General features: G+C 42.1%; 2 protein-coding genes across 21 annotated transcripts; one reads left to right on the plus strand and one right to left on the minus strand.

Moving 5' to 3' along the window:
- The first annotated feature begins 21661 nt into the window (after positions 1-21661).
- On the plus strand, positions 21662-55251 carry PIK3CD (phosphatidylinositol-4,5-bisphosphate 3-kinase catalytic subunit delta). Of its 17 annotated transcripts, none has more exons than XR_007506171.1 (27): positions 28966-29300; positions 29389-29564; positions 29889-29962; positions 30333-30496; positions 32003-32231; positions 32640-32869; positions 33725-33904; positions 34556-34705; positions 35029-35118; positions 36371-36592; positions 39755-39851; positions 40255-40385; positions 41340-41399; positions 41614-41781; positions 42578-42699; positions 42864-43007; positions 43703-43802; positions 44678-44856; positions 45062-45171; positions 45789-45867; positions 46123-46290; positions 47068-47191; positions 48873-49018; positions 49273-49405; positions 49985-50376; positions 50559-50635; positions 50745-55251. XR_007506171.1 is itself a non-coding variant. In XM_049800915.1 (25 exons), exons 4-25 carry the CDS (start codon positions 30356-30358, stop codon positions 50120-50122), a joined length of 3141 nt encoding a protein of 1046 aa, XP_049656872.1. In that variant the 5' UTR covers positions 28966-29300; positions 29389-29564; positions 29889-29962; positions 30333-30355; the 3' UTR covers positions 50123-55251. The 17 variants fall into 17 exon arrangements, 8 of the variants coding, with proteins under 8 accessions (XP_049656963.1, XP_049657335.1, XP_049657817.1 ...); XR_007506200.1 differs by having other exon boundaries at positions 51533-55251; XR_007506162.1 differs by having other exon boundaries at positions 49985-50832; positions 51533-55251.
- Positions 55252-55396: 145 nt separating this feature from the next.
- CLSTN1 (calsyntenin 1) lies at positions 55397-96150 on the minus strand. Of its 4 annotated transcripts, XM_049801990.1 has the most exons (19): positions 95791-96150; positions 85628-85750; positions 78677-78706; positions 77052-77247; positions 74672-74880; positions 73529-73678; positions 73245-73430; positions 71822-72070; positions 70007-70128; positions 68344-68506; positions 66123-66173; positions 64177-64334; positions 63359-63507; positions 62635-62861; positions 62044-62214; positions 61292-61437; positions 59627-59762; positions 58715-58899; positions 55397-58034 (listed from the first exon to the last, which is right to left on the minus strand). In XM_049801990.1, exons 1-19 carry the CDS (start codon positions 95894-95896, stop codon positions 57840-57842), a joined length of 2952 nt encoding a protein of 983 aa, XP_049657947.1. In that variant the 5' UTR covers positions 95897-96150; the 3' UTR covers positions 55397-57839. The 4 variants fall into 4 exon arrangements, with proteins under 4 accessions (XP_049657947.1, XP_049658032.1, XP_049658126.1 ...); XM_049802075.1 differs by lacking the exon at positions 78677-78706; XM_049802169.1 differs by lacking the exon at positions 66123-66173.
- Between the last annotated feature and the right edge of the window lie 15683 nt (positions 96151-111833).

Raw genomic sequence — 111833 nt, forward strand, 5'->3', positions numbered from 1 at the left:
ACATCTGGTCCAAGGTTTTCAAAACTAAGTGAATTTGGGTTCTGGACACATGATACTCTCAGGATTTTTTAATATCAAGCATTTAAAAGTGTTTCAGTTTGTACTTCTACAGTTGCACTTGAATTTGGGAACAGCTAATTTATTTGTAATCCCCTGTCTTTGCTGATTTAGTACCTGGAAGTTCTTTTGTATGTCTGAAATCCTTCAAAGATTGTCTTATCCTTCATCTTTGTGTATGATTCTTTGAGTAAGTAAATGATCTTCCCAATTAAATTTGGTTGTTAAAGGGGTTGGGGAGGGAGGTGTTGTCAGTGTTTGGGGGTGGCATATTTTTGTTTTGTAGGGTTTTTTGTAAAATCTTCAGGCTTTCCTGAAGCAGTTCTAGTGTTTTACTCTTCTGAATGTATTTAATTATAACTGTAGTTTACCAGCAAACTTCTGTGTAATAGTCTTCACAGCTACAGCATTCAGTCCCCTGGCATTTCTATCCAAAAAATGTTGAGTGTCTAGAAAAGGAAACTGTGGTCAGTACATAAGCCTCTGTTTTATTCAAGAACTACAGTAGAGACACTAGAAATGACATTTCAAGCTTTATATAATTACAAATACATAGCAAGAGCTCTGTTCATATGGTAGGTTTCTGAAGAACAGGAAATGGATATGGATGGGGCTAAATCCTGAAAGATGATACTGTGTATTAGAAACTGGACTTCCAAGTCCTTCTTTCCTGATCTTTGAGCACCACTTCTGGTTGAAAAGACAGATTTCTTAGGATTAGGTGGCAAAGGTCTGAAGGGGTAGTGGCAGTGCTACAGTAAAGACAAGACTACCCTTGTCCAGTGCCTGGCATATACATTTCACAGCTACGTGTGAATATATGTGGCTGCATGTATGTACTAGTTGCTCCTGCAACTTTACAGAGAGACAAATGATGTTAATTCAACTATCCCTTTCATCAGGGTAGAGCTACTATGAGCTTCATTGCATCTGTGAGGCTCTGGTTGCACAGTAGCTGTGCTGTGGAATCCTAGGACAGGTAAAATTAAATTCAGTGGTGTGTTAGTGCCTGTGTGCAAAGGATGAAAAGTTGTATGTGGTGCATGAAGTGCTGAATGTCTTGTAGGCAGTAAAGGCTGTGAAACAGAATACAGTGTATCAGGCAAAGCATAAGAAAGTAGTCTCAAGTTTCCAGTTAAATCCTGTTTTAAGATTAACATTGTGAATAAATAGTTCACAGAAATTCTGTACATCAAGAAATGCTAATAATGTTGTCAAATTATACAAGGTAATTATAGATGCAGGAGTTTTATGTTGGTTCACCTCTTGATTTTTCATCTCAAAAGATATGCAGGTGTGTCAAGCTTTTGAGGACATATGGAAGAGTAGAACTTTGTCTTCTCTCTCCGGTGGGTTCATGTGTCATGTTGGCCCTTCATTACTTTTAGCAGCCTGTTTAAATTGGTAAGAGTGATTTATTTGCCAGTAATTTCTTGGTTCCACAGCTTTTCCATTTGCGATAGCCACTAGGTGGGGCGTTCGTGCCAGCACACCGGTGTTAGGGGTGGCTATTAATGAGGCTGAACTGGGTCTTTGGGGAAAGACCTCTGCATCTCCATCCCCTCTGGAAAATGAAACAATAAATACACGTTGGAGCAATGTTAACGGGAGATTCTAGGAGTCTGCAAATGGAGGTGGGAAGATGAGTTCAACTGCCTTTTTCACCTGCAGTGGTTTCTCCTGCTCGCCCCCTCCCAGCAGCATCCCCCATCATGCTGGGCTTGATTAATTTTCCCTAAGGTGATGGGGCCTATGGGCAGGTCTGATCAGATGTAGGTGGAATTTATTGTAAGAATAGTAGGGATGCACGCGGCTGAACTATCTGCGGTCCGAGTATTTGGACTGCAGACCACATTGTAAGGGGCCTTGCTCTTCTTCTCTCATGCTCCTTATCGCACCTGCTTTGTCCTTTTCTTGAGCAGGTTTGGATAATGTGCCACAGCCCCAATAGCAAGTAGTTAGGTCTCTTACACAAATACCTTTATGTGAATGCCACAGAAGAGTTAATCATCTCTTCTAACTGTTTGCCTTCTCCAGAGGCTCCTTCAATTGTCAGCAGAGATGGTCTCTTCCAAACAATGATTCAGAGGAAGGCCCTGCTCTGAATCCCTGCTTGTAGGAGCATCTCTCTTCAGTTATTTAAAAAGGCAAAACAAAAAAACCTAAGAGCCTAGGAAGACTAGTTGGCTAGCTCTGCCAACCAAGGGAGGTGCTGGGAATCCCCCTCAGTCTCATTCAGGCACTCACGCACACATCCCCCCCCAGCTCCCTGCTTTACTTCTGTGGCTGGAACAGAAGACTGCAGTCAGTGTTGGCTGCATTTAAACCAGGGGGATTGTTCGTGGTTTGCATGGCTTTTTTAGCGGCTCAGAAGTAGTGGGGCCTCTCCTGTGTTTTGCATCCCTCTAACAGCAGAGGGTCTTATTGGTAAGCCTCTTTCTCTGGGGTTTGTGGCTGCTTTTAGAAAACTTGACCTCTGCTTATTTATCTTCAAGTTATAGCCTTTGGTCAACATTCTTATAGGTTTTATAAATAAACTACAGCACAGCATATCCCTTTGCAAGCAATACAGAGGCTTTGAAAATGACTAAGGAAATATTGCATTCCCCTTTCCCACCAGTAGATATCAGACTGTTTAATTCTTTTCCATTGTGTTGCCATCCATCTGTCTTCACTCCTTCCCCTTTTGGTTTTAGCACTTAAAAAATGGTTTTATGTGTTATTAACAGTAGAAAAGGACAATTCACCTGTGCACAGTGCTGAATTAGTACAGATGTAAAAGACTTCCGATTGACAAAATCCAGGCTAAGTACAGTGTAGGGAGATGCCGTGCTGATATCTTAACATGTTAAGGCCTGTAACTGATCCTGAGCTGTCACTCGCTATGGGATGCGCTAGGTCATTTTGTGGCTTCATATTGTGAACTGTTGCCCACCATGGCTAAGGTTGTACATGCTTATCCCACCTGCATTTGCTTTAAATTTTGAGCACTGGTCTCCAGAAGCACTAGCCAAGCTGCATTTTGTGTTTGGCTTTTCCCCTTGCTTTCAACACCACCAGGGTTCCTGTGGCATGGCTTCTTTTCCTTTTGTTTTATCCAGTTAGCTGGTTGATATAAACATAGATGTGGTTACATGCAGAGATAAAGTTGGAAATACTTTATAGGAAATGGAAGCCAGGGTGTTTGCTTGTTTGTCAGTGGTTTGCTTGGCCTTTTCTGTCCCCTAGTATTGTTTTTGCCCCTAACTGTTGTTTCTTCATCTCCACCCTTTTAATCTCTCAGCCTTATGTAGAATACTCACAAGATAAGGCTGTGAGCAATGAAGACTCCTGCAAAATAGAAACCTTTCTGTCAGAAGCTGCCAACAGAGGGTGAGTTGGGAGAGCTGTGAATGCTGAGACCTGTAGACAAGCTGATCCACTGTCCCTCTTCAATACACAGATGCGACTCGGAATCCTTATTCCTTAAATAGGTTGTGTATGGGCATAAAAATGGTGTTAAGAGCGATCGAAAAGCAGCAGGTTGTAGATAAAGTTCAGATAGTCTGTAGAATGGTCCTCAGTAGACATTTGAAGCTGCAAATCTGAATTCTTGGGGATTAAGGGGGTTACATACTTTTCCTTAAAGTTCAGAGCATAAAATGGATGCGGAGCTGCCTGTGGAGTAGTGTCTGGTTTGACCTGTTCCTTTTACTCTGGGACCTTCAGAGCAGGAATTAGTGTTGTGTTACCTCCCAAAGCTAGTCTATCTGTAGGACTTTTCCTATGCACGAGGGACCAAGAATACCCTATCCAAGCTGCAAAGAGAGCAGTGCTTTAAAAAACAAGCTAATAGCTCTGAGTGACCTACTGCAGAGGCTGCAAAGGGGACAAATGGGCAACCATTCAGTCTTGTGTCTCCCATCAAAAAATCCCTCTTTAGCCTACAAGAATTGTAGCAAAATTTGTTGAACTTCATGAACCTAGTGTGCTTAAAGTGGTGGCTGACAACGGTGGTGGAAAGGCCAGCTGCCTTAGCCACGGATAAGTAACACAGAAGAAGAGAAGGAGAGGCAAGGAGCAGTCCAAATTCCCAGCAGGAGCCCCAAGAGAGCTCTGAGAGGGGCACGTATGGGAAATGATGCTTCATGCATTGTCTGGAGGGAGGTAAGGTACAGCTCCCATTCCCCCAGATGTTCTGGGTGTGCTGCACCCTCTCCAGTTTGTTGTCCTCTCCCCAAAGTGCCTTATTTGTTATTCTCTGTGTCGGAGGGCAGTTGCTGGTTGCAGTCATTTTGGCATCTCTCTGAGCATGGCAGGGAGCTTCAGACCCAGCAGAGATCTGGAACAAGGCCCTCTGCCTGCCTTGCTCCTGCGGCGTTTCCAGAACCTGGCTGCAAGACTCAGGGCTGCTGCGTGGTCAGAGATCGCAGCCAGCCATCTCCACCAGCACGAGTGTGATGATAGGAGTTCTTCGCACTCAGTCCTGCCTTTTCCACCGCAAAGGAGTGGACAGCATGTGCTAGGACTCATGTTGATAGTGAAGTATAGCAGGCGCTTCTGCTGTATCCAGGAAGCTCAGATAGCTGTTGGGTTTAGCTTGGCTCTCTTAATATCAGCTGTACTCCCACCTCTCCCCCCTTTGCCACCCCCAAGACCAGCAGGGTCGAGTGAGATGCATTTCCCTTCGTGCTGCTGGATTTCCCCTCCCTCAGTGGCTCTCCGGCCATGCAACTCCGTAACCAGTTTCCCGTCAAGAGCAAATACAGCATTTCTCACCGAGATCGTGGCCTGTGGTAAGGGGGTGGGAAGGGAAGAGGGGGTGGGGTGCGTGTTGGGGGAGCTGTTACTGCTGCAGTTTCGTGCCTCAATCTGTATTCTCTCTCTTCTCTGCATGGCTTCCTGTTTTTTCACACCACTGCTCTTTGAAACAACAAGCTGCAAGCAGCAAGGAGGACAGGGGGTGGAGGTTAGTAGGCTGGAAGAAGCCTCTGGCGACACTTGCAAAAGGTTTGGGTGAAGGCTCTGGAAAAGGCACTACATGCTTATGTATTTCTCTGGGTGCGATCCTGTCGTTGCGTACCGCAGAAGTGGCTCTCTGAGGAGGTGTTGCTGTGGTACGCGTGTGCTCCTCAGAAACGCGTTGCTCGGTGCCACGCGATTGCAGAGGAACTGTCCGTTAATTTTTCACTGCCAGTTGTCTTTCCCCAGCTGCTCTTGAATGGACAAAACTAGAATTTGTCCTGTACTTGGGCATCCTGTGATAATCAGTCAGATGTAGTCAGTGTCAGAATAATGCTAAAAGATCAACAACCAGTGCTGATTCCTCCAGGATTTGGGAGTTTATGCTTTAAAAAAACCACACAGTCCAGTTTTGCTTAGTATGTGAAATGAGCAAGCATCTAGTTTGAAGGGCAACAGTTATGAGTTGCCCTACCTTTCCGTGACCTTGGGTAGCTGGCAGCTTGTACAAGGGCTGGACGATAGTGAACTGCTTGGAGAAGTGATTCCCAAACTGTGAGCCAGACAGAAATTGCTAACGGTTTGCAAAGAACTGAAAATTCTTGAGAGCTGCGACTTCTGTTTTTTGAATGCCTGGCAGCATTCATAGAAAATTAAGAAGTTGCATTAGGAACACTGCTGTCGGTGTAATTCCTGTATTTACTGCTATGTTGTCTCCCCTCTGTTTTGAGAGGGGGAAATGGTCTGTCTGATGACCAGTAAAAGGCAAAATGTGAAGAAAGCTATTCCCAGGATATCATCGGGATGAGGGAGCTGTACCATGAGGTGTCCTGCTCGAGTCAAACCTATAGCAGAGTCCTCTCCCGAACAGGACTTGTTAACAATGTTGTTTGAAAACCTTTTTTCCAGTCTCCCACACACTTAGCGTGAGCGAGTCTCTACTCAAGTTAAATCCATAATTCATCTTTGGTAGATGAATAACTTGTAGGGTTGAGGGAGCTGCTCTACCATATAGGACCAGTATCACGTTCACTTCAGCATCTGATCTGTGCTCTTGTTCAATGCCATGTGCTTTAGAGAGAGGTGCAAGGAGTCCTGTGCTCTAGTCAGTATGATTGTTGCAGAATGGGAGATCATTTTTTAATCTGAAATCGCTGTGTTGCTGTCTTGTCTGCTAGCCAAAGATAAATTGTCTAGAAGCAGAAATTTTGGAGGAATGGGGCTAGATGGCTACAGATAACTTTGGTTCAAGGTGTCAGACAAACTGGTGTTCCTGAGATGCTATTTTTATGGGTGACATCAGAGCCTTGGTTTGCTAACATGTTGCTAAGTGCCTTCAAAAGTTGCTCCTCTGGATAATAGTTGCAGAGTCCAGGGCAAGGTAAATAGAGGATTAGGTTGCAAAGCCTTGCTCTGGCAATGGTTCTTCTCCGCAGGAGGCGGATGGGCAGCCAGCTGAGCACAGCTGCTTGTGGAGTTCCTTGCTTGCCAGACAGTGCTGTAGGAAGGAGATGAAAAATGGGAAAGATTGCATTAATTATTGAGCCTTGTAAAAATAATTAGCAAGACAACAGCAGGCAAATGGGCAAGGAGGAGGAGAAAAACAGCTGCCAAAGCATGGAAAGATAGGACTTCACTGGAGATAGAAAAGGAGGGGGAATTGGATAAGGTGTCCTTTTAATCAGTGGCTGGGGAGACAGATGAAAAATTAATGTATGAGCTTTGCATGCGCATTAGAGCAGGGCAAGGAGGGAGGGGACATCTCATTTAAGTTGCCCACTCTTGGCTTCCACCAAAGGCTCCTGCAGATTAAATGCTGTTTTCATGGCTTTTCAACAGATATTACGAGTGGTAACAGATATGACCAGTGATACAAGGAGAGGCAAGAACAGCTTGTGCAAATGTTTGTCCAGAAGGATTGCCTGGCTTTTCCATATATGAATTGGTACCAGGGCTGTAAAGGAACTGGCCAAAATGCTGGTTAGTCCGGGTTCCCAGATGACAGGAACAAGCCTCCATTAGGATTCAATATTCTCCTTTATTTTACAGTTCCCTCCAGAGCCACCAGCAAGCATATGAATGGTTTTTGCACTGTAATGCTGTGGTCTCTGATTTGTGGGCAGAGCTGTCTACTGTGATACAAGGATGTAGTTAGTAAGATTTAACAGTGAGTCTCTACTGCGTGCTGAATGTAACTTTGTCATCAGTGATTTTATGGTGAGGCCCATTCATGTCTTCCAGACTAATTGCTAGGGTCATTATTCTCCTGGAATTGTTTCCCATGACCAGTCTTCCAGGCGCCACTGTCTAGAATCTAGCAGATGCTCTCTCCTCCTGGAGAGCTGCATCCAACTGGTCTCTCACCTGGCTCTATGCAATCTCTTGCAGCGATCTCTTTCTATATTACCTAAGCAGATAGCATAAAAGCTACGCTGTTGTGTCCATTAAAGAAAACAGCCTGTCAGTTGGCAGTTCCCAGTCCTCCCACGAGAACATTGTTCTTCACTTGAGGCAACCACCTAAAAAGGGGAGGAAAGCGCTGCAGGGAGAGGCCCCGTTATAGCCAGATGACTTCTGAGCACTTGCGATCTGTAGAACTGCTGACCATGCTCTGTTCCTTCAGGGAAAGTCAACTACACATCTGTAGTAGAGAGGGTGATTCAGTCACCCGTGATAAGATCTAACAGATATCTTAATTGAAGTAAATAAACAAGTATCAGCATAAACTAATGGCTGACTTTACTAGAGCTCAGTTGCCTGTCTGTAATGGAAAGTTTCAGGGAAACTTTGGGGGAATTTGCACACATGCAATCACAGCTGCTGACTCCTCATTCAGAGCAGAGAAAAACATTGTTTTCAGAATCAGTTATGCTGGGGTTTTTTTGTTGGTTTTTTTTTTAATGGCCTCTTCCTCTATTTTTTTTGTGACATAGGAGAAGCAGTGTGACTGGTTTTAATTTTCTGCTATAAGACTGATCCCAACTGGGTAAGTGGGGAGTACTGCTGGACAATTCATGCTCAGTGTCTTCTCCTGATGCTGCCAGCATGGAGGAAGACTGCTTTCCCCTGGACCCAGATGATGCGAGCACTGTTTGCTGGGCTCGTTCAGTCTTTGCTAATTAATATGTGGGCAGAACTACCATGACATGTGTTTATTCATGCCAGCTTGTAGCTACAACCAGGACAGTCTCCAAAGTACAGCCAAGGTAGCGGCACAACCATCTGTAGATGAGCTGGAAACATTGACCATCAAGATGGTGATAAAAAATTAATCAAGGTTTGATTGTCACATGGTTGGTCGTTTTGCTATCTAAAGTGCCTGAAGGGGAAGACTTTGCTCTGTGAGCTGTCTACAGGTTTGTCATGTGTCTTCATCTTTACTTTTTTGCAGCATAGCAGGACTTGACACGCTATTTATTGTAATTTGTAAATTGAGGAGACGTTCGACTGCCTTCCCTCCTTTGGTCAGCTGGACCCCACGAAAGAGGTTCAGGAAGAGGAGTAGGGAAAAATGTTGCGATGCTCTGGATTGAGCAATTTGCAGTGCCAAGTAATCTGTTATCACTAAACGTGCTAGGGTGTCTGTTATCAGAGATAAGGGAAGACAAAGGTTCAGCAAAGATGGGAGCCATGTGGGACAAGAGCTCAGCCATTCTGGTAAATGAGATCAGATGTGTGTACTTGTGCATCTCCCCTCTTGGCAAAATATATTTCAAATCTCTCTGGGCTTTTGCTGGTTTTGATTCAGCAGTGGAGGAAAAAAAAAGATCAAGAGTGGGTTTTGAGGGGTTGGTTGGGTTGGGTTTTGTCATTTGCTAATCTGAGGGAGCTACTCCAATCTTCGAGTTTGCTGTGTGGATATTTATGCGACCACAGGGGAAAGACTGTCTGGTGTTTCAGGAACGGAAAGTAGTGCTAGCCTCTGTTCCCCCGCTGCTGCATGTGACCTCCCAACACAGGGAATGGACGAGCAGAGTGCACGGGGGTAAGCAGCAGCAATCAATAAAACATCGAAGGAAGAGAAGAATGGTAAATAAATAACGTGCATGGAGGAATAGTCAGGGCATGACCTGTTAGCACTGAATGGTCTGTAAGTGGGTGCTGTGGCTCGGGTTGTAATGGCATGACATTAAAAGCCCATATGGCATCATCAGGAGCTCTGGGTTTTGAGAGGGCATTTGGCTAGTAAAAGAGACAAGTGTGACAGGCTGGGAAATGGCACAGAAAGAGAAATGTTTCTGTAAAAGGAGAAGTCTGAGGAGGAGGAAGGGTATATTTTTAGCGTCAAAGGGCTTGTGAATTTCTTTTGCTTTTGCCATGGAACAAACCACGTGTGGTAGCTAGGTATGTTTTTGTTGGGGGCTTTTGAGGGTGGGGAGGAAATGTCTTTAAAGGCCCCTTTTCTTTGCAAACTTTTCTTTAGTGAGTTGAGTGAGCATCTTGGCTCGCCAAGGAGCATCCCAAAGGAACCTGACAGATAAGCAGGTGGGTGGTGGGTGGTTGCTACAGCAGCAGGCAGGAGATGCCGCCATCAGGGGTTAATTGGGGTGCTGTACCATGGCCATGTGTCTTCAGGAGGCTTGTTAACTTGTTGGGCACCTGACTGGTGAGCCACGCATCTAGCAAGCAGATAACCACAAAAAGAAGCATTGTCAGTCATATTTTACTTTCACCCCCCCACTTCTCCAGCCTGCATAGCCCAAGACGGTGGCTGATAGAGTTTGCAGTTTTGCAAGCCATGCGCACCTGCACCATAGATGGTGGGATTGCCCAGCTTGCAAAGTATGGCAGTAGTCTTCCTGCTACAGGCAGTTCAGTGTCCATAAGCTCTTTGGACAGTGTTACAAACCCAGTGCCTCCCAGCAAAACATCTACCTCAAGACTTGGCATCTTTGACCTCTCAGAGCAAAGCAAGCTAAGTTTCCTGCTGTTCCCCATCGTGAGAGTGCTGCTCTTTGGCTGAGAATATGGCAGTTTGAAATGGGATGGTAAAGACAGGCTCTTTGCTGGCACTAAAGTGAACGGAATAGTTCCTTTTTCTGGTGCCTTGTTTCTTGTTGCTAATTCTTTCAAAACTTTTCTTTCTAGAAGTGGGGTTTTATGGTCAGGTCATTGGAAACAAGCTACAATCCCCTCTTGAGGTACTCTAGCAAGCAGCTGTAATCCGTCTATGTTTTCAAGTGGTTTCCATGTTTCTTGGTATCTCCAGTGGGAACTCCAGATCATTTCATTCTCAAAGTCAGGCAAAGCAGCATGGCTTGGCAATGATGTCCTCTGGCAATATTACCGTGCTGTACATAATAGCACATACCTATGAAGCTGGTGCTTATTTATGGAAAAAAGTTGCACAGGTTTCACTAAATTTTTCCATTACATTTCCAAGCTTAATTCTGAAAGCATCGGCTTGCCAAAGTTGTGTATGAACTCCGTGACACAGTCCATCTCCTTTTTGACAGTTGTGTGCCCCTGGTTTCTTCCTGTAGACATCCAAGGATCATGCCTCTTGCTGCCTGGGAATTCTGCTAACTATGTGTGTCTGTTACTCTCCTCTCCTTACCCCTGTCGTTTTCTCATTTTATCTAGGAGACTTTGCTCTGTGTCTTTCTACCCGTGACCTTTAGAAAAAGAGCAAATTGAAAAATCTGGCTCCTGACTGTAGCTGATTTATACCAATTGCTCAAAACACTAAACAGAAAGTGGGTAGGAGGAAGGAAATGAGAGGTTGAGTTTTTTTCTGTTGCAGGTAACGTGGAAATAAAATAGGAAATTCAACGCAAAGTTGTCATCTTGCTGAGCCCCCACCAGCACCACAGGCTGCAGGTGCTTTATGGCTGTTTTTATTTGATAATTTATCCCTCTTAGCGTCAGGGTAAAGCTGGACTTAAGGTCTTTGTGATCATGCACAACAGGCTTACAGCAGAGACAAATTAGAGAAGGAACTTCCAGGCAGTCTGGATAAGACTGACATTTTTCCCATTTAAAAGAGATGGGGGGGTGAGTTGCTGTGTGTTTGTCATACTAATAAAGAAGGTGGCTATTGAGGACCTAGTGGGGAAAAAAGTTGTATCAAATTCAGTCTAAGATCTTTACGTTTCTCCAACCAAGTGGCTGAGAAGTTGTATATGAAAAGGTGTGTAAGCTGGGGTAATTTGTTATATTGCTGTCCTTCTGTTAAAATGGAAAAATCACTTAGGTGAAGCCTCATTACTCAGGGCTGTAAAATCTACAAATGTGAAGATAGACTGCAAATTCTTTTAGTAAGTAATTAAGACTGTCTGCACATGGAAATTGCCATCATTCAGTTGATTTAATAACTGAATTTGACATTCAGTGTTGTTTACCAATATGGATGGTTTTATTATCTGTTTAGGAGTAGATGGCTTATTTAATGTGCTAGACTCAGCTAAAGCATCATTTAAATGAGTGGCACTTTTTTTTTTCCTCCCCTTAATTTTCAAATATTCAAGTATTTTCCTAGAAGTAAGCCCTGACAAATGAGCAGCATGGTCTTCCTGGAAACTTTAAGGAAAAAAAAATATTTAAAATAAATAAATCTATTTAACTTTTTCATGGATGTTGGGGGAACGTGAGCTAGCAGGATTGCGGTGCTTTGGCTTTGAAAGGCAGCTGTTGGGATGAGGACCTGGACAACATAAGCTCAGTAAGAAGTGGCTTGTCTTGTATGTGCAAAACCCAGTCTGCAAATCATAGTGACGTACAATTTTCACAGAAGAATGCGCCTTTTATTTTTTTTTTTCCTCAAGTCCCAGAGAAAAGCAGCAAATGCTGCAACTACTGATGATAAAAATTCCAGATGACCCAAAAGGATATGGTACAATATACATGCGTGGGAGTGAGTTGGGTTTTTTATCAATAGCTTAGATACGCCTATCTTAAATGCACCTTCTGTGTGTCTTGCTTTGCTGTTTTGCACGTAGTTCACCTCTTATTTGGTACGTTCATGTAACGCATGATGTGTGTGCTCATAGGCAGCACCTCTCCACCCAGCCTGGCAGCGTAAGGCTGATTGCTGTCTACCGTGGGAAGTGTGTCTCCTTTATCTGGGTGAGAGAGTGGATGTGGGGGTGATGCCAGTCCTAAGCATTCTAATAGGAAGAAGGTTCATCCCTAGGTGTGTTGTGCAAGGAGTGTGTCCACGCTCAGCTGCGCTTGCAAAACACCTAGGCTTTGCTGGAGATGTCCGTTCCTACCCTTGTATTAAAACATATCAGGCTACTGGATGCCAGCCTACTGCTGAGCACCTCTTTCCGACCAAACCGTGTGCCAGGGGACCCATCCCAAAGACTGGCTGAAATTATCCCTCGGGCTGTTATTTAACTGCTGATCTATGCGCTGGGGTGGATGGTTTTGGGCTGGTAGAGAACTTTCCTGAAGGCTCTTGCCCACCAGAATCCCCTATCTCTCTGTTTTTCAGTGACTGATTTTAAAGACTTTGCTAGTTTGCGGTACTCTGTGTTTTTCCCCTTTTGTGGGGATAGCAGAAAAAACAGCAATAAAGACGGGGCAGGGACGGGGGACCTTATACTATGAAAATAATAGGAAAACATATTCCTCCTCCCTGCCCCCCCCACCCTTGGGTTATCCCCAGAAGTTGCTTCTAAGAATAAGGATGATGGAGATTTTTAAACCCGTTTTTAGGGTCTGAGGGTCACAGGGCTCTGGAACATCCACTTCCATTGTAAGGAAGGCCAGCACAGTGGTTTGTGTGCACGGTTCTGGGAGTAAATTTGCTGCTCTGGTCCAGATCCTGCATGCCCCTGTGTTGGAGAGTCGCTTTGTCTTTCTGGGCCTCAATTCAGCGGTCGAGGAGCTAAAAAAGGCACTGAACTATGAGGAAAAAATGCAGAAGAGTATAAAGTTCCATTGTAACAAGCTCCCCAGGTCGCTTAGAGAAAGAAAAAGATCCTGTGACTGTTTTTCACCAACCCAAATTAATAATATTAGGCTCTGTGTCACTGAGAAGATCTGCGAGTCTCATACAAAACAGTTTGGTATGGTATCGCTTGTCATAATTTGCAAATCACATTGCAGCTACTAATCTTTTAAGTGATCCAATACTAAACATTGCTGTTCCCGCTTACCTGAAAGGGAAACTAAGGCAGCAAGTTTGTAGCGTGGCCAGTGTCATGGAAAAGGGCATGGTGAGACCTGCAAAAATCATTTGAGGCAGCGAATTTAGCTGTTCGACTGCATCGTCCTGATGTGAGGGGACACCCAACCTTGCTCAAATCCCTGCTGCTGCCACATTTTAAATGATGATACAGTAATAATAAACAGTGAAGCTTTTTATTTTCTTTCGAGAGGCACACTCACCCTTGTAGCATATAGTGTAAGTGCTTAACGTAGTTAATGCCTGTCGGGTACAGCTTCCCAGTCCTAGTTCTGTTTAGGCTGGCTGGAATGTTTGCTTCTGTGAAATGTATCTTCTCTTCTTTGTAAGTATTTTTAAAGACTTAATGAAAACAAACATTATCTATTTCTGGACCAAAATTTGAGGACAAAAATTTTGCACTTCCCTGCTACCAAAAGAGTTTGTTTTTCCTTCAACACTGTTCCCAGGGTAAAAGTTGTAGTTTTACCTCCAGCTATGTAAATGATTCTTCATCAATATGTCTCAGGTGGAAATTCCCCTGTTCACAAATGGAAATTTTACTCTGGTAACAGTGAAAATAATAATTTTCTTTCAGCCAAAGCCATCTCTCATTTTAAGGGGGGGAAAAAAAAAATTCCCTTCACATTCCTTTTCTCCTTGTTGTCATTGATGACTCATGTAATGGCCTTTGCTACTTATTTCTGACTCTTAAGTGATTTTTCAGGTGGCTGCTAAAAATTCTTAAAGCATTTGTCACTGGCATCTGCCTCATTTTGTAACATGATACATATATTCTGTTTTTTATGCAGAGAGTGTATTTGGGTTCTGAATGTTGCTTAGTTTGGAATACACAGTTTAAACATCAAATAAAACTAAACAAACAAAAACTACCCAAATATAACAAACTCATGTGTTTGTGCAAAATATTTAGTGCAGGCAGGCACCTGCATCTGTCTGTCTTCAGTGTGCAGCCACCCACACAGAAGTTTGCAAGATCCGGTCTTACTGGAAACAATTAATAAGGACCCCCAAAATTCCCAAACTGGATGAAGGAGGACTTTTTTGTTGTTGTTTTGTTAGTGCTCTGACTTTATCACTGAGGTCTAGTTTTATATTATTTGAGAACCCAGCCCAACACTCATGTGAACTTAAACTGTACTTTTGAGTGTGGGAAGACCAAGTGCTGCTTTTCTTCTGGTAGCAAAGAAGAGGATCCAGAATCCCCTAACAGTAATTTCAAGATTAAATAGCGTGGTTTAGTTAAACAGGCAGTTACAACTCATAATGGAAATTTGTGGTTTTATAGATCACTCACTTTCTGCAAAAAAGTACTCCCAAGAAATGGTATTGCAACAAAAATGAGAGGAAAGTTGTTTGTCCTTCCTGAAGAACTGATAGTCAGAAAAGGGATGTAGCTTCTGGCCATTCGTGTTTGACGTTCTTAGTTTTTTGTATCAAAAAATCATCTTCAACAGAAGTGAGTTTTTGAGAGGCATTCCTTGGGGGGGGGGGGGGGGGGAGATGCTGTGTGTATGTATGCAATTATATTTTGAAGTGATAAAGTAGTAAACTATGTTTTGTGTTGAGACATTAACGCTTTGAACTTTGTAGTACCACCAGTCAAACACCTCAAATGACTTGTACAAATAGCAAAGCTTCACAAAATGCCCCGTGAAACACGGAAGTAATGTTATCTGTGTTCTGCATGCAGAGAAACAGGTGAAACAACTTATTAAAGGCCATGACATCTGTGCCAGTATGAGTTGAAGAACGAGAGTACCTTACTCCAGGTCCTGTCCTTGAAAGCATTAAGTCTTGGGTTTTTGAAGTAGCGTGCGTAATTGTGGTGGGAGTTTTTGTTGGTGCTGGCTTGGTTTTGTGTTTTTTCCCCAAACCATTTTGTTTTATGTTTTTGCAGTCAGTAATGCAAACTGTATCCCTGACATAGCCGTAGCCTCACTTATCTTGCAGAACTGGGTCAGTAGCATCTCCTCCCATCTTAACATTTGACTAATACCTTCCACTTCGTTCTCTGGGATGTTGTACTGCTTGCAACACCAACAATTAAGAGAACTTGCTTTTTCCTTAACGCAGTGCTTTGGCACGGGGGCAGAGGTTGTCACTTTGAAATTCTGATGAAGAAGAAACAACCAAGGAGGTATCAAAGCTTCCTGCTTCCTTTGATAACCTCCTAAGGAGAACTGCCTCCAGGGATTTTTCTCCTTTAGAAGTCCTGTGGTGTTGCTGATGATCAAGATAGGAATCTCAACTGCTTGCTGCAGCTAACTCAGGTCAGTTCTTGTTGCTTGTTTTTCCTCTGCAAACATTTACGGGGAAATCATGGAGGAATGCATTGTTCTCAAGACTGCAATACCCTTCATTTAGATGCATAGTCACACAAATAGAACAGTATTTTTGCCTGGGCAAGGACACCAAAGTACACCATTCTGGCCTTCAGCAAGAGGGCTGAGTATCTTGGTCGTCATTCTCCTTTCTCTCTGTCATGCAGAGATCCCAGGCTTGACACTATTTCAGAGGCTCTTTGAACAAACAGGCTGCTCAGATCCTTGAATCCCATCCCTTAATAATTCACCATCACCTCCTATACAGCTCACGGAAAGATTTCCCTTAGTGAGTTTTTTGTTTGAATGCATGTCCATCAGATGAAGAGAAAAATGTGCTGAGGCTCTGTCATGGTTTTCTTCTCTGACATATCTCTTGTGGCAATATCAACAAGCAAACTGTAGCCTTGCTCTTGAAAGAAAAACAATTCATGTTATAACCACTGTGCACTCAGCTGTCCCGAAGTCCAAAGTATGAAATAACTGCCGCATTTTTTCTTCAGAGAAATATCTTCTTCCTGGGAAGGTCGCTTGAGCGTAGATGAAGAATAGGAGAAAAACAGCATCTGTTTCAGGGTTGGTTAAGGATGTGTGCTTCAGGATGCGACAAGTTAGCAGTGGAAGGAGGTAGTCAGCCTAGGGCAGCAAAGACCTGGGTGCTCACTGAGGCCCTTGTCCCTGTATTTGTGGTCCCCCCAGGTTAGTGCAACCCATACTGGGTAAAGCTGGTAAATGTGCTTGTGATGCCCCCCCCCCCCCCTTTTTTTTTTTTTTTTATTCCCCTAAATATCCTTGCCTGGTGTTTGTCCCCTGCCTTGTCCTTAGCAGGGGAAATGTCATTTTTGTGGGACTTGAGCTGGGGGAAAGTGGAACCTGAGATGTGTGACAGTGACCGTCTTCCTTGCAGCTCTTTTCAGGGTGGTGGTTGTCCTTCATTGCTTTACATATCCACCAGTCAGGGGTCCCAATGCACTTGCTGTCCTTTGCCCAGTCACCTCCCAACCTGCCAGAATTATTCTGGACCTAACTGTTTTTTTAACTCACCATTTCCTCCACTTTTCTTCTTCTCCTTCTTTCTTCTTCTCCTCACTGAATATATAGATGTTCTAAAAGTAAATTTACATTATCCTAATGAAACAAGTCCTTTAGCGAGAATACCAGAGAATTAACCTGATTTTTTTCTGCTATCCCCCTATGTAACTTTTAGTCAATTAATTTCTGTGCCTTGGTCTTCTTGCGTGACGAGAACAAAGGAGGAAAAGCATGGGCCTGCAGAGTTTACAGTACATGCTATTTATGTGTTTTAAGCAGTACAAATGAAAATGTATGTATTCTGAACATATTAACAACATTTACTATTCATTATTAATTATTAGTCATGCTATATTCCTGAAATTGTGAACTCATATCTGAATTTCCCCAACAAAGTTTAGGAGTTTTTGGATCTGCAGTTGGTGTAGATTAGTCAACATTTTCCCTAGAGCACTAGCACTGATTTTCAAAGTGGTGAAGGTCTAGTCTTTCCCCTCGTTATTTACGTTGTGTCCCGCTTGAATAAACATCTGTAAAATATAGCAGCATTAAGCTATTTATGAAGTTCATGGTAATTGGTAAGGCTGTGGCAGCTCTGGCTATTTGGAGATGGAGAACTGGCAAGTTCAAAATACAAAAATGAATGTGTACAGCAGCTGGAGGCTGTAAGGTGCAGTTAAAATACTTAGTATAATTTATCCTAGTTTCCCTTCAGTGTGCACAGGGCTTGCTTGCAAGAGAGCCTAGGGGCCCCAAATGCCTATATGTGTTTAAAGAAATCCCAACAAAGAATGAAAAGCCTGTAGCAGTGTAGCATTATGCTGTAGCACAGACGCCCTTTGTGCAAGATGCAAAAAGAAACTCATGTTCAAATCTTGAAGCACTGTTTGGTTTGGCCATAGGCGTTTCTCACCGAAGAATGTATCCTGTGGCTGTACTTACACAGGTGAACTCTGCTGCTCACCTCTGTGATAGCCGGCGTGGATCAGTGTTGTACGCTTCATGTGGCTGCGATCCTATTTCAGATCTTGTTGCCAAAAAAAAAACCTCTTTTGACTTTTAAATAAGAGCAAGTTACCAGCTGTATTTGCAGACCAACTGCATAGCTGAAGCAAAAGCGCGGTTTCCCGCCTGTTGAGTAGTGTTAACCACATGGAGCAAATAGTTTCAACTCTCCTAAAACTGCTCTAGCTTCCTGTTTGCTTTGTGGTGCAATTAAATGTGGTGAGTTTGGTGGGGTTTAGTTTGTTTGTTTACCCCTTACCACAGTAAGTGGAGAATAAGAGGGGCTGCTTCTAGCTTTGCCTGCAGAAGTGGTCAATACAGCTTCACAAATGTTACTGTTTACTAAAATTGCCAACATCTAGGTGCGTTGGGACCCAGGAGGGCAGGCACGGTGTTTTTTCTCTCCAGGTGCCCCACTGGCAGTTGAAAGCGTTCTTGCCGGGCAATCCTGTAAATACCAAGGCACTGTGGTTACATTACTTGCTCGTTGTCACCCTCCTCCTCTTTCTCCCTGTTCCGTTTCCCTCCAGAAGCTGACCAGCTGTCTCATCTAGGCTATGAACGTTGGCTCAGTTTCTCAGGCAGCAAATTGGTGTAGAGAAGGGAGATGATGGCTAGGAGCTGTACAGCCAGTATTTGCAACCATGTCCATTTGTAAAGGGCTGCCGAGACGGTAAGCAGATGGGCAAGAATGGCGTACCTGGAGCAGCGAAGAGAGGAAACAACCTGAAAAAAGATGTGAGGATAAATGCCAAGAGGTCGAGCTATGAAAGACTGATAATTAAGACTAAGGGCTCAGAAAAGCCTTTGTTGAGGAAAAGGGACATAAAAAGAAGGTATTCATGCAAGTAGTCACTGTAAGTGGGGTACAGCCAAAAGATGAAAAGAAAATCGCACTTTAGATTTGGCTTTGGTAAATATATAACAGACAGCAGCCCTTAACCCTAGCATAGCACTGCAGGGTTTTTAACCCTATCTGTAGGGAGTCTCCCCTCTCTCCTGTGAGCTATGGGCACTCCTTACCCTGCAAAGACTTGTACCATGAGCCAGCAGTTACGTGATGCAGAATGTCTGAAAACTCGTCATCCCTTTCCTCCTGTCTGTTTGTCTTTCTACTGTCTGCAGTTTTAAGCTAACCCTGGGTAGTCCCAGTGCATGTCCTTTATAATGCAGTCTGAGAGAACATCCCTTCTTGTTTTCAAGTGCGTTCATTTATGCATAGCAAATACTAATTTTTTAAGTGAAAGTCAGTTTGTGTTATCCAACAGCTACGTCGAAAACAGTTTTAGGTAGCAATTTTTCCTCTTTGCCTGATGCTTAGCTGGAGTCAAGCCGTAGTTGCAGCACTGTACCCTATTTGTTGTTATTGCAGGGCTCTTAACTGGGGACAGAGATGCTGTGTCCCCGTGGGAGAGATTAGCCCCTGCAATTATACAACAAGTGACCGTTGTTCCCTCCTCCCCACCATCCCGGTGAGTCCTGCGTAAAACTTGGATCACGGTGCGACAGTCGGGAATCCTAGGCTGGGGTCTGCTCCGTCTGCCAAGCAGGACGCGGCTGACCCCCTGACTCAGCAGGAGCGCGGAATCGTGTTTCTTGCAAATTCACCAGAGTAAGTGGCATGGAGCACGTGCCTGCTGCATGGCGAGGGAAATTCAGAGCCAAGAATACAAAATCAACCTTTCAGCGTTTTCTGAACAACTCTGGGTAAATTTATACCAGATTGGCATGGAGTGGAGATGGTCTTTTTGAACGGGCATGCCTAGCACGTACCTAATATTGGATGCGTTTGAAATAATGCTGCGCAGATGCCACTGGCCCTTCTTCCCAGTGTTTTCTTCAAACCCGTTAGCACTGTTTTGCTCTCAGTAACGCAGAGGAAAAACAACTAACTGACCTTTCCCTTCTGTTCTTCCTGGAGGTCTCGGATCTTTAATCTAGCAGGTTTCAACTATTTTCTGACTTTCAGTTCCTTTTTCCCTTTGGTTTCTGTTGTCCGGTTTCTCATAGGCCGTGTGGGCAAATGTCCTGTGAGTGTTCGATACGGTCCTATATGTGAAACTTGGAGATGATGAATAGAAAAGCTGTTGAAAAGAAAAAAAATAGCAGAACAGAAACCAGAATTCCTGTAAACAGCCTGTTAAAAATATCTTCAACACATGTCAGGGCCAATGATTTAAAATAGACAGTTTCTGAGCTTTAAAAGGTCACATTAAGACATGATAGTAGATTCAAATGGAGTTGAAGAACGAATGTTTCAACAGTCATATTTTGTACTGATGGTAAGATATCTGTGTTGCCAACTAGTAATGTTCAGGGGAAAAAAATAAGTCGGTTTGCAAGAATAATGAGCTTTTCTTGGATTATAACATGGAAAAAAAAGAAAAGAATTTATACCTTAATCACATGTCTCCGGTAGTAGAAGCTTTAGGAAAAATGGTGGTTCTGGAAGTCATAAAATTGCAGGACCCGTTGAGACAACGCACTAACGCTAACCGTGTCCTATACCAAAATTGTTTTTTTCTACGTGTGGGAGTGAAATAATTAAAAGCGCGAATCCGGGTTCACAATCTCCTATTATTCGTGACCCAAAGCACGGTGGGCACTTCTCAAGTGCAAGAGGAGACGTGTGAAAAGAGAGAGATTTATTTCAATCGAGCAAATGGTCTTTGGGTATCTAATTGGTGCTGAAAATTTAATAAGGCAGAGGAGAGCGAGTGTTTTTTAACACTAGAAACCATCCTTATCCCCATCTACCGCTTCTGTGGAACCACCAAAACTTCCCTCGACGGGTCAGAGAGATGATCCGTGCAAAAGGGTGAAATTTAGCCGATGTTCATAGTCTAGATGAGACAGCTGGTCAGCTTTTGGAGGAAAAAGGAACAGGGGGAGAAAGAGAAGGAGGAGGATGACAACACCCCGTGGGGTGTCGGAGAAGCCAACCCTTGTGGCACTTTGGGGCTCCGGAGGGAGGTGGACCCTCGCACAACGGTTTGGTGTCTGCATGGGTTTCCCCTGCGGCCAATGGACCTGTACAAGGGGTTGGGGGAGAAAAAAAAAAAAAAAAAAAAAAAAAAACCCAAAAAGAAGGGTAGGTAGCCTGTACGTCCTCAGTACCCAGCGTACCAAGGCGTGCTCGGCTCCCCTCTCTCCCGTGATAAGCAGCCGCTAGTGAAGCACCAGGCGCGTGATAACCGATCGCTGCCCTGCTCTGACCGTGGGCCCCACGGGCTCCTTGCCCGTCTCGGAGGCGTTGCTTCTTGTTCCCCAAATCATTTGGCTCTCTTCTGGGATTTGGGGTCCTCCCCATCCTTATCGCCCAAAAGTTTTCCAGCGGAAGAAAGAGCAGTCGCGCGGTTGAGGTTGCCGAAGGAGCCCTTCCCAGGGCAGAAGTGAATCCCAAACCATTTTAAATCTCCGATGCGAGTAGTTTTACAACGTACGTGTGGATTTAGGGCCTACCTTCACCCCCGTGCCCTACAGTTAGTCCGTCAGCAGTAACGGAGCTACGGTCCGGCGTTACCGGCAGCGTGTCCCCGCTGCGTGCGGGACGTCAGCTGCGTCAGGACCGTGGCAGCCATGTAACGCTTTGGCCATTTTCTGTGCTTGGCTGCCGGGATTGATTTCTCCGGGGGTGGGGGGTGTGTGTGTTGCATCGCCGTGCAACTGCCCCCCTTTACCGGTCGCACGCCGCCGCTGCAGGGGTTACGGCTGCGTCTACAGCTCCACACGGTTACCGGGACCCGGTGCAGGACGCCTGGACCGGGATCACCGCTGTACCGAGGTGCAGGGCTTGGAAAGTGCAGGGGATTCACTCGTACGCCGCGACCGGTGCACGGTGGGCGGGGGAGGGGACGGGGGGACGCGCGCCCGCTCCCCGGTAGCGCGCGCGCCCGCCTGCTCGCTCGCCGGTGGCGCGGGTGGGCGGCGCGCGGGCGGGCCCCTTTTTTTTTTTTTTTTTATTTTTTTGTTGCAGCCGGTGCCCGAGCTCGCCGGCGGCGCGCGGGCGGGCTTTTTTTTTTTTTTTTTTTTTTGGGTTTTGTTTTTTTTTTGTTTTTTTTTTTTTTTTTTTTTTTTTTGTTGAGCTTTTGGCAGACGGTGCCTCATAGCGCGCGCGCCGGCAGCCGGGGCGGTGCCGGTTTAACGGGGAAGGGGCGGGGGGGGTGGGGGGGTGGGGGGTGTGTGTGTGTGGAGGGAGCCCGCCGGGACCGCGGCGGGGAGCGCGGCAGCCCCGGTTGCCGCGGCGTGAGGAGAGAGCGCAGGTGAGCGGTGGGCCGGGGATTGGGGCGTTGGGGGTACGGGGAAGGGGGGTTCGGGAGGAGCGGCTGCCTGATCCCGGGCTGGGGGAAGCGGGGGGGGGGGGGGCACCCCCCCCAAACCCGCCTCCCGGGGGTCTTTGCACAGGGTCCCCGCGGCTGGTGGGGTGCCTCCCCCCCTCCCCGCGTCTCGTCCTGCGTGTATCTCCGTGCCTCATTAATTACTCCTCGGGCTCCTTTAACCAGCTTGCGTGTGTTTTGCTTAAGAAAAAGCACTTCTGCTTCGTGAAAACGGGGTGGTTTAAGACTCCTGCGAGTCGGGGGTAGGTTTTGGGGGGGGTCAGCCCTTGAAGCCGTGTGTGTCCCGTCCCCCCCACCGCGGGAACAGATGTGCTGGCAGCAGACCCCCCCCCTCTCACTTCCCAAGGCGGGCGGGTGGCAGTGGTCTCTCTATTTTGGCCAGGAATGGGACGGTAACGGCTGGTGTCACCTGCTAGGGCTTCTGCTTGGCCTTTTCCCAGAAGGTTCGGCGCTCGGCTCCTCGTCGCTGCCATTAAGAGTCACCCAGAGATTTCGTGCGCCCTCGGCAACACCTGGCCGTCCGTCCGTCCCTGCTTCGACGTTGGGGTTGCGCTGCCGGGGCTCGCCGCGAACAGCGGCGTGGGTTTCTACTGTGGGTTACCTTTGGGTTGTGTGTTTTGGCCAGGCGCGAGGAAGTCTCTAGAGAGGGTCTCTTAACGCCTAAGCAACGGCGTGCTGTATGTGCTCGAGATGGGAGCCTGAAGGTAAAGAAAGTTGAGCGTAGCGGTGGAGGGCTATTAGAAGCGTGTGGGTTATTTTTTGTTTTTATCAGCAAGATGCACTTGGGTTCCTGGTGTCCGCTCATGGAGGCAGTTGAAAAAGGCTAATTTTGGCAACGTCTTCAGCTAGAAGCTTTCATTTATCACAATCTCCTCCAACTCCCAGACTATGCCCGTGTTAGCAGTAACAGCAAGAGCGCAAGGATCCCAAATCACTTTGCCAGCATTTAAGAATTGTGACATTCTTCGCGAGATACGCTTGTGCATACGAGAAAACTGAAACACAGAGGAGTTAATTGTTTGAAGTCACGCGTCAAACAATTGTCAGGGTTGGGAATGGAACTTTGCAAGCTGTCGGTTTTCAAGCTCTTGCTTTAACCACTAAATACACTGTTTCCTATTAGATGCTTCCTCAGACAGGACTGAAAGCATAGTTGATTGACTGTGAACTTGCCCAAAAGGCTGCTTCATAGTTTCCACCAGAGCAGGGCTCTTGAGTCCTCCCATCAGACACTTTTCTTACTCCCTGGTGTTCCTCTGCCTCTCTCTGGGGATACTGTTTTACTTCCAGAATGAGGTATGGCTTTACGTTTCCATTTCTCTGAAGTTGCTTTACCTGCGCTCCTCTTTCCCTCCCTCTGGCTATTACTTGTGGTTGGATCTAAGGTCCTGCTGAGCTTGAATGATGGTCTATCACTGATGCTTTCTCTAGTTGCTCTGGAGCTGGGAGCCCCACGAAACTGCAGCCTGTTTTTATCACCATGTGTACATTCCCTTTCCTATCTTTCTCCTTGCTGACAACCCCTTTCATCATCAGCCCTGCACACAAACAAGGTTAGCTCCAGTTCAGATTACATTAGTGTAGTTCTGCTTCCCATTACTTTTCTCTGTGAGCCTGTTTTATGGGAGTGTGCATGTGTAAGGCAGGCACTGAGCAATATAAATGCTCAAAGTAAAGGAGCCTTTATTTCATAAAGGGAAGGGTACAAGCCAAGGGGTTCTTTGGATCCAGTGGTTGTTCCAAGCCTGATCCTTGTAGTCTCCACATAGCTAGAACACTTCCTTGGAAGGTGGAAAAATCCATGGTTCTTCACTGACATCCTGATGCACGGAAGATGCTGATTTTGGTTTATATCAGCCCTTCTGGTAGGGCAGGGGGATGCTCTGTAGTGTTTTAGAGGCCTGAAGAGCTAGGTGCGTGCATTTTCATCTCTTGCCCAGTTATCCTAGGCAGATTCCATCATATGTCTACCTCAGTCTAGTGGTTTGTGTAAGCAAAGTAGCGATTCATCAGGGGCTTAGAAATCTCTAATAAAAGGCATTACTGAACCAATGTAACTATGTGTATGCTATGTAGAGTTGGATGAACAACAAACTGCTGTTGAAAGAACGAATCGGTGCAGGGAATTGTGTGGCGGGACATGAGAGATCAATGGACAAAACAGAAGCTGATAATATGCAAAAGCCTTTATTTGGTTTTTATATTTGGTAGAGGTAGAAGTCTTATTATGGTAAACTAAATAGAGGAGATTCGAACATTCTGAACTAGGGTTTGAGGAAATAAACCCTGAAGATACAAAAGCATTGATTTTAGGGGTTGTTCAGTACTTGAATGCTTCTCCATACCTTTTCGAGGGGTCCTGGTTTTTTCCTACCTAGTTCATGGGCCAGGTCTTGCGCTTGTCTGTATGCATTGAAGGAGGAACCAGAGACAATTAGAGCTTTGGTGCAACAGTGTCACAGGAACTGAAGGAGAGCAATGATGGCCTAACAGCACAGTTGGGACACCGATCCATATTTTACAGAAACCTTAGTGGAAGTTGTAAAGGAAATGTTTCATTGATATGACAGCAAAATCTATCCTATTAATGCCACGTCCAAAATGATGTTAGCAAGTATTCGAGGAGGCATCAGAGCCATTTTTCTGGCATAAAAGGCTGCTGCTAGCTGAATGTCCAGACTAGTGGCAGTCTGCAGGGTATGTGTGAGTTCTCAGTCCAGCTTGCTGTGGATCCTGTAGGCTGGCTAGAGCATCAAGTCTGATCCGCTGCATTGAATGAAAGTCCCTGCTCATTTGGGTGAATGGGGCAGCACAGCAGACGCTTGCACCTCTGCAGGCTGGCAGTCCCTGAGGCTGTGTTTCTAGTACTTCTCACCAGCATGTGTTCATTTTTAGATAAATAAAGAGCTAGGTTGTCAATAGTTGTTCAGCAGGCAGAGCTGCAAAGGCCAGTCTTACTATGAGCGTCTCTGTTGGTTGCACCCACATCATGGGACTGGAGCCTGAATCGGGATTTTTTTTTTTAATGTTACGCCACAAGGGAAGCAGATACAGCATGTTTCTTCTGTGTGATTAAGTGGCTGGCACCGGGGTGTGAGTATCCAGCTAGCCCTGCGAGGCGGGAGTCCCTCTACAAAAATCCCACATTCAGTCACAGTTTGACACACCTGCTATGGGAGTTTTCCCAGTCTGTTCTTGGAGGGGAATTTGTGGGTTAATTTTACAGTCTATCAATGCTCAAATAACATGCTCGCAGCATACGGTGGACCTCTTTTACTCCGTGATCCCCACCAAAAAAGTAAGCCCAAGCTTTAAAACACTTTCTGAACACTCACCAAAATGGGTCTTTGTCTATGAAAGCTTAGGGTTGGTTCAAATCTGCCAAATGTATTGATTCTGTGGTAAAGGCATGTCAAGCACGTGTGTACATAAAAATTCCCGTGGTCTCCTCCCCCAGCTAAGTTGATGCCTGCAATGAAAGTGACTTCCTGCTGTCTCCCACGCGACACATCACCTGTGAGCTCTGTGCCACTCATTTCTTATAAACTTGAAAGGTATTTTTGTAGTCCTGGGGTTTAGTAATTTTGTAATCTGTTTGTGGGCGTTAGAGCTTCCGTGTCTGTCTAACCCTGCAGCCTCACAGAGGTTTGTGGAACGCTACTCCATGGGTGATCTTGCTAGCTTGCTGTCTTTTTTTTTTTTTCTTTCTTTTTTTTTTTTCCCTTCCCTCTTGATAGCAGTTGTATGTTGTAAACACCAGAGCTGTGGTTGATAAACTTCATAAAAAGAGATTTGTGTTAGTGTGGTTTACGTTGACTGCTGGCTTGTTAAATATTGACTGGGTTATTTCAAATGTGTCTATTACACTCTGCATAAATCTGCCTTTATGTGCAACTCTGTATTCCTCAGGGTGTGTGAACCCAAAACATACGCTACCTCCTATTAGTGATCTTGTGCCTGTATTTGTTACATGGAATCCAGTAACATTGGGGTTTTGTGTTCTGTCCTGGCAGGCTAGTGCATGGACTAGTCCCGTGTGCCTATCAGCTCTGCTCGGTCATCTCTCCTGTTTGCAAAAGATACACATTTATTACCTTCATGCTAATTAGTGGAAGGGGAAACTCTAAGGAGGGCAAAGCAGCCTGTAGCTTTCCTGCAGAAAAATGAATTGAGGCAAAGAGGGGGAGAGGAAGTTGAGGACTTGACTTCATCTGAAACCTGGAATTTTGTCTTGTGGTTATTTTCTTCCACCTCTTTTCTGGCCAGTGATGAAGAGATCTAGGCACTGCAAGATGGGTTCACTGCCCATATGACTCTCAGTAAGGAAGTGATTAGTACCAATGGATGCATCTTTCCTGATTGCTCCCCTAGGAAATGACTCCACATCTCAAAATTGCCAAGGGATTAGGGACCAATTGTCCGTTATTAGGACTTTTTGCTGCTGGTCTGAACCAGAGGCAGGGGTCAATGCGGAATGGGTCCATATGTGTTTCATTCGTAGTTCCCTGAGAAAGTCTGTCTTGCACAGACTTTTACTTCCCCCTTACAACAAAATTCCACAGAACAGAAATACATGTGAAAAGGGGAGTACACTTGAATTCTCTGGGAACTGTGGGGAATAGCTTTGTGTTTGGACCCATGGAAATCTATTGTTGGGTGCGTGCTTGATGCTTTGTGACCTGCGTTGTGTGACAGCACGCATTTGTCTTCCTCTTGCACGCTCGGAGAGGTCCAAAGTGATACTGTGCTCTGCAGTTTGAGAGCTTGTTTATTTCCAGCTGTGATGGCCCCACAGCTGTGATGGTGTTCACAGCCCGTGCTGTACATCAGCCAGTTCACGCACTGCTAGTCCCACTGCTGGGCTCTCCCCTTGGGCTGTGGCTGGTCACTCCTTACCTTTTCTTAGCAAGACCTGAGGTTCCCATCAAGTGTGCTTGCTTCTTTTTGGGAAAAGAGCTTCCATTACCGCCTCCCTGTGGAATAGGAAGAATGGTTCTTTCTTAGGGCAGCGGGGTCCCTGCCCGTCTCAGGAAACAACAGAATAACATTTTGAGGAAACTGCATCTTGTTTTCATGTGCTCAGCTATGCCAGCAGCACTGCCAACGAGACGCTGCCTGTGCAACTGCTGCCTGTGCAATACCCTTTCCTGGAGTCGGTACGATTGCGTGGCTGGTAGACAGCCTTTACAGCACGTGATCTTGGGTGTCCTGCCCAAGCAAGTACATACCATGGGGCAGTTTTGGGGTTAGGCTTGTGTACAAGCAGGCCCAGAGGAAAATTGGTGCCAGAGATGAATGAAGGAGGTAATTGAGGCCCTGCGGTTTCCTCAAATGTTCTGTGCATACCTCCAGTTCAGGGGCTACATGAAGTTCTCAGAGCAATATACTTGGCCCTCATGTCTTTAGCTTGGGTGTCCGTGTTGTTGTGGCTTGTTTGGCCACCGAAACAGATCAGCTGGCCGGCCAGTCTTGAGGTATATCTCTCTTGGATGGAGCGTATGTACGCGCCAACTGCAGACCAAGAGCTTTGTGCGTTCTGGTTGTCTGTTCTCCTCCTTAGCCCCTGGGGTGCCAAGCACCACGTGCGTCCTGTCCCGATAAACTTGTCTGGGCATTTTGGGAGTCAGAAGGCAGCAGTGTACCTGCCTTGCACTTGAAACAAGTGTTTGAGGGTTGTGGGAGATGGTGGCTGGTGGGGAAGGAAGAAGTATTATAGGAAGATGTAAGTGGGGTAATGGGAAAGTATTCTAGCAAGAAGAAGTTTTGGGGTATATTGCAGTCAGAAGAGTGAGGACGGGGAGCGTCTTGTGATAGAAAGTAGGTGGCTACAGCCCGGTGTTGATAAGCAGGGGTCTTTGATAGCCTGTGTGCCTGCTTGAGGTTGGTTCCGTGGGTTTGCATCCCACTAAAACACAGACTTCTGTCTCACCCTTGCTTGCCCTAGCTTTGAGAAATATGCAAGTTGTGCGGCAAACTAATTTCTGTCAAGCGTGGGTTGATTAACTTGAACCTCAGGCTACCAGACCTACAGGTCAGAACCCTACCACAATATGGGATTTTTAACAATAATCTGTCTATCTACCAGGATGAAAGTCTGAGGTGATGCTGGGGCTTTTAAAAATTGACAGCTGCGATGGGGAATCCTTTTTTTAAAGACTGCTGCAGTGAAAGACAAAGAGTATATCTCAAACAACCCCAGTAGCATAAAATTCCAACAAAAAGGAGCGATGCTGCATTTGGCTAGTCACAAATGGCAAAATGACCCAGAGAAAAGGGAATTGTAATTGCTTTTACTCATGAGGTCAAGATAGTGCAAACAAGGTTACAGCCTGGAGAACTCTGTTCCAATTTCCCAAGGCAAAAGGGAAGATGAAAGTGGAGTGGTGCAGGAGTATTAATCTATGCAGAGCTCGCTTCGTGTTAAAACTGTCACTCTGGATCAGATCTAAGGTCCAAGGAACAGAGCATTCTGAATTTAGCAATGGGAAGGGGAGAAGCTTGGTAAACGAAGTATTAAAAATAGTGCAAGTCCAGAGTTATCCTTGCTTTGGCATATCCGCTCCAGGTTCTGTTGGAAAAATCCCTCTACACCGGGAGATAATCAGTGAGTTTGGAAAGACAAGGAATTGAGCAACTTGAACTTGACATTGTAGTGCTAATAGCTTACGTACTTCATATCTGATAGGATGTGGCATCAGGTAGAAATCCTCAGCAGAAGGAAGCAGTTCAGCCATTGTTGTGTCTTCCATCTCTGCTGGTCAGCAGAGTCCTGGTAGTTTGCTGCTCTTGTTGCCATTGGGAAAGGCTGAGGTAGCAGATATTCTAGAAACTTGCTGGTTTTATGGTTAATGAGCAGAAGACAGGGCAAACTTGTTTTGCTTTATTCAAACTTGTAAACCTTGCCTCCTCCTCCTCCTCCTCCTCCTTCCCTCCCTCTTCAGGCACATGGGTGGTTTTGTGGTGTCTGTATCCGGTCTCTGTGATACAGCATGTGCGCTGAGGAAGCAGGACAGATAAAACATAGCTCATATTTCTGGGAATCCTTACCTCAGTGCTGATGGGGAAGTGTTGTGCTCCCAGGCACTGGCAGATAAGATGCTGGGCTTCTTGTCCTACTGAAGCATAGGGCTGGTTCATGAGAAGCTGCCAGCAGGACTTCATGATTTGGGAGACCCAAATCTTCAGCAGCACGTTGCTCTGTTTCTTTCTAAGTTTGTACACCGTCCAACAGCTGCAAAGCTGTATTTTAAGTTGTGAATGAGCAAATTTTGGTACTGGTTTCATGGGCTGAGTATAAGCGACACTTAAAATTGCTCAAGGCGCGTGCAGGGCTGAATTTAGAACCAGCGAAGAGTCAGGCTGGCGGGAGGCTGCAGTCTTGGTTTCCACAGCGGCTTTGTGCTATGGCTATGTGAGCACCCTGCAGGCTGTACTCCTGGCGTGTTTCTCTGCTGACCTGGTGGAAAAACTCTGGTAAGCCCGAGGGAATTGAGGTGAGCTCGTTTCTCTGCTGAGGTGGTCGAAGAGAATTAGGCAGAGCCACTTATCTGTCTGTTGCTAGGAGCTAATGCTAACAGTTTCAAGCTCTTCCTGCATGTGGGGACACCACACTCTGCTGCCTGTCATCTGTGGAGGAAACTGCAGTTTTATACTGCTCTACTACTTTCCTTGTGGGCAAATGGATGGACCGTGAGGGTTTCTCTGACTTTGGTGTTACATGTCGTTAAGAAAGAAAAGGTATGATGGGCTTCTGGTGTGTGCTTCTTGTTTGAGCTGTTCATGTGTGTGCTTACCCTGTGTTTGAAAGCAACAGTTTGTACCCGATAGCATTCAGATTCTTTTTCTCTTCATGTTCTTTGGATGTACTGAGATGAAATTGTAGAGCCCTGCCAAGTGAAAGGATGCAGGTGGAATTAACAAATCTATTTTGATTGCCTCAGCCTTAGATTTCATTTTTCCTGTACTTGTAGAGGGGGGATATAGAGAGGAGTATTATTTGTTTGTGTGTATAAAAATGCATGCCTACTCAGAACCAGCAACACCTCTTTCTCCCTCTTGCAGACTGGAACCGAGCTCTGGAAAAACAAAGTGGAACTTGGAGCATGTGGCCTGAGGATTGCCTTACAAAGCCAGGGGTAGGGACTCATTGTTTCTGTTGGCTGTTTGGTGGTAGATGAGCTATCGGGACAAGTGCCTTTGTTCTCAAGTGAAGAGAATTCTTTAATTTCTTTGTCAAATGCAGATGTAGGTGTTAATCCCAGTCTAGAAGAGATTAAGAAAGAGTTGCATTGAAATAGAAGCAAATACTATAGCAAGAACGCCTCTGTGGCTTAAAGGCACTGGACTGGAAATTTCACTAAGGTGCATATTTTCCTGAGCTATGAGGATATGCTAACCTTCCTTTCTTTGGGTTCTTTTGCACATTAACTTTCTACAGAGCCCAGCACAGATCTGAGGAAATATTATGTAGTCAACAGCAACAGACTTTCTCCCCTTTTCTTGCAGGTGGTAGCTAAGAAGTGAGCAGGATGCCCCCAGGCATTTACTGCCCTATGGAATTCTGGTCCAAGGGGGAAAACCAAAACATCCAGGTGGACTTCCTGCTGCCCACAGGCATATACTTAAACCTCTCTGTGTCCTGCAATGCCAGTTTGGGCACCATCAAGCAGGTAACAAACAGCCTTGTTCCACAGTCTTATCTGCAATCTCCTGGAACGAGGAGTCTGTTCTTGGGGAGCAGCTGGGGAAATGTGTTGAGTTTTAACTCAGTGCAAGTTGGGTTTCTTCTGCATTGCTCTGAGGCAGGTCCTTGTGACTCACTACGAGAGCTCGTCCTTGGTGACAGCCTCTGCAATCCACTAAACCCACGTCTAGCCATTGAGACTGCCAGCAACAGGGTGCTGGTGGCGGTGCTAGTGGCGTCAGGCTCAGTCCTCTAGTTGTCCAACCTTGGGATGAGAATTAGAGTAACTTTGGAGTGAGTGCAGATTTGAGTTGGCGACGTAGGGCTTGTGGATTGTGTGTTCAGTTACTGCTTACCTGAGCCAGCCAGTTGCTACGCTGGATTTTTCATAATAAAAGCTCTTGTGTATGCATGTGTAAGTAGGAGAAGTCACCCTCAAATAGTCAAATACAAATGCTGGACTGACCCAAAGCATTCAGGATGCCAGCCCAGTCTTCTCTTGCCTCACAGAAATTGAATACTGAAAATTGGGAACAGTAATGATAGAGAGGATATTTCTTAGTGCTTCATTTGAGGAATAAAATGCTGTGGTGAAACCATATGTAAATGAAATGTAGCTGCTTCCTTGTTTCCCTGGGCAGGAAGCGAGGTTAGGGGAGAGTGAAGGAAAGCAGTGGAAAAGGTTTTCTCTGCAGCAGCAACCTGGCCTAGATGAATCACAGATCACAAGGGACAGAAGCACAGTGCCAGACTATTCCAAGTTTTCTCATGCTGCAATTTTCAGGTTTAAAAACCCAAACCCTAACCAAACCAAAAACCCCCTAAGTAGACCTGATTGTTTCCAGCTGTTAAGTTACAGGTCTGTGTTTTACAGCCAGTAGGCGCATGGGGTCAGACCAGAGGCCCATCTACTCTGGAGTTTTGTCTCCTGTAGCAGGCACTTAGGATGAGAGTGAAGAAATGGAATATGAACAGTCTTGTGGAAGTGCCATCCACTGGGAGCGAAGGATCTTTGGAACTGGATAGTGTTGAGAGGACTTGAGAAAAGTTCTTGGCTCTCGTCACAGGTTTCGTGTTACTGGGGGCAAGTTACTTAACCCAATTTTGCTTCCAGTGGAGGTAATACCTCTATTTCACAAGGCTAGCAGTCAGCAGGTACTTACTGTGAGGTATTCGGGTGGGGGTCATTTAAATACTCAGGTTGAGGGATTTACTTTGCCTGAAACAAATGGCAAGCATAAAACAAGGAAGTCAATTAAAGGCACTTGCAAATAAATCCACCCAGCAGTTCAGCACAAGTTGGAGCCACCAGACTTGGCTGGAAAAGCAGCCTGTGATTGCAGGTCCAGGAGTGCTGTGAGAAGGTTTGGCTGTGCATTGCCTTTGCTGAACGCTGTATCTCGGGAGAGTGAGGTTGTTGGGTGACAGTAGGAGGAAGATGAGGTTCTGGCAGCGCAGTGCTAACTCTCACCCTGCTGTTGGTCTGGCCCAGGTGGTGTGGAAGCACGCTCAGTATGAGCCGCTGTACCATATGCTCAGTGATCCGGAGGCCTATGTCTTCACGTGCATCAACCAGACAGCCGAACAGCAAGAGTTGGAGGATGAACAACGGCGGCTTTGTGACATCCAGCCCTTCTTACCAGTGCTGCGGCTCGTGGCTCGAGAAGGAGACAGAGTCAAGAAGGTTATTAACTCCCAGATCAGCCTGCTCATTGGAAAAGGTCGGTTCCCCCAACATTGCTCTCGCCAGGAGTGTGGCAGGGGTGTTGGCTGCAGGTAAAACACGCTTCTGCCCCAGACAGCCTTGCTGCCTGTGGAATAGCGATGGGGCCCTGCTTATGCAGGCGATGAAATTAGCAAGTTTGGTCTCTGGTGGGTCTGGTGAAGGAACAGCGTGTGTGCAGACCCAAGAAGGGTGATCTTTCCTGCTAGCAGAGGGCTATAGTAATTGAGTCGGTGCAATTGTACATAGTAAGTGATTGGTAGTAGCTTGGCTGACCCTTCTCCTTTTGGCCAAATATTAAGCATGTGTTTAGGAAGACCATTTCACAGACACTTGATTATCAAAGGCTCATTTTCCCCATTGGGTGAGATGCTTATTTTGCCTTTCTGTCTTACTCTCCGCTTAGGTTTGCACGAGTTCGACTCTGTGCAGGATCCGGAGGTGAATGATTTCCGCACCAAAATGTGCCAGTTCTGTGAGGAGAGAGCAGCAAAGCGGCAGCAGCTCAGCTGGGCAGCTTGGATGGAGTACAACTTTCCCTTGCAGCTGGAGCCCATGGCCAAAGGCCTTGGGACTGGCCCTCTACATACCCCCACCAAGAACATTTTTGTCAACGTCAAGTTTCAGTCTGGCGGGGTAAAGCACAAACTTTTCTGTGACAATGTTTAACTGGTTTGTGTTTTCCCTTTGGGAACCTTTGGGCATTTGGAGACAGATTAATGTGGGCATGGACAGTGTTTCCATGTGTTCAGTGTTTCATCTTCATCCTCCAGATTTCTCTGCCTGTGGAGATGGTTGGGAGGCACACTCTGCGCCTCCAACCAAGGGAGCTGTTCCCCTTCCTGAACATGCGTTGGGTGTACTGGTTAGCTGGTAGCTGAGGTTGCTGCATGTACATGTGGTGTAAGCTTTTTGGTTTTGGGTAGGAGAGGAGCACGGAATCCAATACATGCCTTGTCCTTTTGAAGCCCAAGAGTCTGCTCCGCTCATGCTCAGCATACACTGCTTGCAGGCATCGGTCTGTGTAGCCCATGGGCCCCTGTTCTTGCCTGCTACTCTTGGTTAATGTTATTTTTACATGTTGTGCCTGGGCACGAAGCAGGAGCCACCCCATGGGAGAAGGGCCTTCCAGAGCAGTGTGTTTGAGCATGGTGACCCTAGCCACCCTCTGCCTTGCTGGTGGAATGACAGTGGGAAGATTTTTAATGACTAGCAACCACATGAACTGGTGATTCTGCTTAAACTGGACTTGAAGTTCCTGATTTCCAGCCTTGCGCTTGTGCTGCTGAAACATGCTCCTGCCCAGTTTGGCAAACATCCCTACTTATTTGCTAATGTGTGTGTGGGGGGGTAATTCTGCCTTCCTATCCTGCTCTTTATTGTCAGCAACAGGAATGTTGTTACTTATACGCTGAGCTACTGCTGCTCCTTGTGCTGATTTCAGCCCTTTGTTGGCATTTGACAGTGTATGCTGTGTTGTTGGGATTGCAGGAGAGCTTCACTTTCCAGATCTCCCCAAAGGAGTTCCCCATCACGTTAATGAGCTATGCTATCAAGAAGCAGGCTACCGTCTTCCGCCATGAGACAGTGGAGAACCCAGAGGACTACACCCTGCAGGTGAATGGGAAATGTGAATATCTCTATGGGAACTACCCCCTGTACCAGTTCCAGGTGAGCCTTGTGTCTTGCTTTATCAATGACCCTGTTCCCATATGGCCTCGTCTTGCTGGGAGGGTGGATTGAGACGTGTTATCCTCCATCAGGGAGCCAACGCTGTTTACAGGAGTGCAATGCATCAGTGGCAGGACCTGGATGCTAGTTAGGGCAAGGGGTACTTCTGGCAACCTAACAGATTCTTATGTTTTTGAGGGCTAGTGATGTAAGCCCGTCCCTGGGTACCAAGTGCAGTGTAAATGGATTTATTTTATAGACTATTGTTCTGGAAATGTCTGTTTGCTTGCATGGTGGGCTGCGGGTTCTCCTGCTGAAAGTTGGGCAAGTAATCCTGTGTTCCCCTGGCAGGTCAAACTGCTGTTGGGAGTGCTGAATCCCTCTCAGTGTTTTCCCTTAATGCAGCCATTTAAGTCGGTTGATGAAATGCCAGCTATAAAAGGCACTTCATATTCTCAGTGCTGGCAACGTGAGTCCAGTGAGTTGCAGGTTTATAAAGCAAGAGGAGATAAATAAAAACTGAATTTTGATTGTTGCTGTGTCCTTCCCTTACTCATTCCACCTGTTTCTGCTTCAGCCAGTTCTGATTTGCGTGACTGCTCTTGCCTGCCTGGCTCTTTCTTCCATGCTGACTCTCTCCTCTCTTTGCAGTATATTCGCAGCTGCCTGCACCGAGGCCTAACGCCCCACCTGACCATGGTACACTCCTCCACTATCATTGCTATGAGAGATGAGCAAACCAACTGTATTGCCAGCCCTCCCAAGATGGCTGCCAAGCCTCCCCCACTCCCTAAGAAAAAGGTAAAAGGGGACAGTCACCCAGCGGGGTCACCCTCAACTCATCCGTTGATGGAGATGCTGATCTTGTCTGGGAACGGCAGCTGGTTCTCCCTGCCTCTCTCGGGATGGGTTCCTAGCTAGGGTCTAAGAGCTGGGAATTTCCAGGCAGCCTTGCAGCTCCCTCCACAACTTCCCTGGTTGTCACAGACTTCACGCTGCCCACCTGCAAGGCAACGCTCTTTTCTGTTGGAGCAAAAAAGCACGTGATGAGAGATGAGGTCTGGTGCTGGCTCGAGAAGTCTTTGTTGCATCTATTTCTGATCGGAACCCTTTTCTCTTTCTAGCCAAACTATAGTTCTCTCTGGTCCTTAGAGCAGTCTTTCTACATTGAGCTGGTGCAAGGCAGCAAGGTCAATGCAGACGAAAGAATGAAGGTACGTACTGACTCACTTTGGGGTTTTGGTTTTGTGTTTTGGCTTTCCCAGTGCATCTGTCTTGTTTGTGTGGTGAGGAAAGCAGAGGCCGATAGCTGGATCTCATGTGATGCTCTATTATGCTTCATTCAGCCTTTGGGCAGTTTCTAAACTGCAGCACAACAGGAAGGGGAAGGGAACTCACTAAGCAGTGGCCCAGCAGTGCATTCTTAGAAACACTCCCCTGCAGAAGTTTCTGAGTAGCAAACAGAGCTGCTGCCCTGTGGTAATATTGCTTGACAGCAGTGTGGAGGCGCAGGGAAGCCTGCAAGAAGCAGAGGAGGGGAAATTCAGCTCGGACAAGAGAGAATGGTAGGAGAGGTGGTGACCGGCAAAATTAAGACAGAAAGCATGATGCAGCAAAGCCCTCGGATTTGCAAGCTGCTTGCGATGAAGGGGGAGCAGGCAAATGTGGAGAAGGGGAATGACTGCCCTTTGGGAAAGGAAGGAAACGGGGCATGAATATATCACATATACAGGTGTTCTGCAGGGCAAGGCTTTATAAAGAAACAGGCAACGAAATAGTTATTTCTTCAGCCCAGTGCCCCATCACTTGCAGGGATCTTCTCCTGGGGAGGACTCCTGTGATTCAGACTAGCCAGCAATACAGTAACAAGAGGTAAAGATGGGGATGAGATTGGCCTATCGGCTGTACAGCAATCTGGCAGACTGCAAGAGGAGTGCAGATTTGCAGGCAAATGTGCACCCAGCGGCAGCTCGCCATTGGCACTGCGCTGCAGGCCTGGTTTGGGGCTCAGCTGTTTGCAGGTGCCCTTCTCCTGGGGTGTCAATTTGCCTCCTCTTTGGCATAAGCACTGGCCCAGCTCTTTGGTGTCTGCCTGTTTTTTTCAGTATGACGGGTTCCTGAGCTTTTGCAGCATCTAGGGGGGCAAGATTTGGTATTTACGTGGCCTGGCTTTACAGCATGAAACCTGTAATACTCTTACCAATGGATTACCCAAGCATTTTGCAATGATTAAGCAGCTCTTGCAAGTCCGCATGAAGTAAAAAGATAACATTGCCCTTACTGAAGTTGAGTGAAGAGGAAGATTAAGGAACTTAATGTCTCAGTGAATTGGGAAAGGGACAGGAGTAGTCCATCCTCTTCAGGGGAGTGGATGGCCTGTCCCATTCCTCTTCTAATCATGCGTCTTCAGCAAACAAGTCAAGTCCCTGTGGATTCATGGTATTCTCTTGCTTCTCCTTCCCTCAGCTGGTCGTGCAAGCAGGTCTCTTTCATGGCAATGAGATGCTGTGCAAGACAGTGTCAAGCTCTGAAGTGAACGTATGCTCAGAGCCGGTGTGGAAGCAGAGGCTGGATTTTGATATTAACATCTGTGATCTTCCTCGTATGGCGCGGCTCTGCTTTGCCCTCTATGCTGTCATCGAGAAGGCAAAGAAGGCACGTTCCACCAAGAAGAAGTCCAAGAAAGCTGTAAGTAAGCCAGTGTGGGTCTGAGCAAGGCTTGCCAGTGCTGGAGGGCACAGGACACCGTTCTGAACCAAATGCCCTTTGCTTGCACAAGAGGACTGTATTAATAAAAGAGCTTACAGAAAGATGGCCAGTAACTTTTTCAACAGAACAGGAAACTGAGGAGTGATTGCCTGTAGGAAAGGTTGTTTAAATGTAATTTCTTGTCCAGGAAGACCATTAAGAAACATACCCAACATATGAATGCACATAAAGAGGAATCATTTGTGTTAGTGTCTCTATTTTACTGTTCTGCAACTTCCTTGTTTTGTAGTTGAGGTTAAACCATCTTCTGTGTTGCGTCTTCTTTCTACTAAGGTCTTTCATGCAAATCCCCCATGGAGCAAATTAACAGCTAAGAAGGAGGAAGAAAATGAGGAATGTAAATGCTGGTTACAGCAAAGCTTTAGGTGAGGTAAAATAAAGTGCAGAATCTTCAAGGTTACTGTTCAGATGCTGCAAACTGAGGATAGAAAGCGTTAAATCACTTTGGAAGCTCTTGTTTTGAGCTTCTGAATCAGAGATGTAGTGATATTTCTCACTGTCCTCTATTTCAAAACTTCTAGTCCATTAATAATTCAGTAACTAAAAGTAGATCTAAGTGCAGCCTCTAATTGAATTGCTGGTTTCCCAGTGTTGTAACTTAAGCATGATGCCTCTAGCTCTTTGCATGTGAAGAGTTTTCTTTATGAGCAACAAATGCATTTGTTCCTCTGCAAATTATTGTTTCTGCAGCCACAAAAACGCTGTTACCATGCTTTAAAGAGAGGATTAGTCATGCCATCTTTACTAGAGTGCAGAGAAATGAGGGGCTGATAAATGTGATCACAGATTTTAGTCTCAGTTCTGCTAGCTTCTTTTCACTGCTGGGAGGTTCACTGAGCTTTGTTGTGTTGACATCAATAGAGTTCTCAGGGTTACAGTGCATTAATGTCTGGGGAGCAACAGGCAACACACTAGTACTGCTTGTGTGGACCAATTTCTGGGTTGGAGACTTCAGAATGGGAACATTTTGAGGCCAGGACCAGGATCAACCTTTTTATTGTTTTTTTTTTTTTTTTACTTAAGAATAGCAGAACTCCAACTCCTGCTGGAGGCTTTTGTTGAACAGAATATCTGATTCATCCACAGGCTGTGTTTTTGTGGTCACACTGGAATAATTTTCAGTTCTGAAGCAGTCAGAGAGAAATCTTGCTACTCTGATTGACAAAACAAAACCAGCCTGGTTAGCTGAGTTGTTAAGAGGATCTTGTTTGTGTGTGTTCTGGTACTGGGGAAAGGTGGATGCATTCTGGTGAGCTCTTAATATAGAATCACAATGTTTGCTGGAGCTGAGCTCTGCAGAAATGGATTTTTTTCCACATGATCAGCTGCAGCTCTGAGTGAGGTGCCCAGATCTCATTTAAAATGATTGGTAAGAGGAGGTTACAGTCAGAGTGCACCCTGGTTTTTGTTTTTGATTAATAATCTTTTAGCTTGCTTTCCTTATGGTACTCAGAGGTTAATTACGTGCATGTTGTTTGTCTGTGCAGTCTGTCCAGAGCAGATAGGTGGGACTAAATCATTTACTGCCACAAAAACAGGCATGTTTGCAGACTGACTGGGATGAGTCAGAGGGTTAATGTCACCCAGAGGGTTGGCTTTCAGTGTTTCTGTAAGTCATGCAGGAGATATTTCTGTCCTTACAATGCTGAATCGTTGCTTTGCTGGACCTTATCCACCAAAAATCTTGCCTTGCGTTTTGGCAGGCTCTGCACTGTGGTTTGATGTCATTTACTCTGTTAGAAAAGGTTATTGCTGGTGGTGGTGTTTAGTTTGGCTTTTCCCTATGATCTAGAAGCTGATGTCTCAAATGGGATTTTACTGAAGATACTCAGTCTAATCAAATCAACTCAAAGGTTTGTGAGAGGCCACTTGGAAGTGATTAATTTTGTCGCATTAGAGGAAAGTGCTGACTTTGCTACCTCCACCAAGTCCTTTGGTGTACTTTCGGGGTAAGCCGGATACATTCTCCAGAATGTCTCAGTGGAACAAAAAGATGTCTCACTGTGGTTCCCTTCAAATATTACGCTGTTTGTGGGTGCGTCTCACTAGAATTTTGCCTCGCAACCTCTTGGCAAGTCGGTTTCTGTGCTAGCGTATGCTTAAGCCTTGGTGTTTTCTGAGCAGCTGAGTGAAATGCTGGTGTTGCTGAAACTGTTATACGGAGGAAACTGTTTCATTTGGGGAACCTGACTGCAGGAAATGTTAGGTCACTTGTGGAATATGTCTGTCTGCTCTGGCAGCAGGGAACTGGGTTAGAGCAGGGAGATGGCTTCTCTTTCTTGGCCATGTCCCAGTCACTTGCTGGAGTCTCCCACCTCTAAAGTGAGACTGGCTTGTGTGACTGGGTTGGACTTTTGGGTTTTATTTTTGGGGGTGTGTGGTGAGGGGTTGGCAGCATAAAGTTTGATTTCTATAAATAGTGTTTATTATTGTACAAAGGAACCAAGCCTTTTCTTCCTCTTATCAGATATATCTAGCATTCTTTGCCTAATTTTCTTAAGTCACACTAACTCTGTGTTCCCTGTTTCAAAATTAAGGTTCTTCTCCCTCCCCTCAAACTGTGAAATACCTGAACTTATGTATATCACAGCTCCTTCAAATATCATTGAGTGTAGAGTTGCAAGGCCTTACCAGAAATGTAGAGATTCTTCAGCTATGCAAAATAGCGGGTGATGAAGTTTTAGATGTATTTTCAGGGAGCGTTTGGTGCCATTCAGCATCACACAAAAGACCCCAGGTTTTGGCAAATATCTGAATTTGATGCCATCTTGTACTCTGATTTTAGGAGAATTTAAAAGGTAAGCAGACAGGCATAGCTGCCTGGGGTGGTATAGTCTTTACAGCACCTCTTTGGTGAGGGGGTGCCTACATACTCTTGAATGGTAAGTTACCTGCCTGTAGTATTCTGTGTAGCAATTTGCTGACTTGGAAAAGATCAAGATTATATAACTTCTTATTCCTGCCTATTGTTAGGGCTTTGCTTTGCATGGGGATATCTCACTTCCTTGTTAGTTTTTCTCTTCCCTTCATCCAGCCTTTGCAGTTACAGCACCCAAATGAGCTGCTTTCTTTGCTTTGCAGGACTGCCCAATTGCGTGGGTGAATGTCATGCTCTTTGACTATAAGGACCAGCTGAAAACAGGGGAGTGCTGCTTGCACATGTGGTCCTCCTTTCCAGGTATGTCAGGAGATAGAGCTGCTGTATTGTTTTGCATCTTTAGTCTCCACCATAAGGACAGTAGATGCCCTGCATTCTGCATTGCTGTCCAGTAGTTGTAGGAGTGGCCATAATAGTTCAGACTGGCAGGCCCAGTACAATTACCGCTCTATATTGTGATGGCATCTAGAGCCCTGTCAAGATGAAGGCCTTGTTTTGCTTGGCATTGCATGTATGAGATAAGAAGTTACTGCTGTTCTAAAGATGTCACGTATAGGTTGCTTGTGAGAGGTCAGGAAAATGAAGTGAGCTGCTCAGGGCTGGGAAATGTCCAGTGACAGAGCTGGAAGCTGCCTCTGCTCTGCTTTCTGGACCAAAGCTTCGGAAGATTTGGGTTCATGGGTTCACGTACTTTGCTTTTCAGATGAGAAAGGGGAACTTCTGAACCCCATGGGCACGGTACAGTGCAACCCCAACACAGAAAGTGCAGCAGCTTTGGTCATCTGCTTCCCCAGCGTTGCATTGCATCCTGTGTATTACCCATCATTTGAGCAGGTAGGGGACATGGACACTTTTTTTTGGAAGGCTTAGACATTCCCTAGCTTTGCTGGTGTAGGAGCATACAGTGTCACTGTCTCTTGGGTAGCTGTCGACAGGGACTGGGTACAAGCAAACTTGATGAATAGATACTGTTAATTGAAAATTTGGCTTTTTCTCTTAACTAATGGACCTTTGAGTGAATAATTTTCCAAGCTGTGAATTCCTGTGAATTCCTGAGGTAAAGCTGCTCTCACAGATGAGCATTTGTTTAAAAAAATGGGTTTAACTGAGCCGCCTTTAAACTGCGTGCAGCATTAGGCTCTATAGGAAGGAAGAGGAATAAAGGGGAAATGAGTGAAAGTAGACAGCACCCTCCCTTTCAGCACAGAGTGATAACATGCTGTGTGGTATGGGGATTTTCCATCTGTCACAGCAACTGGTCAGACACTCAAAGTGGAAGAAGAAATGTGCCCGTTACAGGAAAGAAAAGGAGATCTGCTCTGCCAGGGACATATACGCATGCTCCCCCCCGATGCGTGTTCTGGCTCAGAAGCTTTAATGGATTGTGCCAGTGTGCAAGGTGGCTTGGGTAGTGCTGTCTGCTTGGCAAACGCACGCCAATTCTAAGAATCTGGAATGGCTCGTGTTAGCCTGGAGCTCAGTGACCCAGAGCCCCTGTTCATGAACTATGTGGGTGGGTGTGCAGATGTGCCCTTTTGGGGGAAAGGACTCATCCCTTCGTTCTTGTTATTACCAGGGAAGGGGCTCTATGGGCAGTTAGGTTACACCTCTGAGCAGAGGGGTCCTGCTGAGTACATTACCTACATTTGGGCTGTGAGAGGTGTGATTCCCTTCTCCAGAGGTGGCAAGTGACTGATCTCTAATGCAGCATAAATGCCTGAAGTGATGGTGAGCTAGAAGTACAGAGGAAATGAGGAGCCTTTCTCAGACTCTTTATTTGTATCCCAGCTGCTGGAGTTGGGGAGGAATGGAGAACAACCCCGTGCTGCACCAGAAGATCCTGAGGAGGTGAGTCTTCTGGCATCAGTTTTTTGGCTATGTGCAGGCTACACGCAAGCCTGGTTTCATAGATCAAGTTATATGTTTCCACCTTACCCTCAACCAGCTTTTTTTCACCGAACTGGGTCGTGCCCCAGTCCTACAGGGTTTCTCTGGGCTGAGCGAGTCCTCTGTGTTGAGACTGAGCCCTGTGTATGCTCTTTCCTGTGATTCCCATGAGCAGAAGCTGCAACTGAAGGAGATACTGGAGCGGAGGAGCCACACAGAACTATATGAGCATGAGAAAGACCTGGTGTGGAAGATGAGGTATGATATCCGTGACCAGTACCCTCAAGCTTTGGCAAAGCTTCTTATCATCACCAAATGGAACAAGCATGAAGATGTTGCCCAGGTGAGGATGTGGGGGTTGGCAGCCAGGGCTCCCTTTTTGATCCATCTTTCAGTGTCTGCATTCCTGCGTTTGTGCTTGGAAGGACAACTTAGCAGGGGATGTTTTGCAGTGCCCCGGTGCAGGTAGTTTTCTGTTCTCATCCAGTTACTGCGAACTTATGGCAAGTGGTACCCAGCTGAGTTGAGGTTTGGCTCTTCCGAGCTCTGTTTGGCTCTGTGCGCTCTCCCAGACTCATTACTGGCCAACAAGGTCTTGCTTTATTCCCTCTAGAAACCGGAGGCAAGAAAAAGTCTGTCTAATTCACGGCAGAAATAGGATCTGGATTGGATAATTTTAACTGACAGTGAGAGACGAGTACAAGCCTGCCTCAGGGGGTCAGAGAATCTCTTCCACCGAGAACGTCAGACATCAGTTAGGGATGGTGTCTGTGCTGCAGGATGCTGTTCTTACTTCAAGAGCTTTGACAGGACCTTCTAAGGGTCCCTTTCTAGTCTACATTATTATGCTGCAGAAAAGTGCTTTTCCCAAAAAGCTTATTCCACTAATTGTGGTACAGCAAATGTAACCCTGTGGTGGACTTGGATGGTTCCTCCTGTCAGCCTTGCTGGAAAGTTTGGACTGATGGTTTTTGAGCTGGTGTCTGCAAAGTTGCTCTAAGGCATCTATAAATAGTGACCCCCCAAAAAGGAGCTGTTCTTCCATCACTAAAATTTTAGATTTATACTGATTGTCATAAAAAGCTTGTTCCTTTTTTTTTTTTGCTATTTCCACCCCCCATTCCTCCCCCCCCTTACAGATGATTTCCCTGCTTCAGACCTGGCCAGAGTTGCCTGTCCTGAATGCCTTGGAACTGCTGGATTTTAGCTTTCCTGACCGTTATGTTGGTTCCTTTGCTATCAACTCATTAAAGAAGCTGACGTAAGTGTTATCCACAAGGGATATGCAGAGCCCCTTTCTATTTATGTTTAGGGCTGCTGAGGGGAACTGTGAACAAGGCTGACAGTCTTGTCTTTGCGGTTTTTGCAAGTATGCTTGTTGCAGTAAAGATAAGGTTGTCTTTTATTATTCCTTTCTGTCCACAGAGATCATGAATTGTTCCAATACCTGCTACAGCTTGTCCAGGTGCTTAAGTATGAATCCTACTTAGACTGTGAATTAACCAAGTTCCTGCTGGACAGGGCGTTATCCAACCGCAAGATCGGCCACTTCCTCTTCTGGCATCTGAGGTAAAGAGCAAATGTTTTGGGCTTTTTCTCAGTAATCGAGTGAAACCAGCATTTACTGGTTTCCTCATTGCTCTGAAGCGATACAGTAAGCTTGTCTGTATGTATGGATGTCAGGGTGTTGATTTAAAGGCTATTGGCTGTCCTTTAGCTAGTGTTTTTCATCAAACCATTGGTGGGATTTCCTTGCTGTGATTACCAAAACCCAGGAATTGCTGCATTTTACTCTGGGAGACTGAATAAGGATTACTGCAGGAGGACACACAATCTTTTTAAATTTGTTTGTTATTTTTTCTTTTGTTGTTGGGGTGGTGTTTGGATTAGGTTCTGTTTCCAGAATTTGTATATATATACACACATGCCTGTGAGTTGAAATGTACTTTTGGACATCCATGGCCACCTGCCAGTTCTGAGCCATAGGCTCTGAACTGTCCTTGCTCCTTAAGTAATGTTCTTAAAGGAGTGGTTAGCAATTCAGTCATTCAGAAAGATGTCTCATCACTTCAAGCAATGGTTTTTCTGCATCACCTTCTGGGGGTGAGTGCATTTTTTTTCCCCTCCCCAGTACATAGAAAAATCTAAACAGCAGCTAATATTCTGCACCCTCCTCTCCCTCCCTCCTTGTGCTGGCATGAATGGGAGAATTAGTCACTCACTGCAGTGAGTCAGAATTGCTTTAACCTCCCTTCTTCCGCTAGGTCAGAAATGCATGTTCCTGCAGTTGCCTTGAGGTTTGGCCTGATCCTGGAAGCATACTGCAGAGGCAGCACCCATCATATGAAAGTTCTGATGAAACAGGTAAAAATTGCTTTTAGCCGTAAGGCTGACTTCCCTCTTGCTTGGAGCTGGTTCTCAGCTGTTAGCTTTTCCAACTTAATGTTGTCAGTAATATAAAAAAAGCCTTTTAACTAACTGCTATATTGATTTTGGCATATCCTAGTAAGAGCCTGGAGTTCCCCTTCACATGTGACTTTGCTCATCTCTTACTCATCCCCACATGTCCCACACTACACTATGTGTCTAGAATGGTTTGAAATGTTCAAGGACCACTGCTTTTATTAGATGAGTTAAATGAGTTACCATGGTAGTAGGAGCTGATCACGACTGGCTGTCTGATTCGGAGTGGTGCAGTCTTTCCTTCAGTTGCTGTGTCAGGCAATCCTGCTGTTTTACCCACTCTCTAAAACTTCTCTGGTATCTATCAAGGATCACTGTACTTAATTCAGAAGTGAGGGACTCGTGTATACGTGTTGTATCTAACATTTGCCCAGAAACCAGTGCTGCTTCTATTTTCAAGACTCAGTGGCACTTTTGCATAACCAGAACTCCTCAAAAGCATTGAAGGGCAGGGACTGTAGGTCTCATCCTCACTTTTCTAACCAGTGCACCTGACTTCTTCCTTTGGTGCTTGATAATGTGCATTATTCCTGGTGCAGTCATTACCTTGTGATGCATTTGTGCCTAGCAGAATATCCATAATTGATTATGGATCTCCCTCAAGCAGATAGTAGTAAATTTGTTTTGTAGCAATGTGTGAAATCGCCACAAGATGAAGAGAAGGTAAGAGGTACAACCAAGGAAGGTTTACGTTTCACAGTAGATTTTAATAGTTTTTAAACTTTCTCCAGGAATTTCCCATTTGTTAACCCTGTTCCATCCCTCCTTTTTTTCAGGGAGAAGCACTCAACAAGATGAAAGCTCTGAATGACTTTGTTAAAGTGAGTTCTCAGAAGGCCACCAAGCCTCAAACCAAGGAGATGATGCATATGTGCATGAAGCAGGAAACTTACCTTGAAGCACTTTCCCACCTCCAGTCCCCCCTGAACCCCAACATTATCCTCACTGAAGTGTGGTAAGGAAGATAACTGTATCTCTTAATTTGCGCCGCAGGCTTTGGTCAGCAGTAGAGCCAGGCTTCTGTTTACCACAAGGTCCTCTTTCCTCATGGAAGGCACCAGTCTGTTCGCATTTGTAAATGCAGCTGAATTTGCAGCTTAGATGGCTGCTGCTTTTTTAATAGATGGAAACTCTGATGGTAGTGTTCTTGTTTCCTCTAGTGTGGATCAGTGCACCTTTATGGACTCCAAAATGAAACCTTTATGGATTGTGTTTAATAATGAAGAGACAGGTGGAGGTGGAGTGGGTATTATTTTTAAAAATGGAGATGGTAAGTCAAGTCTTTAAAGGATATGTTTTCACAGGCGTAATAGTTTCAGATATTTATTGTGGTGAGTGGGCCTAAATAGATGTAGATGAGGACTATCAATGTGTTTGAGTTTTTTGTCAGTAAGCTGGAGATAAAATAAACTCTCCCCTCTATTTCCACTTGCTGCCCTCTTCATTAAGATTTTAGCACAGTAGTAGCTGGATAACCTCACACAGTAAAAAGAAACCTGGTGTGAGCTCTGAAAGAGCTACAGCAGTCCAAGCTTTGTAGGGTTGGAGTGGCTGCTGCTCAGTGTTGTGTCCAGACAGATGTTTTCTAAATTGCTACATTGACTACTACCTGAAGGGCTTTGGCAAAGTGAAGTAGCGTATACCTCCATTAGTATAATCATGTCCAAGTTAAGGTATCTGGTATGGTGGCTTTACAGTATTACTGCACTAGTAAACATTGCCCTGTGCTGATGTTCTTTACTAGCTCGACCTAGCAAGTGACAAACATGGCAAAGGCCGCTCTAGCAGCCTGCTCCAGGGGCAAAACAAGTGCCACTTGCAAGAGCACAAGATGAGCAGAGAATGAGAGGTACTTATGACCCTTTTTTCCTTGGTAATGCTGCACAGATCTTCGTCAGGACATGCTGACTCTGCAGATGATCCAGTTGATGGACATCCTCTGGAAGCAGGAGGGCCTGGACCTGAGGTGAGTAATGTACACACAGTTGTCCCAGTGCAATGATAAATTGGATGTGGTGAGGCCATTTTGTCTGTAAGCTTATTTTGTCCCCGACAGGTCTGTCTAGTATTCCATGAGCAGCTTAGTCAGGTTTTGTGGTACTGCGGAGTAGAAATGCAGAGAAGATATGGAGTAGATAAGGCAGACAAGGGAAAACTTAAAAGTCAACTCAACCCACTTCTGGGCAAGATTTCAGTGGAAGGGTTTCTTTCATCTCTGCAGGATGACCCCTTATGGCTGCCTCTCCACAGGAGACAAGACGGGACTGATAGAAGTAGTCATGCATTCAGACACCATTGCCAACATCCAGCTGAACAAGAGCAACATGGCGGCCACTGCAGCCTTCAACAAGGATGCACTGCTGAACTGGCTAAAATCCAAGAACCCAGGGTAAGTGGGCTTACCTTGTACTCAGTGCCGCTTTACTGCTTCCTTCCATCTAGAGACGTTTCTTCTGCTTCGCTCAATTTTTTCCTTCAGTTATGCGTATTCCCAAGCTGTCCCACAATATCTATGGCTGCTTCGCTGCCTGGCACACTGGAAGGCATCATGTGGATCTGTATGGGTCTTGAGCAGAAATGGAGGCAGCTGGGTTACTGCGTGCAAGGTTTTTGATCTTTAATCGCTTAAGGTAGCACTGTTCACAGGCTGGATCCAAACCTCGATCTTCCCATTGGTCACGTTACTTTCTCCAGAGATAGTGTGGTGGCAGCTGGAAAAGGGGCAGGAGCAATGCCAAAACTGGGAGGTGAAAAAAGCAAGCAGCACAACAGCTGTGTAGGTTGGGGTGTTTTACAAGATACAGAAACAGACAGCAGCAATACATCAGTGCTTCTCTGATGCAGCATTCTGAGAGCCTGCTTCCGTCTTTTGGATCTGTGGAGATTAGAAATGAGTGAATTTAGTTGAGACTAAACCATTTTTGTTGAGATTGTGGACACAACCTTATCTGGACCTCTCCAATTACAGACAGTTGTTATTGCAGCTAGTTTTTGCAAAGGATGGATGGGAGTACTGCCTCTGGAGAGCACTACAGAAATTCAAACATGTGATTGCCTTACCTTCTCCTGCAGGTTTGCATGGGGGAAGCTATAAAAACTTTTCCAGTGGTGAAGTATGGGTGTCCAAAGTAAAAGTCTCTTTCAATCTTTTTCTCACCCTCTTCAGCGACGCGTTAGAACAAGCTATAGAGGAGTTCACTCTTTCCTGTGCTGGGTACTGCGTGGCAACATATGTGCTGGGGATAGGTGACCGGCACAGTGATAACATCATGATCCGGGAAACTGGACAGGTATGGGGATTCACTGCTGCTGTTGAAGTACTGGAAGAGGGGCATGAATGCTACTTATACATCCCAGTGCAATCCTACTGCTAAGGAATGTACCTCGCCTTCCGCCCGAGAGGCAGACTGGACAAATATTCTCAATAGCTTCTATCATTAAGAGGGTAAATACAGTTTTATAATTTGAATTACAATTCTGTAAGCATCATTGCCATCAGCTGTAGCTGTTAATACCAACTTTGAAATTACAGTGGAGCAATTCATACCTCTCAGACCTAAAATTGTCTGCAGTTGCAAACTCAAGCACTGTACTTACCAGTCTGAAGACTTACTTGGCTTCAGCAGTCACAAATGGCTTGTAGTTCCTTGGTAAGATCCTCTGTTACCCAAGTTGATATAAATTTATAGTCTTCCTCCTAAAAAAAATGTTGTTTTGTTTTGTTTTTTAAAAATGAATGCAAGTGATCAGCATGGTTTTAATTTCACAGTGATACCTGTACTGATTCCTCTACTTGTCTTCTCATGCACCGTTCGGAAGACAAAAGGCAAAACTAGGAAAAAGAAAATCCGTTTGTTAACAGGACATGTACTAAACCACATGAGTAATATTTTGGTATAGGGGGAAGTCTAAGCTATCTTTCTTGTTTAATTGTGAATTCTACAAAGCCTAAACCAACCCTGTGCTATATGGTGCAAGGTAAGTCTCCTGCAGGTCCAGTGAAGTCAGCCAGTTAGTTAATATTTGAAAGTACAAAATTGGCTGCTGCTGTTTTTGACACTCCTGTCTCAGGTATGGGCAACTCCTGCCTGCACTCTTTCTGTGTAGCATCCCACTCCTCTACATCTTATTTCTTGTAAATCAAGCAGTCATGGTGTAAGAAACTTAGTAGTGCCTTTGTTTTGGGGTCACAGCAGGGACAGAGACACTGTGTCATTTGCTAACAAGACACTAACGTCCCTCCCTGGGCTGTGACTAGCAGCAGCCCCTTTTCTAGGGCTGCCTCTTCTCCCCATTAAAAAAAGTGCTGGGCAGGGGCTTACAAAACTGTTTTTGCAGAGCAGAGGCCACGCAGTTGTTTGTCCACGTGGGGGAGCTGATGCCCTGCGGTATCAAACCCGGGGTTTGAATATCTGGGGTTTACAGGGGCTCTGCAAAATCGCCATAGTGTGCAAGGTTCTGCACAGGATCCTCCTTCCCATCGCTGTGCTAGTGGTGGAACGACTGCACTGTGCTTGGTATTTAAAAAAAAAACCAAAAAAGGAGGGGGGAAAAGAAGCCTTACCTGAGCAAGTAATATTTTGTAGCAACTTCAAAACAGGACATCATCTTTCCACGCACTGTCTGGGACAGCAAACTCCACTGGTAGGGTGCCTGTTTTTAGTTCTCTTTCTGCTTCTGCTAGTAAGACTCTAAGGCTTTATAAAAATCAGAAATTTCTTCAGATATACCAAGTATTGAAGAGGTAAGTACCTTTTCTGCCCTATCCAACATCCAACTACGCTAGAGAATATCTTGGCAAGTAAATATTGCCTCTTTTCCCAAAGAAGTGCCACGGGAGAGGTAGTTTTTCTCCCTCCGCAAATCCTATGGTCAGTATCTTTTGAATACAGTAACTGTGAAGAGAACTCAACATTGATCAGCTAAAATAGATACTATTCTGAAAACAATTTTTTTCTTCCGTATTTTCAGCTGTTCCATATTGATTTTGGTCACTTTTTGGGGAACTTCAAGACTAAATTTGGTATTAATAGAGAACGAGTTCCTTTCATCTTAACTTATGACTTTGTGCATGTCATCCAGCAAGGAAAAACTAACAACAATGAGAAGTTTGAAAGGTAAGTGTTAGCAGTTAAACTTAACGTAAACTTTTTAAGGTCTGAATTTTCAGAATTTATTTCCACCAATGATATGTTGCCTATAGCTGTCTATACACACAAAAGTAAGTAATTTATCTACCTGTTAGAGAAGGTGAAAGAGCTGGGTAGTCATCAAGGCAGACAGCAGAGTTCAGACTAATAAGTAGTCTTGCTTTATAAAATGGTATAGCTTGCATTCTTCATTCCTTTGCCTCATCTTCTTTTCTGAACAGATTCAGGGGTTATTGTGAAAAAGCCTATATGATTCTGAGGCGCCATGGTCTTCTCTTCCTGCACTTGTTTGCACTGATGAAAGCTGCTGGCCTGCCAGAACTCAGCTGCTCTAAAGACATTCAGTATTTAAAGGTAAGAGAAGCAGAGCCCAGATACGGTTAAAACAGAGTACCTGATCTTGTAGCTCAGTGAGGAGGAGTTCACTGTGGAAGGACATATTCTTAGAGGCAATTGAGCTCCAAAAATCACAAGTAGACATCCAACATTAATGCGCAGGACATCAGAAATGCCAGATACCGGTCCTCAGGAGATGACTTCAGATTCTTCAGCATAAAGGCAGTAGGTACCTTGTAGAAGCGGTTTGTGGGAAAGGAGACAGAGCTCTTTGGTTGTATATCATTTCCTGTTCCCGGCTTGTCTCTTAAATTATAACAACCTAGCCGTGGCCAACTGAAATACAGTAGCTTTGTACAAGAGCACTAAAAAAACCCCCTACTGTTTCCCTATACCCAATGTAAAAGTAGGATGCACCTATATAAATACAAAAAAAACCTCGTGCAACTATAGTAACTATGAAAAACAATTAATGGCCACTCGGTGCTCCTTTCAATGGAGTAATTTCTTAGTGAGTAAACATCTTACTAGTTGAGCAGTTAATTGTTCGGTTGCACTTTCAGTGAAGCTACGCTGATTTCTGCCTCTTACCTTCAGGATTCCCTAGCTCTTGGCAAAACAGATGAGGAGGCACTGAAGCACTTCAGACTAAAGTTTAATGAAGCCTTGCGAGAGAGCTGGAAAACCAAAGTGAACTGGCTGGCGCACAACGTATCCAAAGATAACAGACAGTAGAGCAACATCAGCCCGCACACTTGCTCCAAGAAAATGTAATACGTGCACTGAGTCCAGCAATTGTAGACAGGTTTTTCAAGACTGATGAATGTTGCCATGTTGAAGGTCCCCCACCTGTGTTCCCAGAGGTCAGACACTTCTGCATGACTGAAAAATTGTTGCGACTGTCATCAGCCGCGTAATCGTGTCTGCTGTAGATCTTTGGGGGACAAGGAAGAGACATGAGGCAATAAAATTACTGCATACAGTGAAAGGTAGGTAGATGTACTGTACCCTTAAGAACTTAAGCTTCAAATACATCTTCTAATGGAAGAGTTCAGGCAGTTGTCATATCCTTCCAGTGTGGTAATGTGTGTATTTCTATTTTCTTGAAAATTTAGCTGAACACTGAGGACCTAGTATCCCTGTAGCTGTTATATAATAGCCTATCTTCTAGGTCCCCACCATTACAGCTCAGAGACATCAACTTCACCGTGTGATTGCTCCTCCTACCCTGTTTCAGTGTACGCCAAGGTAGGTCAGCTTAAATCACCACTTAAGCTGACTTGGACAAATTGTTTTGCTCTGCATTGTGACAGGGTAAAAATATCTGTGCTGTCGTATTACTTCCTCTCTGCTACAGAGGCCAAAGTGTTTTGAAACTGAACTGGAACCCATCTATTGCTGTCAAAAAACTGATGCCACAAGAATGGGATTGGATTGACCAATGGGTTAGCTATTTTTGTTTGCTTTCTGAAGTCAGACTTTAGTTGAGCCTCAAGCAATTCCTAGGTTTCTGCATTTATTCTGTTTTTAAGCCTGAAAACAGGAAGATTGCATTTTCAAAATTGGCATGTAATGGTTGCTACACGTACCTCCTGTTGGGGTACATTAAAGCTACTTTGCCACCTGGTTTCCCTGTAATACGTGCATGCAGGGCACTGACCTACACCTACGTAATCACTGGGATACAACACTGTTAATTCCAGCGTTAGCTGGGACAGATGGTACCACTCTGTGTCTGTGTTATTTGGCCAGTCTGCCTTCCTGTGTAAGGATAGAGGAGTGCCAGATGAGTGGGTTTAACACTGAAACACTTACTTACAGTAAGTTGCATCTCAACTCTCATCTTCTTAGAAATTTATTCCCAGTTCCTTTCTGCACGCCTCCTCCTTTCAACCACGGTACACGACTCCTCGTCTGTTATTAGAGCTGGTGTGCAAAGACTGCGTGTCTGTACGGGGGTTCAGCCAGACAGCAAGCTGCAGTCGTCCGTGCTGGTACCTAAAGCAGGACAAACTGTCTACTCCAGCCGCCTCCTGTTCTCCCTCCTGCCTCTGTCTCCTTCCCAAGCAGAATCTGTCCCAATCACCCACAAGGTGCTGTAACCAATCACGTATTTCTACTCATGTGTCATATTTTTGTCTCCAGCTAGCGTCCTCACCTGGTGAGCAGTTCTGAGCACTGGTGTTGCACAGGGACAGATGAACAGGAGCCACTGCTACCATTCAGTGCCTCTCACGTGAGCATAGCGAGGTGCATCAAGCAGTCTGCAGCCTACAGGTCAGGCTGGAAGATAGGTGCAGTAGCATGGTTAGTACCTGCTTCCTTTAGCAGTTCCCTGGGGTGCTGCCTTACATTCCCCCTGTTCTCCACAACATCAGGTTCCTACAGAGGTGCTATTGTTCCTGCCTTTTAAGGAATAGCATAGTCTAATTTTCAGGACACCCCCGAAGCTGAATCCTGTATTTGATTTCTATGCCCTTAATTAGGCTGAGCAATTTTCTTTTATTTACTCTTACTTATGTAGGTTAAAAAAAAAAAAAAATCCTGTTTCTCCAGTGACAAGAGATGTACATATTGTCAAATGATGGACTACTTTCTCTCTTGTGTAAATTTAGCTTTCGTGTCTGGTTTATAATAATCCCCACACAACCAGCAAGTTTAGGACAGAAACTGAACTGGCCTGTTTATTCGTGATAGATCTTCCCTGTCACAGGATAAATTTGATTTGCTAGTATTATTTGTATTGATAGTATTTTTGCATCCAGCACATAGGTACAGCTCATTCCTGACTTGCAGCTCTTCCTAATACTTTAAAATCAGGTACCCCTGTACTTTAGAAGAATGCTGCCCTGCCCTGTGCTGGCTGTTTAAGTCAACTTTTTTTTTTTTTTTTTTTTTTTTTTTTTAAGAGGGTATGTATGTTTAAATATATTTGTTCTTTATTAGCTGCATAGCCAAGTTAACACTGCCTTAAAAAAGTAACTTCTACCCTAAGTAGAAATGAATAGTACTAGGCAATACTAGGTTTGGTCAGTGAATAGAGTACGAAACACCTTTAATAAACCCTTCCCTCATTACCTTTACATACAAACAGATACTAGCAGACTATGATTTAGTGTTATGCTGTTACTAATATAAATTCTGATTTAAAGTACTGTTTCTTTTCATAAAAGATGTTATGCTAAGAAGTCTATTCTCTGCTGGTTTGTATGTATTAATATAAACCAGGTTGCCTCTCATAGAGCACCTGTTACTAAAAGGAGCAGTTATATAGAAGACAACTCATTTTAACTTTCTATAACCCTTGGAGCTCCCCTTTTTCTACACCCTTCAAATGATACTGTATGTGGCTGAGAAGTGGCCAGAACATTTCAAGATAGAATGGTGTGTACCCTTCCAAGGGAACCAAACTACTTGTTAACACATTCCTCTGGCCACAGTTCTTCAGCCTATTGTTTAATAGTAAGTAGTACTGAAAGTATGTTTACAGCAAGTAGTTGTTTTTGTTGTACTGTCTCTGCGTTACAGACCCTACTTAGCTAGAACGGAAAGTTAGCTTCCTGTCACTATACATTTGACCATAACACTAGGAAAACAACAGTGAATAAATGTGTACAAACTGACCTGCAGGAAACAAAACACCATCCTGACTGCAGCCAACACTCTAGCACTGCTGCTGCTGCTAGAGATCAGACTAAAAGAAATTTCCCGTAGTCTTCGAGTATTGTCCTTTATGAAAGATGAGCTCTCTGCACTGTGCTATAAATTACTTTCACTGATGTGGTTCTCCTGAATCTAGAATACTACTCACGATTTTCTTGAACTGAACAGCAGGTACTGTCTCAGGTTTCAAATAATATCAAAACAGTGAATCCACATTTGCAATTACAAGTACAGTATTATGAAACTGCACTGGTCAACAAATTATGAGAGTAAACCATCAGACTTTCTTTTTTCCAGCTCTTTTAGGTATTGTATTTTTCCTTTCCTGTGCCAGATTACATAGCCTCAAGCTTCAGAGGCTAGGAGGGTGCTGGGCATCACAGTTTAAATTAGGAGAAGGGAGATGCTTGCATCTCTTACATCTGATTAAAAAAAACACATTGCCATAACAACTTGGACAAATGCAAAAGTTTCCATGGGGGTAGCAGATTACCATGTGTCAAGCTGCTCTACCACAACTGATGGTGATCGAGCCCATGCTTTCACAGCAAGCTGCTGCTGTACAACATCTGATGACTCTGTTGCTTACCTTATTTTCTTCCCCCAGAAGAACAGGTCCCATGATGCTACTTCCCAGATAATGCAGGACTAATGCACACAATGAATGTCTGGTAAGCACCTTGTTTGTGCATCAAGCTTTTCTGTCACCTACCCTCTAGGACAATGCTCTTATAAGGTTCCATCATTGTCCTGTAAAGATTTTGATGCCATCTTTTGGAGTTCAAGGTTTGGTTTTTGTGTTTTTTGGGTTTTTTTTTTTTTAAGAGCCAGATTTGTGGAGACCAAACATTCTGCACCCAAGCTTCATGGAACATATAGAAAATTTGCCACAATCATGGAATAAAGTAAGGGTGGCAGTGGTCCTGCTGAAATACTAAATGCAAAAAGGAAAATAGAAGCCCAACACTCAAGTTCTAACAGTTGTTTTGGTATTAAAAGAAAACACTGTAGGATTTAGAGCTCTTTGCACACTCATCAGGCAGAACAGTCCTGCACCCATCTAAACCACTGCTCCCTCGCCAGGGAGAGGCAGACATTTCTCACCTCCTTGTGTTCCCTCTCTTGGGGTGCTATGTCCAGACTGTTTGCTTGCAGAGTTCCCTGTGGCCAGACAACTTTGCTCCATTTTAGAGAACAGATAAATATTGCTATTTCCTTCCTCATTGAACTAATTTACAGAACAAAAAGTATACAAAAATATCAGGCCACGTGGAAGCTGAGATGCACTGAAACCACAACCACCTCATCAGTGGTTTGTACGTTCTTGTAGAAAGGCAGAAACATCCTACAATTCCATAAATGTAAAAGCAATTCTTTTACATTGCCACAAACTGGTAATCCAGGATCCTGCCTGTCATACTGCAGCAAGGCAGTCTTACCTTGGTAGTCTCCTTAGTCACACTTCTTAGTCACTTGGTTTGCAGACTCGCAGCAGTTCATAGCTTCAGCCATTGTTTTGGTAGTGTTTCCAGAAAACTCGGGCCCTAATACAGTTTTACAGAAGTACAAAGCAGCAGTGGCTCATGTCATCTGTCCTTCAATTTTAAAAGTGCAATAAAACAAAGTTGTATCAGTGTAAACTGCAAGAACTGAGCAATTCCAAAGGTGTTTCTCAATCCAGCACAGTTTTACAGAGAGGTTGGTTACTTAGTCTAGAAAGTTGACTTACCTACAAGAAGTAAAAATATCAGTGAGTCATCAAGTAAACCTTCTTCCTTGTACACCACTGGAATAGCATCTTGAATGAAACTCTGATGGCTATACTGGGTCAGTAAAGAGCCTCTGATTCCAAATTTACAAAATAGCAGCTCACCTGATAGTTTTCAGCAAGTTGAATTGTACTGAAGAGTGAAACTTAAATCACTTTCAAATATATTACATTTCACTCGAAGTAGCTTCTGATTTTATAAACATGCTCAAAGTGATACCCCTTTCTATTTATTTAGAGATGTTTCCATGATTATTTTTTTTAACTCTGTACAAAATGATTGTGCTTATTCTGTTGCCTTTGAAAAAAGAAGTATTTTTTTAAGCCAAACAGTGGTTCTGTAAGAAGAGAATGTTTACATGTTTAACTTTTCAGTTGCTTTAGGTACAGTTTTTGTAAGTAAAACAATAAAAAAAAAGACTGATAAATTGTACACACATGCTGCTGCGGTCTTTCTATGCTTGAGATCAATGAAAACAAACCTCTTGTACTACCATCAGCAAAGGGGAAATTAACACACAGTTAAAATAACTTGATTCAACTTTGTTTTGTTCAGTAAGAAATAAATGCAAACAACCTTTAGAACCAGAAATTTATTGTAGCTTATAGACTTTCCAAACTGACCTGTTACCAATATACACATCTGAAAAGTTATACCCACAGTGGCTACAAACTGCATCAGGACGTTTACAACCTTTCAGTATTACCATTAAGTCATGATCAGTTTTGGTCTAAAATACAGCAGCTACAGCAACAGTATATGGAAGGATAAGTCTTCTACACATTAACACAGGACAACTGTCAGACATAAGTTAAAAGTTTCCCAGTTTACTTAAAACTAGCAGTTATATTACCACATAAGTAGTCAAAACCATTTCCCCATTTTAGAAATCTAAAATTTTACATAAAAAAACAACCCCAAAAAACAGTAAGCTAGTTGTGTGGGTTCTCTTCCCTGCTTCCAGGTCCATCTACTATTGTAAAAGGCACTCCGCAGTCAAGCATTACCCCAGATAAAGCCCACCGTTAGGTCCCATTACACACATCACTAGGTGAGAATTAGGTCTGCTCTGAAAATCAAAACTATAGAAACATTTGGATCAATCCTTATCTTTTATCTCTTTGAATTATGACCTTTTGTGCCCTACCCTTTGGCTTGCTCGTTGCTCTTCTAGCACGCTTACCCAATGCAGCGTGTCCCTGCTGTGTACTGTCAGCCACTAACTAGCCTGCTATGAGAGGTGTGGTCTGTGCACCTAGAACAAAGGCAGACTACATACAAGATAAAAACTGGAACTTTGCTTACCGTGCTGAGGAGTGAATGGAGTCCTAGTCTCCTGTTACAAGCAAAACAAGTTACTCTTTTTAGTCCACCTCCAAATGTAAAAATCAAGTAAGCAGATACTCATTATTCAAGGCTCTGCATAAGACCAAATAAAGTTAAATGAACAAGACCTGCCTTACAAAAAAAAACTAGCATCCTCCACCATGGGGTCATAACTTACTTTTCGTACCTTTCAGCTATTTCTTTAGAAAAGTCCTTTGCAATTCCAGGATTGAACTTTGATCAGAAACAACCAAAATCATCTGCACTTGGAATAATATTGACATGATTCCCAAGGGCTTCTGGTTGGATAATTTATGCTACAGTTTTTTCACCAGCAGGAAAACACATTTACTAAGTGTAAACAAAGGCTTAATACACCAACAGTCCAAGTTACTGTACAAGGGGCTACAGGGAATGAGCAGGAGTGTGTTTAATAGAAATGATATCAGCTATGCCCCAAACCCTCCCACTACCAAATTAGAAAAACTGAACAGCCAAAAAAAACCAAAATACCCATCTGTGTAGACTGGTAGCCACGGTGCACAGGTACACAGGTCTCAGGCTTTCCAGCTTCCGTTACCAATGTAACAATCAATCAACTAAATGAATAATCCACCCTGTCAGCAGTATGAACAGACCATCATTGTACTACAGGCAGCCTCACTGTAATTAATAGGAGCTGTGGCAACACACCACAGCAACAGCACACTAATTTGCCCACCATCCAAGTAGTGTTTTTTCCCAATAACTTAAAAGCCCTTACGCCAAGACTTGGAGGAAAACAAAAGAAAAAAGCAAAAACAAACAACTGTATTGCACAGGGCAGTCGAACCTCTGCAGAGGTTCCTAAAGCCTTTACAATTACTCACAAGCTTGTCTGTTCCCTCTGCAAAAATAAAGGAGATTAAAGGAAAGAAAAATTAAAGAAAAAACAGAGTGGGGCATGAGTGAACATATGGCAGTCAAGGCCAATGACACTGTATTACTGAAACATCTACACTAGATAACTGTGCCCGTGCTCCTGCTGCAGTAGTATGAGACTTGTAATATTTCATGCTGCATGATTTTTTACTTTAGCATGTTTCAAACCCCAATCCCTGTTTTCACTACCACAAATGACATAATTACATAATTCCAATATATTTACAAAATATTAAAAAGTCTGTTAATCTTCTACATATTAACCTCATTCTGCCACTTTACACATGCACTAATTTGGGAAAAAAATTAAAAGGAATCAACAGGCTGAAATGAGCAGCTTTACCCTTTGTCAACAAGCAATCTTTGCATCTTTTAGAAAGAGAGAAAAGAACAAAGCCAAGTTTGTTTCACTGAGCAAAAATGACAGTTCAGAAATTCATGTGCAATGGCTACGGATCTGTAGAGTCACTTAGCTGAGATGACATGAAGAAAAAAGTGCAAGGTGGTTCCTCACATAGCGTAAAAAAAAAAAAATCCAGTCACTGAGGCATGGCTGAAGGAAAAGAGGTGCTAACTACAATTCTAGAAACAGCATCAGGAACTAGCTGACATATCACAAACACTGGGATGTGTGTGGGTTGAATCTACTGGCCAGAATGATTTTTTTTTTTTTTTTTTTTTTTTTTAAACACCATGAATCCTTGGTAACAATGGAGTGTATTACAGTGGAGTCTTCTAGAGCAGAAACGTAAAGACAAAGGGAACAGCTAGAATCAATAACTGAGGGTAGAGTCATCCCATTCCAGCTGTTGCTGTCTATTAACATTCTGTTGGTCCTCCTCCTGCTCTCCCTCTTCCTCCTCACTGCTTTCAGACTCTGCACTAGTGATGTCATCTTCTTCTCCATCTTCACTTTCTTCTTCCTCTTCCTCCTCTTCCTCTTCACTGCTGTGTTGGTCCTCGTAAGTCTGTTAAGACAGAAATTAGCTGTTGATATCATACTGGCCAAAATTCTTTTTATTCTTTTGAATTCAGGCACAAGGCACTATATTGAGAAAGAGCTATTACAGATTCCTTACTGGTTTTAGAAGTTCAGCAGTAATTAGGCAACCAGCATAGAAAAAGAAAGTAGTGCTCTTTAAAATAGCTGTCTAACATTGCTATCAAAGCTGTCACTAAACAAACTAATTCTGAAGTGTGATCCCGTACTTCAAATTCTACTGGAAAAGGATCTTTCAGTAGGGTCACACAAAGAGCATTAAGGTTGCACATCTTGATTTTCTAAAAATTCAGATGTCAACCATAGGAGAAGGAAACATCGTGAACACAGATGTTTCGACAATAAATTCATGCAACTCTGGAAAAAAACAGACCATGGTTAAGGTAGCGTGCAGCATGATAAACACTAGTGTTGGACACTGACCTGTAAAATTCAATTCTGTATCATGAAGCTATAACCCGTACGAGTTCCCAAGCGTAACTGCTCTTGGCATTTGTCACTTTGTCACATTCATTAAAATTTCACAATTAATGTCTCTACTCTGTGTTCAGTGGTCAGTTTTGCTCTGCTACTCTGTCCACGTACAATCATACCCATTACAGCCGCAAAAGGGCATGTTTTTGATAAGAGCTGAGACACCAGCTTTACCTCCATGGGGTTCACAGTGATCGTCAAAGCAGAGTCATCCCAGTCCATCTCATTTTCCTTTCCAGTGTCCTGGTCACGCATTGTTCTCTGATGTGCCGCTCGGATTCGGAACACTCCCAGAATAATCATAAAAACCAGGAAACTGACACAAACTACAATCACAACAGTGGCTGTACTTGGAACAACTGCAACAAGAAAGTAAAAGGAGTTTCTTAGATGATACCGATAAGTAACTCTTACACAATGCTAATAACTAGTCCTCTGTTCCCATCACCTGCAAGAGGGAAATGGGCATGACAGAAATATTATATGTAGCTACAGAGGCAGTTTGTCTAAGGGCACTTAAAAAGTCAGTTGGAGAGTAAGAACTAAAAAACTTAGTTCCTTAAGTATAATTACATCAATCTGAAGGACTGGCAACACATGGAAAGCAGATTTCACCACACACAGATTCCTCTCTAGAATACCCATTTTTCTTCCTCTCACATCCTACACGCATGACAAATTAATGTGATTAAAACACAAAGGATAGACACCACGACTCACCAAGGGAATACTGCTGCAGTTCTTCCCTCATGCCATTCAGAAGAAATACTGTCCCAGTTCCTCATGGTCCTTTACCTAGGTCTTACAGTCCCCTCAAGACTAGTACACCTCCCATTTTCCAATGTACACACACCAACAGAAAACTCTCCTGCTGCCAGGAAAAGGTGTTTCCTTGATCTCTAGTAATCCACTCCTCCCTGCTTGAGCAACAGCAGAACAGGACCGAGTAGCTGCTTAGACCATTAGTCCAACACACTGGTTTAAACTCTGGGGAGAAAACCTCTCTGCAGCAAGAAGCATCTTTGACATTTTAAAATGCCAGAAGAAAAAAGAAGAGCTGAACTTCAGTGACTTGAGAATTCTTACCTGAAAATGGATGAGGGTTAGCCAAGTTGTGACCAGAGAGATCAACAAATGTGTGATGCACTGGATGAACAAATTGTGGTTGTGCAGCTATGTGATTAGCATGTTCAACTGGGTTAGCTGTGTGGATAACATTCACCTAGGAACAAAAAGAAAATGTTAAAACTCCAGAAATGCAACAGTTTACTTGTAAAGAAATAGAGAAAAAGAAAGAAAAAAAAAATCAAATCTATTTCCCAGAGCAGATATGCAATTCTCCTTCAACACAGCAATGGCTTGTCTCAGGGGACAATCATCCCAATCAGTAGCTCCTCATATGTTATAATTTCTTGTCACAAAACCCTTCAGTTTCACAGCTCTCAAATCTGTTTTAGTTGGCCTGGCAAGTTTGTGTACAGACACCAGTATTTCAGAATAAAACAGATAAAGCCAGTTTGTGATCAAATTTGGTAGCCATCCATTTTAATCCTGAAATAACAGTATATACAAAGATATGTAACCATGAATTACATTTTCTTCATTCCCATCTTTTCCTATTCTGCTGTATATCTTCAGCTAACAGCAAAGAAAAGAAAAATCCGTATTACAGTCAAAGGGTTAAGAAAAAACCCCTACTTTTTATAAGTTTAACCCACACTTAGCATAATTGGCTTTTAGGTACAACTGCAAGCTCATGATTTGCACAGCATATTTCATGTTTCCTTGCCAAACAAGCAGAGCTAAATATACCCCTCCTGTGGTGGAACACTGTGATACAGGGCACCTGACCAGCCGCACAACAGGAAGCGAGCACGTTTACTACAGAACAAGGAAAGCATTTGCAGTTCAACAGCTTGGTAAGATCCCAACTCAGGCTCACAGAATTTCCTCAGGAAACAAAACCATGTTACTTAATACAAAAATTTCTATTCTGCAACACAGGAGGCTCCCCAGCACACCATAACCACCCAACTAGTGGTAAATACAATTAACTTTACTGTCATCCCTTTGGTCAGCTTCAACATGTAGAAATACCAGCTCACAGCTGAAAGATGCAGATACATGACAGTTCCTCTCAATATATGTAACTTCACATTCCAGCACCTGAAATTTTAGCGCCCTTTATGTTTTCTTCTGCTGTACCTCCATATATTTGATATAAGCATACTAAGTAATAATTAACCTTTACTCTAGTGCAGAGGAAATACAGTTTTAGCCTGACTATGCTCTTACATAAGCCCTTAGTATCAGCAATTTAAGCATCACACAAGCAAAACAGTAAAGGGCCCAGCAAGTTCATTTGCAGAATCCTAGGAGTTATACATGAAGGCCACTCAAGTCTCTGGTAGCACTACTCTTAGTCTATTTGCTAGTTTTTTGCTGAATTAATACGCTGTCTTTCCAATTCAACCTTTTCACCTTCACACTTCCATTAGCCATACTATTTCTTCTACAACACAACAGTTTCACCTCTGTTTAGGCAGCCTTATTTAAAGCTGAAATTTAGGATTAAGAACATTTTTATATATAAAATACAGCCTGAAATGCATGTGTTTACTAATATTTATTTACAGGACAAAAATCTAAATCAGTAATTGATCAATTATCTATCAGCTGAGACAACAACTTCCGTCCTCCTAGCCATCCATGCTCTAAAACTTCTCAGAGTGATCACATTAGCTTACATACCTCCACTTTAAACTCATTGCTGACATAACGTCCATTAAGCTCAGAACAGACTAATTTGAACTTTCTGTCAAAGAGAGAAACAGTGTGCCAGTTTCTGTAGCGTATCAAATGCAAAACTTCTTCATAACTAGCCATAGTATCAACCCCTGTGAACAGAAATAAACAAGTAAAAGAGTTACTTTGCAAAAAGACTAGTACAACATCATATACTTGACAACTATTACGCCCTTTCTTCAAGTAAGTTTTCTTGGCTGACAGATTTTCAGTTAGTAGAAAAAAGGTAACACCATAGACATGCACAGATACGGCTCCACCGAAATTCTGTGGATTGATTTTGTGATAAAATCCTAGACCCAGTTAGTCTTTAAAGGGATTTTGGGAGTCTTTCTTTCAAATACATTGAACATACTCTGAATATAAAATAGAAAGGAATGATGCATGCTCCTAGGCACTGGATTATCTGTGCAAGGAACAAGCCTTTTCTGGGGCAAAGTGTACTTCATTTCCGCAGTGCAGAGGCAACCTGCAATTTGGGACATGAGATTAGAACAGAAAGGAGGTTCTAGAATTAGGTATTTTCTAGAATCACAGCTTTCCACAAAATAGTTGTAACACCTCGGAGACTGAAATTCCAGTCAAAACCAAAGTATTTGGAGTACGGTGTTACAAACCATCTCTCTAGCACACTGTTCCTGTTATCACTGTCTTCAGACCCTTCCTACAAAAAGACCAGAAGTAGTAGTAACCCCTACCTGTAATTATCATGCCCAGGTTGGAACTACTCATCTCAATGCCTTTCTGCTGTAATCGTGTCATGTCAATCTCCAGGCTTTCTTGTTCCTGATTTAGTTCCTCTCCTAGCACTGTCACCTCACACGTATCCAGGTTATGCATGATCTCTTCAGACACTAAAGACTCTTGGACTGAAAAGCAGACAAAAAGCCAAAGAGGTAAGCAGAAACAAAGGCAAAGTAGACAAGAGCCCAGGAGCTATAAAATGTCACATGCAAAGTCAACTCTTCTTTTAGAACAACTATTAAGATCTGGGCCTGAAGTAAAGAGAGCAAGTATTCGTGAAATAATGATTTTAAAAAAACCAACCAACAAATAAGGGATATTTACATGAAGATAATGGCCTGGGCTTACTACCATTTCCAGGTAAATTTTTGTCAGCCCAGAGCAGAGTATCTACACCTTCTCACAAGAGATATACACCTTCTTTTCCCCTGCTAGATTCTGTACTAAAAGACAAATCCATGCCTCTTTGCAAGAGGAAGATCCTCCTACGTGATCATTGAATGGGGTGAGGGTGGGCAACAGTCCTCAGTAGAAAAGGATGTTACCTGTAGGATCTTCATCTCCATCTCCCTCTGGCTCCACCTCCCGTGTAATGGTGCTTATTATGCGAAGCTCAGGAAAGAGGGAAACACCCTCAGAACTCTCAAACTCTGAAGCAGAGCGAGCAAAATGGTTGATGCCACTAAGGCTGATTTTTGGTTCCTCTGGTTGCAAGACCATTACATATCCCTCCACGGAAGGAATGGAGACACAAGCCTCTTCATTGAAACATCTACAAGATACAGAAGCGGTTTTGCACAGTCAAGGAGGCTGTTTGAGAGGGAGGTACAATTATGCAGAGTAATTGCTTTATAAATTTTTAAAAAGCTCTGTGTCAGACCCAAGAGCCTTAGATAAATTCATCAACTGCGTTGGAAAGTAAGAATTCCCCACCAAGGGAGCAATCTTACAATTAATTTTTACTTACAGTTAACATTTGGCCCCATTTTCTATGCTATGACTAACAGCCACAGATAACACCTTTAATGAAGGCTGTGATACTGGAGACATACTCACAGCATACCCTGTTCCTCCCTAACTTACACACTCCTTACTACATTCTCAGGAAGAAAACAGAGTGCTGGTGTAGAAAACATTTGCTGTATTCAAATGTGTGATGGTTACCTAGAGCAAGACTCGCTTTGTTTATCACAACTGAGATACATGAACATCGTTCCAGGCTTCGGTATCCAATGTACAGTGACGCATTATTTCAGCGCTAGGACTTACTTGACAACAGTGGTGATTTTAAGCCTCCGAATCCCAGGTGTTGGGAACTGGCGAGAATTCAGGTAGGAAATGTGTTGCATGGCCTTATCAACTCTGTCAATATCATCTCCTTCTAAGGTCAGTGTTGACTGACTTGGGTTCATGTGGATCTGAAACAACAGAAAAAAAACTTCAGGGAATACCCAAACAGCAACATGATCTGGTAATTAAAACTGGAAGTTGAGCACTGCTTTGCCTGGTAAATGCTAGGATAATTTCATTTGTAATCAAACCAATAAAGCCATTATTTACTGGCCTTGTAGTACACAGTCTAACTTCCCTGTTCACTTCCCTTATTCCAGCTGAATATATTTAGTGTTTTGCTCTTTAAGAAAAAATCTAGGCACTTATCATAGTTCTGATGTGAAGATTCTAGTAATATGGAAGAGACACAGCTAATATAAAGGAGAAATCTACCTCTGTTCACATACCCTTGCTACTAAAAAAAGGTACGCAAGTTGGTCTCACTCTACTAAGCTGCTTGTTAAGAATCTCTATCTTTTATTAGACAACCTGGTACAGCTGGTAAAACAGAGAGGCTTACAAGTATGAAATTTCTCTTTAAGACTTAAAGAGAACACAGTAACTTTCATTCTTAAACTCCACTAAGACCATGCCTATACAAGAAAGATTTCCTAGTTGTCATGTAATTTTAACGCAAACTGTCACAATAGATTAGCTTGTTTTATTTGGGACACCCCTACTAACTGCCAGCAAAGCTTGTAACTATTATCAGCAAAGCAATACACGTGCTCCCCTTTATTCACATGCAACTTTACCTTCACGCCTTTGCCAACACCATCAGCCATTTGCAAATCCAGTCCCTCCTTGCAAGTATATAGGCAATCTATCACTTTCTTGTTCTCCAGTTTACCAGAACGAATCATCAAACCTGCCAGATTGCCTCGGAAAAACTGAGCCATGTGGAGTTCACCACCTTCATAAAGGGAGGAAGGAAAAATCTCTGTATGTTTTGATTCTTTTCACTTTTTTTTTTTTAGTTTTGTAAAACAACAAATATGCCTTCTGGTACCACAAAGTATTATATACATGCAGGTTAGTTTTTATCCATTCTGGGTGTTAACCTTGTGATTGTATGTTCAAGCATAAAGAAAGAAACAGTTCACCATGCATATGGCCTTCAAAACAGGAGTGGCCACCTTGAACTGTGAAACTACAGCTAATATTTCCGTAACACACATTTCAAAAGAAATCGCCCATACAGCGAGGTGGTGTTCTTCAGAAATGACAGACAGAACCAATGAGATGAACTATGAAACCTGAATCTTCCTGTTGAGGTAATGCCTCCTACTAGTTGGTTCTGTACAAAACAGGCAATGCCCATCAGGATAGCAGACGACAACATCCTTCCTCTAGATGTTAGTTACCTACATCCAAACTGATCATTACAGGCTCCCTTTACACTCAAAGGACAGAAAGAAACTTCACAAAGTGATTCAGCTTATTGTGAAAAAGATGTCTAAGTTAATTGCTCCCCTTTAAAGGTACCTTTTTTCTTTATATGGACTCAAGCAAGCTGTTTAAACTCAGGTAACTCTTTTTTAGATATCCAAGTTAAGTCCAATGAATTGCAACCAAATAAAGACCCTTATTGCTTAGATTTTTTGAAGATGACATCACAACAATCACCTAGTCCATCTTGATAAATAATGGGGGCCAGAGAACACCACCCAGCAATTTGTATTTCAAGGTCATCACTTACTAAGCTACCAGACTTTTAGAAAGCTGTCTAAGCTTGTTTTAAAGATTCTAAGTGATAAAAGATCCCTGGCATAACTTGACAGAATTTTCAGTAGTGAATTGTCCTGTTACAAATTACATAATTTCCAGTTTACATTTGTACAGCTCCAGCTTCTAGCCCCTGGATTCTGTTACCACCTTGCCAAATTAAATCTGATGCACAGCTGGAAATCTCTTGTCAATTATACCTAGACCATTCCAGGAATTCTTAAACTTTACAGAAAGAGTACATACCTTGAATACACTTTTAGAAATACACACTAATTTTAAGCATCTCAAATCAAGACACAAAATCCACCGAACTATCACTAAAAATTTCTAAGAAAACAAACCCCTGTAGCCAACCTGAAATACCTGGTAGACAAAGATTTAAGCCCATTCACTGTAATTAGAACTTGATATCAATTTCTGATCAAGTGAGTATCCACTGTAAATTACAGGTCTGTCTTTCAGTTACTAAGAGCAACCTGATCTAAATATGAAATCGGTCTTGCTTTGATTGGGGAGCAGAGCTACCTGACTTCCAGAGGTCCTTCCCAACCTACTGAATAATTTTGTGATACACACACATACCTACATACACATAAACTTATATAGGATGAGGTGCATTTATGTTTTAACAAAACTGGATGAAAGAAATTTATAGCTGATATTTTACATCAGCAACTTATTTTACACCACTTGACTGCTGCAATCACAATGGTTGCAGACTTGTACACGGATGTGCATTTGAGTGCAACCAAAGAAAACCACCAAAAACCAAACGAAACCAAACCAAAAAAGCAAAAAAAAATCAGCTGATGAAGCTCTGGAAGTAGAAGCACAATGAAGAAACAAGCCTAGGAGAGGATTATGTGAAGGTCAATGGCCCAAACGCAATGCCTGCATTTCATGCTGTGTGCGAGATGAAGCAATGTCTTGGCTTAAAAATGAAATAAAACAGTAGGGAAAAAACTCCAGCAACCTGCAGAGGTCTCAGCCACAGTTTCATTGTCATTTTCATTTCCTGTATATTCTGTAGAAAAGCAAGACAAAGAATAGGACAATGGGGAAAGAACCAAGTAGTTACAATTTGGCAAACTCTCTTATCACAGAAAATACATGGCAGCACTTCCCCCCAAAAGTCTGCTTATCCTCGACCCAGCTTCTCAAAGATTATGAGTTCTTTGAAACACTAATAGCTGCAATGCAGGGAAGAAGTATTACTATATTGTTACAAGAACATAACATCCATGACAAGACAACCTGAAGAGCCCCATAACACAGGCTGCAGTAAAAACAGTCACACCGGAGAACACTTTAACCACAGATACCCAATTTCACACAAACTCCTATCAGTAATGAGATACAAGTCTATCAACTGGCTCAATTCATTTTCTCCTCTCCCAACTACTAAAGGGGAAATTAAGGTGACATCCAGCCTTTATCAGCAAATCACCAAAAGGTATTAAATGCTGATCAAAAGGAGATGCAGATTTTTTTATCATAATAGTATCATATGTATTAAGCAGTCAATTTATCAAATGGAAGCACCTGAGGCGGGGGGACAGCAGCAAAATAGAAAACCAGCTTTTAGTCTTTTAAAAGAAATGTTAAAAGAATTTTTTTCAAAAGCATAAAATCTCTCTCTCCTTAGAGGTGAGCTGTATACATAACTTAGAACAGCCTGATTTTTTTTAAAATCTTGGTAAGACAAAGAGGCTGGCCTTAAGCACTAACTTCACTCCTTTGGCATACTTTTTTCCCCTGTGTTCTAATACCCTAAAAATCAGGCTTCTGGTGGAATTTCAAAAGGTAGCACCTCAAGTTCTTGTATTCCAGACTTTTAATGCTCCTATTTCAGTCTGCTGTCATTAAAAAGAAAATTTATGTCAGAAGAAATTAAAGAATCATATCATGGTGCCAATATGAAAGCACAGGAGTTTTTAAACTAAATGTATATGCTTTTGTTAAGATGCAGAATGTATATGGAAGCCGTTATATAATCCATACACTTAGCTGGAACAGAGTTTCCAAGCTCCAGTTTCTTGAAAACCAGCCACTATAGTTTCCCTTTGAGCCAGAAGAGATAGTTGGAAAGTCACAAACAGAATGAGATGAATTATGGAGAAAGTAATCAACTGACTCAAAAGGAAGGGACAACAGAATTAATTTAGCAGTGAAATAACATTAATACTGGAAGACAGTAAACTTGTCACAAAACAGTAAATTTGATAGAGAGATGTTGATAATTTAACCTACATTCACATTTCAAAGCCTTAAAACTTAAAGAGAAAAAGAAACATCATAAGACAGAAGACTGCTAATTTGAATAAAATGTCTCGACGCTTTCCATTTGTCGTTCAGTCACAAGCTACTTCTATGCATTATTGCAGACTGCAACTACAGTCTATATTCTGAACTACAATAAAACGTGAACGATTTAACACTGTTTTATCCCTGACCAAAAAGATCAGCTTTATACCAGCCAGGGTGTAATTTAATCAGCCAGCAAACGCTTCAGTTCAGGACTGGGAAGCAAGAGCTTTGTTACAAAGATCTCCAGTAATCAGCCTCCATGTTCAAATGCATTCTTCTCCTTTTTCTCAAGCTTTGAAGAGTATGTTTCATAACTATTAAAGCACATCTATCAGCATTCTACAGCTTGCAGAATATCTTGGTTTAGGCCATAGTCTGCATACAATAAATCAGATGCTTTTTATGTTTATTTTTATAAGCAGAAATGGTAAAACATCCAAGACACAGCATCACTGTGTTGCTTAGCTGTATTGTCTGCTGGTCATGCTTCCATTTGTGAGAATGCTTTTTCTACAATATGCTTTTCAACCTACTTGAAATTAAGTGTTCTGCTTAGTAATGTGAAGTATATGATGTACTCTTACAACTGTTATCAAAAATAAGCTATCTATATTCCCATGGTTACCACAAAAATCCCTTTGAAGGAATGGGGCTTGGTGAATAGCTTCATATTTCATATGCACCTGTGGCCAACGAGCAAAAAAACACTCATGGGAAAAATTACTAAAAGGGGAAATACGTGATACTAGCTAGGAGCAAAAATAATCTGCAAAAGACAAAAGTTACCTTTCATGCACTAAAAAGATCTGCTATGTACTTCTAGGCTAATCACAAAGGTTTCATTAAAAAAAAGTTAATTAAATGTATTAACAATTGTAAATAGTTACCTTGCCAACATGCTCCAACTACTAGCTGCGTTTCTATCTTTGAAGGATGAAGTGGGTAATCTTCAGTCACTGGGAAAGGATCATATGAAACACCGTCTACATAAAGAGTTACTGCAGGAAATTCAACACTGAGGACATAATGATGCCACTCTTTGTCACACACCTGAGTAAAGAAAGTTTTAAAAATTCTACTTTATTTTTTTTTTAATTACAGCTGAATAACTGATCTGATGCACATTTTGCATATACATACATGCAGACATATGAACAACCTGTAAGCCTGTATAGACATACTTTATGTTTCACACACATGGCACACATCTGAAAAAAGCAAACCAACTCTCAAACATTTATAGTTTCTTTTCTTCTACTGCCAATATAGAAAGCTGCATGCATTTCCGTTCCTTTAATTTTTATAATATCTAGTAACAGCATATTTCAATTTAAAACTACATATCTACATGCAAACACATTCTGAAATACTGTTATAATACAACATTACTTGACAAAGGACCTGTATTTGCTGAGAGGGGACTATTTAGAGAAAAACATGACCATTTTGAATAGGAAAAAAGCCTTCCACAACAGGATTATTTATAGTGAGATCTGATTAGTTTTTGGAAAGTAATGATCTTCCCTAAGGACATATATGGGCATTCTACCATTAAAACAGCATACATTGCTCTGCACAGAAAACAGGATATAGTTATGTACATTAGAAAATAACTCATTGTTTAAGTAACTGGCAAAACAGACCTGTAACAGCAACCTACACTAACTAAAAGAACCTTTATAAATTTAGAGATATACAGGGTTACTTTATCGCTCAGATCCAGAGGGCTGGAAAAGCACACAAAATATTCAGTCCCTTCTGTCTCGCTCTTCACGATCATAAATATAATGAATTTATACACATTAAGTGCTGCAGATCTGAGTAGGACCAAAATGAAGATTAGTTATTACAGCCTTCACTTTCAAATCTAAAATAATTAAGAATACATGACTGAAAGAATACAAATAGATGACTCCTCTCTAAATAGGAAGCAGAAAGTACCTGCATTCCTCAGAGACCTATTAACTCTATTTTTGTGGTGTAAAATCTAATTAAGAAAACTGATTTGTAGCTACCACTCACAATGTGTAAAAAATCACAAATTTTATCTCAGTGTGAAAAAGGATTAAGAAGATAAGTTCTTCTGTTACCCTATTAACACTTTGATCTGCAAAAATGTTGCATGCTCAGAAGTAATTTAATGCTGTAAACAAACTGGAATACTTCCTGTTTTCTAATGCACACTACCTTACAGTGTATTTACTGAAGATAACTGACATCACAGCTAAAAGACTGACATTGCACTTTCACATATAAATCCACATTTCCCTACCTCTCAGGACAATGACTCGCACTTTATTTCATGAGTATCCCACTGCGTTTAATAAAACCACTGAAGCAGCATTTTATATTGAAGACAAAAAGGTATAGCAGAAACTATCTCTGGCACTTGATCACAAATAAAATAAGTATTGTTGGGTTCTATAAAACCTGACATCACAAGTCTGGAGTTGCAAAAAGTATTTATTAATTATTATACTGTCAGGGAGTTTAGTCTCTGATGGTTTTCCCTACATTCTAACATCCCACCAACTGTCCTTCCAAACTTACTTGATTTAGTTTCCAGTGAAATTCAGCAGGCTTGTATGTTTTTCCCTCTGAAGGATCTTGGCGGAAGAGGAAAACAAGTCTGCAGTTGTGTACGTAGAGTGTGTAGTGGTGCCGGTTCATATCTGCACAAGAGTTTTAATTAACATTATTGTTTTCTGTAAACCTGAAGAACTCCACAAAATTCATCTGTTCTGTAATTTGATACATAAATCCCCAAGCAATTGATAGGAAGAAACAAATGTAGAAGTAAATCAGGCACGTTAAGAGGAATGCAAAATGTTTGTAACAGTAGTTAGGGCAAACATTCTTGAAGAACCCATGAGTAATACACTGTACAATAGACAGACATGTCTACCTCCAAATCCAACCTAAATCAAGGCATAGGACTGAAGACTCAGGGAGATAAACCTGTCAGCAGGAGAAAAGGAAAAAGCTCTATTTGCAAATAGAAGAGCTTTTTTGTTACAAATGAGTAGCTTCTGCTGCATCTAATTACTGTTTTGGAACACGTACACATGATGGCAGGTGGACATGCTTTCCTAACAGAAAACTATATAGTCGTAGCTCTAAAGGATTTATCATTTAAAATAAATACAAAGGTGAGATGCTAGAGAAACATGTAAGAATAAGGAAAAGAAACATTTTAGCTACGTCATCCTTTCCATGGCATGGATGAGTCAAGAAAGGAGGGAATGAAAAAATACCAAAATCATGTCAATCTTTCAGCCTAACAGCATTAAATCTGACTATATTGTTCCAGCGCAACATATTCAAAATTGTCCCCCTCAACAAACCTAGTTCCAGTCTTTCAATATTGCATAATATACATTGAAATGAAGGCAACAGTATTTATACTACCAGAAACTATCTGTCACAAAAATTATACGGTTAAGTCAAACCAAGGAATAAAAAAGGAAGGTCTGCTTCCCATGTACTTTAAAACAGGAAAAACTGTATTTAAATTTGCCTTTTTTCTCCAGCTAATTTACTTCCATGAATCCAAAGTTTTGGATTTTGATTAAGAGGAATGGGTGAAGATAGGGAAAAGAGGGGAAGATTTGTACCCCATTCTGAATGACAGTCACTTTTCTCCTGTTCAACTAAATGCCTTTAGGATATTACAAAATACTGTTAAATCTTTCTTAATTTATTTTAAATTTTATTTGAAACATAGTTTCCTTTGAAAAACCTAGCAGCATTTTAAATATCTTTGTAATACACGGAACAAATTCACTGCTCCAGCTAACAAAGACAAGAATTCTTTTACCCCCATTAGACAGCAATCATGGAAACAGGGTTATCAGATTTCCTTCTTATTAATAGCATCTTCAAAACTATTGTGTCTGTAGCATTCACAGAGACTGAAATTATGCACAGGGTGAAAAAAACCTTCATCACTGGAGAAAGAGAAATTACCTCCTTCTAGAAAAAAAGATACAGTAGCAAATGCTGTCACCAAACCTGGTATATGTATCTTAATGGTTTTAGGCAGCATCAAGAGCACGGCTATGTTTGGAGATGCAAAATCGAGACTGCATTGCCAGAATAAGTCATCTACCATGGCAAAAAGAAACGCATAATGTAAACTGAAATAGAATTAGAAAAACAAGTCTGCCAATCTGAAACTAGATAATCTAAGGCCATGCCTATAGGTAAGCACGATAAAGAGCAACTTTCACAGTCCAATTCATTTCACTTCCAAGAAAAACCTAACCTAGAGAAAAAACTTAAGGTTCTCACATATGCTGCCACAGCATATGAAAGCAAACAAACAGAACCAAACAATGACTGTTTATATTTGAGGTATCGACAAACCTGTCTTGTCTGAATTGCACAGAATTGTCTCTTTCTCTTTGGTTCCAGGCCCATGCCTCATCCATACTGAAATCATGAAGGGCTCTTTTAGATTGACTGTGACAACGCCATCTGGAATCTTCACAGCTTGTGTGCCATTGAATTCAAAGACTTGGTCACTGTCATGACCATTATCAGTAGGAAGGCCTATTGTCCAGTTAGCAGCACTACTTGGAGGGGGAAGTAGCTCAGCAGTGCCAGAAGCAGCACCTACAATAAAAACACTCAAATGAAAAAAAAGGTAGAAACTAAAAAGATCACCGCTAGTTTCAAACCAAGCTGTTTTTCTGAGCACTAATTTTTCAGCACCAACTGTCAGGATTATGCACTATCATCACACATCATGCAATTCTCCCTCTAAATAATGAGGCACTAAGAATAGACATCTAATATCATGATGACTTCCATAAATTTAACTTCTCGGCAGACAACTAATCTCAATGAAATTGTACTGCTTACTACCTCTACAGCTGTACAACCTTATTTTGCCTCTATCTCAGCAACCATTACATTAATACCACTTGTCATGATGCCTTTCTCTTGACACTGTACTAGTTCTAAGACCAATATCCATGCAGCTGAAGAGGGCTGCATAAGCATCCCCTTCTCGAACACTGTCTAATAATATCACAGTCAGGAGCAATGATACCCAGCAGGTACTTGGTTTGCTGGTTTTTTCCCCACTTCAAACCTAAATCATTAATGTCACAGTGACGTCATCAGGGAATAGCTTAGGAATTGCCTGGGTCTCTAGGGTTACACCGTATTCACACTTTAAACTAACTTCAACTGAAGTTGAAGACCTAAGGCATCAGTGATAATTTCTCCTGTAATCTCGGGTCTTCCGTATCAGCTACAAAGGATTCATAAACTTTTCGTAAGACCTTTAACTGCAGTATACATGGATGCCAAAGTGCCTTTTATTTCTAGGGCAAGCACAGTATAAATTTAACTGATGCAAGTAAACTGTTTTTTCCAAACCACACTTTCTTGGTTTTGTCACTTAGTTTTTCACCATGTATTTCTTACATGGCATCCTACATATCCATCATGCCTCAGAAAAACAAAGAGGTTTTAATGGCTATACCCTTTCGCATAGATAACATTCTTTCAGTTCTTGAACATGAGTCTCATGTGACGGAAATTGTTAGTCTATATAAGCTAGTGGAGAGGAAGAATAAAGAGAGTCTTTACTGCATTTGAGAATTATTTTAAAAGTCACCTTCAGCCAATTTCATGCTTTTTATTGCCCGCTATGAAAAAAGCTGGAGGAAACTACATGCAAATGAAGACCCTATCTACTCGTTGATTTGCCTAATGTAATATTCAAAGAAAAAACTAATAAGCAAGAGAGACCACTTTATTCTAACAAAAGCATTCTTACCACAGAGTCTGTGAATGGATTTCTCCGAGTAGGTGTCTCTATCACAGCCTTTACCAATATGGTTGGTTTCTAGTTCAACTGTTGCTTGAATTGAGGTTATTGGCTCATCACATGTCTCCAAACGCATACCAGGGAAGAGAGCTAATGAACCAGTACCAGGCTCATATTCTATTCTTTTGCTCCAACCTGTATATTAATCCAAAGAAACAATATTAAAAATCTCTCATGTTTCACTGAAGGCACTGGCAAATGCTAAAAGCAGATAGGAAGGAGATGAAACTAACCTTGCCAGCCAGGCTTGCATGTAGGCTTAATGCTAATTTTAACTAACACATCCTCAGCAGCTCTCTTCTTCCCACAGTCATACGCTGTTACTGTCAGTTTATACTGATGTTCTTTACCATAGTTTAACTTTTCTGTGTTTTTTATATAGCCTGACAGAAAAAAAAAAAGCAATAATCAGACATCAGTATCTACTCATTTCTCAGGTTCATTGCTGCATTAAATGCGTCCAGGTACCACCTATGTACTTCATACAGGTACCAAGACTTTGTAACAGACACACCTGCAAGTGATTTAGCCCTTCACTATTTGACTTTTCAATGCCAGACATCAGGCCCAGATCCTTAAAAATCCAGAGATGAGAGCACATACACAGAACAGCAGGTATATACTTATCAGGCTCTTCACAGTATTTTATATTACTCAAAATGAAACTGTTTGTAGGTGGTAACTGGCACATAAATTGTTTGGCACATGCCACGATTCTCTTAAGTTTCTAAAAATTTGCACACCCACGAGAATTATCCATTGGCAATGTGGATCCCCCCAAAACCTCAAACTAAAGCCCACTAAAAACTGTTTCACTTTGCTTTATCAGCTTGCTTGAACCCCAGAAGCAGCCTATAGATTTTGAAGGGTCCACAGATCACCAGCAGAAAGGAAATGACCTAAACAAATCACTACACTTCAAAACCAATACCCATGATACTGTGAACTCCAGAGCCACATATAAGCATCTCAAATGTGAAAAGCACACATGGAATCCCATTGTTGAAAGCTAATTAGCAGAAGCTATCCTAATACAGAATAGAAAACCACTGGGAAAAAAAATAATCCTACCAAGAGCTGGTTTAAAACATAATACAGCTACCATATTTCCTTTATTTTGAAAAGCATTTTACAAGAAACACCACACATGCAACACACCATCTGCTCCTTACATCAGTAGATAGCACATAGATAGTAGAAAGACATCCCACTTTTCCTTACCAATTCAAACTGCTAAAGTGAACTACTCCATTTAACTATGTTGTAGGAAAGGGTTAAAACAGGCTTGCTATAGTTTTATGCTGACCACCTTGAAGCCCCATTCTTAGGGCAGAAAATTATAGTAATTCCCACTCCGTCTCGCATCATATTCTTACCATCTTTGTCAATAGCAAAAGGTACATCCGGAGTTACAATTTCATAATTGCAAATCTGGCTGAACTGAGGTGAACAATCTGCATCCACCGCTTCCACTTTCAAGATGTTGTCATACCTCTTCCCTTCAATAACTGTTGCTTTGTATGACTTCTCTTTGAAGACAGGAGCATACTCATTAACATCGTTCACCTGAATATGTACTGTTGCTCTGGAAATAAAACAGAAAGGTCAGTTTCCTATATATTGCAGTACTCCTACTGATGTGAGAAATATGATAAAACAGCTCCCTCTCTTACAGATGAGGCTATCCTTCAGAATTTAAGCTCCTGGAAAGAAGTGACCAATGAGACTAACAAAACTAACAATCTCAACTACCCTAACTAGGAAAGCAGTGGGTTTTTCCAGTGCGTTGCTATATAATTCAATGCAGTTCTCGGTTATTGCTTACTATTCCTGTTTACTTGCAAATAAAATTCAAACCCTTGTATTGCAACTATTAAATTGCTGCCATTTTACAGAAATACAACAAAACACAGCTATGACAAAACAGGCTTTTACTTCTGTTAAAACTGTACAATCCTTCTAGTTCTTTCCTGCTGTCAGAGTATTTGATATAAACACCCAATTTTTATTTCATGTGAACAAGAATGACAGTTAAGACTGGTCTTAGTCTAAGAGCTCAGTCAAGTGCATTTAATTAGCTTTCTTTTGCTAATAAAAAATACTGAGCTGTGTAAGTCAGGGAAAACTGGCTTATTTCTTGATGTAGGAATGAGAGATCAGACATTTTAAATGGAAGAATCACAGAAGTGGAAGATACACTTTAAGACAACATATAGCTAGCCATCTAATCCCAAACAGATTGGATCTTGAATTCCATCCTTTCATGCTTGTCACTGATTGCTGGTATATATGGAATAGGAAAATAATCCAGTTTCTGTCAATACACAAGGAGAAAAGGTGAATAATGAAAAGCATCTGGAATGTAAACTAATAAAGAATTCAATCACTACAGTCCTTCCATAAAAGCAAAAGTTTTCTAATGCTTATGCTAAAAAAACCCACCCAAACAAAACAACAAAAAAAGGTGTCAGGGTTTTATTTTAACCTATGTGCTAAATAAATGCCACAAGATATGGCCTTCGGTACCACTTTATATTCTTGACTTTAAGGGCTAAACTCCAAGATGGTCAAAAGCCACAAAAAAAACCATAACGCAGCCAGCCATGGGCCAGAGAAATTTCAACAGTGGTTTGTAGGTGCAGGTCTGGAAACCCATCATTCTGCTGACAGAAAAGAAGAGTTGCAGAGCATGCTGCTAGAGCCGTACTGGTTCATTACATAACCATGAATTTGGATAACCATCACTTTTACTAGGGCCATCGGAAGAAAGTTTAGATCTCAATTAACCAGCACAGGTAAAAAAATTATAGGCAAGTTCTACAATGTGGAGAAGGAACTGCACACTATCAAACTGAACAAAGAATGTAATTCCAGCCAACCCAACAAATCATTTGTTGCCATCTGCCTCCTTGAAATCTTTCTTGAAAAGTCAAATTGAACATCAAACAGAGTTTAAGGGCATACCTATTTTCCATAAGTGTAATCCTTAAGGAGATAACTTTCTGATGCCTATTTGAAGCATACAGCTACAGAGTGACAAGGTTGTATTTGTCACCAAGAGGACTGCTGCTAGTCTATTCCTCATCTTATTTATGCCCTTCTTTGCTTCACACAAATAGTAATCTTCCACATGCTCTGCAGATGTTTACACCAGGGTGTTAAACAGTTATTCTCAAGTGGGTTTTTCTAGAGAGCATTTTACATTGCGGTTTTTTTCTTTAGATAAAGATTAGCTAAAGATTGCTTTGTTCCCATTCTTTAATCTAGGCAGAGATTAACCTTATGCTATTGACCCCGCTTTTTTTGGCAAGGCTGTCTGGAAATGACAGCAACATGTATCCTTTTCCATTTTGTCAAGTTTAATACAGACTGACTTCTCGGACCAGTTTTTTGGTTTTAGAAACTGAATTCTGAAACAATGTCCAGGCTTGGTATCTCATGCAAACTCTTTATGTCAACTCAAGCCAGATTTTAGCTATTTCAACAGTTTTCCTGCTTCTATCTCCATGCTATTTTCTAATGTAAATTCAGAGACATCAAGGGATAAAGCAGTATCATCTAGACAGACTACAGCTAGAGAGATGTCAAAACAGTTCATTTCCATTTTGCTGCTATTTGTATTACCATTGTACTAAAATCTTCCAGTATTAACACCTGGTTTACATTTACTCTAAATACACAGGCCATAAATCACACCATGAAGCAGGAGACCACTTGAAACCAAGCTTCCCCTCAGCCCACCACAGATTTACTTACTTGTGGGATTTTTTTGCATTTGCTCCATCTGGTCCCTTTCCACAGTCATAGGCCTGTATGGTGAATGTGTAGTCCTTCTGTAGTTCACAGTCAAGCTTTTCTTTAGACCGTATTATTCCCTCACCAGTGGATTTATCCACTACCACTGCTTCAAAGGGAACATTTTGCCCGTGAATTTTAAATCCACAAATCTCACCTACAGATTCAAAGTAAGAGGGGTTAGAACTGGTCAAAATTATTACGCATTTTTTAAATAAATAACCAAATATTTTGCAGCCAAGGGTTTGTGAGGGTCTGTGGACAAAGCAAGAGCACTGTGCTTTAAAATGAGTGATTTCTGGGAACTTTAGTAAAAAGAAGCATACGTCTGCCTTCCAAGCAACTTGTTTACTTTGCATCCATTCATGCAGGAATACAAAAGAGAAAAAGAGAAATGTAGACAGGCATTTCACAGGAGTACTTGAGATAGCTCTAGGATACGAGTAGATCTTATGAGAGCATACAGCCAAGGCCACTGGTAGTATCTTCTGTGCCAAGCTACTGGGAGTAGCTGGGCAGCTTGTTTATTTGACCAGAGCAAAAGGTTAAAATGCACAGTTACAAGTCAAGGGATGAAAAAGCTTCAAGTATAGGTTCAGCACCATAATTACAGAAATTCTGTCAAAAGATCAAAGAACAAAGTCTTCCTGTGCAATGTACCTGGCTAAAATTAGGGAATCAAAATAAACTACTGAATGAGAAAGGTAGAAATACCAACTTCTCAGGCATCCATTTCAACAGCTATCTACTAACACAGACCAAATATGTTAGTCAAGGAAGCTCTCACATGGAACGATTTAGTAGGCTTTCCTTTCTATTCAAGCTCTTCATCCTAACAAACTTGCAAGAGAAGTCCCTAGTACCTCATTTAAAGAGACATCTAAGCCTAAGATTACACTACAAGACCTCTTGCCAGCACAGCTAGGTCCATCTGTCAGCACGTTCTGCAGAGTGAGCCTAGCACACCCAGCTGTGCTAACAAAAGCCACTCAATAAACAGTTTGATCACCTACACTGTGTTTTTACCTGTGTAACTTGTTACGTTTTAAAGGTGATTTTCTTACATCAACAGAAAACACTATTTCGCTATTGTAGTTGCAGTGGTATCATAGTACCAAGAATGCACTCCTACTATAAACATGTCTAGAGGTATTCAAAAAAAGGCGTTTGACTCAGATTTTAAACGTACTGAAGGAAGTGTACTGCAGGGAAGGTGTTACAATGCTTCGGCAGTTAAGTATTACTTCACAAAGCATATGAAAAAACTTAAGATGTCCCAAAGTAGCAAGCTATCAGTGAAAATACTAGAAAACACTAATTTGCCCCAAACCAACTTCTTCAGTGTCCATACAATGTAAAATAATCCCAAAATGGTTCAAATGGATGTCTGATTTACAGATATTTCTAACCAAGGGTTTGATTACATAACAGTTTTTATCAATATATTTTAAAATAGAAAAAAACTGGGAGAATAAATGGGACAAAAGAGCATGACAGGATCTTCTGTTTAAGTGCTGATTCCCCATTTCATAACCAAAGTTAGTAGGTTAATATTCATAAAAGGGATAGAAAGAACCCTTTATCACCTTCTTTGGTGACTGTCACCTCAAAACTCTCTAAAGGGAGAAAAGATAAACCCAAGTCAGTAACAGGAAAGGTTGAAAGGGAGCAAATAAGGAAAAGGCAAAGATGTACACATTACACAGAAAAGCTTTGGAAAAATTCTATTTTAAAATTCCAGTGGTGATTTGCTGTAACTGTTACGATTTTAGAGTTTTAGTTATGTTAAATATGATTTTATGTTTTAACTCCAGGTTGTCATTTGTAGAATTTTGAAGTATTTAATAAATTTATCAAAAGGCTTATTGGTGGGGTTTTTTTGTCTTTTAATACCAACTACTAAATGAAAGATATTTTCAAAATTCCATGTTGATGAAGAACTATGCATAAAGTAGAATTTTCATCAGAACTTATTTGTACTGTTCTATTTAAAGAAGACACATTAAATAATTCAAACAAGTTTGTATCTATTATACTGAAACCACCATGTTTCTACAATGAAAAAACTTCATACTCCCGTTTTGAGTTCCTGGGGGTGGGAAGTAATGAGATTTTTGTGTTTCCACATAAATTTTTATCAGTCTAGGTTTGTAACACCTAGCATTTGCAAAATTTAAATTCTATGCCAAACTCAACTTGACAGTATTGCCGTAATTAATGATTTAAAAATATACACATTAAATTGTGGTCCCAATGAACATAAAAGCTTTAAATGTAAGAAATGGGGGGGGGGGGGGGGGGGGAGGGGAGGAGGATGTATTTTCCTAGTAGCATACTGCTTTTCCAGGTTCCACAAGTAACCAACGGCTTCTATCATTTTATTCTACTGCTGAAATACTGTAATGCTGGACAGAAGAGATTCAGGTACTCAAATATACTCATCTACTAGTACTGAAGATGCCCTAGAGTAGCCTGCCTTGCCCCTGCCAGCCACTCCAGAAAAGTACAGGCTTCCGCAGTGTTCTGGATCTTCCACACTTACAAGGAGATCTCCGATATAACCGAACTTTACAATGGTATCAGATGACTGTGATAGGTACCTGGAATGGTTTCACAGTTTTAATGAAATGACAGTTAACCCTGTTCTTCACTCCCCTGGAAATCATAATTTGTTAAAACCCCAAACTACCACCTTTTATGTATCAGCCAGCTTATCAATTATTTTTTCCTGATTACCATCATCTTTGACCTGGATTCCAGTACAACAAAGCAGACCCGTATCTTTAAAATCACTTCTAGCAGATCTCCTGTTAATTCTCGTGTATTTCAAACAACTTGCAGTAATACAGTTATTCAAGTCTATTCTAAAGTGGCATTACAAAGAGATGAGGCAATATAGTTACAGAGAAATATTCTTCTTAAAAAGACAAATTACAGTTTAATATTGAAGCAGAAATATAATTGAGGAAAAAAACCTTACAATGTATCGTGATTTGTAGTCCTTTGTTTTAAAAGGAGCCAGTTTCTGAAATAGCTCTCATTAAGTTCTCCCTGAAACTCACTTCAGGTAATCTCTACACTTATAATCAGCTCTTTATTTTAATGCACCAAGTATGCTGCCTCTTGTGGAACCCACATAATTTATTTCAGTCTATTCTTACACAGGATATAAATATAATCCTGGATTTTAATGTGTTTTGGCAATAGGATCATTCAAGAAAATTTTACACTGCTTAAATTCGTGGCTGACACCACTGATTAGCCAGAAGCTACATTCCAACTACAAGCTCTGAAATACTCTACATCTCTTACTCCTGCACACCAATGCCCGGCAACTCTAACCTTGAGAGTCAAGCATTGTGTGAAACATTAAGATTACAGGGAAAAAAATATATGGAAGGGAACATTAAAGCAGAAAGCCTGATAATGGAGAGAAGGGGGAGAAATGTATTACTACAGCAACTACCTATTTGCAAGAAGCGGAGGCTGTTTAAAAACTGGTCAGTTCTGTACCATCTGAAGCGACCTTTAACTCTGGCACCAACACCAGTTTGGCTGTTAGGAAGTTCAGGCATTATGTTTTTGACTCCTGAGCATAAGACATAAGCAAGCTCTCTGGTAAATATCCATATGTCTCCAGGTGCTTTTTAAGGTGCAAAGCTTCTGTTCAAGGTGTACTACAGCTCAATTCCTGCCAGATGTTTCTCAGAACAATAACTGACCTGATATAACCATATCTGTCACTTCACACAAGTGAGATTAACAAAAAGCCCTTTTATTACTACACAGACAAGGTTCTTGTGGCTGAAGAAATTATAATGCATAAAAACTATGGTGTTACTTTTAAACGCTCTAAACAAGCAAATGCAGAGCTCCCAACCTAACAGGCTTAAGTTCCCTTCTTCAAAGTGTCTCTGCAATGAAAAGAAGCAAAAAGGAATAATTCCCTAAAGTACAAAGTATTTAAAAAAATTAAAGCTCCCCCTCCTTTCTCAAAACTGTATTACAGACTGTTACAGAGCTGTTTTAAGACAAATAAGACAATTTACAGATTAATATTCCCATACACAGATTATATTTTCATCTCAGTTATGAAATGCATATATTCATACAGTATAGGTATGGCTCTTCGGTGATTACAGAATTCTTGGCAGTGAATTTTTTTCATTGCCCTAAGTAAGCTTAGTTCCATACCATGCTCCCTAACGTTTCATGCTATGTCATATAAGCTTAACGCTTTTTCTCATTCCAAATTTCTACTATTTGTAATCTTAGAACACAATGATGATCAATCTGTAAATTAGTTTATGTTTGATACATTGGAAATTGTTCAGTAAATCGGAACTAGGACAGAACTTTACTGTCTTTCACTCAGCTGTAATCACAGTTGAAAAAACATTTCATTTTACAGATAACACAGGTTTGTGGAACTTAAGTTAGCCAGAAAACATACGGTAATCCTGCATCCTAAAGGCATTCTGTATTTCTCCTTTCTACTGCAGCACAATCAAATTACAGTGAGGATTTGGTAGAATTTTAAGGTTTTGTTGATTTTTATTGTTCTCTCTTTCTCTACTGTTATAACGATGTAAAACAATTATATAGTTATAAAAAAGGTTCTTAAGATATTTAAACTGGACATACAGTATTTGACTAGACACTCTTGAGACCTTGGAGTTAGCTATCCCTCTACATTTCCATTCCACGGAAGGCGAGGCAGTATATTCTCCCAGTTCTAACCAAACAGCAGTCTACAGGAGCATCATGGAAAGCCTTCAGGAAAGCCTCTCATTTCAGTACCTTTAGAACGTCTCCTAAACAAGTATTTCTTAGTACCACACAATACTGTTAAAAAGCAAACCAATTTTAAATTTCACAATTAGTGATAGGTCCATTTCAGTTTGCATTTGTACGCACGGTAGGTACAAAACGTCACTTCATGCATGCCTTAAATTTGATGCAAAAATGGCTGAAATACTATCGCAACAAAAATTCCTCTTCGGTTTGCCAACCGGCTGTGTGACATATTTGTTGTACACTCATCAAATCGCTCATTGGATGTAACAAGATCAAAATCTCTGTTTGATTACACAGTGTCATTCATGTTCTCTACATATAATTTCTTTAACAAACACCACCCAGCCGAGTGCTGCATTACACACCGACCTGCTGCAGACAGGACGTCAGCACAGCTCCCTGCCCTAAACAAACACGGCTTGGCACTGCAGTGTGGAAATATGGCATCAGCGCTCACCCACTGGGACACGGGAACCCCACACACCTCCGGGGAGAGGCTGACAGAAAGGCTTGGTGGATTTTTATTTTTTTTTTTTTTTTTAAAAAGAATGAATCGAGATTCTGCAAGATCATTTTCAAAGCTCTATGCATATTCATGTTCTAAGTAAAAAAATTCCTAACCCCCACAAAAATAATTCTTGCATCCCAGATTAGTAAGGGGAAAATAAAGTATTGTGGCTGAGAAGTGGTTTTCTCTAGGGGTGGGGTGGGGGAAGAGGGACTAAAATCCTATTACAGACACATCAAAAAAACAAGGAAACATTTCCTTCCACAAGGGAAACATTTCAAACAACTTGCTAGCAAGACCCTGCGTTATACTCTCATAACAGAACACATTCAGCGATGTGAAGGCATCCAGATACAATATTGTTTGTTTCAAATGCAATAAAAATTCAATTCCTTTTTGCATAGCAAAGGGGAAATCCATACTGAGAGCTTCAGACATTAAACTGATTTTGGACACAAATTACTCTAATGTTCAACAGAAAAGGCAGCTGTCCTTTATTTTATTTTTTCAGCTAAACAATTTTGGATCAAATTCCGACATGACTCAATTTGCAACATAGAAAAGTTTCACTGATGAAGAATATGCATTGTCTTCTCAAGCAGATCTGTAACAATCATGGTACAAAACACTGATTCCACAGGGTCTCTACACATTGGGCAGCACGATGAGGCAACCTGGCATGACTATATTAAAACTCTGTTTTCAAAAGTGTGTCGTTTCAGCTGTAAAACCATACAAATTATGCTAGAAATGAATGTCTATATAACCCTACTTATTTCTGCACACCTGAATTTTAGGATCCTACCCACAGCACAGAGTGAGCAAAGCAAGAAAATATTATTTTTACTTGCACCACAGTTCATGTACTACAAAGCATTTAAATGAATTAGTTTCAAGATGTTTCGACATGCTCAAAATTGAATGAAAGCAAAAAGCTCTATTTAAAATATTTTAAACCTGCAGACAGTTCAAAAGTTTCACAGCTCAGCTAGGGGGCACAGTTAATTAAAATATCCAACCTTTTGAAGCATGAATAAATTTGATTTATAAGTAGGAATATACCAGTTAGGGCTGAAACAAGCACTTAATCCTGAAAATGCTTTGTTTTGCTGTGAAAACATGTCACTGATCTAATGGGCTTCTCACACTTAAACACCCACATAGATGCTGCTGGACAACAACAATGCTATTCTCCGTCCTAGGACATAACTACAGCACCACCAACTAGAATTGATAACGCTGATTCAGCACGTCTCCCACATTTGGCCTCCTCAAAGACAGATGCAAGTATTGTTCCATTTAATGGTTGACAAATACTTTTGTAGATTCCCATAGCACAGTCATTCAAAATTTACGCAATTTAAATCCAACAGAGTCATATCGAGGAAAATTTCTTTACAACATTAGCATGCTATACTCAGAATTTAAGATAATTACTTTAAATCCATTGGTCTGCTGCTGCTTAAGAATTGTTAGGTTTTGAAAGCCAAAATATGTAATGTTTATACAAACATTTAATAAAACCAACTTCCAGTTGGTTAAAAAGTTCATTAAATGAAAGCAGGTTTATACAATTTAGATCACCACAATGGAAAACTAGTGTCATTCAAAGAGATACTTTGACATTGGATTTTCCTCTGCAAGTTTGACAATATATTTGAAGATAATCTGCCAGTACTTTCTTAAAGCTTCATGATATCCAGCACTCAAGAAAACTTTACTATCCACCAAGAGGTATAAAATCGCCATTTTCAAAATCTATTCAATGCTGTCAAACTACCAGCGCTTACATTTAAAGCACTTAAGAACTGCAAGAGATCATTCATATTCTCCTAATCACCAAGTACCCCAGTCAGCCTTCCTATACCTCTTTTTACTTAACGGATTTTATGTATCCCAATACAAGCTTCCTTATTTGGAGAAGTTTTTTTGTTCATAGACAGCAATTTTACTTCCACTTAAGATCATTTAAGAGCCTCTGCCATGTGTATCCAATGCATGAGAAAGTTTGAATTTCAGAGGTTTACCATTATCTCTGAACTTCCTGAATTTGTAAGTTAGCCTTGGAGATAATTACAGCCTTACGATAATGCAACAACACTGTTACTTTTAAGTACCACTTTAAGAAATTGTGACCCAGTTGCCATAATACTGTAGCACACAATGCAGTTAGCATGCTGAACATTTCAAATGGCTGTTGATTTGATTACTCCTCCTTGACGCCAGGCTAAGCAACGTTCCCAAAAATGGCTACTGTCACATCCCCTAGGTATTTTACTAGGGTTCTTAGCCCTCAAATTTCACTCAACCAAGTAAGCTTCTGCAAGTATCTAATTTAAGCTTGCGTTATCCACTGCAAATAATTTAAGTACCTGCAGATACCCAACAGTATTCTTGAAACACAGTTTTCTAGTATTTTGTCAAACCAAAAAAGTACCTTCCATAATACTGCATCCAACTAACGAATACAGTATTCTTAGAACAGTAGTTTCCAGAGAAAAAACTACTGTGAAAATTTGTAAGAAAACTGTTGTCTCTCAGTCCTATGTTGAAAGTGAAGAGTTAGCCTAACGTTTTGCAAATTGCTTATGTACCATTCTCTGTACTCTTTGTTAGAGGAGAAAAAGCCTTTTCTTCAGGTAGAAGAGGCCATCCATTTTTTAAAATGCCCCAAACTGCTAAGCAAACTTATCACAGAAAGTCTAGATTTCTACAGGAATTCTAAGTCCAAATACTGCACAGAAGAAATATAATCTTAATTCTGCTAACTACTGTTTTCCATCTAGTAAGACACAAATGAACAACACTAAGAAACCCAAAAACTCTCTTCAGAATGGTAAGAAAATACTCGTTTCAGAACTCCCAGACTGAACGCTGTGAAACGTGGACTCCAGAGGACTGAGGAAAAAGGTTAGACACTATGCAAAAACAACAACAAAAAACCCCACACCAAAAGAGCCCCCAACAAAACAGAAAAATTAACATATACACATGAAATTGAAAGAAGCACGGAATATCTGCAATATAGAGCACTCTCTGGTCTGGGTATTTGGATACAGCTGTATATTTATGGATGTAAATACGTACTAAAACTCTGGTCCATGCACAAACATTTCCTAGCGTCTAAAAGCTTTGAAACATTATGCTACAGTTAGGAAAACACACTAAGTAACATTTGTCATGAAGAAAGCATTTCCACTTCTTAAAAAAGAAATGCACATGAATTCTTTACCTGCAAAACGCAGAGGAGCATCTTTGTCCAGGGCTATTAAAGGGGGGTCCAAGAGCACCATGTTGTCATTTTCTGTAACTATACCATGATAGGTTGTTTCAATCCATGGCTTGTGCTTGTTAACTGAAAGGAAAACAAAGTACAAAGTCCAAATGTGTGAAATAGACAACTTCTTCAAAAATGCTTTATATAATACTGATTTAAATATCTTCCTCTTTCATTTTTCTAAATCTGAACCAGCATTTTACTAAATTAAAAAATTTGAGACAAAATCATGTTCAGAAGAGTTCAGTGTCCCTGTAGGCTTTCCAAAAGTAACTCAGACAATCTAAATTAGTCTCTTAACTATGCTGGGATTTAAGATGCCCCTGAAGTGCAATTCAAAAACCTTCTAACAGAGATGGGGAGCTGCTGCCATCAGTGCCAAGCGTGACCCTAGAAAAACCTATATTCCACACCAGATGAGAAAAGACTGGCCAACATGAAACGCAAGGGTCTGTTTACACTCCGCTTCTCTCCAACTTGGAAAACTTGGGATCCAGTTGGAGGACTATTCTTCAGAATGTGAAGGCTTTTTCCAGTTTCAGCATTTTGTCTTGTCTGGGGTTTTTAATTGTCATTAAGAGAACAGGCGGAAAAGAGATCAAACTTAACTAATTTCTACATAAGGCCTAAGGACACTTGCCAAGGAAACAAACAGGGAATGAGAGACACTTCTGTCCCAGTGTAAGATCTGTATCTAGAACCTTTCGTATCAGTTTTACCAGTCATTTATATGGCATCCCAGGTATAGGAGGACTCCAGGAGTTCTGCTGAAGCTAAGGAACTACGCAAAATGCAAGAAAGGAAGAGAGAGGAGAGGCAATCGATAAGGGCAAGGTACCCGCTTCGCAGCCCCACACCCTGCTGCAAAGACACAACACACACGTTCCAGGCCTTGCTGGGCTTGGAGGACTTGTACTATGTACTCTTTAATCCAATGCATGCCTTATGCAGATTTCAAACACTACTGGAAGAAGGGACCAAAATCTCAGGCCTCTTCTGTCATCTAATAGAATGCCTTGAAATCCGAGTTAAATACTGACTACTTTTTATATCACTTATTTAGTAGTTAGCTTTAAGAAACTGGAAAACTCCACTAAGAGATTGCCCCTAAAAGCATTCTTCAACTCTGCACAGAAGAATCTATACACCAATCACTTGAGCATGTTTCAGATGACTGGTCTTCTTCCTTTGCTGCAAGTAAGTGCAGTATCTTTCCTTGTCAGCTTGCAGAAACAGTTTTTTCTAGTACATCTCAAAAGACGCAAGACAAAATCATACGTTATCTACTAGGTTATCATCTACTACATGACAAACCAATGTGAGAGTGCCTTGATTATTAAATATTTATCTTTATGTTATGCTCTCCAATGATAAACACAGCTTATAACCCACAGAACCACTATATGTGATGTAACAACTAATTCTTCTTGACAGTTGAATATACTGTTTCTCTTGGTCTAGCTCTCTTCATGCTGAGGTTCTACATGCAACAGTTTCACCTAAATTGTTTCGGGCAATGTATGTCTGCTACTTCAAAAAACCTCTTAGGCTACCACATACTCCTGCTTCTTAAATTTATACTAATTTTGCAGACCTAATTCTGGAAGGTTGTACATATCTAGCTGCTTAGACACTACGGAAAACATTCATCTAGAGGGCCTGAAAACTGCTCCTTACCACACAAAACCAAGTCATCTTCAGCAAGTGATGTACAGTCAAATGTAAGAAATGCTTTGCTAGAGGTTATAACAAACATACCAAACAGCATTCAGTAAGTGACATCACCCAGGTTTTGGTCTTCACAACATCAAGTACATGCAACTTCTGAAATAAATCTCTCTGCAATCACAGAAAATTATATACTACAGCTAGATTGCTATTTTAACACAGTTGAGTACTGCTATTTCACCTTTCTAAAGAATTATATAAGCAGACTATCAAAAGAGGCAGAGGTGTAAGGCTAACCAAGACTTCTGAATCTTGCCTCTCCAACAAACTAAAATGGGTTTATGATGTCTGTCATATGCTTACCCAGGAGAATTAAAAAAACAGTGATAAAAGGACATTTAAACAAATGATTAAACCTAGAGGTAGAGAACTTATACAGGAAGCCATAATCCTTTCCCAGTATGCTTTCATCTGCAATCTTTTACTGGTTAGTAGCAACAAGCTGCTAGACAGGATACAGTACCTTCATACATAATAATGCAGCAAGAGAGAACTCACAACAAACTATTTTAATGCAAACAGCGTTTAATTACCACCGTGTGGTTTTACTCAATATGGCAACACTATCTTTATTGCCTCAATACACTCACATGGGCATGCTTTCAATATTCAGCATACCAAATAGCCAGCTAAATGTCAGCCACATTGTTCTATTTACCCAGAGAAGTACACTGCTGCAGCACCCTCCAAGGAACTTGGCGTTTTAAAACAAACTTCATCATGCTCAAAGGGACTAACACATCATTCCTCTCTCAGAGGCAAGGCGCCAATAACTGTTGAAGTGTGAGTCCCCAACTGAAACATGTCTCTCAGATCAAATCTGGTCTAAAGAAAAGTGTTTCACTAATACAGCTACGGCTGTTCGGAGCAAGAGAAGGACACAGCTGTCTATTTTTCTGTCAGTGTATGCGGAGCAGTTACACCTCAACTGAACGTATCGGAGTCCTTTCATCCGTTCATCTTAGTCTCTGCAAGGACCTAGTATAAAATACTAGAACAGATCTATACCAGAAAAAAATCCACCTCCATCTAATGCTTCTGAATGTAGACTACAACTTTTTTTTTTTTTTTTTTTTTTTTAAAGCATTGAGAAACCTTCTCCTAATTTAGCAACCTTCAGTAAATCCCACTACTGTAGGGTAGGGAGTTCTATAAAAGGTTGAAGTACTGTAACCACATAGGAACAGAATTATGAGTATGCTAAGCATCTGCAGAGTCTAGTGAACCTTCAAACAACAGACCCAGTTAAAAGCAAAGTCATGTCCTTTTATTGTGCTGTAGACAATAAAATCATAAAGCTTAAACCCCTTTGTGTTTAGGAAGGCTAAAACATCACCAGATTTTAAAACATAAAGCTTAAATCCCTTTGTGTTTATGAAGGCTAAACATCACTGGGTTTTAAACCACCAAACTTACTGCTGAATATCCAGGAAAGGCCCATTATCCGTATTTGTGATCTACTGACTCTAGCATAACCAGATACCGTAAGAAATTCTCAAGCTAGCATTTGAAATATGAGGCACAGCTCATGAGCAATACATTACTGCTTCCCTTGAACCAACTGTGAAATTGAACCAAGTATTCTTCTAATCCTAGTTGGCTTAAACATTATTAAACGTTGGACTGAAAACTATCCTTTCGCATTTTTTGCCTCTTTAACTGTCACAAAACTCCTGAAATCTACAGAGAAAGTTGCTCAAAGCCAGACTGTTAATTTCAAACCAAAACAGTCGGCCTATTCCAAGCTTGACACTAACAAAGTGCCCTGAGCTGTTAATCTCTTGCCATTTAACTGGGATAAACTACACTGGTTTCCTTGAAATACAATATTCACACTATTTGTAAGCGCCTCAACTGGAATCTGTTGTAAATCCCAACTAGCATTTAATCTAGTCAAGTGGGGGAAGCCACCCTGGCACAACACAGCAAGCTGACTTCTACTTAGTTTTTAGCGGCTAAAAAAAAAATTTAAAAGACAGCTAAGCATACTTCTTTTTCCAGGTAGCAAATTGAATTGTAAAGCTCATACTAGAGCCTTTACTGCTGCCAAGCAATGACTGCACATGCATCTGCAAGGTGAGCACAAGCCACCTAACATGGTTTATCTAAAGATAATTGCTTCTAAGCTATAGGAGGTGCCTGATGTGATGTGTGCCTTGAACACTGGTTTTTACCATACCATTTGCTCTAGGTGTTATGTGCTCAGTTTCTCATCAAACAGAACAGACCAGCTTTTACTAATACTGACTGGAACTACTCCTGACTGTTCTGCAGAAAATGAATGTACCTCAAAGAAAGGATGCTTCACCAACAGCAATGGCTGATGCTGCAGAACCCAACCCATCAGATAACTAGCAGCAACTTTTTCCTGCTGTTTAAAAGAATTAATGAATGTAAGTGAATATGTAGGCAGGGTAACGGGGTTTAGGGCTACTATGGAATCTTTAATCAAAAGCTATAATCTTAAGACAATCAAAATTCAGTTCTAGTATTTGAACGCAAATGTATTAAAATTAAATGTACTTATCAAAGTCCCTTCTGAGGACTCTGGTTATCTTCTTTTAAGTGGTCAGAAGTTCATTTGACTTAAATGGGATCTGGCACCTACATCACTGAAGATTTAGACACACGTCAACCAGAAAGGACCGTAGCTGAAAATATTTTTTCCTTCTGGATAACTACTTCTAATACACAGTGTTATTTACATATCTTTAGAACTAGATCAAGATGATTTATGCCAAAACAATTTCTTAAGAATTAACTGGTAAAACACATTGAATGAACTCAGTAACAAGTACTACAGTCTGAAAGCTAGATGCTCAATCTAGTGACAGCAGATAAACATGAAATATTCATTTTTCAAATCCACCTTTGAGACTTTATGAAAAATCCAGAGGTTGCATAGAAAGAGAATTGTACTCTCTGTCAATTCAAACAAACTGCACTCAATGAACTGAGTACAGTCCTTTACTCCTGTCCTGAAGGTCTGACAAAAATTTTGATTACTATACATCTCCTGTTTAATTGTATTCCTCTTGATGTAAGAAAATACAAACATGCCTTTCAGTGAGACGATAAAAACTGAGGCACATCTTACCTTGAACATTTGTAATTTAGTACTGTTCTGATGAAATTTCAAGCAATATCATCAAAAGAACAACTTTGTATAGTACATAACCACAGAAAAATATAGTTAGCTAAGGAGTAAAGATCTACACAACAAAATGTGCCTTCTTCAACCTGAAAGCAAAGTTTAATACGAAAGGGTGTAGCATGGCCTGATGATAATGCGTGTTCTGATCCTGCCCTACACTCATCAGCCTGCAATTCACATCTGTGCCTCTGATTTCTATTAGAAAAGGGTGAGGATTAACTTTGTATACAAACAACTTGAAAAGTATCAGTGGTAATGAAAACATTTATTGTATTTATTTAATTGGGTCTTCTCATACCTAGAATTTTATCAAAAAATCGTCTTACAACCAGGTACAAACAATGGGATAAAACTGAACACAAATTCTGCTTAAATGCCGAGTTTCTTGATAGCACGGAACTTTTCTTACCTATATGGGTCTTCCAGACAAACTACAATTTCCATTACTGGGACGCGAGAATGGTAGACGGTAACAAAATATAAGGGGATGAATCTGCACGAGGAGAGGAATTGGCTAAGGGCATGGGCATCCACTAACATTAACCTCTACGGTTTCTAATTGAAGGAAAATCAGGTGGTTTCAGATCTCTATCTTGGATTCTTTGCCACAGTTAAGGAGCACTTGTAATTTGTGCTCTCGAAGCTCAACTGTCATACATTGGGAGCACAAGGTAATGTTTATAAATTGTCAGGTGCCTACAGTTTGAGCCTGTACAATTAACACTAATTCTCCAAACACCGTATTCAAGCTCATGGCTGCAGGAATTCAACAGGTTTTATTAAACTGTATTTTGCCTAGTGAAAAATCTCTGGTTTATCAACACTTACAGAGAGTTTCCTGTTCTACACTGAACCACTTGTCTAAATCTGATTTCATTTGTACAAGGACACATGGAAGTTCTGCTGTAAGCCTGAAACTAAGGTACACACAAATGACTGACTAGAAACTAGTTCCAATTTTTATTATCCACAACTGCAGCAGAAGAAATGTTCAGAGTGCCAAAGACTGTAGAGAATATACTGACCAAATTTCAATTTGGATAAAAGCCTGGCAGGGAAAACAGCAAAACAAAAATATCCCACCACGAAACAGTCTAAATAGGATTAAGGCAACAAAGCCTTAATTCTTGAAGTGAAATTTAAAATGTTTTAAACTAAACAGGACACTGAAATAGAAAACATAAGCCCCTAACTGTAAACACTAATTTCATAAACGTTCTCTTAAATGTTGCTAATTATAGTGCAAGAGTGGAAATCACTTTCTAACTGTTGTAAAATTTATAAACTTCACTCCTTGAAAGGGAATCTTATTTACAAATACAGTAAGCATCATCTCAGTATAGCCAGCACTTCTGGCTCTACTTGTTGACTCCATTTAAAACCAGGGAAACCAACTGGGAGCAGTAGCAGCAACTTGTTTTCAATCTGAATACAAAGCAAGTGAGATGAGACCTAATACTATAAACAAAGGACAGACAGTTCTTCAAAGGCACTGAGGTTTCTAATAATACTTTCTAAAGGCTCCTAAGGAGGTTTAGTCCCTACTGAAGCCAATGTGAGTCAATCAGTACGAATCAAATAAATCAGAGTGCAAAACAAGATTTATTTAAGACCAAGGCTTCCGACTTAGTAAACTCTCCCATGTTTTGACGTATTGCTTCTGTCTTTGACAATAATGATAATGCTACAAGATGTATGCCCCTTAATATCATAAACAAAACTTCAGAGAGACTTCTCTGAATACAACTAAATAGAATGGTAAGGCTCAGAAAAATGGTTAAAGTGCTTGTGTTGAGAAAACGTCAATGACTACACAAGTTTTTTCTCCTCTGCAGAAGTTTCATAGCCACAAGCCACTAAGCTATGAGATACTTAGATTTTCACAGCAGAAAATGCCGCTTCACCCAGCATACCAGAATCCTAATTTAATCTGTTCACACGATGCTGTCCTGTGGCCTGATCGGTGTTTAACTTCAAGCCTTCTAACTTCCAGGAGAAATGGGAAGTCTGTGAGCCTAGCTTCTGTCCTTCTTAAAAAACCCTCTTTGCACTACTCTGAAACTGGTGATTTCAAGTCTGCAGAAACGTTAAGACCTCAAATCAAAGGTATATTTACAAGTCTAGAAAAGTTTCTGTTGATAAATTTTCCCGATGACTTGGCACAGACAGCACAACCTGCAGTCTAGTAACATGGGAGAAGACAACCGGCATGATAGTATTCCAAACACATTAAGTAAACCATGCTTGCCCAGACCATCCCTCCTTCATCTCAATTTCCAGAATAGGTTATTAATTTATATACTATATACAGAAAAAGATGAAAATTGTTTGCATGAAGAAATGGCTATATATTATGCTTTCCCAAGCACTATGCATCATAGAAAGGTCCAGCACTAGTTAATTTTGTCTCTTCTCGGTGGTCTCTTACTTTCATAAATCCTTAGAGGAAAAAAAACCCACAGCCCCCATAAAGAGCCAGAGTGTCTCTTCATAATGCTTTAGGGTAGTCTTAAATTTCCCTGCCTCTAAAAAGGAGACAGAAACCTAACCACCAGTCCTATATTATAAAGTCTGTTCCTGTGTCAAAGAAACATCTGCAGTAAGACTGTGGTAGCAAGAAAGTGGTTTGTGGTTTGGATCTAAGACATTCATAGCACCACATAACTTCCTGAAATAATCACGGATCAGCGAAGCTTCCTCAAGATCGTATTATTTTGATCAATACCCTTCCTTAATGACAATAAGCTGGAAGGGGCCCAAGGCAACAGAGGTATATTGCTCTACCTGGTCAGTAACTGTGGAAGAAGCAGCCATTTAGATGCACTGCCTTTTCATCTGAAAAGTCACTTCATTCCACTCACCGTTCAGCTCTGTTGATAAATATCCAATTGCTTCACTTTGACAAACACTATTTGAATGCACTGCTAATTACTGCTTTTCCATTCCAACATTAGTCCAACAAGCTTAAAAATAATTGGGTCAACTTGACCAATTACAAGATAAATGCAGTTAAATTAAGAGTTCCGCATCAGCTGGACAGGAATATGCCTCTCTAGAACCTGAAGCCACTCTTTGCACCCCCTAAAATAATTACAGGGAAGATGGTAGGTCAGCTAGCTCACACCTAACTTTTGTGTAAGATCACATCCCCCCAAAAGCTACTTCCATTTCTTTCCATCACCAAAAAACCCCCCCACTTTTCACTCCCCTGTTCCAACCACAGGAACACACAGGACTGGAGAGTGGAACTCACCACTCTGGCGTAGCCTTTCCAGTCCATCTCTGCACATTACTGAACCAAACGTAATTCAGTTTTCACCACTTACAATAAATCTTAGCGACCTCAGCAGCAAGGACTTTTAAAGTCACAGATGAAAAAAATGAAGCTGTACTTGAAAAAAAATGGAACTGACAATACAGCACAAAACTGGAAGTCTACCATAAACACTTCCAAACAAATGTTTCTCCTAACAACATGGAAAAGAAAGTGAGTTGCCCTAGCAGCTTTCCAGGTGTTCTCCAGAGCATACCTGTCATTAAATGCATTTTCACATAACATTATTAACAAGCCTACCTAGAGTAGCCAAAACGTCATGAGGACTAAGGCAACCGATGTACTAAGCCAAACCATACTGTAACTCAGTTTTGCACGATGAAGTTTAAACAGATCAGGACCTGCAGTCCAGCAGCTCTGTAGATTCGACTGAAAGTACAGTACAGCCTGTAACTGCAAAAGACTCGACTAACAGAGCTATCTTGTGTAATGCTATCTAAATTTGCCCTTCATTTCCAAGTACATATTAGCTTTCTTTGAAAATGGTTTTTGATCTTAGTTTTATTCATAATTTCGAGCAACGCAAAAGCCTAGCAATTCAATGGAATTGTGCTTCTGTACTGGTGTGGTAAGAGTTAAATTTAATGGTTCCAAGGAAACTAGTGAATAGGTTGTACTTGAGAGATATTGTATAGGTAAATTATGGCCGCTATCTAAACAGTTGGTAGACAACTTACTACAGCAGCAGCTTCTTGATCCTATGTAGGGAAATTGCAGCAAGATGTGTCCTTAACGAGTTGTTTTTGTTTTAAGATCAAGAACTTCCCTTCAACGTACTTGCAAGCCATTTTAAAGCCACACTTCTGATCTACGTTCAAATAAAACGCAAGATCTCAAATCTCATCATATGATCAGCTAAATCTTGCAGAAATGGCACTCTCAATTCAAGGGGTAACCTTCAGGTAAGGAAGCGCTCGCAAGCCTCTTACTGAAATCTGCTCAGGAGGAGACCTGCAATGCGTATACTTTTACTCCACAAGATCAATCAATAGCCACAAGGCCAACGCTTAAAAATGCCGTCTCGCCGAAGGTTTAGCACAGCTCTCTCTTCTCGCTCACCACCAAACGAGTCTTCTTTACGTCAGCCCCAAGGCTAGGCTCCCCAGGGGCTCTCCGGGGTGTTTTATTTCCCCTTCCCATTCCGCTGGCCATCACGACTCTCTCACCAGCCCAAGCCCCGTCTCGGCTCTACCCGCCGCACGCCGACGCCTCACCATGCCCTGAACGAGCTCGGCGTTTCCAGCGGGCAGACCGGACCGGGCCGGGCCGGACCGAACCGGACCGGGCGGTGGGTCTCGCTGCGTTTCGCCAGCGGAACCCTACCCCCGCAACAAGTGACGACCTCTGCCCGCCTCGGCCACCGCCGTTATGTAACGGCCGGGCCGCCGCGCATCCCATCACCGCCGCCGCAGCAGCAGCAGCAGCTGGGCCGGGCCCCCGCGGCCGCACGGCTGAGGCCCACCGGCGGCGCGGGCAACTGACCTTCGGGGGAGGAAGGTCTCGGGGCGGAGCGGGGGGGGGGGGGGGGGGAGAGCAGCCCGGTGCAGGTGACCGCGGAGGGCGAGCCGCCACCGCCGCCACCCTCCCTTTTCTCCTTCCCTCCCCCGCGGCGCCGCAGGTGCAACGGGCCGCGGCTGGGTCACCCCCGCCGCCAGCGAGCCCCGGGGAGGGGCGGCCAGCGCCCTCCTCCCCGACCGCACCGCCGAGCCGCCCTCCTCGGCGCTCCCTCCCCCCTCCCGAAGGACGAAGAGAGCCAAGGACACCGCACCGGCACAGCCCCCCGGCGAGCGGGCGCGCAAGCCGGTGGGGGGACACACACACACACATCGGAGCTACCGCCCTCCCGCTCTCCCCCCACCCCGGTGCGGGGCAGCCTCCCCCGCCCGCCCCGGCTCCATTTACCTCGAGCGGCCCCCGCTCCTCCGCAGAGCAGGGCGGCGAGCAGCAGGCAAGAGGCGGAGGCCGGCAGCGAACGCGGCATGCCCGGGCGGCGCGGCGGCGGCGGCATGGCAGCGCGAAGCGGTGCAGGGCAGCGCGCAGCCCCGGCTGGCGGGGCGGCTGTGGCGCCCCCGCTGGTCCGGGCTCCGCTCTGCGCCGGGCGGAGGGTTCGGCTCGGCCCCGAGGAGGAGGAGGAGGAAGAGGAGGAGAAGGAGGGAGGAGAAGCGCTGCGCTGCCCCGCTCCGCTCGCCTTTTCTCTCCTCCTCCCCTCCCTCCCCCGCCTGGCAGCGCGGCGCCCCGCCAGCGGCACCTAAAATGGCGGCGGCGGCGGCGACGAGCGCGGCCGGTCTCCCCCCTCCGTCCCCTCCCGCCGCGCCGGTTACCAGGCGGGGGAGGGAGCGAACCAACGGCGCGGGGGATGCGGGACAGCCCATCTGCGCGGCGGGGCGGACCAGCGCGGAAAGAAACGGCCGCCCTGCCGCCCGCCAAATCCGCCCCCAGAGCGCGGCCGGCACTGCGGCACCGCACCAGCTGCTCGGCCGCCTCTTCCCACCTCTGATCCAACCGGCCGGGTGGGCTCTGCCCGGGGGGGTGGTGGGGTTTGGGGGGGGTTTGGTTTGTGTGTCCTTTGCAGGAGCTGAAGGGACCTGCGTTGCTGCAGCTGCGGGCAGTTAGGAATCGGGGCCCAGCTGCTGCCCCACTAGAGCCTCACACAGCTGACTGAAGTAAATGCTGATTAAAACCCCAACATTTTAGGGCTAAAACTCATACAAAGCTGTGTAAATGCGTTCCCCTTAACATCCACAGGTCTTCTCGGGAAAAAGGCAAAAAAGCTGTTTTTTTACCTAACCCAGCACTGACGCCCAAGAGGGCAAGGCCACCAGCAACAAGCCTGGCACCGCATGGCCCTGGGAGCAGGATGCTGAAACCCTGGTCATCTGCTGGGCTCCGAACCACACCTGGAAGGAACAAACTGCCAACATCCGCCTGCAATGAGCACCACAACACACATAAGGTGCTTTTCATAGCTCCAAATCTGCAATCCTGTGGAAATGTGTCTGCTTGAAACATAAAACACACCTTAGAGCACCGTCGTGCCTTTCTGAGTTAATGCTTGTAGACCTAGGGGTTTTCTCCTTGGTGCTCATCCCCAGGTACCCATACTGCAGATAATGATTGTCCTGTGACGTAGCATTAACCCTGCCCAAATGGAGGAACAGCAGCGCTCACAGTTTAGACAAACACTCTGCAGAGTGAGAAACCTTTTCTAGTGTAGTTTCACTGACTTTTATCAAAGCAAAAGTCTATTAGTTCTGTTTGGAAAAATTCACAAGTACTATCTAAATCACGAAGTTTCATAGGAATAATTAAGTTGCACAGAACCTGTCCTGTAATAGAGAAGTTATTTGCTCTTTGGTCAAAAATTTCCATTAGAAAATGCTTCAATAGAAGAAAAAATACCTTACTATGATCAGAGTTTTGACAAATAAAATGTAACCAACTTATTTTATAATTAGATATGACTACTCATGCTTTGTACCTATTAGCCATTTCACTCCCACAGTGAAATAAAAATAAAGTCCAGAATGTTCAAGAACCTAGAGATATGGTATTTCTTTATTTTAAAACACTATGCAATTTAAATACCAAGATTGATCTGTTCTGGAAGAACCTTCCCCCCCCTCCCAAGGCAAGCCCGGTACTGTTACCTTCCCTGCTGACTACCTGTTTACTCCCAACTCAAGATGGGGGGACCAGCCAACGAAAGGTGAGAAGCCAACTTACTCACTGCCCTTGATCAGTCACGAAGGTCTCAGCAAGTTGATGGAATCTGGTCTGCAGCAAGCCAGTGCATTTCGATATCAAAAGGCAAACTGTTCTGCCTACCCAATGGCTTCTTCCATCCTCAAAACCAACCATCTCCACTTGCTGTTAAGCATATTTACTAATATGAGTGTGTGCAGAGCAGAAAAGGAATTTGAAGAGAAATACACTGTGGTCCAATACAATGAACAATACCCCAATTACTATCCTGTGCTATGGAGCTATCCCTTAACCAAAAAACCAAGTTAGTCCACATTTATTTCATTGACTGTGTGCTGTAGGCCACCTGCTCTATCAAGAGCTAAGACATCTTTCTTTTTTTAAACAAAGCTAAAGCCTCAGTCTAAACCCCCTTGATTTCTCAGCCTGTCTAACATATGCTGGATGGCAGATCATGTCAGAAGAAGCCTGTAGCCCATCTGTTGCCAGATAGCTGAGTCTTTACATTCTGCCAACACAGCTTCAGCTGACAGTGTGCTACATTATGTATTTTTTCTTTTGTATGGAGAGTAGGACTGTCCAGCTCAGTGTGACTCTCAAACTAGTCTTGCTAACTTAATGCATGAGTAAGAACCACCCCATTAGTAAAGAGGTGCAAGGCAAGACATCATCCGTTAAAAGATGATTGCCCATTGATGAATACATGATATAACACAAATCTATTTGCCCAAATACTGTATTTTGATTAGGAATATAAAGATGTACAGAGCTTGAATATCAATATAGAAATATCTGAAGAGGGCTTGTAAGTCAGCGGCTAGCTGGTATGGAAATATATACACATACTCTGAAACATTTTCTGGAAAATCAGTTATTATTACCTTTAAACTGGAGAACAACCTATGTTCATTAGGTGTGGCAGAGAAGACAGTTTAAAGAGCAAAATTTGCTCTGCAGTCTGCTTGGGCTATACCATGCATTATAGCAGTGGAAAGCACACTCCCATCGACCACAGTAAGAAGGGGACTTAAGTGTTACCATCAGGACCCATTTAAATGATTCTGATTCTGCAGAATTAGGAAGAGGAGACATTTTTAAGAGAAGAAATGCTATGTCCAGGTAAACTTTATTTATTGCACAATGACACTACTAGCTCAGATTAATTAATTAGCTGAATCACTCATGATGAAACAGGGAAGTTTCCAAGGAAGACGGCATTGACTGCATTTCACACTCTAAGCAAAACTCCTCCGAGTCAGTTGTGACTAAGGCACTGATTCAGTAAAGCCAATAATTCTTCAGTCTGTATTTTAAGATCAGTTAAATGATTTTGTTTAGTTAGATGACTAACTCGTTTGAACTGGCAGTTTACTGGTTGAGGATACAGATAATTATGGGTACTCCACCTGTGGTGGAGACAGAAAAAAGAAATTCTGATCCATATCACCACTGGTGTTCCATTAGCCCTTAATCTAAAAATATGGCAAATATAACATCCTCTCAAATACCTTCTGTTTCACAAAACTAAATTTGATTTAAATTGCCCAGTGTGAGACCTGTTATGTACCAGTCCTATTTGCTGTTAAGAAATAGCTATACTGTTTGCCAGAGGTAACTACATTTCACAGGTTGACAGAGATTCTCACTGTATCTGAAATGCCACACGCCATTATTTCAGAGAAACTCAGAGAACTTCAGCACCTTCATTTTTACCACCTATCTCCCTCCTACTCTCTGACCTGCTTCTCAAGCTTCAAAAAACCATTGATTTCTATTTTATTGGTAAGCGACAAAACTGGAACAAATAGCTCCTGGCAGAACATGTTTTCTGTTACAGCTGAAAAATTATCGGACCGATGTCCTTGAAATGCACAGTGTGACTAATGCCCAGCTTGCAAGGACCCAGGAGGACACATTTACTGCACTTGTCAGAATGGAGCTGAGCAGCCAGAAATGAAAAGATAAGGTGATAGGTAAAAATGAATGTCTTTGCTTGCTACTTAAAGGAAGAAATAAATACAGAGAGAAGCAAGAAATGCTCAGTTAAGTCAACAGCAGATCTGGATCTGATTGTTAGAGCTCAGAATCATAAATGATTTTGAATACACGTGGAATATGCACCGTTACTTCTAGATATTAGACTTGGACCCTTGTTCAAAAGGGGAGGTACAGGGAAAGGTTCCAAACTTCAAATAGTCTAGAACGAGGTTGAGAAAATGGTCCAGTCTTTAGAGAGGCTAGAACTAGGTGTGGGCTTATTTTCATCTCAGTACAATTAATGTCAGCATACTAGTTTGTTTCCAGACTATGATCGCTTTTAATGGGAAGTTAGAACTCAGAACCTAGTTTTACCTCCTCTGCTGAGCATTTGTTTGGTTTATCACAGTTGCCCTGAAACCACTTCTGAAAGGGGACCAATTGCCACAGAGACTGTACAGTAATTAAGCTCATGAGGGAGTTGCATGCACAGCCAAGCAAAATATTAGATGAAGGCAACAACAGAGCAGTTTCTTACAGCTCCACTCTAGTTCCTTGCATTCCCACTAGAGAAAGCAATAGGAGAATCCCAAAATATTTTGGAAATTTGATTTCTAGTATTCTTTGGTTCTTGATATGCTTTACCAGTCATATAAGCCAAGCAGGAAGAATGTTCAATAATGACACTAAAAAAAAAGAAAAAAAAAAAGATAATTCAAGGTGAATATACAAAAAAAAAATTCTTCACAATGAGATCTGTGAAACCACAGAGTACTCTTGTAAGGCAACAGGTAGAAGTAGCATCTTTTGGGTCATTGAAAAGAAAACTCCACAATAAAATGCTAGAGCAATGCTCCTACCAGCTTGAAGAGGAAACACACATAGATGACCTGTTATATCTTCTCTAGCCTTGCTGTCCCTAATATACACAGTTGCAATCCTCTGACCGTAGAGAGGCATAAAATTCACGTGTTTTTAGATTCACTGGATGAAGTTGTGGTTTTCTGGTTGGGTTTTTTTAATGCTTTGGAACCTGACTGTATATATTAGAGGAGAAAGAATTAGAGGACTGGTTTTCCCCACACTTGAAAATCTCCAGAACTGCTTTGATCATGTGTGAGAATTGATTTAGGGGATGCAAATGAAGGCCTTGGCAATCTGAAGAAGAAAATCTTCTCCCCTGACATTTCTGAACGTTCAGAGAATTCTCAACAAGCCATTGAAGTATGGGTTCATCAGAGAGACAAAAAGAAAATTCAGTAAGCAAAGAAGTACATCAAAACAACTAGCTTCCTCACAAGAAAACTAGCAGCATTAGCAATTTTTCTACCTTGTTTAATCCTTTTTTTCCTGTTTAGACTTACTTTCTATTGCAAAATAGGCATCTAGAAACATGAAAGTAATGAAGGAAAGAAGCAAGTCTTCCCTTACAAAGAGAGAGAGACTGAATATTCTGCAACATCATTATAATATTTTACAACTCATTAGCACCTTCCATCCTAGGATCTCCAAGCATTTTACAAGCGTTAATTAATGCACTCTCACAATAATTCTGTGAAGTAGAAAGGCAGGTGTCTAGATATTGTGATGACAGGTGCATTACAATTGAATAAGACAGAATTTCTAGGCTTTTCATTTGCATATTTAGGAAAGCAGGGCACAAAGAGGGTAGGTGAAATTAAGAAGTACCGCAATACCTTGAAATACCTTGAATTAAGAAATACTGTAATACCTTGAAATACCTTGAACAGACTGGCTTTCAAGTGCTTAGCTAAAAAGCAGTACTTAAGGACCTCAATAAAATTTGGGCTTTATTAACGCAAGTCTTTGCATCTAATACCACAATGGCTATTTTAAGCTATGTTATATAAATAGAAATGGAGTGTGAATGAAACTGGACCTGTTTCTTAAACATTTATGTCCTTACTTGAAGGGGTATTGAGGTCTCCTAAGTCCCTGAAACCACTGTGGCCTCTGAAGAGCATTAAATAAATTATTTGTAAAGCTTAGCAAGACACCACTAAAGACAAAGAGGGAGAGAATACAGAAAGTGAAACAGCATCAGGAATAAGTTATTTGACTAATCATCCTCTAACTCAATAAAATAAGAATTACAGTTAGGTGCTCTGGATAAGCCTTTCTACAATGTGTGTCCACAAAAAAACAAGGACTCCAGTGGTTCTAAGTTGTTTCTTCGTGTACTGTTCTGAAAAGCCGCATAGTGGCCATGCCCACATTAACAACTGCTTTAACTCCCTGATTTACATAGAAAACTGAACTAGTGATTTATGCTGTGGGGACAGGGGAGGGAAAGAGAGTGAAGAATTACAGGTTTTCTTTCCAGTTCTATCACAGATGTCCCTTTGAGCCAGTGACTAGCCCCTACCCTACCTATTCCCTTATCTGACAACATAATATGGTAACATACCATGTATAAAAGGATGGATGGATAAACCAACTCAAATATTTGCACCAGGTACTGGTGACAGTGTTTAAATTACAGATTTTTTTGGTATTGTTTCGGACCATGGTATTCAGCGAACATCTGGTCATACAATGAGGTTTTCCTCTTCTCTCTGCCCGCCTTCCTGCAAGGAAGGAGAGAAGAGCCATGTGCATGAGTATTCCCCTCCCTAAGAGCCATATGGGAATGTAAAGGCATTCTCGGAATTCATTACCCTGCCCCACAATATGATTCCTTCTTTGTATGGGCAACAAAATGGATGTTAATTTATTCCTTATTGCTAATTTGAGAAGGAGCGCAAACACAACAGTTCCATTGCAGAGACTTCTACCAAGGGTGTAGTTTAAGTCCAATTATGTGCTATTTGTACATTTGCTCTTTGTTCCTGTGGCATATTAATTACATGTCTGGTATTCTGATAATTAACACAATTATACTCTTTATTTTCCCCTTTTGTTAGATAACATTCTTGCATTTTATTTAGATAAGTAATTTTCTGTAGGTAAAAGGAGCCAAATTATTACATATTAATAAAATCAAGCAACGGGTTTTTAAGTGAGCTTGTACAGAAAAGTTCCAGCAGTGTTCTTCAGCAAAAAGAAAAGCAGATGCTCTCCTGTTGGGCTGCAGTCTCTCTCAGAGACTTTTCAAAGGAAACCAAATTACAAGCCTCCAGTTGTGTATCCAGCATTATAATCACTGGCTGAAGCAGCAGGGCCATAAGGACTATACTAGTACTGCCACACATAGCTCTTCCAGCAGCATCACCATCGCTGTTCAAAGGCTCGCTGTTACCAAGATCTTTAATCTCCCACTGACATCCATGAAACTCAATGACATTTAGCAAAAAAAGTTACAAAGGGTCAACCAAGATGGTTTACAATTGCAGATCATCCACAAATGAACACTTACCAGAGATTTCGAAGAAATATTAAGGAACAAAACAAAAAAAAGCACTTTTACTACTGTAAGACAGTAAGGTGGGCAGATTTGACTAAATTAAATACGTATAGATGTACTCCACAGACACCTCAAAGATTCAGATTTTTTTCCTCCAGGACAAATTATTGTTCCTCTGAAAACAAGTTACTGTTTCTCTATAGTTTTCTCTAAAAGCATATCTGAATCTCCACTAGGTCTTGTACGCTGCTATGGCTAAAAAAGCCCCACTGTGGAAAGAAAGATATCCGACAGTTTCCTTCTGTAAGTGGTTGTTTGGGAACGGAGGAACAGAAGGAACAAAATATTATGTCTTCCTGCCGTAGGGTAGAAGGCTTGTAGAAGGTCGTTCAGCATTCTGTCCCCCAAATCCCTTGCGTCCAGATCTCCAGTGGCTCTGGCTGCGACACAGTTGTATGCGCAGGAAACAGGGGTGTCCCCCAATAAAATCAACGTCACTCACTCCTTCCTAGAGACAGCAGTGGACATTCCTTACTTACTGCTTTCTGGTACAAGTTTTACCAGTATGGAAACCTGAGGCTTGTTTATGATGGCAAATTGCCTTTAACTGTGCTTGCCTCCATTATTGGGGATTCCCCCCCGCCCGCCAACTGTACTACACTGCCTTCAGGTCCCTTGGGGAAGAAGAGAAATAAAGCCTCAGCAGGCAAACATTAATGTTGAAAAAGCTTGCTCTGCCTTTCCTGAAAATGCCATCTGGAATATTTTTTATTTTGAATGGTTGACTAGTAGACCAAAATTATCTAGGGGCTCTCCGAAAACTTTTATTATTTCCTATATAGTCCAAAAACCACAACCAGCCCCTAAAACTGATCTTAGAACCCAATTGTACTAACCTATTCAGAGAGCATAGAGCTCTTGTCCTAAGTATTTGCAAAGGTAAGATTTTTGAGACAGGACAGGGCTGCTATGTTCTCTTCCTGACGACACAACTGACATTCTACCCACAGACAAGTCGTTTAATTTCTCTATGCCTCATTTATCCTCTCAATTTAATGCAACTTGCCTATTCCACAAGGAGGTAGTAAGACTTCATTAACTGTTTATAAAGTACTTAAAGATCCTAGGATGAAAGCATCTCTAGAAAGTCAGAGTATCATCATTTTCATTAAAAAGGCAGCATTTATAAATTTCCTATTAAGTGACCATATATATATATGTATATCTCATAAACAGCCAGTCCCAATTTCCAAACCAATCTGGAGAAGCACAAAGTCTGATAGTATCATAAATACAGCATGCAATAAGAAATACTCAGAACCAAGAACATTACACAAGAGCACAAGCCTCTTATCATGCTCCCTATTTGACTGTTCATTGCCTTTTGGTCGATGTCCAGATTTATCTGTATTTTCTCGAGAATGCATTTTAAGTAAAGATTGTAAACTCTTAAGGGTACAGCCTAGAAGAAAGCTATCATGTTTAACTTTTTTCCTGGTATTCATGGCCTCATTATTAAACTGTATTAAAAAAATTAGAGACACACAGACTGCAAAGCTCCTTGTGTCTTTCCTGCTTAATCACAGATATTATTTTTTTTCCTGAAAATGTGCAACACTTCTTAGAGCAATCACTCATCTGCATCAAATGTTTAGTCTTCAGACTTGTGCTTGAAGTAGCTTTAGAACCTATGGAGGGCATGGGGAACTGGAAACAGTGAAATGCCAGAAAAACAGATTATTCAATATTTGATTCTTTCTTCAGTACTACTCCTTTCCGGTCCTTGTAACTAGTCTAGGAAGCTGAAGTTACACTACTGTGCTACCATATTCACAGGAGAAAAGAAAACCTGTATCTCCTCTTTTCCTTTGAATGCTATTAGCAGACCAAATCTAATAATAACAAAGACAAGCAGGCACACCACCACTACAAGACAAACAATCAGCACTGGTCTTCCCATTGCCAAAACTCATTCTATTGACGTTCTCATGTAGGGACACTGAAGGAAAGGTCAGCATAGAAACTTGTTTACAAAAAACATTGGAAAGGACCCTGTTAGGGTTAATTGTAGGCAGTTCATAGGTAAATGAAATAAAACTGTCCTGCAGCAACTGAGACTCAAAAACCAGATGGCTCAAAAGATAGAGGGTCAGAACTCATTTTTCTTCTTCACTCCACATTGCACAGATTTTCTCCAGAGCTCAGCCTTTTAAAAACAGGGCATTTTTAAACATTTGCCCACTTCTATCTTTTAATAGTGGTCTTAAAAAAAACAAATAAAAAAAGGTCACTATGTTCATTAACTGTCTATACAGAAAGCATTTAGAGTAAAGGCTTTTTATTGCCCATGCAATTTTATGTACCAGATTAATACTAAGATCCTGCTGTGCAATGCCTGCCATGCAATAGGCCTGTAAAAAGAAACACATTAGTCTATCTGAGGCTGGCTTGCTGGGTCAGAGTTTCAGGCAGAGGGTCTGATTTAATGGCATTAAGAGCCTAGGTTCAAATTCCCAACCCACTGGAAACAATTTTGAATTCTTACAAGCTTAACTCAGTTGTCTATCCTTCTGTAACACACAAGTATCAGACTACTAAGGTTAATTCCTAAGTCACCCAGCTCATATATGCTTTAACTACTGAAGTCATATTGGTTGTGATTGGACTTTAAAAACAGCTGTCCATAATTTTCTTCACAAGTGTGCATAAAGTCAAACTACCCACTTCTTCCCCTGAATTGTGCAGTGTGCTGAATGGACACTCAGTGGGACTGTATAATTGGTGCCGATGCTGCAGCCAGAGTCCTAAGAACAAGTCTCTCTGTTTGCACAGACCCCGGTTAAATTAGCTGGTATCAGTGAATTGATTTCCAGGATCTGGACCATGGATTATAAGTTTCCCAGATCTCCCTGCATCTTGAAGCTGTAATTTCAATTTTCATCATGCAATATTAGATTTCATGTCATTACATGCAAGTGCCTCCTACTCCTGAGAAAACAGTGAACTGCATGGTGCTGTAAATGGGCCCAATCTTGCTGTCTCTGTAGCTGATGTGAACACTAATATGTAGATATGGAAAAATGGGGTCAATTTTACTGAACAGCTCTTCCGAGACAGAGTTCTAGTTGCCATATTTTTCACATCACATAGGTTTTTTAAAGACCACAAAAATAAGCTAAAACCATGCCATTGTTTGTCTTGCACTTGGCTTCAAGCAAACTGTTGTTCTTCCTCTATTTGTACTATCTGACATGAACTCCACTCCACTCCCGGCCTGCTCAAATTCATCACATCTGGCAATAACAGTCTGCAGCTTGGCTAGACATTTCCCACAGTCTCAAAATATTTCACACACTGATCTATTAAAAGCTTCACAAACCTCTGCAAGGCATGATCAATACCTTAACTCTCTAGCTGCTGAACAAAATGACAAAGTTCCTGTATTATCAATCACAAAAAGTGTCTGGGACAAAATTTAGAATTGATGCAGACGTCCCAATTTCTGAGGCCGTGTTTTAGCTACATAAACTATCTCCGGTGCTTTAGAAAGTCCCTTTCAAAATTATCTGGTCCAGGAGGAAAGCTTCCCCCCTCCCCCTTTTTTTTTCTTCTTTCTTTCTCTAAAATTCCAGTGCTCCTAGCTTCTTCCTAGCAGTGCCTTGGCTATGTAAGTTACAATCTCATCAGACAAGAGTGCAGCTAAATCCTTTGTCATTTCACATATTTATTTCTATCTGACAGATACCAGTCATGACCCTTCCTTGCAGTAAGCCACTGCCCTCCTGGCCTTCACTCTAATTGCAGATTTGCTAATCATGTTTTGATCACCCACCCATCTAATCACTGCCTGCTGCAAGCCAGGGAGCCAGCCCTATTTTCAGTGAAGAAGGGCATAACACGCAAACGCAACGCTTGTGTTCTCGTCCGTATGGAAGGGATCAGAGGATTAAGAGGAACAGTCAGCCCTGATTAATGCTGCCGAGTGAGTGAGAGCTCCTTGCCAGCATCGGGGGCCGATTGCCTCCCCGTGGGGAGCTCCAAGGCAGACAGTCTTTCTACAAGGACACGTCTGTCTTCTGTTTTCAAAGCTAGATGCCGCTTTCCATTGCTGCTCTGCAATAGGAAGAAGGTTAAATGCTGACAGCAAACTGTCCTGGGGTGGGAAGGTTGTGTTAAAGAAGTGGAATACTGTTCTGGGAACGTACTGAAGATAAACAGAGATTTGTTTCTACCACTGACTCAGCCACTGACCTACCACTGGTAGGAAAACAGCAGAATTCTAGTCAGTGGCTTTTGTACAGGCTGAGTAGGTGTTATGAACATACTAACCTTAAAAGGGAGGCAGCAAAGAGCTGTGTTGTCTTAAAGCAGGAAACAAATATACACTCAGAGCTAAGGCTCATGTACCCAGCAAAACCAAGACCACCGTGGTTTGTACCCAGCACGAAGGTAAGGATGTGCGTGTCCCCCCAACCCACCTAATATACGTAAGTGAATCTGAGTGATTTAGAATAATTACCCCATCCCAACATGTGCTGCTTTAATGAATCCATTAGATTGTTAACTCCATGGTTTTTTTTCTACCCAGTGAAGGAAGATAACCTTTACAAAATAACTCTCTAGAAATGTTTTATTTGCCCACTTATTGAGTGGGATCAACTTCTGCTGGACCCAACAGGATCTCAAGGACCATCCTACTACCTAGACAAACATTCAGCAGCAATGAATTTCCATTCTAGCTGCACCCTTTAACATTTCAGGTTTTCTCTTGTTTTCAGTATGGACAATGAGCCTCTGATGTAAGATTTCTTACCTTTTCTCCTTCTGGCCTAGCCACTATTTTCCTGTGTCTGTCAAAAGCGGACCAGCTGAGTAAGTGGAATGATACACTGCCTTCTGCAAAGGAAACGGGGCAGGGAGGGGCAGGCTGTAAATCCCATGCTGTGTTAAATGACTGAAGTACAGCGCTTTGCGCTGCATTCTAACAGCACACGTTTCTCCATGTTTACTGCTGCTTCAGTGATACATTGCCCATTGAGTGTAAGTAAAAAGCTTATGAGATGAGACAGGCATATCATCCTGTCTGAAGCTCAGCTTACACAGGCAGCTTCGTGCAGCGTGAGGAAGAGCCTCTGGGAATGACTGGTGTCTGTGTAACATTAAATGAAAATACAACTCAGGAGAGGTCAAGTATTTATTGACCTGATCTAAAAACGAGTCTGAGCGCCCAGTTTTCGTCAATTCCTGTTCAGGAGGTGTATGATGACAGCTAAAATTCCAGAGGCTCTGCAATGACCGAGGAGTCCTCAAACTGAGCAAGATGCACAGTAGCTAGTTCTTCTCCAACAGGGCAAACAGGATAAATGGAACAATGTGATATCTTTTCCATTTGTTAAAGCCATGATTTCTGTACAGTATTATCATATGCCATTCTATAGTCCTAATCCTAGACCCTGAAGTAGCAGTGTAGATTAGAGTTTTGGACCATTTTCTAAAGTAATGTCACTAGTAACCAGTGAGAGATCTCAGACAGAAAAGATACTTGAGCAATGAAGGGGAAAAAAAACCCTAAATGACTATAGAATAGCCATTTTTATAGTGAAAGGCACACAAAGGCACACATAATACAGTAGATATGCACAAGAGAGTTTAGCATTAGAACATCTTATACCCTTTTCCCTCCAGCATCTCTGCTCCCTTTGCTGCCCAGCTCTCATTCTGCCTGACAGCTCCTTAATCACAGTATCTCTGTCACATGCATAAAATATTATTTAACCTCCAGCACAGAGAAAAATGCATTTATAGCCTACTGGGTTTTCCCCTTTAATCTCTCTCTTTCCCCCCTTATGGCTCCCCCTCTCTTTTTAGTAGCTGTAAGCAAGAACGGTGGTAACAACCTTCATAAAGATTTATTCATGTCCGGACAGGAACCAACTCTCTGCACTCTGTCAAGATAGGAAACTGAAGAAACAACATACCTGACCTCTTCTTTCTATGCAGGTGGCAGAACACACTATCCATCAGATCACAAAAGCAGCATAGCCTCTCCTGCAAACATGTCAGTATGTGTCATTTTAGAATTAATTTAAGTGTGGCTGAAGCTCAACTAAGTCACTACCCCAATCCTGCAGATTGAACGTTGCTTATGATCCCTAAGTGATATCTAATAGTACTTGTGTTTCACGGTTATTTTTGTGGCTTTGCTCTACAGCAACCTGACATAGTTGACTTTAATGTTCCTTCTGTCTGAGCCAAATTCAAGCTGTTGACTTTAGGCTGTAAGCACTACCAGGTCTGGGACCTCACTATGTCAAAGACCTCATTCTCTATGATCCATCTCACCAGTTCTTAAAACCACGGTGCTTTTTCTGACAAATTCTCTATTCTGTCTAAGGACAGAGGAAAGGATGTTTTCTGTAGAAGGATATGAGCTATGCATCTTTGCATACATTGCAGTGTTACCATGCTAGTCTACTGTTTACTAGAGCAGGTACATATCATAGCTCTGCTGGTTTTGGTGTCTGCAAAACCCTTAGAAAGCCCTTCCTGTTTGTTACTGGTATGTAGTTAATCTAGACACTTCTCAGTTATCTAGGTCTTGCCTCCTCCTTTTGACAATGGCACTGAAAGTGAAAAGATTTAATTTCATTCCCTGCACTGCTCCAATCCTCTGACACCTAGACTTTGCTACATTTAGAGAGAAGGAAAAAAAAAAAAAAATCAAGTAAAAATGATCATGTAGCTACACTGGCCAGGATAAGTCCAAATGTCCCATTTAGTTTCAGAAGACTGTGACCTCAAGGTCAAAGCCAGACTAAAACAAAAGGCTCTACTGTACGCCCATATGGTACAAGCAGCTAAGCATGCTACAGAACCAGCGTACAGCACAGTTCCTTTTAGAGGGAGACTGTGAAGTCTGGTGCTGCTGGCGAGGCAAGTCAAAAGCTTAAGATTCTGTCTAGTTCAATTACCATCTTTCTCCAGGCTCAAAGAAGCTTATGAGAATACAACAGTGAGGCAGAATCCTCCTCTCATGCTTCCACCTACAGAAATGTACCCATTCCTGACCTGCCTCTATCTCCACACCCCCCCCCCCCCCGCCCCGAGATATAGCAGAATCTAGCCATTAAAAATAAACCATAAAATAAGAGTACAGACTATGTTGTGAACTGTTCTACTTGCATGAGAAAACTCCATGCCTAGCTGTGACCGGGCATCAGGCACACACTTGAGGCATTAACTGCAGACATCGATGAGGTGACACATAGTTAATGTGTGTCTGCTCCAGGCACTTGAGATACATGACAAAAGACTGAAGGAAAATGCTTGGCTACTACTGTCCATTCCAATCACGTTCAATGCCATTTACACTGCGCCCTCTGATTAGAAGGTCACAGGTAAGGCTGAAAATGGATTACAGTGCATAGTCCGCAGCAACACAAGCTTCTATGTCATTCCCTGATCAAATAGCTTCATGCGTTCTCCTGCTTCGTGGGACAAATGTATGTACATAACAACATCCAAAGCTGCTCTCTTCTGAAGCAGCACCCTTCCTCTGAAATCACGGAAACTTTCCATCCCACAGTTAAAATCCCACCAAAACCAAACCCCCAAACCATCAGTGACAAAGCAGCGAGACCATTACGGTCTTACCCTACACTACAAAGACGAGGACTAGTTTCAGTGCCATGTTTCCTTGCTACTGTAGTTGAACACAGGGCTCCTGTTTCCAAACGAGACATGATCAAGCTATGTTTCAGTTCCAGTCACAAGTTGCTCTGCAGTCTTGGACCACAATTATGCATTTAGCTTCACTAAGGAACAGACTAAGAGGAGGACACAAAAGCAACTTTTGAGCTCTTGTGGCAGCTTAAAACAAAACCCCTAGAGAGCAAAGTTTTGGAGGCAAGTTCTTGTTCTGGTGTATCTCTACATCAAGCCTTGACATGAACTTACATTACCCATGCTCATCTCAGAAAATTCCCCTCATTTGAGGAAAGATATTTTCAGAACAATCATCCTTGTTTCTTCCATCAGCTGGAACACTGCAAGCATCAGGAGAGCGCTGAGTTACGGTCATATCTGAGAAGAATAGTAGAATTACTTTCACCTCGCTGCAAAATGGGAATGTGTTTTACGTGACAACATGTGGACTATGGTGTAAACAACAAACTCTGCGTGCTTGAGTAACTTAATTATGATTTGTGTCTTCCGAAATTTGAAATTAGCTATATAAAAGTGGTGTGCAGTGCAAGTAAAACACAGGGAACTAACTCTTCACTTGGGGCTAAAACCCTAACAGTTAAGCCAAGAACATTATTAAATACCTATTCAAACATAAACGTAGCTAAATGAGTCCCTAACATTCTAAGAGTCTCAACTCAGAACACAGATGTAACCTCAGGATTCAGCTCAACCAACTTAAAGTAACGAGGTTCATCAGAAGTGTTTTAAAGCCTTGAGAGAAAACAAAAAAGTTATTAACCACCCGTGTTACTCACAGAGTGGGTAAAGGGCCTTTTTCTCTGGGGGAGTCCAACGAGCTCAAGTGCTGTGCAGCAATGACAAGCACAACACATGGGGAGAGCACGCTTGCTATACACTGAGTAAGTGTCTCCAGCTGCTCCCGTGGAGGGTACACACAGGATCATCTTCTGACCCTGTAGGGACTGCTGCATTTGTAACTGCATCAGAAAAGGGCAGCAATAATCATCTAAGGTGAAAAACTAAAGAAAAGTATAGATGCATCAGCGCACATGTGGGTTGGAGTTAGTATTGTAACTGTTAAAGGCTAAAAGTTTTGAGTTTCACAGGCCTCTGGTCACAGATTAGCATTTAGTAGCAAGGAGAGTTAACCTGGAAAACATCCACACAGCAAAAAGCTCTGTGCATTTAACTATTT

Source organism: Accipiter gentilis, chromosome 1, assembly GCF_929443795.1.
Source record: "Accipiter gentilis chromosome 1, bAccGen1.1, whole genome shotgun sequence".
Taxonomy (NCBI): domain Eukaryota; kingdom Metazoa; phylum Chordata; class Aves; order Accipitriformes; family Accipitridae; genus Astur; species Astur gentilis.

Excerpts from the sequence above, each read along its gene's own strand:
- PIK3CD (XM_049801006.1), top strand. The coding sequence starts at position 30,356 with ATGCCCCCAGGCATTTACTGCCCTATGGAATTCTGGTCCAAGGGGGAA. Across the intron at positions 41,400-41,613 it reads CACCAGAAGATCCTGAGGAG|AAGCTGCAACTGAAGGAGAT; the intron begins GTGAGTCTTCTG and ends TCCCATGAGCAG. Across the intron at positions 46,291-47,067 it reads CTAAAATCCAAGAACCCAGG|CGACGCGTTAGAACAAGCTA; the intron begins GTAAGTGGGCTT and ends CACCCTCTTCAG.
- CLSTN1 (XM_049801990.1), bottom strand. The coding sequence starts at position 95,896 with ATGCCGCCGCCGCCGCGCCGCCCGGGCATGCCGCGTTCGCTGCCGGCC. Across the intron at positions 66,174-68,343 it reads AGTTGGAGCATGTTGGCAAG|AATATACAGGAAATGAAAAT; the intron begins GTAACTATTTAC and ends GCTTTTCTACAG. Across the intron at positions 59,763-61,291 it reads GCAATGAGTTTAAAGTGGAG|GTGAATGTTATCCACACAGC; the intron begins GTATGTAAGCTA and ends TTTTGTTCCTAG.